Source organism: Scaptodrosophila lebanonensis, unplaced genomic scaffold, assembly GCF_003285725.1.
Source record: "Scaptodrosophila lebanonensis strain 11010-0011.00,11010-0021.00 unplaced genomic scaffold, SlebRS2 tig00001415-arrow-pilon, whole genome shotgun sequence".
NCBI classification, from domain to species: domain Eukaryota; kingdom Metazoa; phylum Arthropoda; class Insecta; order Diptera; family Drosophilidae; genus Scaptodrosophila; species Scaptodrosophila lebanonensis.
Genome location: NW_022060742.1, coordinates 3,681,961 through 3,786,202, shown reverse-complemented (window position 1 = coordinate 3,786,202; position 104,242 = coordinate 3,681,961). Strand labels below are relative to the sequence as shown.

Below are 104,242 nucleotides of genomic sequence, written 5' to 3'. Positions count from 1 at the left end.
CCGCCTGCATGCTTCGTATGGCAATTAGAGGGCAATTTTGGAAAGATTGTTGAATAACAGTAATTAATTTTGTAGGCGTCTGTATTTAAATAATCCAATATGTATGATTTATTAAGAGCGCTGTAGCTCGAAATGAGGTGAGCAGATTGCAGTCCGTGCACCATTATTGCGCATCCTTTAAAAAAGCCCTTCTATCCGTATCTCTTTTTCAGAGTCAAGTGGAGTCCGCTGCTAAATAATCAACAACAGGCAAGTAACGGCCCCGAAGAGCCCAACGGCCGCGTCATGTACGAGAACTCGTGTTCGTATCAAACCGCGCTGGACTTGAAGCGTGTGTCGCCGCCCACACTGGCCCAGGTGAAGACGGAGGACTGCCTGACGTTGGGACAGTGCTCGCCCGATTGGACGTCGTATCGCTTCCATCAGTCCACGTTCGAGCAGTTGAAGCAGAGCGTAGAAAAGGCCAAGGCTGCGCTACAGGATCGCAGCACGTTCTTTGGCGCTACCAGTGCGTTCAGGTGAGTAAATCAAATAAATACCATTTAGTTGACGAACTACAACCACCACTCAACTCTTGAAACAAACAACCAAATTATAGTATTCCACTACTTGACTTGCATATATTTAAAATCAAAATTTAGGAAAAACAACATCAAGTGTTGTTTAAGTTGTTGTTTAAGAAAACAGACAACAGCTCAAGAAGAAAATGAGGTATTAGAGTAAATTATTGGCTAGAATTAGAATGTTTTTTAAGCTTCGCCAAGAACATTTATGATTTAATTCGCGCATTTCTGAAATACTAGTTATTTTATACCACACAAAATCATTTATATTATGCTAAAAATTCCGTACGCTAATATGTTATTTAAAAAAAAAACGAGCACAGAATTTTATTGTCCGACTTTTGACTACCATATGCTTACTTTTAATCCCGCAACATCCATCAACTAAAATAAACATTGTTTTGCCAATCGATGCTATGGTAATTATATAATGGGGTGTACCAGTTATGATAAAACTTTCGATTGTTGGAGGCATTTATGAATTTCGCTTAATTTTGTTCGTACTTTTAGCAGCTATATGATCAAATGATTTTCATGAATCTGCAGAATATCACGGGGCACATTATAAAACTAATTAAATGGAAGTACAAGGGATATATATGGTGTGTAATAAAATTGCTCTGCATATGAATATGACACCTGTAGATACCAAGTTTGGTGTCCGTAGCTATTATGATTCAACAATTCTCGGTGCTCATACGGACAGATATATCGATCGCTATTGGGTCTACTACGCCTACTTCTGCCTGTTACCCTTACTTGGCTTTTAGTTTTACAGGAATACCATTGACCCTAATTGCACAGGTTACAAACAAGTTCAAGCCCATGTTTGGTAGTACATAGCTAATGAAATTATTTAGCTAAATATAGCTAATACATATGAATGTCTTACATTTGCAGCCACATTTTCAACAGGAACTATATTTCTATAGTTTGTTGTCACATTAAAATTAAATGGGTCACTTTTTAGTATAATCAGTTGACTATTATGGAATTGATATTAATTTAAATTTCAATTGGTAAATCTAATTAAGGAGGGATTCAGGTACTGTTAGTTTCTCAATGTCATGTTTACAAAATATATAAGTTCAGAGCAAAGTTGTTAATATCCTAGGTGATTTTTAGGCAACTACATTATTTTAACAAATTGCTGTTTTCAAAAAGCATCTTCAATAAACTTTGAATTTAATTAATTAATTCTTGGACTTAGTCGGGTCTTATCGTCAGTTGTCTGAGATAGAAAATGCAGTAAGCCTTTTAAATAAAGAGAATGCTGTAAAACGTACATAACAATAACATAACAAGTATATAACAAATGTTTACTATTTACTTTTCAACATCAGTGTTAAAGCTATTCTTTCTCTTCATTAGTGACATCTACTCCAGCCAGCGTTTGAGCGACACACTCGACACCTTGCCCAGTGCGGTGCAGAGTGGCAATGGCGCCGGAAACTGCATCGGCTTGACACACAATGCCCTGCAGAGCTCCGGAGTTGGTGTGGGAGTGGGTGTGGGCGTGGGCGTGGGCGTGGGAGGAGGAGCGCCTAGTCTTGTGATTAACTACAATACCAGCAGCTTGGCGGCCGTGAGTAGCAGCGGCGCTCCCACAGGAAGCGGGGTGCAGCGACATCGGCTGGACACATTGCAGCCACCACCTGCAGGCTGCTCACCCGCCGGCACACAGCACGGAGTCATCACGTCCAGTGCCGCCCAACCGACTAGTGTATCTTTGGATGCGGGCACATCAGCGCCGCCCTCGGTGGCATCCTCCTCATCGCATATTGAGCACAAAGTAAGAGGTAAGTAGCTAACAGGCCAACAACAACAACAACAATAAATAAAAAAAAAATAATAAATCGCTGACCTTCTAAATTGCCCGCGAAATTGTTGGCACGCCAAATAGCTGGGAATTTTGTACATCCACAGTAACAAATACTTTACATCCGGCGAACGAGACAAAAGTGGAAAAATATTTATTTAAACATCCTCAACATATGTTGGCGAATAGGCGGTCTCGTGCAAATAACGCCACAAATTTCAATTTTCCACCTCAACAAAATGAACACAAAGCACACAACCCGTTAAATTTAATGCCGGGCAGTGAAAATAAAAGCCTCGTGCAAATAAAATGAAAAATAATAATATAATAAAAAAGTTTGGCAAGCCGCGGTAAGGCATGTACATAATTTTGCTTGTTAGACAAGAGCCGAAAAGAAATTAAAAGGCAAAAATAAACTGAATGAAGTCTGCCCGAGCCAGGTCGGCCCATTCGTACTTGTATTTATCAATTTGAGCCACAAAAACGGATGTGGATTATAACGTATGCTACACGAAAAGAAAATGAGCATCCCGAATCTATTTTCCGTAACTTTCCATTTTAGATAACAGAAGCAATGGGAATGTACTTATTCAAATACATATACTACCATTATGAGAACTCTTTATCTTCAGCAATTTAATGACTCAACTTTTTATAAAAGTTGGTTCGGTCGGAGAAGTACGTTCTGTGAAATTTCACTCCGAAGGGATCAGGTTAAAAAAATATTAATAGTCTTTTGAAGTAAATCCGTTTAAGGTTATCTTTCGCAGACACCCTGAAGGACATATCGTGTGACTAGCGATGCGATATAGGGAAGGTTAGTGTTTTATAGCTTACTCCTCTAAATTGAGGAGTCGTGTTCGTTGAATTAAATAAATGTATTATATATCTATAACATATTGAAGATACTCGTAAAAATAATTTTAATACCAGAAACTAGATCTTGTCACTTATTATTTAGTTATTCCTTTAACTTGTATAAGGTAAACATTTTTTAATCAAATTAAAAATTAGAAGAAAATGTGGAAGAAAAATACTCCTTCACTCTTCGATGCGATATAGTTATGGTTATGTATGACGCGGATTTAAATGAAATATTGGAAATCTTTGTGTGTTTACGTTTTCCGTCCTTACAGATGAACTGTTGGGAGAGAAATAAAATAAACAACACTTATCGAGAATTCCAATACTAACCTGCTTTATCTAGAAAATGAATATCTCAGGAGGATATAAAATAACGAACATGGCTTAGCCAGAATTGATTCAATTAGCTTGCAGTTTTGTCTGAAGTATTTCTTGTACTTGTAATATTGCACCTATCTCTAGATTTCTCCAGGTGTAGCATTGAGGGTGCACAAAAAATAAGGGCAAGTAAAAAGTGGCGCAATTCAACAGCGTCCTTTGCAGACCCTTTGATAGAAACATCACGGTTAAGTACACGCTGTCCAGTTTTGTGTTCAACTTCATTTCCACTGCCATCGCGTGATAATCCTGTGTTTGTTACAGCCGTCCATTTTGAAATAAAACATTTGACTGGCAAATTTCTGCGACTGACCAGACAAAATGTCTAAAAGCAATTGTCGAGCTTTAAATTGGAACTTGGCAAAAAAGAGAATATCAATATGACAGGTCATATTCAAGTTGTCAAGTAAAGCGCAGCCAAATACCAAATGCATGGGTGGGGCTGAGGCTTGACACAAAATGGCTGCGAGCTTCCCTAGACTGGGCTCGCCCAAGCAAAGATGAAATGAGTCCTTTATGTTCTGAGTCCATGGGTGTGTGTCTTGCGTCTTGAGCTGCTGTCAACGGCTCTTTATTGCTGTTGACTGCCTTGGCTGAAAAGATTTTGTCATGCGTAACTCATTATTTTTGCTGAAAGACGTTTGGCGCACAAAGCTCGGCAAAATACACAAATGTGAACATTTAAAGTAATTACATACAGTTATTTGAATATCTTTCATATGTAGCGAGCGTCTACTATGATCCTACCCCCCGCACACCGCACCATCCCTCCACACACAATTCCCACACAGACACTTCTCTATGCATATCAGTGGCCTCGTCCCTCTACGCTGACATTTCAATTGGAAGCATGACAAATCTTTGGCTTGGTTTTGTTTACATCTAGCAAAGATTTACGCCAATTAAACTTTTTTTTGTTGTTGTTATTATTGTTGTTGTTGCTGCTGCCAGGCAAAGTGACAACCCTCGCGATTATGTCGTGTTCATTGCGGGTCACTTGCCTGGTCCCGGAGGGGTGGCGCAAAAGCGACGTTGCGTATCGGCTGCGTTATGGTCCACTGGCGGTGGCAGTGGGAGCGACGGCGGCAGAGCAGCGAGAAAGGGAGCGTCGGCGGCTCTATACCAGTAAACCACCAGCCATAATTTTGGCCATAAATAAACTCCTCAGTTAGTTTTGATGTCGAAGTGTAGACAAAGCGTTGACAATTTGTATACTCTATGCTTAAAAAAGGGGAACTTAATTTTATAATATGGCATTAAATCTCCAGAGTGAAGCCAGAACTATTTACATCCTTAGAGAGTTCCCATGGATTTGAAAAGAAAATTTAGCAATTAGAACGTTCAAATATGATTATATACTAAACAAATAAACCAGTGGTTACATCATTCCGTCATTTACCAGATATAGGACACTTTGAGAGCTTCTTGACTTAAGCACTGACATCATTTTTCGGAAACATCTAAATACGCAGAAAATTAGATAGAAAGGAAGAATGTACGTCAATATCTAAATAGATGAACAGAAAGAAAGATATGAAGATTAGGCATAATTAAAATGGTTTCTAAGCTAAGTCCTCAGTCTAAGAATAAATATTCCTAAGTAAATACTTAAATGATAGTATGATTTTGGTTTTATATAGAAAAAAATTATAATTCATTCATTAATTATTATAAACAATCTCTGGTGCTTAATGACATTAAGTTTGAAATTGCACTTGAAATTTTGATTGGTTGGGAAAAGAAGTATAAAACTTTAGTCAACAAATAGGCTTGTCAATGGGATCAGCAATCATAGAACAAACGTTGTTTTTCTTATCCGATTTTTAATATTGCATTTTAGTATAGGATTTTGTTTATGATCCGATCCTATAGGTCTTCGAGCTAGTGTTTCATAAATTTTTATTAACCTTGAATTGCGACCAGAAAAGAATTTGTTCATAATAAGCACAACTTATAATACGTAATCCATATCTAAACTAAAGGGTATACTGTAGTCGAACACACTGGGCTCTATAATTACGTGTACATTGTGTCCATGTATGCTGAGATTTATGAGTTAGTTTTTTCGTCGGGACACGTTTTGGCATATCGAAAGGCAAAGTGTGCAGTGCCGAGTGTGCAAATTTGCCTTGCCTGACAATTAATGTATTTGCTTTGGTTTTTTCGCAGACAAATCCACACTGGATTGCACGTCATCCACGCATGCCGCCGCTATAGCCGCCTCCGCCTCCTCCACCACTGAGCATAGCCGTCAGAGTCTCAGCAAAGGCAGCAGCAGCAATGCACTGTGTAAGTACGCTGTGAAAATGTCCTTTAAGCTTTGAGTCCATTGACAGCTTTCATTGTCAGTCAGGACATCAACCAGACATTCAGCTCTTGAGCCAAGCGCACAGTAGAGGGCGCTTGAAATGAATGTCCTTTGGGGGGTGATTACCTTGAATTTCGTTAGCAACTTTATGATTCTCGAAAACAAGAACATAACTTGCTCGGTCTTTCATCTTACTGGCCGCCCGTACTCTTTCTTCACCCTACCTCCTCGGCTGATGACTCAATTGAGACGGCCACTTAAGCTAATGCCTTAAGCCTGACTAATACGCGTAATCCGTGCACAGTGCCGGGGACTACTCTTCAGGGCCTGGACAGACATAGCAGTGGGAAAGTTTGTAAACAATTGTCGGATCTTATTTGTGCGCTACCGTAAACATACAAAACGCAACAGTCACAACACGTTGGTCCTCGCCATTGATAATTTGACTCTTAAGTGCTCTTCAGCGGTAATCCTATTAAAGCGTGTCGCTCACACGCTCACACGCACACACACACACACACACACATATATATCATCGTCATGAGCAACCCCTCTAGAGTCCAACTGGTGGCTGCAGACAGAGTTTAAAGGCACGAGGGCGCATCAGCAATCGACCACCAAGGGCCACACATTCTGACAACAATGAGGCTAATCGACAGATCATAAAATGATCAAAATGTTATGTGTATCGCATTAGAGCGCACGCGTCCTTCATGAAGTGGTGGGGGAGGGCGCCTGACTGTGTGAGATATTTTTATTGAAAGCTGTTCGGTAGGTGGTCCGCCGATGCAAATACAACGCAGTTGTTCCACAGGACAACCAGACAGTAGTTGAACATACTACAAGTATATATGTCTATGTGAAAATATCATATTCAAATTTATAAAGGGTGGTTAAGACAAAGTATTACTTTTTCGTTTGCTTGACTGCAACAAGAAGGATTTTAGACTCCAGCGAAAACGAAGAGATTTCTATGCACAAAAAATCTTTGGAAATTACCTATGACAAGTACTTATTTATTGTATTGTCTAATAAATTCTGTCGGAAATATCTTCAATTTTTTTAATTTGGGCATGGATAGTGCTATGTTCGCAGTTCCTTATTTGTCATTTCAAATATATATATACTCGTACTTAAATAAAACAGTTTGTCCAGACTAATTGGTTATCAACGTACAGATCAAACTATAAGAGCAAGAAATTATTACTTCACAGTGCGGCTTTGGAAAAATCAATCTTCAAGGGGGGAATAGGGGATCTGAAAGGGTTTTGAAAAATCGTGGTCTTTGTGGTCTAAGTTATTGGGGTTAAACAATTTGTTATGATTTTTATACCCTGAACGCAAAGGATAAATGGTAAAATGGTGAGTGTATGAGCCTTCTGTTGATTAAGCAATATTTAATTTGCATTTAAATTATAGTTTTCATGACAGAACGCATGATTGAACAAGGTTACCATATAATTTAATAATTGTCCTTCATAGGACAGATCTTAAATAAACAATAAAGAATTAAAGGACAACAGTTATTGTTGTTAATGACGCGCCGGCATCTCTTTTCTAAATAATTTATCTTCTAATTTGCGAAGTTAGGGGCTAGTCCATATTTAAATTGATTGTCAAACACACTATAGCAGACAATCGCAGTTTTTCCACACTGGAACAGTTTCGTAACTCGGAGAAGGAATGTTAAAATTGGTATTAAGTAAAAATTATTATAAAATAATGCAGTCATTTATATTTGAAAAGGGGCATAAATGAAAGGCTACCACCATCTGTTGCCTGTCGGGAGTCGCGCGTTTATCATTCAATCTAAAAAATAATAATCTCATAATCTGACAGTATGCGCTTGGTTCGTGGCTGGAATGAAACACCCAGCGGGAGTTTTTACTGGCCCAACCGCCCAACCGCCCAACCACCCACTCATCCACTTTATGTGCCTCATTGTCACCCAGGCACCGTATGTTTAGCACACTTCAAATTTAATTTCTGATTTCATTTGCACACAGTTTTTCCCCTCTTTCCCCGCTCGCTCTGCAGGTCGTAATTGTTTCAGACTGCGAAATAAATTGAAATTGTTGCTGGGCTGCTGGCTGCTGTTTGATGCTTGTAGCAGCAACTGGCGCCCAGACCCAGTCGCCGAGTTGAATCGCAAACAGTATTTCTACCTATGCGGGGCCGGAATAAACATTCCCTTGAAATCTCGCATAAAATGATACGAATCAGCTAATTGTCTGTGGATTGAAAAATACATAATTGGAAAACGATTTGTAAAGAATATACTTGTATGTATCTGCAATGCGTCTTAAGATACGAACTTTTATCCTTTTTAATATAAAATTAAATCAAGGAAAACATGTAAATTTATATTCTTAAAAAAGTACGCCGAAAAAGGAATGTAAATGTTCACCATCGATTTTGCATCAAGGGGTGTTTTTTGATTATTTTGAAAATATTAATTATGGATATCGATTTTTAAAATTAGATTACATTTTGAATAAAGAAAGAAATTGGAGAGTTTTCATCTTACTTAAATGTACTTATTTGATATTTTGCATGCTTTCGGAAACATTCTTTTTTTATGATGTTAATACAACTATATTGACCCAAAAATGGAAATTGAAAATATTCATATCTTTTATATTATTTTTTAGTCTATATGTACGTAGCTTTTATTCATTTCTCTCTAATTTCATATTGACATACCGTTTATAAACAAACAAATTGTGTAAGGAAATAATTTTGAAGTCCTGTTCGATATGATAGACCGATTTTGTTCATCCCCAATTATATCTATATTGCAACATTATAAAACCGACTCATATACTTGTAGGAATATATTTGTGTGCACTCATAACTTGCAACTTACAACAAAAGAAAAACATAAACTAAACTGTTGCAAATTCTCAAATGATAGTTGGGTTTGAAAAAAACAAAAACAACAACAAAACTCGCGTCATTTTAGTTTTGCTAGTCTAGTCCTTTTTTTTGTAAGTCATCGGCCACTAATAAATCTATAGTCATGAACCATATGTGTGATTCTACGTAAGGCGTTTCTGTTACTGTTCTTTAAAACAACTTTAATACAGGAAATTTATACGCTATGTGAAATGTTTTATTATTCTGCCTTCAGATATCTGAAGCTGACCAGGACGATGGCCCACAAAACTGGTGTATTTCGCAGTTCGCGGCCCTTTTTGACAGCTTCGCGGGCTAACGCTTGGACCTCAATTTATGCGCGTATATTAATATTTTTATGCATTTTTTTCGCTCTCTTGCAAAAGTTTTTCTTTTTCTGCCATGCCATTATGGCGGAGTGGCTCAGTGAAAAATATTTTCCCATGCTCTCTGCCCATGTGCGTGACTGTGGATGTCTGTGTGTGTGTGTGTGTGTGTGTGTGTGTGTAAGTGTGTTAATGCGTGTGTACTTTTTCGCCCTCTTCGCAATTGATGTCCAAATATTTTTATTCATGGCCCTTTTCGCGGTTCACTTAACTGTTTTTCAAAGTCATTATTATACGTACTATGTATATGCTCGTACACCCCTTGAGATTATTTTGTGCGCTTTTATAGTTGTGCGTTGAGGCTTCGCTGAGCTGTGCGCGATGCCTTTATCATAAATCATGTCATTGTTACTTTCTTGGCCCTCCTCCCTGGCTATTTGGTGATGCTAACAAGCTGGAAAATGTTGCTAATTTAGTTGTGCATTGATTGTGTGTTGATAGGAGGAGAGTCGTGTAATTTGTATGTAAAAATATATAAAAATAAGAATGAATCCAAAAATAGCGTACAACTTTGTAAATAATTAAAAATCTGTCAGCGACGCAACAAGTTGCTTCCGTTGGCGTTTTGCAATGTCGTCGTTTTTCCTGGCCCGGCAATGGTTAGTGATTTATGCTACAATGGGGCAAAAATGTGGAAATGACCCGCTTCCGACATGAAATATCAAAAATCACGCGCGCGCTCCAAAACTTAAAAGCTGATAGAAATGGCGAGGCACTGCTAGACGACACGACGAGCTCGACCATACACAACTTGCCGGTAAGGCGGGCCCCACAGACCCCACAGGCCCCACAGGCCGCCCCGACACCATCACGGTGCACCTCGCCGGAAACGCAACGCAGCCAGAGCCGGAGGTAACGGTGTCGAAGCGTCTCCGGTGGCCATCCAGCAATTGCAGACTGCCTGCCAGTTCGCACAGTTTCTTTTTTAGCGTCGCCCTCTCTAAGCGAATGCAATTTAGTTGTCAATTGAATTTATGACGTCAGGCCGCACCCGAGTCGACAGAGGCACAAATTCATATTGCGACCGTTGCAGGTACACGTACAAGTATAGGCATGGATGGGGTTTATCGCAAGTGACACAATTCACGTGCCCGCCAGGGTCGGGTTGGATTCGGCTCGGTCGCGAACATATTGCCGGTGTCGCAGGACCGTGAGAAGTGACCGCGCCCGCTATCGCCGAAAGTCAATCTGCGCTGTCAATTGACAGCGAGGGTCGTGCTGTCGACGCAAGTCAAACCACAGTAATTTATAGCTACAGGCACGTGAACCTCAAACGTGAACCTCAACCTCCAACTCAACCCCTTGCACTGCTTCATCTCCTGCTCGCTCGCTAGTTTGTATGTTAATTGTTTGTTTGCTGTTTGTTGTCATTGTCGATTAAGTGGCGGGTGCAGGGGGTGGGTCTGCCACTGTCTCCGGTTAGTGTGACTTTTTGTGTGAATATGCTAGCTGCCCATTAAAAAGTTTAACAAAAATTGATTGTCAGCACACGCAAGAGTCAAATACGAACCCTTGGCCCGTCGCGACGCGACGCGTCGCTGCCCTCCCGTGTCAGTTCAATTGTGCAATTATATCGCGCATTGTTTAGATAGACAGTTAGCACGACAGGGGCAGGGGCAGGGGCAGGGGAAGGGAGAAAAAAAACTAACATAATGATTTGTGTGTGGGTTTCCTAATTTTTGCTTCGTACAAGTAATTTGACTCCAACTCGATTTTTTTCACGCATTTCATATTACTATTTTGGTGAGAAAATTCTGAATTGTGCGTAAGCTATAATCATACTCCTACATACATAAGTATATGTATGCGTGGTATAGACGAATGAATAAAGGATATACTTGTATAATGCTCAGCTTTACACTCATTTCAGTTTAGACGAATACTTGTATTGTTTATTTATTTTGGACATTTTTGTATGAACTAAATGTAAGCTAAACAAAAAACGCCAAATTCTTGTACACATACAGAAATCGATCGAGAAATATATAGTATATTAACTAAATACGTACTTATTACAGATAAGAAATTGAATGTTGGAGAGGCTCAGAATAACTTTTTTTTAATTAAAAGTAAAATTAATCTTGTCAAAGTCAAACAAAAAAGCAGAAAATTGTATTGTTTGTTTCATTTTGAAATGCCGACTCGTACAATGCACTTTGAAAAGCCGAATTGAATTCTATTCGACTATGATGCTAATTTTTCGAAAATACACTTGTGGTCCACCACTAGATCTAGAAGATCTAGACTAGTGAGAACGGACATTATAAGTACCAAAGTTTATTACTAACGAAGCCACTTATGTTGCCAGATAAATTCTTATTAATGCAAGCATATTCTGATATAAACAGTAAATAGTTACTTTTGCTAAAATTGAATTTATATATGAAATTATTTAATTCAATTCGTATTCAATTCAATTGATTCAATTATAAGTATAACATTAGTTGTGAGTCTTTAGGTTTCCTATACCTGTATTCCTTTGTATTGCCCAGCTTCTTGGCTTGGGCATCTACTAGGAAGTCGTCAGTAACTAGACCTGTTATAAGTTTACACTCCTTTCTATGGAGTTGCAGAAGAAATTGGGTGAGCTCATTATCTCTATCCTTGCACATTTTTTGGGCGATCCTGCAATTGGCAATGTTATTCGACTGCTCAACAGATTTCGCCCAAGTTCGTGAATAATGATTTATACATTTATTTGATCAGTAGTTTTGTAATTGCAGATATCGTATCCCACTAACAGTCTGAATAATTATTTTTCCATATATTTTCCATAATGTTGATGACCTTTTACTTTGTCGCCCCCCATTTGATAATCAAACAAAATCTTTAATTTACATACATACACACAAATATACATACATATATTCCAGTTTTCTTCTTTCTACTTATAATAACAATAAGTCTTTTGGTCGTAACAAAAAATGGGTAAAATAATAATGCGACGCAATCGCCGTAGGCGAAATGAGCAATCCGGCAGGGAGCACATTAAAGACCCGCAACGAGCCGGTTCTTCAGTTATGGACAAGGACGTGAAAGGAGCAATCGACGGGTGCTATATAAAGCGCTGTCATGCCTCGAACTGGCAGTTCGCTCGCCTGGCCACGTGCCGAGTCGCGTGTTACATCATTCATACGTCATTAATGGCCACGTGTGTCGGGCGGCAGCGGAGTTGAGTTGTTGTTATTGTAGGCTGTTTTTGTTGCTTGCACACAAGCTCGCGTTATTAGCAATAGACAGGCAGGACAGTCCTTCTTGGGCGGCTATCTGACTATCTGACTGTCGACATCGAATGTCGAGTCGAATGTCGCATGACGCTTTATTGAACTTGAGAAAACAAATCGCAGTGTTGATTGCGTTTCTTATTAACAACAAACGCTGAAGTTGTTGTTGTTCTTGTTGTTGTTCTTGTTGTTGGTCACGGGGGTGTGCCGTACAATATGCTTCGTGTTGTGTTTGTCTTGACGCTCCGTTGACTTTTGCACACAAATAAATGGACAGGATAGTGTGATGCATTGAAGCAGACCAGCAGCCGGAGGGTCGGGGGGTCGGGGGGTGCACAATGTGCTGCGTGCTATGACGCACTGAAATACAAACATGATGGTTAAATGTAATTTTTTTTGGCCACAAATACGCTTGACCCGATTTACTCCCGCACAGGCGTGGCGGTTCAAGCGGTTGCATTTTTCACGGGCTTACACTGGGACAACACTGCGTATGAGAAATGCGGTAGAATGGCAAACTTAAATACTTGCCTACTTAACTACCACAAATTCCGTCAATGGGGGGAATGCGCAAAAGTGCTCGCAAAAATGGCGGAAACATGCCAACAAAAGAAATTAATTTAAAGTTTCGGAAAGCGTGAAAATTAAATTACATAATGAATGCAATTAAAATACGCTCACACTCTCTGAAGGAACAAAGTAACGCACACAGACACAAACACACACACACATACAGACGCAGGCGCACAAGTTCAAACACACTCTTACATACTTTCCATTAGAAAAGTTTCCATGGGCTTTGCTTGCTCTGCTTCGAACGATGACTTGAAGATGTAGAACCTTTTGAAAATCTCATGAACATGGAGCGGAAAGTGGGGATATGCGTTTAGCAATAGTTGTTCGCATTTATAAGTACAACATCCACTTTTCGAATCAACTGAATTGCTGTAGATCTGATTCGATTTTCTGTATTCTAGTTTAAAGACTAATTTTCAAGTTTGAACCTTTTTGCGGCTTATTATGGATACAAATATATAATATTTGAGCTATGTTTGAACTACTGTACCGGAATGAAAATGGATGGCTGCGCACAATACGTTCTGTATATGCTTTTTTATCATCATATATAGTACTTGGAGGTTTTCTAATCTGTATATTCTATTAAGTCTGAGAAACGAAAAAAATTCTGTTTTTTCCGATGCCAATCCGCTACAATTCACACAATGGATACATTTTATTTATTTTAAAGACAAAGTTCAAAGAATAGTTCAGTTCCCCATTCACTTAAATGTACTTTCTTTATAAGCTTAACTGAGAAAATAATGCTGACAAACCATTGACGGAATAAACATAATTTTTTATTAATATATTTTCTAGCATTTACGGAATTAAAGTACATGTTAAAAATTCAGAAAAAAGACTTTTAAAAATATGTTTTAAGCTTTATTTCAAGTAATATACATACATATCTTTTCTTGTGATAAACATAAAATATTGAAAAATTTCATAAATATAAATTATACGCCTATCCGAGCTGCTGTTGACTTTCGATAAAAAGATTGAAAGATCAACAAAAGGTTGTTTTCGTCACGTTCTTTTTAAAAACTTTGTTTGGTTTAAATTTTAAAACATTTGAAACTATTTAAGTTCAGTTTATTAAAAATTATTATTATTAGCGCTTAGAAAATATTACAAAAAAATAATTGCACTCCAAATAATTTCCACTCTGACCCCTTTTTGATGCGAAATTTTAAACATTAAAAATGATAAAAGTATTATTTTCAATTACTCTATTTCTGCTGCCGTAGTTTTGTCTACATTATGTTGATAGCAAAGTTTATTTTATAGCGTTTTAAATCACGACTGGATCAGTCCTAGCATAGACAAACACGTAGACACAAACACACGAGGGCAACTACATAGTGCAGCCGAAATATGGAAAGTGTTAATGTTTGAGTGTTTGTAACAAGTTACGATTAGTTTGTTGTCGCCTGTGGGCTAGAACTCAGAGAACTCATCGCGGCCCACACCAACAGTCAGACCCAAACGAACGAAAAAAAAACACTTTGCCTTGATTCTAAAAATTAATTAAGTCAGAGAAAATCTAGCTGTGTATACTCAAAGCTTTGGCCTCGCGTACACAATGGCGGGGTCTGGCCGGGGGGGGAAATGCTTAAATTATTTGGTGTGGGAGAGAGCCGTCGTAAGAGTATACACACATACTATATATATATATATGTATACGTATATATGGGCGAGAGCAGAAGTGCCCATTATTGCACTTGAGTCTTGCAGTCGTAACCCCACACCTACTACCTGCCTCTCCTTCTCCCTTTTCCACCCGCACAGCGACCTGCTGTACAAAGCCTTCATAATCAATGGCATGTTGGTAACAACTTTTGTCGATTTCTCCTTCAAGTAACTTACACTCCATGCTGTTCGGAGGTGCACCTCCATATACTATATAGTATATACGTACAGAGCGCGTCTTGCATTGTTTTCGTGCCCACCCTCTCGGCGCAAGGCTTGTCTAAGCTAGTTGGAGGGAGCGTTGGGGGCGGTGGAGCCATGGGAGTGTGTGGGTGTATGTGAAAGGCGAACAACGAAACGGTAATATCCTTGTGTTTGGTGGAAGGAAAAAGGAAGTGGATAATACATCCGTCCTTGTTGCTTCGTGTCACCCACTAAAAAGGCAACGCCATTTCTGGGCGCTTGCTGCCGTTGTTGCCAGTGTCAGTGCCGTGGCCGCCGACGCCACATCGATTACATTTGGGGAGAGCGAAACAGCCAAAACGAAAGCAAGATAGAGAGAGAGAGAGAGAGAAATAGAGAGAGAAAGTGCGCCGCTTTCAAACCATTCTTTTGTAGAGGCAGGGAGTCCTCCATAGTTGTGGCATGATTTTAGTCAAGTGGAAACGGTAACGTCCTACTGCGCCACAAAAAGAGCGAAGGAAGAGATGGGGACAGAGAAAGAGAGAGAGGGAGAGAGTGAGAGAAAGAGTGGAGCGTGCATGGGAGAGCGTGCATTACTGTTGACAGAACTTTTTGTTGCAGCTGGCAATGACTTGTGTAGGGGTCCGTCCGATTCCTATCCGTGCATTTATCGCAAAACTTCCTCTTCGACGTTTCAAAACCATCAAGCCACAATTTCATCAGCGCCGTGCTCTCTCGCACTGCATGCGCTGCTCCATCCTGGCGTCCTGGCGGTTCCAAAGCCATTTGCAAAATCTTTATTGACGCGCCGGCAGCATTTTGAGCATTTGAATGAGAGTCGGCGTGTTTGCATGTTTGTGTGTGCGTGTCTCTGTGTGTCTGTGTGTTTGTGTGTGTATGGCGAGGCCACACCTTGTCTCAACGCTGATTGGTCTGTCAGCGGAAAAGGGGTGGTTGTATTTCGGTGTGGATTAAAACCTAAGTATATCCTGGCGCATAAAGGACGATGGCAGCGACACCGTTGCCAAACAGAGCCAGCAACATTGGGCCAGACAGACAGATAGATACAAAAAAGCAGCCAGCCACAAGGCAGGCGGCTCACAGGCAACCACCCAACACCCAACACCCACCACCAACCTGCCACAGCCACAGCCACTACCACTTCCACCCGCCCATACAGACAGTGCGTGGCACTGTACGGGGGTTGCAAACGCACTGCCTGGACTGCGACTTTGGTTAGGGCTATGGCTTGTGGCTGAGGCTGAGACTGAGGCTACGGCCCGGTAGCTGGGCAGGATATGCGCGATTTGACGATGGAATGAAATCAATTGTTACGTTGCCGTGCCACAGATCGGACGCAATCCGGTGTCAGTTCAGAAAGCTCGCTAGTAAAAGTGATTTACGTTTCGTATGTGCGATTTTGTTCTCTACTAAGCCAACAGATTGACATATACTTGTACTTGTATAAATCAGACCGACGGTCAGACGACCAGATGGTTAGACGGTGCGCACACACATATAAGCACACATAAGCGCACACGCACACACACGCACACACACTCATCAAAGCCCAAAGTACATTGAAAAGTTCGCCCGGAAGTCGAGGTGTCCGGTAACGGTAACCGGTTCCGATCGTCACTTTTCCCGTTCCTTTTCCTGTTCCGCCGTCGCCAGCGTGAGTGCGGCTGATATTGTCGTGGTTGTCGCATTTTTTAATAAATTAAACTGAATGCCGTCGCGCCATTGGAGCCTACGAGGAGCCACAGTCCGTGCCGCCTTCCTTTGTGTGTCCGCTGGTGTTATTAGCTTCCGGTCAGCGACCAAATTAGCGCGTGCCTAAACATTTTTCTGCCTGCGACCGCGAACTATAATTTGAATTTTATCAAGCGAAGGAGGTTCACTTTTCTTTATACTGAACGTTGCGCGCCTCCGTTGCAGCTTGAATTGATTTGTGCACCGCCGGCGGTTGTCTAGGTCCTCTGGGCCATCGTATCAATACAGACGCTTGCTGCCCTCTCTCACAATGCTTGACATTAAGTCATCTGCCGATTATTTGTCACGCTCGACGGGAAGCTTCAGCAATTTCTCAATGCTTTTCGCAGGTGAGTGACCAGGATATTTGAAAGGCCAATACACGCTCATTCAATTTCAAAAACTTGAAATGAGTATTTTATAAAAGTTCTGTTAAAATCGTGATATCATGAAATTAAAGCCAAGCTAAAAGGAAATCTATTAAATGCGCACCATCCGATGACAACCAAACCAGATATTATTAAAAATAGGAACTTTTTATAATGTTGTTGGTTGGTACTGATATACAAGTTGATGCCAATATTTTACAAAAGTGCATTTTGATATTGCATATTAAATTATTTTCATAGCTGGGGAACTTAATTTATTTATATAGTGTGTATATCTATAAATAATACATATGTGTACGTGTTGTGAAAAATCTGATAATTTGCTATCTTACCTTCTCCTTTACAGATTCTTCGTACAAATCGTCGTGGGGCTCCCACAGTGCGACGCAATCACAAGGTGAGTTTAAAACAAACCTAATATACTCTTGTACATTTCATGTACAGAGTATAAACAATAGTACGACATATTCTTTATAATATACTATTTAAATCAAATTATGATCAAGACTGATACGAACGAAGACATTTATGGATTTCGCATCAGAACAATATTTAGATAAATATTGACTGCTTTACCAAAAATAATTTCATCATATTCAACCAAATTAATTATAATTTCCTAAAACGTAAAAGAGATTTATAGCTTAACGCACAGAATAGGGTATGGTAGACGCAAGGATCTCGAAAAGGATTAGAGCTGGACTAACCAAACTTGGTACACACGTTCTCTTAGATCGTAGAATGGACAAGGTTGTGTTCTTTATCCTATTGGATATTAAGTGAAAGACCTGCTAAGAACTTGCGATGAAAGCTTTATATATTTTTGGCTTACTACTCTTGCATATGTATTGCATTTTAAAGTATTTGTACCTTTTTCACATTTTTCACTGAAAAGCTTAAGGTGTATTGTAGATACATACAAGTATGTATATGATCACTATGAGAAAATGAGTTATGAGCTATGAGTTTTAGAGGTCGTGACGGACACAAATAATGTGACGAGACCATGCCAGATCCCTTATCAAATAATAAGCTATCATATAAAGGATAGAATTTAGAAACACTTTTTAAAGCTTTGTATACCTTTTAAGGGTAAAAGGGTTATAATACTAGAGACATTGTAAATATTTTTGACCAACAGGACGAGTCGCGAAAGCGTTGTCCGTCTGGAATTAAAGGTGGTATCATAACAAAACTTTCTATTCAGGATCTCTTAGGTTCAAGAAAGGAGAAGCTAATGTTTTCTTCGGCTCACTCCTCTGCTATTAGTGGTCTTATATAATTATTGTAATTTTTGAATAGTTATCCTAAAATTATAGCTCTTGGTGCCTTTATCTTATGATTCTTCTTGTCAAGTTTCATTGTGAGTGATCAATGGATGTTGAAGCCATACAAATTATATTTGTACGTGATCTGCCAGCAGCTTTTATTGCAATTGAAAAAAAGATGTCAATAAATGCTTGTAGGTACGTCTCGTCATACTGATCTAGAATATATATACTTTAGCAAGTTACCCTTTTGCTACAGGGTATAAAAATGTAATTAAAATGACAAATTAGAAACAAAACAATTTCTTTTCAAGACTCTAGCATTTCACCCAGCTTCAATGATGCTTAGATGCCCATTTTTTTTGTTTTGCATAATCTCTTCATGACTTTCATCAATTTAATAAATAAACCAATATGGATTTGAAACGTAAAGTTAAAGGAATTCCTCAATTAGACGTTATCTTCGCCTTTTTTTTTCATTTTCATTTAATTCTTCTATATATGTATTGAATATATTCTCTATATACAATACAATACACAATAATGTGTTGGTCCAAAATTAGTAGGAATGTTAGCAAGTTACGAGATACAAATCGGTGTAGACTGTAGCCAAGAGATGGAAATAAGCATTTTCTGGGATATTTTATAGCGTAGCGCTAGCTTATGCATAAAACACTTTTGAAAAGAGGTATAGCTTCCACTTAAATAAGAAATAAAAGTTGAGAACTATGCTATTTTAATTTTCGACAACTTTTAACTGCCATATTAGACAACGGTCCTCAGCAACAGGCAAGAGCTATACTCGTATCCAATCAATGTTAAGACGAAAGCTTACAGGATAATAACATGAAACAAGCTCCAATAAGTTGATCATGTACAAGTTTTTCAAGTCAATTGAAAAGCACTCAGAGGCGAACAAAAATTGGTTAACATGCAAAACATACACGCCACGGTGACGGGAGAAAGGGCTAGAAATTCAATGAAGCGCGTAAAATCGGGCATGGCGAATGGAAAGTTTTGTAGGCATCAATAGATATTTGAAGGAGTCGACGCATCAATGTGTGCGGACAGACAGGTAGAGATAAAGCCGAAAGGTGTTGCCCACACGTGTTCCTCGTCCTTTTAGTATTGCAGCAGAGTCGCCAGTGAGGCATGAAGTGGTATTTTAACTTGTGGTGTTGTCAGGCTTATTTGGAACCCACGGACAAAGTCTTTAATTGAAATTACCCGCCCGCGTCTGTCGCCTTTGACACTCACTCTAAAATGGCTTGCGGCATTCGAGTTCAAAAAAATCTCAACACAATACTCAAAGCGCTTTTAACTTTAAATAAAAAACTTTCAGCTCGGTTGCGCACGTTTTGCTGATGGCCATTGATGTCATCAAAATCGTGCAGCTCGAAATGCCAACTGACACGCCAGCCCACAGAGCCACCCAACCCCCTCCCCCACCCCCACCCTCACCAACGAAGCCAAACGAAATGCAATCGGGCGCCTTTTGTACTCTTCGCAGTTGAGTGGCCACGTAAAGCCGAAAACCAAAAATGTCATAAAAGTTGTGTTGCTGTTGTTGTTTCTGTTGCTGTTGTTGTTGCTGTTGTTGTTGCTGTTGTTGGCCGCGGTGTTGTCCTGATTGTTCTGCGCGTTGCTGTTGTTGCCTTTCTCGCACAATGCACAAATGACAACGAAAACAACAGCGGGCGGTACACTCGCACACACACACACTCACGCACACACACACACACTCGCACACACACACACATACGAGCACACAACCCTGTTGTTCTGTGACGCTTTTGCGCCTGCGGCTTTAATTTGTATTGAGCGTGAAGTTTGCCACAACGGCTTTTAGATGTGCGATGAATGTCCTGCCTCCGAGCCACTCCGACCGCCACTCCATTAAGATTTCATCATGTAAAGCATTTTAAATTGAATTGCCAGGGGCATTGTTTTGGTTCTCCCATCAGATTCCATTAGAAATACTTGCGCCAGCGTTGCTCATCTCGCAGTCTTCGCCTCCGGGACTGGGTCCTTGATGACATATCTGTGATAATGTTAGTTTTGTGGTTGAGTTAACAATTGCCACAGATTTCTTGCGCTCAGTGTAAGGCTTGTGCTGGCAGACTTTTTGAAACAGAAAAGTTGGGCATTGTTAAGCTCTACTTGTACTTGTATAAGGATGAAAGTAATTTATTGGATTTGTCACGATTTTGGGCATCATAGAAGGATAGGATATTTGTAGAATAAAAATGGAAATAATTTGTTGGATTTGTCACGATTGGGAGTCATAGAAGGCTCCTTTAAATACAAATAGGTGCGAAAATGAAATTATCTCAGCTCTGTTTCCAACCTCACGAGCAATATGTTGCATAGTGCTGGGGTGGATCAATAATTTTACATGATTTAAACATGCTGGGGAGGGGGGGGGGGAAGAGGGGAAATAAATAGGTTAAAAGCTTTGTTTGGACTTACACATGTTCCGCATTTATAAAAAAGCAATTTCCAACTAGCATAGAATTAAAAGTGAAGTTGCACGCTGTCCCATTCCTACTGGGATCCTTCACCATCTATGACAAAAACACAAACATAGTTACCGAGTAAATCGCCGAATATGTCCATGACATTGTTTTTGCTTATCGCCGAATGGAAGTACGTTAAGTAGTCAGCTGTAGGTGACGCTAATGGAACTGTAATCAAGATTTTAGATGGTATGAAAGGTGCGAGAAAAGTGTCGGTCCGATGTTTGCCGCGAGTGCTCACGGTGGAAAGCAAATACAGTGAAAACTGCCTTAACGGACACCTCTTTTATCCGGATACTCTCTTCGGCGGACAGTTTTTCTAAAACATTCGATCGGTGTATAAAGTATTCAAGTATCCCCTTAAGCGGACATTTATAATTTATATAATTTTGATTATTATTTATATAAGTACAGATTCCATACTGTCTTTAATTTTTAAAAATAAAAATAATCTTCTTTTTCAACTATTGGCCATCAATGTTCGATAGGCTCTTTTTCCTTTCATGACTTCCAAAAGCCTCTCACAAAAAAATTCCTCAATTAAACAATAGATTAGATGTGGTCATCAAGACACTTTTTATGTCAGCAATCAATGGTTATTATACATATCAGCAAAAAATTAATTCATATTTGCAGCACTAGCCTCAACCTGAAAAACTACATCTACATATCTTGTATTATTATTATTTCTTTTTTTTAGCGACATTTGTATCATTAACATACATAAGTTGTTTGCAAAGCAAATGTTAACTCGTAGTTTATATTATTAAGAGTGCAATTAGAAATTACATATATGCCTCAACTCTGTTAAATGATATACATAGATAGTTCAGGTAACCCCATGTGATCCCATCTGAATGATTTTTGCATATTTGCCAAATGTTATTGAATATCTTTTTCTTTTTTACAGGCTACAGTTCGAATGCTTTGGGTATTAAACATGATCCGCACACACAACTACGGCAACCTGGTAAGTGGAAACACAACTACACACATACAAATATTATAGACACACAGATATATAGGGGTATGTTGTTGTTATAACTTGGCACGTTGCTTGGGATAAAGCCCGAATTCAAACACAGCAGGCACTAATCCGCCTTTAAATGCTGTTTGCCAACACTGGCAGAGTTCCTCATCGAAACACAAGCACCGCACAAGTGACACTTGAGTTTCATTTCGAAACAAATATATCCTCTTGGTCCACTCGTCGTCCCCTTCAGGCGGCAAACGTGGCATTGTGCATTCCGCTTTAAAATTTATTTCAAATTCTGTGCCCAACAACAACAACAACAGAACAACAAGAACAACAGAGCTACTGAAAATACTGTCGCAAATCAAAACCTTAAATATACCACTTGAGGGCAAAACTTGCGCATTGAGATGAAATGGTAACACAAAGGAGCGGGGCAGTGGAGTTGTAGCGTAATGGAAACAATTGAAATGCTATAAAGGATTCTCAATTAGAGTGGCTGATGCCTGCCTCCCCTCCTTTCCTCTCCCTTTTTTTATATTTCTCTGGGCTGTCAAAATTGACGGCTGGGCACGAATATGACGCGTGCCATAAACTCAGTGCTTCAGTCAATTTTTTGCTTCTTTTTCGGCATTAAACTGTTAAGAACAATGCAGTCAACGGCATGTAGGCAACGAAATGTTGGGTAAACAATAGGCGACGTAATGTAGACGACGCTCCTGTCCTGATGACGAGGACGACATGATGCGAATTATGGACAATTGTGTGTGTGGCCGCGCAATCAGCAGTCGCTCTGAATTCAGATGCACACGTACACAAAGAGAATTCCTTATTTACTATAGATACTGTTCAGGTATAATGAGTTATATAGTATGCAAGAAGAACATTTCACTGAAATGATTTCAGTGTTTCTACAATTGACGTAAACCTTTAATATTTTTGGTTTAAACAAATATAACAACTATTGTAACAAGTTCAATATATCATTAATTCTCATTTAATCTCAATTTTAATTAAAATAAATTTTTTCTTAACGTAAAAATGTACTCTAAAATACTTGTAATGCACGAACTTATATAGGACAGCTTGATCTCAAACGATTGCCGGCATGAAGGAAGCAAAAGTGGTTCAGAATTATATTTCAAATTGAACGATTAGTTACCTTAAGAAGTCGAACGATTTTACCAGGATTCTTATATTTATTATTTTACGATGTTAAAATACAAATGTAGTTTGTTTACAATGTGAATAATAAGATATAGGTAAAATTTATATTTTTAATAAAATATATAACAATCTTACAAAACAATAGTAATATAATCATATAGACTCGGAACCTGTAGCGCATTTACTTTCAGATGAAGGCAATAAGACTGAGTGATAGGCAGAAAGAGAAGGAAAAATACAATGAGATATAGAGTGGGAAAGAGTTTGATCATTGGGTATAAGAGGGTGAAGGTTATTATTCTTATCGACTAAAATACTAAGATGAAAATTGTCAAACAGACTTTTCTCTCAGTGTAGGTGAGTGCATGTATGGGCCCATAATATACTCATAATGTAACCTTTTGCCAACGCCTCAGAGTAGGCTACAAAGCTCTTTTAGCTTTTTTTTGTTTGCTTCAAGCGCACACCGGATAATACGAGTAATGGATATTCGAGTGTGCGTGTTCGTGTGTCTGTGTGTGTGTGTCCAAGTACACTCGACAAATGTGCGCAAATGAAGTGTGTATGTACTACTATACTTGTATGTATATGTTTGTCGATCTGCTGCTACTAGTGTTCTTGTTGTTGTTCTAGCTGCTGTTCCTGCTGCTGGATAAGTGCAGTTTTGGTAATGCACTCCATTTGGAGCGGAAACTAACGCGCCGCTGCAAAGCCTGCTCACGATTTTTTGTACATATATACTTAGTATGTATATATAAAGCATTTCCCGTTTTGTGCAACCCTCTATAATTTGCGCTCCACTTTTTACAGCATATATTTGCATATATACTATACATACGTACCCATATATGTATATAGTTGAATAATAGTATTTATGGGACTAGAATAATGTGATATAAATTCCCTGCACCCTTGCACTCTCTTACAGATCCATATCAAATGTTCGGACCCACCAGCAGCAGACTGGCCAGTTCAGGTGAGTACCCGAAATCACAAAAGCATAAAGATACAGGTGCTTAGATTAGTTATAGTAGTAGAAGTCGCGTGGGCCACGTGTCGAATGGCTTGTCAAGTCAGTGCGCCCGACCGTCCTGCATTTCATTATCATATCAATTTCTCTGGGAGCAAGGGGCGTAGGCGAATGCGAGGGCGCGGGTGCTGGCCAGGCCAGCCGAGATTCACGTTAGTCATTGCTGACCGTGCCGTAAGCTAACAAATTAACCCCAAGCATGCAAGGGGTTAAATTTGCGCACTGGGGTGCAGTTTATTTCTTCTAATTTATGCGAAAGGTGTTTTCAAAATTTATGTCTGACGTGTGTGCGCTAAAATGGGCGTTCCCTGAAATTGTTTTCGGGCTGACTTTTTGAGTTTCCTCTCATGATGTCATTTCATTTCTGAACTGTCCGCCACGTGATTAAAACCCTAGAATCCATTAAAAAATGCTCCATCCAAAAAAAAAGGGTTAAAAGTGGGCGTGAGCCTATGAATTTGATAAATCATTCGAGTCTTTGTGCACAAATTTTTCACACAGTCTTAAAAAAATCAATAAAACCTACTAAGTATTGTCGAGCTTGCGTAACACTTGAATTGGCGGCCACCAAATACTACGGCGCTGAGCTTACCGGCGAGCGGAATTAGCATAAAAACCGAATCGCCCAGCATTTTCCGGCGCGACATTCAAATTGCAGACACAAACAAATACACATACACATGCACATGCACACAAGAAGAGAGCTACTTCGCCTCTTCGAACCATAAGCTTAACTATAAGAACGTGAAAGCTTAGCCAGGACTCGCTCTCACACATGTGGAGAGCGACGGGTCTGCTGTCGTGCGCCTTTGCTTTTTGGGTGGCAAAAATGCTGTTTCTGATTAATTATGGTTTCCTTTCGACACGGAACCGCTTTGTTACTCAAGTCCGGTCTGCAAGCTGCAAGCGACGCTGACCGGCTGCATGTTGCATGCAACCCAGCTCTGTAGACAAAAAACAATTGGTAGTAAAATAAATGAAAAAATGTTTAGGGGTAGGGCCCCGAATCCCTATGTGAGCAATGAACTGCCTTTTTCAGAGCTAATATAAAAAACTGGATAGACAACCTGCTTCAGCAACAGAATTATGAAAACTTAAATAGATTATTTAAGAAATATATATGACAAAAAAAAAATTAAATTGGGCTATGTATTAGAAGTATGTATAAGTGGTTTGGTGAAAAAGAATGTTTGAAAGATATGTTTTTAGGCTTTTTTACAAAGCTCACGCTGTTAAGGAGCGGGATCGAAATACAAGAGCAGGTTGATCCACAATTAGTTCGCTTTGTTGAAACGACTTATCTGACTAGTATCCGGCCGATTTTAAGTTCTTAAAGTTTCAGATCATAAAGTTTCGGCCATGTTCCCGTTTTCGAAAAGCACAAGAACTTGATCTTGAAACAGACATGTATGGCATATACTTGTATATTGTAATGGATGCACGTATAGATCGCAATATCATTTGATTCACCATTGGCTTCAGTTAATATTTTAATTTTATTTTACATTTCTCGGATACTACTTACAAGTACTTATATATGTCATCAGTATGTTTTAAATGTTTGCGTAAATATTCAAGTAGTCACAAGTTTGAATCCAAGTTGGTCCTAAATGTTCCCGAGTATTGAAGATAGGTTGAGAGAACGATTTATTGGCCTTTTAGAATCTTTCTAAAAACGACAGAAGTTTATTGTGAGATATAAGTACATATTAGTATTAAAAATGAAAAAAATTTATCATTGGTAAGACTATGTCTACGTCAATTCATTTTATATCCCAGTGTATGTTTTAACTATCTTTTGCTGCAGTTGTATTTCTGTTTTGTAACCAGATCTTAGGTGATGTTTTGATAAATAAAAAATTATTGATTTTATGTAAAATAATTAAAGTAATTAATAGACAGGGCTTATACTGAATGTTGCACATTGTATTTTTTTTTTTATTGTTTGATACAGATTTCAGAAATAAATTGATTTCTTTTTCTTCGGTACATGAATAACATTAATATTTGAAAGTACAAAGTGTAGATATTTGATTTGTTCATTTCAAAACCGTTCATAGCATGGTTAATTGAGTAGCTGGGAATTGGGAGTAATTTAATTTGAAAAGCATTGGGACCTGTGCCAAAAACCTAATGCCTATAATGTGCTCATGAAGCCGTTAAATGAGAGCTGTAGAGGGGAGAGTGGCAGTTTTTGTTTGTTTGTCCAACGACTTTGCCACTGTTTGGGCGCATATACAAAAACTTGGCATAAGTAAAAGAGTCTTATTTGAAATTGCATTAGAAAGAAAGCAACGTTGCAACATCAAAGTGAGGCGCTGCTAATTACTTCCGCATTCGCTTTTGCTATTAAATTAACATTTTTTGCGGGCTTGAATTAAAACAAGTTGGCTAACTTTTCGCCAAAGCCGCCGCCGCCGCCGCCGCCGGACAACTACAATTCAAACGCGAATTACGTCAAACACTTGCCAGCTACCGCCGCAGTCGCCTCCTCCACCTCCTCCACCTGCTGCGACTCCTGCACCCTCACGCCTCGCGAAAATGGCGCTGACGGCGGAAACGCCACAAGAACGTGGGGCGCAAACAAAATGGCCGACGGCTTGAAATTAGTTTGCTGGTGGGGAGTGCGCGGGGGAGGTGGTGGTGGTGTCGTAGGGTGGGGCAGTAGGGGCGGCCTTAGCATGTGCCGAGTAGCAATTAAAATATTACGACATGCGTTTGCAATGCTAAATCATTTTCCGCCGCTTTATTTTTTGCGCTCCTTAGGCCAACTGGCAAAACAGTTAGTTGGGCAGGATTACCCATCATTAGTAGCTTTTTGTTGCCTGCGACACTTCGGATGCGGACAATGGTGTCTTTGTTTTGACTTAATAGCGTGTCGATGTGTGCGAGCCACGCCCTGGGATGCGCTCACAAAATGGGCAGCAACAATTATCATTCATCAGCGTCATCGCTGGCGGTGGAGGTGGCGGTGGCGGTAGCGGTGGGAAGGACAACGGTAACAGTTTCGTGTTGGCACTTAACACATTCACTTGAACATGATTTGCAATTAACGCAATATTCATGACGTTCTCACACATGACTGCTCCACTCTGCTCAGCTCTAAGCCGCCACCACTACCGCCGCCACTGACATTTGAGCAGCTGTCAGACAGCCACCACCACCACCATCACCACCACCTTGCCGCTGCCGCCGCTGCCGCCGCTGCTGCCACCACCGACTGCGTTTTCGTGGCGTGTGCCTTTTGGCTCTGCTCGGGCTCGGGCTCGGGCCCGGGCTGACAGCAAACAGAGCATTTGCCGTCCGCTTGGCCAACCTAATTGCCAAATGATTAAGCGATTTATGATGTCGTCGCAACGCGTGTCGAATGCCAAGCACAATGAATGGGAATCATTTCTTTCGCATACATACAATGGGAAGAGTGAATCGTTTTCTTATTTGACTAAAAATATATATTTTATATTTGTGTTATTAATGGCAGCAATACTATCGAATAAGTGCAAATTACTGCAACAATATTAAAGCTATCTAAATATTAAAAGCAATAGGTATTCTATATTTGGTATTCTAAATTTGCTTTTACACGAACTACTACCATCTATTCTTGTTTAAAGTACTACATGGTTTATAGAAATAGAAATACCATACAATTATTTCAAATACTCAGCAAAGCATAGCGATAATAATAATAAATAATTTTACTCAAAAGTGTAGAGCACGAAAAAATTGACACTGAAACAAAAAATGCTGCTACTTTGAAAGAACATAAAGGAACGTAAGGAAATTAATATTTTATTTTACACAACTGCGATATTGAACGAATTTATCAATTTGATCACCTGTTCAAGAGCTGCATTCTTTAATGAACTGGCTATTGAAGCCCATGTACGTTTATTCGTTTATTTCTTTCTTTTTTGTATCACAGTTTCATTTCTTCTATTCATTACTAAATAGAGAAATATTTACTGGACAAGTATTTTAAAATGAAGCCATTAATAAGGAAGAGGATTAGTAATTTTACTTATAAATCGAAATGAGAATATTTTTGTACATTTGATGACATTTTGTGAAGAATTATAATTTCTATCTAAAACCCTCTACAGTTATAGAGTTTTTGAGATAATTGGGGGCCACATTTGAACTTTTTTCCTGTGTACATTTCTTTTATAAAGCATGATATCCGCAACACGAATGGGTAGCGAGTCGCCACACTGCCTCATATAAGTATTTATTTATCATATATGGCCCATAATATAAATGAGCACAACAACTCCGTGCTGGCCTCTCAGCCTTGTCGGCCTGTTCGCTGGGCGGAAATGCTTTATGGCGTGTTTGCATGCCACAAAATGCTGCGCTTTCGGTTGGAGCTTAAGCTAATTTGATGTTTGGAACAGCAAGCGCTGGAGGATATGCTCTTGTGATGGACACTTAACGTTTTATTTTCAGCAGACACAATACTATACTAATAGAAATATCATGTTCTCTCTCTCTGTCCGCACAGGCTCTGGCCAAATACAATTATGGCAATTTCTGCTCGAGTTATTGTCGGACTCGAACAATGCTAGCTGCATCACCTGGGAGGGTACAAACGGCGAGTTCAAGCTGACCGATCCCGACGAGGTCGCTCGACGCTGGGGCGAACGCAAATCCAAGCCGAACATGAATTACGATAAGCTGAGTCGTGCCTTGAGGTGAGTACTACAAGTAAATCGGTTCGTATTCGGTGCGGGGTAGTTTTTCCTCACCAGATCTCTTGTGCTGTGGGTCTCTTGGTGATTTGACGATTTGCTGATGTTTATTAGCCCAAAAGAAATGCGAGCATGTGGCCAATTTGTTGTCGCTCGCATCAGCTCATCAGCTCATCAGCTCATCAGCGCGCTTCATTGATTAACCATTAGTGATTAGTTGCTTTGATTTCAATTGCCTGTGAAATGGGCACAAAAATGCCCAAAAAACTAAGCCATAAGTTGTTCCTAATATGCGAAACATTTGAGTTCTTTTCAACAATGCACTGTGGGCTCAGTGATATATACTTGTAAATTATTAGCAGACCAGTCTAACATTTGAATCTGTAGTGTTTCTAATGGAAAGTGTGTTTTGTTCTTTGTAGCAAATAAGAAGAACAGATATGACATATTCAGAAACATTTTTCCTATCTAAAATGTAATTCAAAAATTATTTCTATTTTTTAACCGATTTTCTAAAATCATCATTAAATATTTCTCATTGACTTTTGGCATTGGTCCAAAAAATTACTAACTATATAGCATTTATTTTTCAATTATCATCGTTCGTAATTACTTAATGCACTCAATCCATTCTAATCAAATCCCTGGTGGAAAATTAGAATCCACAGATGTTATTTGCTTTATACCGCTTGGTAGTTGTCAATAAATATTAGACCCATATAGCTACATAAATGAACAAGGCCAGGGCCTGTTTTCGGTCATTTATGCAGAAATAGTTTCATTGACTTGCACACCACTGTTGGGAGGCCTTTCTGCTCATTGCAGGGGCGTGGCTCGGCGACAAGGGCGTGGGCGTGGACTCAGTCGTTGGCTTCGACCGAAATTCAACATTAAATTGTTTGCGTCTGTAACTTGTTCGTACGACCCGCCAATGTGCTAGTAAATGTAATCAAAAATCCAATAAAACTGTCGTGGTTGTGTTTTTGTTGTTTGTTTGCCTTTGTGCGGCAATTTGTTGCCTGCCTGGCCAACAAACGAAATGAAAATAAAAATTGTGCCATCAAATCTAATTGGAATTGCGAGCTAGAATTTGGGTTCGAGGTAAATGCGATTTGCTGGCATTCGACGACGGGTGGTCAAACCTTAACCCTCCCCTAACCCCTAACCCCTAACTGTCGACCCGCTGTTCCAGATCCAAAGCAGTTGCCAAAGTTTGCACAGATTTGACAAAAACATATGCAACTATACTATACAAGTACATATATGTATGTATATACTCGAACTCGTGGCAGTACAAATGCCAGCTGCAACGGTCAATTTGCTAAGCACACAGCAGAGTCCTGCAATCCTTTCAGTGGCGTTCAGGCCCCATTGAGACTGTCACTTGCAATCAGAGGCAATGGCAAAAAGGCAGGACAACTGTACAAATAAGCCAATGATGCGTGTGTTGCTGACGACTCGAGTGGAAAAATCTTGCCAGCCAATTTGCGCCTTCCCAGAATCAACATGTAAATAAATGTAAAAAGTGTTGAAAAAAGAAAAGCAGCTCCCAAAAAGAAGGCGAAGAAGAAAAGGCAAATTGTCAAAGGCTTTTGATGTATGAGTGTGGAAGCAAACGGAAGCCTTGACATGTCACAGTGGCTGTCTCACTGCCTATATCTCGTGTGTAGGTCTGTCAGTCTGTCAGTCTGTCTGCTAGTCTGTCCCCGTTGATGGTGTCACTAATGCGCCTGACGTTCTTGCACATTTCAACTCAATTTAACACAGATACTCCTTTCTCTCCTGCCTGTCTCCCCGAGTGTGTGTGTGTGTGTGTGTGTGTGTGTGTGTTTGGCTTTCATGTTTGCAAAGAAATGTGAGCATCATACAAGTAGAGTATGAGAATGGGCAGGACTATGAGAGTGTACGAGGATGGGGTGGGGGCGTGTAAATTAACACACAGGCCCCACAAAAGTGCAAAGACAAGTGCTTTTATGCTTCATTTGGCTTGTTTATTCATGAGACGGCTGCCCTTTTGTTGGCCACTACAACTGCCTCAGCTTAAATGGTTTACTTTAATCCTTTTTTCATCCTTTTGCCGCCCTGATTGTGTGCTTTGTTGTCACACCAATTGTTATTGATTGGCTTTGATTGTTCATTGGACAGGGCGAGGAGTGCTGCAAACTGCAGTTGTTGTTGTCCTTTATTGACTTCTTTTTTTCATCTGCCTCTTAATTTATCGCATTAATTGCCATAATTTATTGCAAAATTAAACAAATGCGCTGCTGCATGGAATGAGTTTAATGTGTGCTTATTTGTATGCTCTGCTCTGTTCGCTTTGTTCGCTTCGTGAGCGGAAGTTGCCGTCGACAAAAGTGCCGGACCAACCAACATGATTGCAGCTCGACAAAATTTAAAGCAGACAGCGTACAAAATTGCAATTCGATTTAAGCAAAATTCTTACCAAAATATACTACTATCCTAGTCTGTCCCTGTTTGTCCTGTCCAAACAGACCAGGCCACCACCTTCCTTCTAACTTCCCTTGTCCGCCCCAGTGATTTGCGGCGCCACGCTCTGATTTCTATTTGAGTTTTGTGCTCAAGGCGTTGCCATTTAATTGCTCAGGGGCTGAAAGATAGCACTAAAATCGCCTAATGTCAGTAAATTAACTTAAAACGCATAAAGCGCACATTATTTTGTAATTATTTATTGGCTTCCCCTGTGGGTGAAGACGAATCTGTCAGCTAGAGATGTGCGTCCGACTTTGTATCCATTTATAAGTCAACACAAACTATTTGATGTATTAAGTTTTGGGCGAACATTTTCTTCTTCAGAATATTTTGATACTAGAAAGCAATGTACTATGAGGATACTTCTCAACGAGCCGCATCCCACAGAAGCTGTTTCAGCAAAAAGTAATTTGCAGCCGGTAGATTGGTTCATTCTGTAATTCATTTTTTTTATACAAATTATAAAAGCTGGCAATAAAGAGAGCATACAAGTATAATTAAAAAAGAGGAGAATGCGAGCTCAAGCAACCGTCTAATTTGTTTCATAACCTCTTTGGAATATGCCATAAGTGTGTTCAATATTTGTATTTTTCAATTAAAAACTATATGGCGGCTTTTGTAAATATAAAAAACCATTATCAAAGCAATATTTTAGACTCCACACTTAATATATACTCGTTGTATGGATCTAAATGCTACGACCCATAGAGTACCCTTCCAATCTTATTGCTGATCAAACAGTATACTTTTTATTGGGTCGAAGACAAATATTTTAAAAAATTAGTAAGATCTTAACCCTTTTCCTGTGCTCACATTTTGATCTTTGCAAGATAAGAGTTTCATTTTTGTACTTCAAATTAAACCCAACATTTCGAAATAATTTTTGGGAATTTTCTTTCCGCCCAGAAAGAAGTATTTGAATTCTTCTTAAAAATCAAATGTGAAATGTCTTACGATAGGTTTTTGAGAAATGCCTTCATGATTAGTCGGCTGTGCTCATTTTGTTGTTAATATGTATCCTCAGTAAGGGTTTCTATCGAAATGTATGTCTGCAATAGGAAGTGTCGATGATAACTGAGAAATACTTAGATAAGTGATGCCAAGGATTCCTTCAAAATTTGAAAACTGTCTAAAACAGGTGAAAATAGACAGATCGAGTCAACCTTTTAAATAAATGTGTATTTCCACTAATAAAAATATGAGAATTTCATTCTGTTGTTATGCTGTTTAACAAATTTATAATGTCACGATAGCATCTCTAACGAAGTCAGCTTTTGTTTGACTTTCCCAGATGCGGCGCGCAAATAAAATAGTAATAGCAATGATCGAGGGTGGTTTTATGTGAGAACAAAGCCTTACAATACGACTCTTTTGTTTATTTATAGATACTACTACGACAAGAACATAATGACCAAAGTACATGGAAAGCGGTACGCCTACAAGTTTGACTTCCAAGGCTTAGCAGCGGCCACACAGCCAGCCGCCAGCGATCCCACCTATAAGTATCAGAGCGACTTATTTATGACACCATATCATCACAGCGCCAAACTAAGCTCCTTCATGAGTCCACACCATGGCATGACTTCATCGTCTGGTGAGTGCAAGATTAAAAAGAACCTTATACCTTACCTCTTTTAAATGCTACGAATATGGAAATATGAAAGGATATTATACTTGCATGCGTTGTTTATTCAAGACTTGAAAAATCCTCATTACTTGATTGAGGAAATGTAATTAAACAACAAATTATAATGCATGAAATACCATTTCATGTTTTCATTTCAAAATCAGTTAATGCTGACAAGTATTTGTAGCTCCAATTCAATAAAGGATAAGAATCCAAATGGTAGAAAAAAAACAAAAACAATCTAATGATAAGTAATTGTAACCACTTCGACTAACACTCTTCCATTTGTCTGTTCTCTGCAGCTTCCATCTTTCCCTCGGCGGCTTCTTGGGGCAACTGGGGCAGCCCGGCTACAAATCTTTACCAGCCGCACTCGATGAGCCACGTGACGCCATCGCATGTAGCGCCGCACCTGAGCTCCTATCCCCACTACGCATGACCATCATCGTCCGGTGGCGCCTTCTAATATGAGAGCAACGCCATCGCCGGAGCCACAAGCCTCGGCGGTGGCGGTGTGAGCGTCAGTGCCCCGGGGGCCGTTGCTGTCGGCGGCGGTGGCAGCAGCAACACCAGCAGCAGCAGCATTGTCAGCGCAGGCGGGGGCGGAGGTGGCGGTGCAAGCGTAATGAGTGGCTTTGGCAACGGCGGCGGCGGCGGAGGCGGAGGCGGTGGTGGCAACAACAACTTGAATGGCAGCCATGTGGGAGCGGGCGGCTCGAGCATCAGCGTGAGCAACAACTTAAACATTGCCACGGCCACCTTGACAGCTGCGCCGGCGCATGCGAGCGCCGGCTTTGGAGCAATCGGAGGCCTGAGCGTGGGCGTGGGCGTCGGCGTCGGCATGGGCATGGGTGGCAGCAACTCGCTGAACTCGCTGGTGGTCGGCAATCGCCTGATGAACAGCTCTCTGCCCACGCTGCTCAAATGATGCCACTTTGAGAAGTTCGGCTTGACCATGTGTGCAGGTCCGCCGCCCCCTGCAGCCACACCTGCTGCCACGCTGGACAGCTCGAATGCCAACTATGCGAATGCCACCGCCACAGGCTACGCTCCTGGCAACTACAGAGCCCCCTTTGCGGGCGCCAACGAGCGCCCCACGGCGGGCACCGCACTCTACGAATATCTGGACATGAAAGGCGAACAACCAACATTTTTATTGTAACCAAACCACCAGAACGTAACTGTAATCGAAAATTGTAGACAACATCGTATTTTACCTATACATAGAGAATAGCAGAGGGTTTCTCCAGAGAGAAGAGCCCCCAATAATTTTATGCAAACCTCAGCAGGTGAGCAACTTAAACCGTGTGCTAGTGTGGTTGAGTGTATCGCATGTGTTTAGATAAGATATTGTTGCAGACCAAGGTCGCACTTTAGCTTCCACTAAGGTCTAGCAAAACAAATACTTTCCATCTTCATTCAATTGAATTTGTATGCGCGTTGTTCTCTGTGTGTCTAATGGAAATGTTGAAATTGAAAAAAGCCGCTTCTGAAGTATGACTCACAAAAATTTCAATTTGAAACTGGAAATGTTCCACTTCTGAGTGCTTGCTTGGGTAAGGAACAAACAAAATATATTGACAAACCCGATTAAACTCATAATGGGATGCAATATTGTAATTAATTATTAACGAGCAGCAATTAACAAACTGAACATTGATAAATTACAAAGGCAAGTAAGTATATAGAAAACGTGTTTGATAATTACGGTGTCCATGTTCTATTTACAAATGTCGAGTTTGTGAGCAAATTATTTGCCTGTCTGACCGTAGCATGATTTCAACATCAGCACCATCCTGAATCCTATACTTGTTCCCACTAAACTCTTGCACAAAACAACTACAGAAATCGATTCTCTTTGAGTTTGTTATTCAAATTCCGAAAGTTTCCTCTCAAGATTGTGGGGTTTTCAGATAAAGTCTTCTCCGCTCTACCTCATGCCTTTGCCAACCAAACCGCATCCCGTAGTGAAAAAGAGGCGGCATATAATCATATTAACATTGCCATTGAAGCACCACACGGAAGAACAACAATTTGCAATTAATTCAAGTATATAATATCTAGTATAAATATTTGATCGTCACGCTGGCGTATGTCAAGCGATGGCAGGATCCGTTTTACAGCAAATCTGCAATATTGTATTGTACTTTTTGCCTATACAAGTACATACTTGTATTTCTAGCTAAGTAAGTGTGTAAATGTTCTAGCAGTGACGTAGATTTAAAGAAGGCGAACAAATAGTACAGCGACCCCAAGTTGTTGAGGCAGCATGTGTTTGAGCGAATGATGTAAATATTTAATGGATACCTACCTAATATAATAACTTAATATATCGAATATGTATGTATAGTATATGATGGCTTAAATTCCTTTCCCAAACTATGTTTGTTATTTATTTTGTTTCTCCCCACAAGAATATCTGGTTGTTACTTTATATGAATGTGTTATATCATGATCTGTACTTAATCGAAATGTCCCTTACACAACCACCTACAACGAAATTAAGTTCCACTCCTTGGTGTCCAATTTTGAAAGAACAACAGAAGTCGTGCTTCTGTTCTACCTTTATTATTTCGAGATGATTGACTGTGATAGTTGATTGTACAGTTAAAACTCTTAACAATGTTTAATAACCGAAAAACCAAAACCGAAAAAAAAAGAGAAGAACAAAACAAAAAGATTTAATACACACAGCAAAGCAACTAGTGTACGTGCACATGTACTTGTAGTTGTGTGCGTGTGTGTAAATCACTTTGTTTAAAAATTGAAATGAATAGTAAGTCGATAAGTATTTATTATTGTGTGCATTACCCATAAATGTATGTACGTGAGTATTTAATAATTCAATTGAAATCTAAATGTATACAATTTTAAAATTCTGAATGTAACTCTACAAATACAGAAAAGAAATAAACAAAACCAACAACAACAACAAGAAAAAACACCCACTAACTGATTCCCCCCCTTAAGAATTTAGTTGATCTACGCGCGAGTAGAAACTAACAATTTTCAACTAATTAAATAAAATTCAATAAGAAGAAAGCGTGGCAGTTTTTACTATTATTTTAATTTTTCATTTGGGATAGGGTAATAATTATATATTTACACTAATTGGGCAGTGGATGTGGCGGATGGGCTCACGGGATGCACTCACTCGGCACTCTTGAACCACTTGAACTCATAATCCTTGAGCGTGTTCTCCGCCGGCAGCGCCGCGGCGTCCACCTTGCGCCAACTCACATGGGGCTGGAATCCAAACTCGTTCGCTATGTACTCGATGGTGCGCGCCACCGAATCCTCCCCAATGGCAAAGTAGGTGCCCTGCTTGTAGCCATTCCGTCCGCCCGTCTCCTCGTGCCCGTTATAGTCTAGCAGATACTTGAACCTGTACAAGTCACCCACGTCACTCGCCCCGGCGGCCACTGAGCTGCCGCCACCAACACTGCCATATGTGGCTGGCAAAGTGGCTGGTGGTGAGTTTTGCGCTGTTTGCAGGAGTAGTATAAGAGGCAATTTGGTTGTTGCACAAACTTAAGTTCGCCCTATCTGTCTTACCTTTTCCACCCTGCAGCGTTGGTGAAAACGCTGTGTTGGTTGTTGTCTTGACTTCGCCTACCCCCACACCAACGGCGTTCACTGTGGGCGAGGCAGCATCAGCTCCTGCGCTTCCTGGGCTTCCTGGGCTTCCAATACTTCCAATACTTCCACCTGGTTTCGAGCTCGACTGAGGCGTGCCTGTGAACATAGAGAGGTGAGAAGAGAACGAAGCTTAGGGTTGGTGCATGAAAGGTGAAAGTTTGACGGCGCTTACTGAGCCGCTGACCCTGACCCTGACCCTGGCTGAGTGAGTTCAGTGTGTTCGGTATAGAGTTTTGTGTGCTTGGTTTGAGTGTGTTCTGTGCGGCCGGACTGGAGAGGCGAGTGTTCACAATGTTGCTGGCTGCGCCCGCAAGGAGCGGACGTTGCTGATTTATTTGCGAGCCGACAACTTTTCGCAGATCATGGGTCATGGGCAGGACCAGTGTGCCAAGCGTGCCTTCGACCACCTGCGACGTTATGGGCGAAGCAATGCCGCTAGAAATGCGCGATGCTGGCCCCTGCGACGGCAAATCGAGCAATGCATAAGTAGACTGGCCAGCTGGAGTTCCGAGGATCGTGGGGTTCACCAAATTGGCTCCGAAAATCTTCGGCGAGCCATTGATTTTGTTAGTTTGTTGACCGGCAAAGGCCGTGCCGGTATTTGACTGCTTTCCGTAATTATTGGCATTGGGCTGACCGGCCAGTTGTTGCTGCTGTGGTGCCGTTGGTGACACTCCCACATTAGCGTTAGAGTTGGACAACGATGAGAGCGTAGGAATGCCGCTTGAAATACGCGATGCTGGACCATGTATCGGCAAACCGACCAATGCATAAGTAGGCTGGCCAGCTGAACTTCCGAGGATCGTGGGGCTCACCACATTGGCTCCGGAAATCTTCGGTGAGCCGTTGAGTGTGCTAGTGGGTTGACCCACAAAGCCCGTGCCGGTATTTGACTGCTTTCCGGCCAGTTTTTGCTGCTGAGTTGTCGCTGCTGGTACTCCCACTTTGATGTTAAAGTTCGAGTTGGGCGACGAGCCGAGCTGTATTTGTGACTTTACTGTGCCTGTTATACCCGTCAAGACGGGACCTTGACCATGTGTGTTTGGTGTTGTTTTGTGTTGTTGTGACTGTGTTGGTGTCTGTTGGGAGAGTGTTGGGATGCCATATGTGCCCACCACCGCTCCATTTTGCTGCCCAAGGGCGTCGAGGAACGGCAGCGGCGCATAGGGACCTTGTCCGATACCTGCAGAAGTGGATATGGTGTCCTGTGGTGGCAGCGACTGAGAGAGCGGGCGTATTTCGGTTTTCGTATTGCCCGGGCTGGACTTCTTAAGGAAGCACCCCGAGCAGGCCTCCGTGTTGAAGTTGTGCTTCGGCAGTTGGGCAGTGGGGACCGTCCTGACTGTGGTCGTCGTCGCCGCCGTCGTCGCCAGAGTCTCTGTGGGCAACAGTTGTTCTTGTTATTATAGTGTCGTCTTGTCATTACAGTACTTTCCCTTTCGATGCATACTTGGCGCTACTGGTCCGGCATAGGGATAATTTCGCATTGACAATATGCGGAACTTGCCATCCTCGTCCGTGGCATAGACCGTTACATGATAAATTCCATCGGCTGTAATGAAGCCAAACTCGCCCATCACAATTCCACGTTCATCTGCGGATTAAGATAAGCAAATTCGGTTTAGAATCACTTCCACTTACTTATTATGGACAGATTATCAATGTTTTGTGTGCCAAACCTGCCAAACAGGCGCTGGCAGTCTATAAAGATAGCGATCTAATAAGCTGTATCCATAATGCCGCCAATGACGTGTTCACTGATTTCATGCTGCGCTTAACCCACACGGCAAGCAGCCTACGGCTAGTTATGTTGTTCATAATAGACACGGATATCACTTTTTATTACCCCCAATACTTAAAAATGTTTCCATCTTCCACAGCCCGTTCGGGCGCTCATTTTCGTACACCCACCCGCCTGTTTGACATTTTCGAACTATAGAAATCGGTGATTTATAGCAACGAATAAGCTTATGTTCCTGTTTCTTCTTCTGAGACTTGGGGAAACATGAAATGCGAATGCGGCCAGAAAATGTATTTCTAAACAGCGAATACTCCGAGCATCTCAATTGAATCAGATAAGCCAATTTTAGGAATAAGATGCTGTACGTGCTTTTGAAAATGTACACAATATTTGTTTGCAGGTGTTTCAACTCTGGCATTTTATATGAACAAACAGAAAATAGATCTATAAATATTAAAATTCTTATTTCATACCGAATTGGACATTAAATTCATAAATAAGCCATACTGTCTACTACGGCTACATGTTATGCAAATTGATCGCTTTTCGTTTCGTTTCGTTTCGTTGTTTCTGCTCTCTATTTTATAGCCCAGCCAACATGCATAAATATGTATAACTATAATTTTATATCTACATATATATGTATATCTGTGTTGAAAATTTATATTATTTTATATAAATTATTAAAAACAAAGAAAGAATGGGACGCTTGCTTTTAACTTTTTAATGCGGAAATGCGAACGATTTGGCGACAATTGTGTTTGTATATGGTTCTATTTTGCAACTGACTTCAACTTAGGCTTACATGCTAAACTAAGCCTAAGGCGGCGAAAAAAGGGCGCGAGGCGACGTCCGCAAACGGCCGCTCTCGCGCTCTCTTTTCGCCCTAAACTAAAATTCAAATAATTCTCTTAAACTATCTTAATCTAAAGCAGCATCTGCGCCAACACCGGCCCCCTTGGAGGTACATCGTCCTTCAACGGGCAATGGCGCCAGCCGATGAATAGCCCTCCGTAGATTGCCACTACTCGTGGCGACGTCGGCCACCCGCACCTTCCCGTCTGTCCCGGCGTGAGTTGTGGTGACCCTGCCAAGTACCCACTTTTGTGGCGGCACGTTGTCTTCGGCCACCACGACGAGTTGTCCCACGACGACGTTGGGTTCCTCCTGGAACCACTTCGCTCGCACCTGGAGGCTCGAAATGTACTCCCGGGACCATCGCTGCCAAAACCTGTGCTTGAGACACGAGGCATTGCGCCATCGCCTTAAGCAGGTTTGGCTGTCGATGTCCGGGAGCGGTGGAGCTGGAGTCGCCAGAAGAGGCCGTCCGATTAGAAAGTGGGCCGGGGTTAGCGCCTCGCCGTCGCTGGGGTCCGCGCTGAGTGGTCCCAGTGGCCGAGAGTTCAGCACGGCCTCGACGCTCGCCAGGAGTGTTCCGAGCTCTTCTGCGGTCAGGAGCGCATTGCCCACCGTCCGTAGGAACAGGTGCTTTGCAGACTTGACACCTGCCTCCCATAGACCGCCGAAGTGAGGCGCTCTGGGTGGTATGTACGCAAACTCGCATCCTTTTCTTGATGCGAATTCGCGTACGCCTTCCGCCTCCTTCTCCCATCTCGCTCGGAACTCCTGCAGCTTCCTGTCGGCTCCCACGAAGTTCGTCGCGTTGTCGCAGTAAACTTTGCGAGGGACGCCTCTCCTGCCGACGAACCTTTCAAAAGCCAAGAGAAAAGCATCAGTGGTTAGATCTGACACAAGCTCTAAGTGAACCGCTTTCGAGGCAAAACAAACGAAAAGAGCCACGTACGACTTATACGGTGGCTTGCCACGGATGCGGAGCGTTGTGCTTATAGGGCCACAAAAATCAACACCACATACTTCGAACGGGTGAAACGGCTGGAGCCTGTCTGCCGGAAGATTCCCCATTACTTGGGAGGCCAACCGGGGCTTCCATTTGAAGCAGAGGATGCACGAACGTACTGTTCGGCGACACACTTCCTGAGCGTTAACCAGCCAAACTCGCTCACGAAGCAGGCTCACCAGCGATCTAGGGCCAGCATGGCAATTTGACACATGCAGATAAGATACGTAGGATCTTATGAATTGCGACTTTTTAGAAAGCAACAACGGAAACTTGGCTTCATACGGGATAGGAGCATTTAATAATCTTCCCCCCACTCTCAGCAAGGAAAACAAGAAACCGTCTTCTCTAAACTCATGTAGAAATGGACTCAGACGCTGTAAGTTGGCGTTAAGTGTTCTCTTTTTTCGAACCTTGTCGATTTCGTCACCGAACTCATTGTTCTGGATGACTTGAACAATTTTGTTGAATACCAAATTGAGTTCGCTTGGCTTGGCTATAGGATCAAAGGGCTTCGAGACCTTTCTGCACCTTTGTATAAATCGAAAAACCCAAACGAACACCCTCAGCAATTTTGAATGTGACGAGTAGCTTTCGATAACTTCGAGAATATAATTGGCTTGCCGATCTGCGAGTAAAACTACAGCAGACTTACGAATCTCTAGGGCAGCTGAATTTTTAGGCGGCTCAAAGTGAGCATTCACAGGCCAATTTTCTTCCGATTCCATGAGGAAGGCTGGCCCTGTAAACCAAATGGAGCTACGCAACTCGTCTACATTACATCCTCTGGACACGATGTCTGCTGGGTTGGACTTCGTTGGGACATGTCGCCACGTTGCATTCTCGGACCACTCTTGGATTTGAGAAACCCTGTTTGAAACGAAAACTGACCATGCCGACGGATGCGACTTGATCCAGTGGAGCGTTATTTCCGAGTCAGTCCACATAACTATCTTGTCTATTGGAGAATTAAGCAACGGGCGGACTTGACGAAAAAGATCTGCGAGAAGGTGAGCTGCACACAGCTCAAGACGAGGCAAAGTTTTCGTCTTGAGTGGAGCTACTATGGATTTTGAGGTCAAAAGTGACACTTTCCAACCATTCGCAGTCGAAACACGAACATAAATACAGGCGCCATAAGCTCGCATTGAGGCATCGGCGAACGCATGTATTTGAATGGGTGACTGCGTATCTGTATGGACGAATCTAGGGACTTGAATACCGCTGAGGTTCAACAAATTCTGCTTAAATGAGTCCCAAACTGTATGAAGATTCTCAGGGATGGATTCGTCCCAATCTAGTTTTTGTAGCCACAAATCTTGCAGCAACATTTTTGCTTTGGTGATCAGCGGGCAAAGAAGGCCCAGAGGATCGAAAAGCCTGGCAGTCACCGATAATATGTTCCGTTTTGTCGAGCGGAGATCTAGGAAGGAATTTTCCAACTGGAACTGAAATACATCTTCCTTCGGCAACCACATAACGCCGAGCGTTTTGGTTGGGTCTGAGTCGACTGTGGCTACTGGAATAACTGTGCTATCAAATGCGGACAGTTCCGAGCAGTTCGAAAACCACTTTGCCAATTCGAAGCCTGCACTTTGAAGAACGTGCGACACTTCTGCTCGAAGCTTTTTTAGCTGTTCAACGCTTTCAGCACCAGTTAACATATCGTCGACATAAAAGTCGCTCCGAATAACTTCAGCAGCTGTTGGATGTGAGGAACGGACCATTTCACTCAGCCTTGTTAAACACCGCACCGCCAAGAACGGAGCTGGCGACGTGCCATACGTTACAGTGTTTAACCTGAAGATTTTCAAAGACTCAGACGGATCTCTTCGCCACACTATGAGCTGATAGTTTCTATCTGCTTCGTGCACCATCACCTGACGGTACATTTTTTTAATGTCTGCCGCTAAGGCGAACTTTCGCAAACGAAAACGAAGCAGCGTAGAATAAAGCTCCTCCTGAATTGTTGGACCGACCATTAAGGTATCATTCAACGCAATCTGAGTGGACGTGCGGCAAGAGGCATCGAAAACGACACGCAACTTGGTCGACGTGCTTTGAGGCCGCAGGACACACTGATGCGGAATAAAATAGTGTGGAGTATCTGGAATTTTGTTGTCCGTTGAGGACATGTGACCGAGCGAAACATACTCGTCCATAAATTCCAGATACATGCTTTTCATTTGAGGGTCTTTTGACAACCTCCTTTCAAGCGACAAAAAACGACGTTTCGCAATTTCATACGATGAGCCAAGATTTTTTGGGTCAGATTTAAAAGGTAACCGTACCTGATCTCGACCAGACGACAAGATTTTTGTATTATCAACAAAGTGTTGTTCACAAAGCTGTTGCTCAGGTGAGAGAACTTTCGAATTATTAGGCAAGTCCTCAATGGACCAAAACTTTTGTATCGTTGAGTCTATCGAAAGTAATTGTTCTTCTTGGCAACTTAAATTCGCTGCTCCTTCTATACTCGTTGTAGGTTGAGTAGAGCATCTGCCTGACACTATCCAGCCGAGAAGCGTTTTTTGTAATGTGGGAGACTCAGGGCCTTGCTTTATTTGGCCTACCGACAATAAGTCGAAGAATGACTCTGCTCCAATTAGCATATCAATTTTTTGCGGCTTATGGAATTGAGGATCGGCCAATTGAATATTTTTGGGGACCCTCCACCCGCTGGTGTTCACCGCTTGATCGGGATGATAACCAGAAATCGATCCCAAGATCAAAAAATCTGCGGAAAACTCGCTACAATTGACACGCGACTTCACCACTGTATGAATTCTTTTCTTGGCACGCGCATTGGTGTCTCCAATGCCGCGCAAGACCATACACGTATCCTCTCGTCTGAGCTGTAGCTTTTGAGCTAGATCCTCAGTCACAAAGTTGACTTGTGACCCAGAATCTAACAATGCTCTTGCTAAAACGAAATCGCCACTTTTCGTTTTAACGCTCACGACTGCTGTTGCAAGAACCACTCTATCCGAAGCAGTCGCATGCATGGCATGCGAAGTGGAAGAGCTATCTTGAAGATGTAGTGGCTGAGAGGGTGGTGGTAACGCAAGATTTGTGCTAGCAGTATAAATATGTAGCAGTGTGTGATGAGAACGTTGGCACACGCTACATTTCTTTGCCTTACACTTCGCTACTGTGTGGCCTCGTCGAAGACAGTTTATGCACAAAGGCGCACCTTTAGCGAAGTCAAACCTTTGCTGCACTGACAAGGCAATATATGCCTGGCAATTGCCAATCGAATGGTCAGCTGAATTGCAAAATTGACAAAGGTTATTCTGTTCGTTTTTGGCAGCAACGAACGAATGATTTATCCTGCTAGCATTTTTTACTTTTTGAGTCTGAGTGTTATTGTTCGACTGGCTGCCCTTCGCTTGAGCTTTACTAGCTTCTTCAGCAACAATATGCTGGTAGCGTCTGTTAAGAGCAGTCTCACAATCTCGCCATAGTGGGAGCGTTGTGTAGTCGAGCTGCTCTTCCCACTTCTTTTTTGTGGTAGGATCGACTTTGCCCATAACTAAATAAATTAAAATGGCATTAGCGATTTTCTTGTCGTCACCAATTGACAGAAGTGAGTCATAGGTGGCCGACACTGTGTCGATCAGGCTTCTCAAAGCTGACGCAGATGGCTGGGAAATCTTTTGCAGATTGAAAAGTGACGATATGTTATCGAAAAATATTAGGCAGTCATTATCGTACACCCGCTTTAGACTTTCAAGGGCTTTGCTATAATTGTCTTCCGTCACTTGGAAGGCGCGAACTGTGCCTAAAGCGTCACCAGCCAAACATGATATTAAGTGATTGAATTTTTCAATATCATGCAGTGTGTCATCATTGTGAACAAAAGTTTCAAAAAGACTCATGAAATTTTTAAATTCAGAATGCTTGCCGCTAAAAGTTGGAAGAGCGACCGCTGGCAATCGACACCTTGGCTTTTTTGAAGTGGGCGGTGCAATACCGTTTGCCGAACTTGAATTGTCGATGCTTTTTCTTCTTAGTTTTTCCAGCTGGCCTTTTAATAAGGATTTGGTCATAATGCAAGTTTCTTCCAACTCTTCACGGTAGTCATCTTCTGTATCTTTTGCTTCAATTTTGCTTTGCAATATATTTGCAGTTTCTATATGAGTTGTTAGAAGCTCTAACCTGCATTCTAACTCGATTGGCTCTGCTGTTCTCAGCAAGTGTAGGGGAGCGCAACAGATGGTCGTCTAGCAGTGCGAACGAAAACGAGAAGAACTGCAGTTGACTGACCGTCGAAGGCAATACTTTTGGAAGCAGCAGCGAAAGTGGCGACAAACGAAAAGAATAATTCTAATACAAATGCCTTGTGTGCGTTAGCAGAACAGCTAATTCTTATGCATGTATTATGCGAAGCGCAGGCAAACAAAAAATGCAGCAGCTTAAGCGCGAACACGACAGCAATGTATTAGCTATGTTATGTATGCGAGTATGTCGGTATATATTTACATATGTAATAACGACAACGGCGAATTTGATGAGAACAACGAGAGCAAGCAACAAACGAAAACTGCCGACGGTTGGCTGAGATTGACGTGGGGGGGATGCCGTATGTAAAAGTGGCTATGTATATTTATGTATGTATGTATGTATAACAAAATCAAACGACAATAAATTGGCACTTTAAATAATTGCCTATAGCGGTTCACTTTTATTTAATATTAGTACGACATGCGATTTATATTTGTGTTAATTATGCTCAACTATCTACCGTATTATATTATGGTCACGTATGTGCCAAAGGTTGAAAGTTGAAGGCCGAAATAAGCAATTCGCTGGTTAAATTCCACTTTCAAACTTTAGCACAGTACCTGTGAAGTCGACTTTGGCTCAGGAACTTCCCTTTGGTCGACTTGACTCATCCTCCAATAATCCAGTTGACGTGACAGCAACACACACAATCCCCAGTGCAGCAACAACAACACGACCGACGCGGTTCCGCACAAATTAAAGTTTTTAATTAAAAAAAACAAGCAAGTCCCTGCTCGGGCGCCAATGAAAATTTATATTATTTTATATAAATTATTAAAAACAAAGAAAGAATGGGACGCTTGCTTTTAACTTTTTAATGCGGAAATGCGAACGATTTGGCGACAATTGTGTTTGTATATGGTTCTATTTTGCAACTGACTTCAACTTAGGCTTACATGCTAAACTAAGCCTAAGGCGGCGAAAAAAGGGCGCGAGGCGACGTCCGCAAACGGCCGCTCTCGCGCTCTCTTTTCGCCCTAAACTAAAATTCAAATAATTCTCTTAAACTATCTTAATCTAAAGCAGCATCTGCGCCAACATGTGTGTTTCTATTGTCACACGCGCCAGGGGACTAGCCGTTCTCAGATATTATTTGGAAACAATTGCCGCGCATGCTGTGGACCCGGACCCCATACAGAGATTTGCCAGCAAATTGCAGCATTAGTGCAAACGCAAAATATTTCTATTTATTTCAGTAATTTGCCGAGGCTGTGACCCGGCCGACGTTTTGTGTCAGCTGCAGCGCCAGCGCCAGCACCACCAGCAGCAGCAGCAGCAGCAGCAGCTGCCGTCGATGCCATCAAACTTGAATTGTGCCTCAACATACTGCACTAAGCATCATCCACATCATCATCATCATCATCATTAACATCAACATCACCACGATAATCACCGATGGCTCAAAAGTCAAAGGCAATTGCCTTTTTAGTTGGTGCTGCTGCATGCTGCTTTTAACTATTGAGGAATATTTGTTTTTGACGCCCGACCCGATGACGCATCGCAGCGCTCTGTCACGCGTAGAGTCTATTTAAATAACTTATTTCGGTGCTCACGAAACTAATGTGCAGTAGCGAAGATTTGTTAATGGCGTGATTAGCAAACGTCAATAAGAATTTCAGTGAATTTTGACACCTGGTGGCACACGTACGAGTGTATGCGCGACTTAAGTGAACCATTAATGCCAACTAATTTTAGAATTATCGGCTTTTCATTAGTGTAGCTTAATAGCGTAGTAGTAGTTTAGAGAAAATAATGCTGAAAACTTTCTCAAAAATAAGCAGTTTTAATAGGATTTCACTTTTTGATTTCATAAACCCTAATTAAATCAGCAGATTTGAACAATTTTCTCTTTAAATGTTTTTAATTACAATAACTATTAAATATATTGTAAATTGTTTGCTATATAGCACACATACTATCTGATATTTGAATGATATCTTTATTATATTGAAATAATTGTCCTTTGAAGCACACCAAAATATACAAGTATATACCAATATATTATAATGGCAATAAATAGCTAAACAACATTTTTTAAAACTACAACATTTTCTTGTTATAGCTTTTCCTTAGCGTCAATATTAGAGCAAATTGATCTTTCATATTTAGTCCTTTTTTTGTTTTTAATTCCACTTCTACGTTACTTTAAACATCATCAATAAAGGGAGTATTGTTACAGCACTCTACAGATTATTACGCCAAAGAAGTGCGAAACAAGCATTTCACATTCTCCAGCACATTTCGTAAACAATTTCTCTATATATTTATAAGCTTTTACCGCCATTTTGTTCTTTCAGCACTGGAGTGTCATTTTAAAAATATAATTTGAATTTTGCGATCGTTTTATAAATACCAATAAATATTGGCAACACCTTAATCGGCTACTGAACGGATGCACGAATTACGTCAGCATTGAGAAATCTAAATTTGAAAATACTTGCAGGCAGATCTAATAATTAAATGCTTACTCCAACGCACTACATGGTATACATATTACAAAGATCTTAGTTTTCTAAAAGTACAACGGATTCTTGCCTTCTCACCCACCTTTTTGCTCAGCGCGATGTTGCTGCTCGTCGATGGTGAAGCCGAATTTGTAGGGTCGTACTGTGGTCGCACAGAGCACATAGTTCAACCACAGGGGTAACAGCTTTAATTTAAATCGAATTTTGGTTTAATAAGTTTTGTGTTACTTTCAATATTTGCATTTATTTGGTAGTATTAATCACACTTACAACACAAATGGTGAGCACAAATTTGGAGCACATTGTGCTGTGGTTTTCTAATATTCGCAATAATTTCAATTTAATTATCAATTTATTGATTTCAGGTTCTTATATTTATTTTAGCTGCTGCCAAAAGCACGCACAAGCACACTCACAAGCACAAATTCATTGAATTATATTTGTATTAATATTTATTTTGTACTACAGAAATTCGGCAAACAAAAATGTCAAGCGTGTCTTCACGACGCTGGTGTTAATTTATTTTTTGCCAAAACAAAAACACACACTGCTCCGACAATTCAAACTGCAACGAGCGCTGAAACAACACACCCCACGAGACTCGGCGACGAATTGACAAAGTTCGTTCTAGTAGGTAAACGTTTTAAAACATTGGAAGCTACCAACGAGCTGGTGGGCGAGAAAGCGCTCGTTGCCTGCCTGACAGCCTGCTAACAACCTGGCCAGCCATTATCGCCAGCTTTTAAGCTACCATTTTGTTATTGTGATGCTGTCTCGTACACACCCGATGTTGGACACGGTCTCTAACGTGAAGTTTATGTTTTTTATGTAAAGACAGAACATTCTAATTAGAAATTTTACTTCCTTGGCATTGTAATTTATTTAATTTCATTTAAATTAGAAAAACTGATTGAGCATTTCAAATTGATTTTGCTGCGGGCGTTTCGCATTATTAATCACTGATAGATGAGTAAATCGAAGTGCCAACATGACTTATGCTCAATGAAATGAGGAAGATATGGCAATAGAAATGTATTCCAAAACATTACCGATTGTTGCGTTCAGTGGGTGACGGGTAATGCACACATTAACAACAATATTTGCATATTTAATAGAAATATTGTTGTCAATTGAAGCGCAACAATGAGTGATGCTTTTCTTACAAATTTGCATGTTGCCTGCAAGTTTCCGGGGGGTAAGCAAACGCATGTCAGACATAAATATGCAGTTAATTAAAATATCACACAGAGCCACACACACACACTGATGCAAGACTTACTTGAAGGTGTTGAAGTGTGATGTTACGGCCACACATATCAACACATCCGTATACGCATATTCACCTACACATACAAAAACTGTTCGAGAATGCTGAATTATTAAGCAGCTAAAAGTATGCTACGAAGATTTATACACTGACAAGTTTCTTGCCTAAGTCATTTGATTCCAATTTTAAATACGTGATGCCGCAAAGTATGCTTCAATTTATTGTAAATCAAATAAAACTTAACAGTTTAGCTAAGGATACCAAAATTGTTTATCAGGAAAAATACAAATACACCTAATTCTGATTTTACACGGTCTTTTATATATATATATGATTTAATAAAATAAACATAAATCCTTATAGTTTTTACTGATTAGGTTTTAGAGATAAGAAACCAATTACATATTTGTGCATATGATCAATATTAGGTGTAATTATAAAATTCATCAACTTCGATCCGCTATATCCTTATTGTTGAGCATTATTGAAAATTATTTAAATTGTTCCTCTTGTAAATGATTCGCTTTATTACCACGCAATGAGACTGCGTTTGTGTCGATCAGATCCGATTTTTAAAGACATTAGACATGCTAGACAGGTAACAAAAACTGAAAAAGTGTGACCTTATGATCTGAGAATACAATTATTATTAATAGTATGAACAAAAAATTTATAAAACAATGCCATACAACTATAATTGTATCTTTGCTTTTTGTCTGCCATAAGTTTTGCAACTAAATTGCTACGTTTTTTATCAAAAAAACCCAAATGGATACAGTTAATGAGGTTGTGCAAAAACTTAAGTGAACTTACTATTAATAAGCTACACCCATGGGCGTAGCCAGAATTTAGTCCAGGGGGAAGCAAGATTTTTTTGGCTGATTTTTTACTATCAAATTATTTGCACTATACAAAAAACACATGAAAAATATGGAAAAATAGGGAAAATGAAATTCAAGGTAATGCAAATTTGAAAGAGGCGTGCAAACGGAGAGAAAAATATGTCATTTTTCTAAAGGGTGCTGCTCTCAGTTTGAAAATCAATTTATAGTATCAAGTCTAGTTAATTTTCTAAAAAGAATTCGTATGCTTCTCAGTTGAATAGAATTTTTTACAAGCTAGCATGGGGTCGGGGCAGTTATCAAAAGAAAGGCAGCTGCCCGCTTTGCACCCCCCTTTGCTACGGCCATGGCTGCACCATCAATTAAAGATTGCCAAGTGAACAAATTTTTTGTAAATGCCACTTACACATATTTTTGGGTAATTAATTTAACATTTGTAAATCACACGTCAATTTTCAGATGCCATTAAGGCACATTGGACGAAACCTATAAATACCAAGTTAAAAAGAAGTAGAACCGTTTAATGCTCATTGCGTTTATTACACAAACAGATTTATAAGCTCTGAACTGTAATTGTAAGTATGCGGCTAGGCGACTAGCTTGAATGTCGGATGATAGCCCGTCTCATCGGCGGTGAAGCTTAGTTCGTACTTCTTGCCGTCGGGTGCTGTCCAGCTGGTCGTACCTTGTACAGAAATATTTCCCTCACCCTCGGCGCCGCCACCCTTCAGTTCGCCCTCTTCACTGCGAGAGATGCCATTGCTGGTCTCATAGCTATAAGGTAAACGATGATAAGGGCTTGGGAATGCCAGATCTGAGACGCCGGACTTACGCGAAGGAGTACTTGTCCACGCCATTGTTCTCACTCTCCAAACGAGTAGTCTCTGCTTTGGAATCGTCTGACTGAGGTGCCGGCACGGCGAAGCTTGCGGTGATGAATAACGCGAGAAATAAAATTAAACGTTGCATGGTCGACGATTTGGAGGTTTTACTTGCACTTTACTGATTCCAATGACGCCGTGTACTTTGCTTTTATAGCATTTTATTGCTTTGCAAAAAATGCTACGAACATCTTTCCGATGTCCTCATCGGCAAAAAATGCAGTGCGATACAATCACACTTAAGTATAAACGAAATATTCAATAAAACACATTTTAATTGCACGTTAACACATTTTAGAAACGTAAAAACTTTATTGATAGACATACCCCCCATGTATATATATATATATATATATATATTTGTAATATTTAGCGGCTTCTGTGCTACTGTTTATATAATTGTATTTCCCCATGTAGGTGCCAAAATAGCAGCGAATAATTAAAAATGATTACGAACTCGGTAATGACTATTGATAAATGAGTGCATAATAACTTATGAGGACCCCAAAAATATGTATTAATATTCGTAACAATAGGTATGTGATTAGACTTAGCACTAATTAACGTATTCTTAGGCGCCCACTTCTGACGATATTTGTGAAAAAAACAATGACATTATGTTATATGAATACTGTTTAGTTTTATTGAAATATGTAAGTGGTTTAACACTAATGAGCTGTGCGCTGCCTTCTCAGTTGTGTGGCAAATGATCACCCTGTGGCTGGAAGCCATTCTCATCGGCAATATAGTTCAGTGTATAGGTCTGACCATCAGGGGCCACCCAGCTGACTGAGCCGCGCACACTCAACGCTTCCTGGTCAGTACCAGCGTTCTTCAGCTCAGCTTGTTCCTGGCGTGTGACGCCATCGCTGGTCTCATACCTGAAATAAACAAAAGGCGATGTTATTTCAAAGGCTCTTCTTATTCAAGCACAGCCGATTAAAAACTAATTAGTGTTCAAAAAAAAGTTCAAACGGTATGACTTACTATTAATGTTACAGTTCAAATATATATTTAAACTAAACAGAACAGACTAAGACTCTTCAATGCTATTATAATTGAAACTGAATTGATGTTAAGTTAAAAACAGTTATAGTAGTAATAAAAGTCCTTATCGTGCTACTAGAACTATGAAAATACTTGGAAGTGTGGTAAAGTAAACAAAAAGTAGAAAAGTATTTCTAGTGGCTGTTAAAAAGTAGTTGTAGAGTAAAAGAGGAATTGGAGGAATTCACAACTTTTGTTTCCACTGCAGTAGTTGCAAATTCATGAAGTTGTGAAAGGTCTTGTAACGTTTTAGTAAAAGTGAGTAGTAGGATTAGTAGCAGTCATAGTAGTAGCTCTTAGAGTTGAAGTTTCAGACTAGTAGTACTTAAGGAGTTGCATTATTATGGTCAGAATGTCAAATAATTGGCACGTGAATTGTCGGATTTCGCGAATACGTTATAAATGTAGTGTTAATTCAATCGAAATCAATAACAATGCTAACGAATAAAGAGTTATCACCTCTTTAAGGTGCGGTTCTCACTACTTGTGCAGTAATAGTAAAAGTAAAAAAGTTCTCTGGAAGCTATTCAATCCTTTTTCTTACGCAAAGTTGTATCCGTCAAGACCGCCATTGTCGTTGTCGTAACGCAAAATTGTCGCCTTATCCGAGTCATCCAAAGGAGCGCCACACACCGAAGCGGCGAACACTACGAAGCATACTCCAATAACGTAGAACTTAGCGGACTGCATTTTTAATTTGTGTGTTTGATTTGTTTATAAAGTCAAAACTAGAAGTCGAATTTTAGTTTAGGGTTCGGTTTCACGGGACCGTGTACGCAGATGTAGTTATCACAATTACGCGCTAACGAGTTATGTGGGACCCTCTAATAAGTGTACTGCTATTTATACTTGGTCTTGCCTTAAATGTAGCCAGACTCGGGCACATCCACACGCCAATATTAGCACACCACTACCTGTACGCACACGCATACAAACAAAAACAAACCTACAAAATTACTAAAGGCTAAGTAGCAATAACAAACACCTTAAGTGCACAAAAAATTATATAATTGAAGTTGGGCAAGCATTGTGTAGCGGGTGTGTGTGTGTGTGTGAGCGAGAGGGTCTTAAGCTTTTAATTGAACAAGCCAAGACCATTAGGCGTCGGATTTGCGTGTGCCGTCCGATCATTTACGAGTACGTGTGTATCTCATTTCAATAGCCCACATGCTGGTCAAGCAGAAGTAGTCTTGAAGATGATGCGAGTGTTAATGAAATCTGTTTACAATAGCATATTTATACAAACATGTGGATATATGGCAATAGGTCAATGCCTGACTAAACAAATTAGACACAACTGATTAAAAGCCAAAATAAAATAACTTCATTAACCTGCACACACGACAAATATAGAGTGTAACTAAGAGGCTGAATAATACTCCACTACCCGTAGTTACCTTTTAACTAAAAGTTGAGAAAGTTATTTGTTTTTACAAGTAGTTCCGATTTAAGGCTCATTATTGTTTTGTTATTATATTTTAATTCTTAGAAGAATGCTATCGAAGTTTTGAACAAACTGTAATTAGTGCAGCAATTTACACTTAAAAATATAATTATTGTGTAGCTTGTTTTTCGAAAATAGTAAAAACTGTGCTACGAGAATTGGGATGATCAAGTTCTAAACACTAACAAGCAGCATTTGCCTATCCTTTTTCACTTTTAGTATTCACTTATTTGCAATACACTTATTTATTAATAACTATAAATGCTTTTCAATTATATGGAGGGATAACAAATTTGTTGAGTATATTTTACCTTAAATGGTATACTTAAATTTTTAGGATTATGTGGTCCATTATTATATTAATGTAAATTTCATTAATAATAATTTTATAGAAAATAAATTATTGTATAAAGAAAGTGTGGGAGGTTTGAATAAATTTAATATATTGTTGTAAAATAATTCTTATCACTAATGTTGGTATCAGTTCTGTGTTATATTTAATATGAAAACATACAGGCATAAGGCCTTTTAAAATATTAAGTATTCAGTTAAATTAAGTAACATTTGAAAATAGTTTTTCATTACTTCCTGATAATAAGTTGCTTATTGCTGAAATTTTAATACTTTAGGCATCTGTGAACTGGAAATACATACAAGTATATGCAGAAACTGCTTTTATATCTACGGTTTTTATGACATGGTTTTCATCGAAAAAGCTACAAGCTAGTTGAAGCAACAATGGTCGACGAGTTACAATTAAATGTTTTTCTGGCTTTCAATTCCAGCCCTGTGCGAACTCTACTAAAAGTAAATAGTGAATATTTTCAAGAACCACAAACTAATTATGAATGGTATGGGTGGTATGGAATGTTATGGGAACAGAGACATGTCAAGCATATTCGGGGTCACCCAAGTACTTCCTAGAGTAGACTTGAAATGAATCAGTGGGCTCTGCCCGATAAGATGGCAGAGTATTTATTTATAATTGCTGTACGCGTTGACCACCACAACCCAGACGATGTTTCGCAGACAACTAGATAAGTACGTACAAGTATATACGATTATGTATGTATGTATATATACTTGTATATACATTACCTATTAGAGCTACAAAGATGTGCGGGCGCGGCAATTTCAACACGGTAAGCAAAGATGCGGCACAAGATTTGAGTATCACATCAACCTTAATGGTTGCTGCTGAGATTGTGTGTGTTGATGACCTTAGTCAATAAATAAAGTCTTGTTTTCGTATTCGTATTCGTATTCGGAGAACTGCATAAGTCGAAAAGCCGAAGCAAAACAATAACAACTGAGGATCAGTCCGACTGTGTTTTTCTTTCTATTTTTAGTGGATCATCACGTGGCATTTAGTTGTAGCAATGCGTCCCGTGTCCGTGCTCTACAAGTGTCCAAGAGCACAGCGCATGCGCAGCCAATGCTGTCCCACGGATTGTGTTGTGAGGTCAATTTTTTGGATTTAGGGCTACGTTGTCTGGGTGCCGCATCGATTGTTTTGCATTGAAGCAGCTGAGAGGCAGCGGCAACCAAATGATTAATGATGCCCCAAACAAATCATTACTTACTACTGAAGATGCCACCGCTAATTGGCGAACAATGACGCATGAATATGTGGCATTTGTATTGTGCTCGTAGGTGGCAGCTATTGTGCAACAGTCTCTGCGCACTGACATTTACGCTTGAGATCTCATTTATCACAGTTCATAGAGCTGTAGAGCTGTTGTCCCCAGGGGAAGGTGTGAGGACGCAAACTCTTCAAAATCTGCCTCCGGTTTGCTTTCACGCAGTTCTTACTTTCGTTCGACAAATTCCTCGAATGAGTTTTTGCTCACTTTTTGTGATAACTATTACGGAACCGGTTTATTATAGCATACCAAATTAAAAATTTAAATATACTCGCTTTAAACAATAAAGTAAACAAGCAACGGTGATTTGGCTCGAAGCACCGAAGATGCTGTACTCTCCCCCAAACAATGCTGCATAACTGAATATTATTCAGAATAACTGAAGTTTTTCATTTCTGATCCAAAAGTGCTGTTAAAACTATTCTTCCTATTGCATTTCCAACAACAAATGATTCTAATTATAATTTCAGTTACTTGAGTTAAGGGCATTAAGATGCATTGTAGATAAGCATCTGTAGATGCAAAAGTTTACATTTTTAATTATTTATAGGTTTCAGTGTACTTGTAGTCACGAATCAGTCAACTAACACGCTAACACTTACTTAAATCTCCGGCTGTTAAAAACAATATACTGGCTCACATTAAAGCAGACTTGGATGATATTTACATATAATGACTTATCTGCATTGCAATTGATTTAAGGAAGTTAAATAGTAGGACTTAAACGTAGACTTCATTACTAGAAGAGTTTAGTCTCAATTAACAATTACGAGAAGAATTATCGGAAATTTGTCTTTTTTATATATTAAATAAAGAAATTGGAATAGTTGTGGCTTAACTAAAAATAACGAAACATGCAGCTTCTTATTTTTAGGAAGAAAAAGTATTTACTCGCTTCTCTAATCGCTCCGATTAAGAGTGTCCCAGAGCAGTGTAAAATAACTCAATTGCTTGTGAAATCTGAATTATATCGGAAATATCGCACAAACAACCACCAACACGCCTCAACAAAGCAAATCTGGTGCACGGAAAATGGGGGTAAAATCTGGTAGGTAGTGCTTCCATTGCTCCAGATTTGTGTTCCAAGTTTGAAGCAAAATGATTGAGCTAGTGTTTCGGGAGCGTTGTTGTCAAAGGTGTTAAAAGAACCAAATTCAGAGAATAAAATATCAGATTGAAATTTGTATATTTAATTAGCATATGGTCGTACTAAGCAGGAAAGATACTCAGAGTTTTTACGCGAACGCTGCATAATAAAAAATAAATATTTTTTCTTAAACATTAAATTTTGCAATTCAAGTTTTTTACGCACAATAGCCGGACTAATCATCGGCAACTATGGCGCACAGTCGGGTTGCACCCAATTGAGTATGTCCTTCACGCATACGACCTTTACGACTGTACGAGTGTATATACTATATAGTAGTATAGTGCCGGCATCTTTCAACTCGACCATCCTCTGGCACGACTTCTGGTCGGTCTCACAAAGCTGTGCAATTAAATTGAACCTACACAGTTGGCATTGTTGCATCACAGAAGATTTATTTCGCCCAACTCAAAGTAATGGTTTCCTTATTATATACGGCTTGGCTAGCTGCTAATCCAGTTCAAATCAGAAGAATAGAAAAATTGAAAAGGGTTGTCCCCTTTACTTCGATTTGTGTCGTGCTATTTGCACTTGAACTAAATTAAACTATGCTGTCGCTGACACCATTTCCAATCACCATGTCAATGGCCAACTTTACTTTATTTATATTGGACTTGTATATTTATTGTTTTCATCCGAGCATTTCTTGCAACTCATGCGCCGGGTCGGGAGTATTACGAGTGTGTACGTGTGTGTACGTGTGTGTACATGAGTTTGGCGTGGTCTATTGTTTTTAGCACGCATGGGCGAGGGGCTCACTCCCTAATCAATCAATCTCATCAATGGCCAAACACAACTATTGGCAATGGCTTGCTGGTAGACTGTTTAAGTGACTGACTGACTGACTGACTGACTGAGTGACTGACGCACCAACTGAGTGTGTATCGTGTACCACTAGTTAGCACGCTGACAGGTTAAGTAATAATCGAACTGTGGCACTGGCGCTCAACTATTGAGGCCAAAGGAAAGAAACAAGTTTCGATGTGTGGTTGCTGTTGTAAAAAGCTGTACGAGTAATTATTGCGCTCCGGTGCAGGAATTGCCGGCATCGTCGGCATCGTCGGCATCATCGGCGTCGTCGTCGACTTCGTGAAGACCTATAAATTGGCTGTGCAGTTTCCGAATTGTATGCATTAATTGAAAGTTCCTCGAACATTTAACTTTGTACATTGATCCGCCAACAACTCCAACAATCTCCAGTCATCATGAAATTCGCTTCTGTCTGCCTCTTTGCCTTGCTTGCCGCTTGCGTCTCTGCCGCACCGCCCGCTGCTCAGCAGGAGGCGCAAGTCTTGCGCTACGACTCCGATGTGCAGCCCGAGGGCTACAACTTCGCGTAAGTAACGTGTTCAAGTAACGCCACAATAAGTGGGTCACGCTTTCAGGGCCATGGCCTTTGCTCTACTATGAAACTTCACAATCGTTACAGTGTGGAGACCAGCGATGGCAAGTCGCACCAGGAACAGGGCGAGCTGAAGAACGTGGGCACCGAGAACGAGGCCATCGTTGTACGCGGCTCCTTCTCCTATGTGGGTGATGATGGCCAGACCTATACCATCACCTATCTGGCCGATGAGAACGGCTTCCAGCCAGAAGGCGCACATCTGCCCCGTGCCGTGCAATAAACTGGAATGCATTCACTAAGTCAGCCAACAGTCATTCAGTCTGTCTTGGCCCAATTGTGTTAACTATATTTTAAGTCTTGTCTGAAATATATGAGAATTATTTCATTTGTTGCAAATTTAAATTGTTTCACTTCTTCCCATTTATCATACCCCGTTTTTAAGAGAGCATATTATTGTTATTTATATTTGAAGGTGATAATTGGCTCCGAAGAAATTGGGATAAGAATTGATTGATGCGAATTTATTGAAGACTAGTCTTGAATTATTCGCCCCTTCTTCACATGCTACCATGTATTTGTGGATATCGTAGGAAATACGTACTCTTGTGGTCCGGTTGTCCCATTATTCATATTTATAACATAGAATATCTCAAATTAATAAAAGCCATATTTGCAAACAATAATGTAGTTTTGTGAATCGAAGTACTTCCGCACAAACATTCGGTCGATGCTGGATTTTACCAAACGGTTCTAAAAAACAGTGTGCTAGGTTTTGTCGCTGGTATGGTAATTACAAATTCTATACAAAAATAAATTTGTCTCTTTTTAAAGCAGTTGTGGCATATACTCATGCAAGTATATATAGTATATTAACAAAATTTCTGTTATCTGTTAACGGTTCTATTTAAAATTCATTATTATTTAACCTTTTAAGCAAGCCCATTTTGATTTGCAAAATTTAACCACGGGTCGACAGCCCTAGCGATCTTTCTGTTTGAATATTGCTAGTGGAGGAAGGGAGGCTTTATTTTCTACATTTGATTGTGTTCCTTTTAAGTTAATACAAATTCTTATAAATATTTTGGCTTAGTATCAGATTGTCACAAATTATCTTAAAATTTCAGTTAGTTAGTTAGCTTGATTGAAGGTCCGGCAAGATATGCCCCGACTTACAGCCACAAGTGGTCATAGATTTGACCGGAAAATGTATAGAGAACAGTTTCTTTTTAGAATAGAGGGATACTTCTCTTGAAGTTAAGTGAGGAAGGTCGTCATAAATATTCACGTAATCAGGTAATTAGCCCGTAAACGAGTCGGTTGTGCATCTCGACAAGACGAATGGAAAATAATTCCTAGTTGGTCTACAAGAAACTGAGAAGTTAAGTAGACCGAAGAGAGCACAGGAGTCTACATCACCAATAACCAGCTTGTGGAGAAAAACAAGACCAAGAACAGTGGTGGACCAAAGTGCTAATGATGGAAGGCTTATGAATCTGAACAGACTCAATACGTTAATGATGCTTTCAATACTGCGAACACCAAGCGCAGGGCGTAATTTTATTTACCTACAATAGTAGCATCACTAATTTAAAGAATTGTACATAAAATCTAAGAACAGTTATGAGATAGGTCATGGTCCATAAATGAATTAATCTAATCTATATACAAGGTTATGGAAACGCCCCAGATTTATTTATTTGAATTCATCCTCAAATACCTCGTTTCGCTTTCGATTTTCGGAGATATTTGTATGCTGGTAATGCGCCTTGTGGTCGACCCTTTTGGACAACTAGTTTCGTGTTTGCCTCCAAATGGTATTGTTTGATTGATTTACGATTAATGCAAATGCGACGCACAAAGATGATGATGAGCCATGTATTTCCTATAAGCCGCGAGCTAGCCGAATAAGCGTGGATTTTTGTTTATTTTTTAGAATTTTTTTGTATTGTGTTTGTTAGTGGCAGCAATTTGTAGATTCGACTGAAATCCAACTTGTCAGGTTAGGCGCTTGCTGGGTAATTAGTCATTTTTATTTTCGACCAAAGTCGTCTTGGGCTGCGGTTCGCTATAAAATAGCATCGACGGCACCACAGACAACACAAATCAAACAGAGTGCACTGTCAGCTCAGTCGTAAGATCAAAGATCGCCAAAAACAAAATACTCCTATAAGCAATATGAAGTACCTCATCGCTATCACTTTTGCCGCCTTGTTTGCCGTGGCCCTGGCCGCTCCTGCCCCCGACGCTGAAGCCACAATCCTGCGCCTGGAGTCGGATGTTCAGCCCGAGGGCTACAAATTTGCGTAAGCGAACATTCATTCAGACATTGATGATCAGTCATTAATTTTGGTTTCATTTATGATCTTGGGCCCATTCCAGACTGCAGACCAGCGATGGCAAGACCCACGAAGAGCAGGGTGAGTTGAAGAATGCTGGCTCAGAGAACGAGGCCATCGTCGTCCGTGGATCTTTCTCTTTCGTCGCCGATGACGGACAGACCTACACTGTCAACTATATCGCCGATGAGAATGGATTCCAGCCAGAGGGCGCGCATTTGCCAAATGTGCCAATTGGTAACTAAATCTGTGGACAATACGAAACCGAGAGCTGTTCTTTATTTAAGAGTTTTTGCTTGATATATGAAATATATATGTAGCAAGAAGCTAGAGCAAAAAAATCGTCTTTCTCACTAGCACATTAGGGGCTTTAAATATGCTTTTTAATATGCTAAGCTGATATTGATTTTTTTTTAAACAGACGGGGTTAGGAACTGATTAAAGTTTGCAAGTTCTATATCTTTATTAAATCAACACGATTTTTTCTGAATTTGGTCAATCATAAGAAGGTCAAGCCTTAGACGCGTGGAAGATGCTCGCCTTCAGGCTGGAAGCCGTTCTCATCAGCCACATAGGTGACCTTAAAGTGCTGTCCGGTCTTCTCATCCACCCACTCATAAGAGCCGTGCACAACAATGGAATCTTCATCCTTGCCCAGGGACTTCGCCTCGCCCACACCTTGGACAGCAGTGCCATCGCTGGTTGCCACACTGAATGAGAACAGGAATAGGAATAAGAACACAGGCCACCATAAGCTGCAGATTCACTTACTCCCAGCTCCACTTGTCGGGCAGTACATCCGAAACGCTCTTCAGAATTTCTACATCAGGCGCAGGTGCTGCCAATGCGCAGGCGAAGAGAGCGGCAAGAACGATAACGGCTGCGAATTTCATGTTGATTGCTTTAGGATGGGATGGTCTTAGTAGACTGCACTGCCAGACTCCCAGATCGGTCTGCTTTATATATCGCAGATTAGCGCATTTGCATACAGTATTTTGCTACTTAATATTGCATTATTCTGTTATCATTATTATGTGTTTCGCAACGAGTTATAGAAATGTTGCAATCAGAATAACTAGTTCTGCTCTTCAAATTAAAAACAGAACAAAACGCGTATATCTTAAAAATGCTCCCAAAAGTTCATATGTTTAACTTGATTGGCAAGTCACATTGTGCTTGTTGCTGCTCTAGCGACGAATCATTGGATTGCTTTGGAAGAAAGTTATATTAAATGAGGTTCCGGTTCTGGCTATTGACTGAACGAAAGCGGCTTATAGGGGCATGAGCCAATAATTTCTGCCTGTTTTTCAATGGAATGAGATACTCTTATGTAAGGAGTCGTTCCAAGTTCTTTACAACATTACAAAACAGACGAACTGACACTTTTCGATTTGCATAACTAACTAAACATTTTAATAGATTGACTTGAAGACCAAAGCAGGTTAAACTTAAATATTTAAATACGTATGTTTTGTTATGTCATTATAGTGAAAAGAAAATTTGAAAAACAATTTAAATTTTTCTTGAAAAATCATTTAAGAGAGTGAGGATGGAATACTCAAAGAGCTCGAACAGATTGTTTCGCTTAAAGGTCAAAAGAAAATTTGAAAAACATTTTAAATTTTTCTTGAAAAATCATTTAAGAGAGTGAGGATGGAATACTCAAAGAGCTCGATCAGATTGTTTCGCTTAAAGGTCAAAAGAAAATTTGAAAAACATTTTAAATTTTTCTTGAAAAATCATTTAAGAGAGTGAGGATGGAATACTCAAAGAGCTCGATCAGATTGTTTCGCTTAAAGGTCAAAAGAAAATTTGAAAAACATTTTAAATTTTTCTTGAAAAATCATTTAAGAGAGTGAGGATGGAATACTCAAAGAGCTCGATCAGATTGTTTCGCCTAAAGGTCAACTATAAAGAAAGTTTCTTTTTTGATGACATTATTTTATTGGTTGATTGAGGGTAGCTGCTGTCTTTTCGGATGTTTCATCTGTTTGGCATTGACCCCTTTGACTTATCAGATAAACTTTATGAATAACAAGGCGTGCCTGATTTTGCAAAAAACATATAGAGGGTATATATTTTGAGCTTCATTTCATAACAGTTACAATTGCTTAACAATACACGACACTTATAGACTGACTTTAAAACGGAGAGCACTTCACACGTCACAACATCGTCAGGATTTCGCGACCCCACGACTATGTACTTCATTCTCTACAGGCTAGTTGCAGTTTAAACAGATCAGATTTGGCACAGAAGGATTTCTCACTCTCTCCATCGCCATCATTCGCCTCACTTAGGAATGTGCGCGCCCTCTGGCTGGAAGCCATTCTCATCGGCTACAAAGTTGATGGTATAGGTCTGGCCATCAGGCGCAACCCAGGAGATGGAACCCCGTACGGAAAGCGACTCGTTCTCGGTGCCAGCGTTGTTGACGACAGCCTCCTCCGTTCTCGTAGTGCCATCGCTCAGCTTGTAGCTAAACTTGTAGCCACCAATACCAATGTTATCCACTTCGGACTCGAGGATCTCCACATCTCCTTGAGGGCGTGCGCTGCATGTGGCGGCCAGCGCCAGCAAGCCAACGACTAGCATCTGAGGATGTGAGGGAGGGTGTGAACGAGTGTCTCAAATGAGAGAATACTCAAATAATTTACCAATTTCATATTGTCGGGCGGTTATCGAACAATTCCACGAGAGGTGCGCGCTGGAGCTGCGTTACGTTTGGGCAAAGTACCGAGCACCTAATGGTGCAATTGCAGCAACGAAGATGCGTTTTATACTCTTCAACTATAGAATTTTCAAACATCATAAATTTGCGCAATTGTAGAAGACAAACGTTGTGGTCCGACGCTAAACTATTCAATTTACCACGACCAGTGCAGCGATGCGCCGAAGTCGCCGGGACAAGTAACATTTAACGTCGATTTGTGCATTGCATTTGTGCATTTTTTGGAATTTGTTCTTTTTCGTCTTAAATCAACTTGGCGCATGCGTAAACCATTTGCCTTTTCATATGCATGGGCAAACAATTCATATCTGTGTGTGTGTGTGTGTGTGTGTGTGTGTGTGTGTGTGTGTGTGTGTGTATGCTTGTAAACTGACGACCTTGTCGCGTGCGTCACAACGCCGAAAGATCAATAAACGTTACATGAATCAAGCTACAAACAGCTATAAAGTGAAGCACAACGGTTAAGCTCGCATTAAGGCCAATTTAAGCTGCATTCGTGCTTGACTCTTGGCATATAGATAGGATGACCTCTCCGCCGAATTAATATGTTCTCTTAACAAGCGACTGCAAAAGCCTCCAAGCAATTCAAGCACTACCCGCAAAAAAACCAATGCATCTGCCGTTTTTACTTGTATTAACCTATGCATCTTCTTCATCTACCAATTTTATTCCACCTCTGCTGACCGTTACAAGTCAAAGAAAAAGCAGACGTCGCAAATCTGGCAGCGAGCCGGTCAGTCGAGTTTTTGGCTTTGGTTCCATTGCTTGCCAAAGTTGGCAAGTTGTCCACATACTTATGCATATATACTCGTATGTGCTCGTACATATCGGCATGCAAAATAATGCAAAAAAAAAAAACGAAGCTGTTGAGAATTTTGCTGATATTTTTATTTTGCTTCTAAACCTATACAGCTTTTGAGCTAGAAGCCCGATAAATTTTATTTCATTTCTAATTCGTGTCTCTAAAAGCTAAAAAATTTCACTTAATTACAAAACAATTAAGAAGCCATTTGTTGCCAATTTTCGGAGGCAAATCGACAAATAACTATGGAATTTCCGCCCTTTAGATTTTTTTTCTGGAATGGGAAAAATGAGGGAACACAAAAAAATGACAGAAAAGTATTCATGAATATATATTCTATATAGTGATTTGTTCTATACCCAAAAAAAACATTTTATTTCATTCCTAATTCGTGTCTCTAAAAGCTAAAAAATTTCACTTAATTACAAAACAATTAAGAAGCCATTTGTTGCCAATTTTCGGAGGTAAATCGACAAATAACTATGGAATTTCCACCCTTTAGATTTTTTTTTTCTGAAATGGGAAAAATGAGTGGGGAACACAAAAACAAATGACAGAAAAGTATGCATGAATATATATTCTATATAGTGATTTGTTCTATACCCAAAGAAAACAACCCTTGTGAATATTTTGTATACTACTCTTCAATAAATAGTCTGACTTTATGTAACAAGCAGAAGGTGGCGTGGATGTTTTAATGCCTTAACCTAATCTAGGTGTATTTAATCATATATGTATATATCATATGATCGAGCGAAGCAAAAATATGTTAGTTATAACATTTGTATAGTACTTCATGAAAATCTGAAGCTTCATAAAATATATTATTCGGTTCTAAGCACAAATCAAAAGACAGGCATTTTGGGGGCATTTCAAGTTGTTCCAGCACAGACTGGTCGCCATCTTCTGAATTATAAACCATAGACAAATTTTGGAATGTTCAACAAACTAATTATCTCACAACTATCTGTTTGCGTCAACCAACATTAAAAGACAGAACAACTGAGTCCATAAAATATCCGTACGTTGCTTTTTCCCTCATTCTTTTGAAAAAGTGGTCGACATGTGAGCGGACCAGAACATTTAATGTTGCTGCTTGTATACTAATCTATTAAGTTAGCTAAAGGTTTGTACTGATCTATTAAGTTAGCTAAAGGTTTTTACTCTGTCGCTAACGATGATTGAGTCCAATTTTGATCTTTCTCTCTAACTTGCAACAACAAACTCACGTAGATATAATGTGAAGGTATTTACAAATTGGGTTGCTTTTGGTTTGATTTGCGAAAATTTGTGAAATTTCAACAAAAAACACAAGTTTTGTTTATATTAAGATTTTTAATGTGGAAACCACGATCATTATTATTGGCTTCCTCGTGCACAACCGCAACAAATATTCATTCATAGTTGACCTACGACCTTTCGAAAGCCACTGACTATATTTTTGTTGTTATGTGTGTGTGTGTGTGTTTTTTTTGTTTGTTTGTTTTGGAGGACGTCTGCAGCACGTTGCAATTAACAAATTGTGTTGGCATTTAGTTACGATATGTTATGGGATTTGCATACTTTACACTCTTTGATGCTGTGCCTGAGATATCTGTAATAAAATGTTTATGTGTTTTAAAGAGAATGTGGGTGGCATACACAGACTAGTTTGCTAGTAAATCAATAGCCATCAGAGCTCGCAAATGCATCGATTGATATTCAAATTGCACAATCCCAGTAGTTACTGACTGACACCTGCCCTTTACGAGTAGCCAGCGCCCCTTACTCAAATGACATAAATCAGAGTCATTACATCAATTTTTTTCTGTGCTGTCGCTTTCAATACACGCACACACTTCGGTCCGTAAAAAACCACGTCAAACATACAAACCACTTGGTACTACATACTATACGTAGCATTTAAGTGCGACTGTCGGCTTCGCGCTTCTCCTCATACTCGTATACCACCACGTCTTCAAGGTCAGCTCCAGCAGCTGTTCGACCGCTACCGATTGTGGTTGGGAGTTTAGTGAGCAGCTTTGCTGGGTCTTTCATCTTTGTCCATTTGTCCGACACTCTCAGTCTCATGTTGGCGTTCAGCTCTTCGGCTCGATAATTTCTTGTTTTAACAAAATCTTCAGCCACACCATCAGTTTCGTGTTCGACTTCGACTTCTGCGACGTTGACGGTGATGGCACTATGTGGGACCCGAAAATTAGCACCTCGATGTTAAAGGTAATGTTTTCAAAATTGTTGATGGACTTGTTTTTCGGGCCGAAAATACTTCTGCTGGCATTTAACATTCAGAATAGTGCGTGTAATATAATCTTATTGTTGCTTATGCAAATTTTTTTGCACGTATGCATCGTTTAGTCGACTGGGCTTTGTTTACGGCCTGGGATAGTTGCGTAATAAACCGGCTTAAAGCAATTTTAAATTCATACATATATATTTTTATATATGTTTGATTATTTGTGTTTGCTTATGCATGTTTATACACTTAAACATATTCACACATTTCTATTCATCTTTGTATCTTCGACATAAAACATAGAAAAGGCATTCAAATAATTGTGCTACCCCACCTACTATGTATAAGAACCTGTTTATAAATCTAATGTAGTTCATTGATCTATAAAAAGTAGTCCAGATAAGTTGAACTATTATTCTTAATTTAAATCGGTGCACTTCGCAATAGACTTTTATGTGGCGTATTTCCTTTTTAATTTGCTGGTGCTGGGAGAGTCTGCCACAGAGACGATGAAACGGGTTTAACAACTGAAATTAAATTAACATTAAATTTCGATGCCAACAAGTGCACAAATAAGCTATTTTACTTTTGAAATTTTTAAATTATAAATATAATAAATATGAATTGAGTAGAGTCCAATATCCCGCTCAAAACTAACAAAAAATAAGACTTTTTAACCAGAAAATTCACGAATTTAATATTATCTTTAAAAATATCCAAGTTGACCAATAATTAGTAAATAATGATGCAACAATCTTCAAAGCCATACGAATTATCTCGCTTAAACAAATGCCCCAAAATACAATAAAAACATGACCAGCCTCAAAACTCTTTTGACAGTTTCACCAGAGAAACCACAAACCCACAATTACCGACAATAAGAATGGTTAGATATACGCGAATCGAAATCTACTTACTCAACAGCACTCTCTTTTAAAAGAGAACAATCTGTACTAAATATTTGATACCTACCTTCAGCAAGAGTAAGAGCAGCAGCAAAAAGCAGAAAATTGATCGCATTGATCACTAAAAATGTAACATACAAAGAACTATCAAGACTGGAAAACTTACACTGAGACACACAAAATTCACAAACCCATATTATTCGAACAAAAACATTTTTAAATTCTGTGCATTCTATCAAATAAATACTAATCGAATGTCCCATACTAGCAGCCACTTGTAGCCAGTACATCCCAATAGACAACAATAACAAAAGACATGGATAAATAAAACTAATCATAAGCCACATAAAAACCAATATGAATCGCAAAATATATTTTATATAAATAAGTTAGATTTATATTGTAAATGTATATAGTAAATATGTAATCGCTTTAGCCATGCATAAACTACAAATGATCTCAACAAAAGTATATAGTATGACTAAAGGCCCTAATTGCTTTAAAACTAACAATTATATACTACTTTAAATGCTAATATATATATATATATACAAGTATTTTCTCTATGTATAGACAATAAATAAAAAACTTCTGCTCGATATACTCGTACTTTTATAGGTAAATAAAAAAGATAAACAAACTCAATTTTGAATTTGAAGGTTGTTGCGAATTTAACATTTTATTATACTTGTAGTCACATGCAAATTTTGAAATTTGTTTCATAATGGATGCAAAAAATAAATTAGTTTACTTTTTGCTTTGGTTAAAGACTGCTGATGAATGTGTTACTTTTTAGCGCAATTTAAGCTGACATCGAATTTATTCGACAGTCACATTTATCAAATTGTTGCTATGCATTTTATAATTATACAAGTATAGATATATTAATTATTTGTGTGTTTGTCTGTCGGGGGGAGGGGGCTGAAAGCATAGTTTCAAGCACGAAAGGTGATCAGTTTTTAAAAATGTGCAGCATACTTTTGTGCTGTAAATTAAAAACCATCAAGCTGATGTTGCACAACGATGTTTAGTGATAAACAATTGATATATTATATAGAGAGAAAAAGGTATGATTTATACTCTTGCATTTTATTATCACTTATTAGCTTTTGGTCTTGCGAAGGCGTTTATTTTGGTTTTATAAAAATAAACTTGTTTGCTTCCATTAATATTTTATATGTATTAACTGATTTACATGTTTTTATTATTTCGAAAGCAAAAAAAAGTTTTAATTAAATACAAAACTGCAATGTTTTATTAACTATATGTAATAACAATAACAACTCCTACGAAACTTAATTAATCAATGCGTAAACTAATAAATGCCAGTAGAAGGGATCGAAAAATTCGTATGATCACTGAAATGGGTTGGACCTCCATATTGGGGCTTAGCCTGCGAGCGATTGCAGCGACTTTGGCGCCAGCTTGCGATTTTTCACGCCCGGACGCTTCGGAGGACGTTCATTACGCTTATAGTTATTGGCATTGACCTGATCCTGTTGTGGAGTGTCCCCAGTGAGTATAATACCCACCTCGTCGCGCCTCGATCCATCTGCCAGTCCATAGCTGAACGGTTGAAATATATCAGAAAGTAAGTATACACGAGGAATCCAAAAATATTAGCCCAATCGACTATACTCACCCATATTTGTAACCGTTGCCAGTGGGTAGATAGATAAATTGCTCAACTATCACATTGCCCAATTGTATGTCCAAAACTGTGCCGGGTGGAAATGAAGCGTTGCCTACGGCTAAAGAACAGGCCAACAGTAAAAGACACTAGCCACAAGAATAATTGGTAACATCTATGAATTTCTCTCTCCAACTGCTTCAAATTCAACGCTTACCTTCAGCAGCATGTTGATGGCAAATGATTTAAATGTGCAACAGGTGTCAGACGATGCTACATTCGAAATGAAGCGCAGCTCTTCGACGGCGCTTTGCAAACCCTCCACAAGCCTGAGACATGGAAAACATAATGAGATTGGATCCAAAACAAAAAGTTGCTGCGTAAGCTTGCTGCGCAACAACAATTGGTCAATCGATGGATGTATTTAGTGTTGATTTGTGGTAGTCAGAGATTTGCATAACGAAACCGAAAAGAGCGAAGACGAACCAAACATACACAAGCTCTGGGCCCTGCTGTAAAAATGTTGATTCCACTTTATATGTCGAACACGCAACAAAAAGAAAACTAAAGAGTGGACTTATAAAATGCATATAAGTCGAAATGCCGAATCGTATACAAAAACTTTACTTGAGCTTAGCCTAGCTTGGGTTAGCGTAGCAAGCAACCATTTTGAGCTTAATCTAAGCTTAATACACTGAGAAAAAGTGTGCTTTGAATTTAATTGCAAGAAAGTAACGCTTCTATGTTGTTGGTGTTAGCTGTTCCTCTTCTTTGATAATTTTTTCCTGCTTTTCTGGCACCTTCTCCGACTGTTTTTCAGATTGCTTTTCCAGCTGCTTCGACGACTGTTTTTCCGGCTGCTTTTCCAGCTCATTGGCTGGTTTTATCTTATGAGCTGTCACATAGGGTTGAAAGCCTTTGCTATTCGCCTTGTAAAGCACTTGATACCTATAACCATCGGCTGATATAAAGCTATAGCCACCACGATATTCTACTGGTTTTTCCGAAACTTTTTCATCCTCCGCCACTTTTGATTTCGTCGATTTGATCATGTAGGTAATGTTCTCGGAGCGCTGATGACCGTTTTCAGTTTCAAAACTGCAAAGTTAATAATATTAATGACAAATCTATAGATGCTAAGCAATCGCTCTTACCCGAAATGCATTGTTTCGTGCTTCTCACCATTGTCTAATTGTCCTTCATTCGTCTTTTCTATGGCCGCTGATGATGCCGCCCATGCCAAAGATAGTGACCATAAGCATAGAGATAGCTGTCATGAAATAAAATTAATGTGAGTAACACCGCAAAAAGCTTGAATTCATTTAACAAACCAATTTCATTGCGATTTTGCGTCTTTTATTTGATTTCAAATGCGAAATAATAAACTGCGCTGCTTTAAATAATAACGATGTTCTCACAATCGTCTTTAAATTCCAACTAAAATGCGGACCGAAATGTTTGCGCCAAGAACTCTTAAAACTGAAAACAAAATCTTGTCTACCGGCGCGCTGCCATCATCAAGCTACTTGTTGTTGTCCACATAGGGTTGCGTCATAATTTATGGCACAACTTTATTCTAAACCGAATGCGAGCGCTACTTGACAAACCTTGGCTCAGCAATGCGGAGTGCAAAAAATTTACTATTTGTTTCAAATAGATGAGAATTAATGGTTCTTGCAAAGACTCTTTAGTGAATGAATTTTTATGATTTCTAGCTCTAATAATAAATCGCCATAGTAAATATTAATTACACTAGACCAAAATAAATTAATTTCTTTATTAGTTTCACAAATTTCAAATTCAAACAATTTATGTTGTTTTAATGAATGAAAAAATCAGAAACCGGTAGAACTTTTTACATAGGAGCCAAGCCAAATAAGTAAATGTTTGCTTATCGAAAAAACATGCGTTGTAAAAGTATTCTACGACCGTTAAGGATTAAAAGGATTATTGAAATTTATGGATCAGTAATTGTTGCTTAAAGTGCTCTATAGAGACAAAAAATCTTATTATTAACAATGACGGGCTTGCTAGCATGCCCAACTCAAAAATATTGATTCTGAAAGTTAAAAAACATTTTAAAAAGCTCCCCAAAATTTGGTATGTTTTCCACTATCAAAATATGACAATTATGTATGTATATGTTTTTTTATAAAATATTGTCCTTAAAGGAATTAAATTAATTGTATGCATATGTTATAAATATCAATTATACTTATAATCTTTACTAAAATTCTTGCGTTCGGTAGAAGAACGGACAGATATAAACAGCCACGCCATGAATGGCCTTTAGCTACATTTGCTCCAATCTAGAATTGCATTTGCACTTGGATAATGGATATAAATACAAGTAGGTACGTTTTCACTTAATTCTTTACATTTTAAAACCAATCAAATATGCATAGGAAAAAATAATATTTCTTTTATTAAAGCAATAGACATCAAATAAAACTACAACCTATGAAAGCCACCCTTATATTGTGATTAAAAACGTACTAGTTAGTTAGCAGAGCCAACAAGCCGAGCATTTCATGCAAAAACAATTACAATCCGTAATGCGCAGGGAAACACCTGCGCGACCGGCTCCGTGGCAGTCCATTTCAAAGCGCTTAATGCACTTTACCTGTCGTCTGCACAAGGGTGCTAAGCCACACGAGGGGGCGCCGGCTTAGTCAATCGTCTATTAACTTTTTGCCAGTATTTGGCCTTGTCCTTGTCTGCGGCCTTCAGGCTGGCTGGGAGACTGGTGGAAATGTGTGTGTGTGTGTGTGTGTTTATTATCGGGTTGCTCGGGCTCGTCCCTGACGATGCTGCTGCTGCTGCTGCTGATGTCGATGCCAATGCCACTAATATCATTGCTGGGGGATTGAGCGGGCCCAGGGAATCGCAATGTCGTTTGCAGCTTGTACAACTTGTAATGTGCCGACACGCAGCTGACGTCTTCCCAGGCTTGCGCGGATTTTTGTGGATTTTTGAACTTGAACCTGTTCTGCTCCGTACTATGCTGCGTCAGCTGCGACAAAATGCAAACACCGCGGGCTGAGGTGAAGGCAAATGATAGCCAGAACCACCACCACCACCACCATCACTACCGCCACACACCACCACCACCACGACCACTATCGACAATACTAAGCCAAACTAGCGCGCCACCAAACGAAACCACCACTGGCACTTGCTGTACACACCAAGCGCTGCACCGGCTGCGTAAACCAACAACTGTTGGTAGCTCTTCGGGCCGATCGGTTGGTCCATCGGTTCGCTACGCACTCATTGCAAATACTCTACCCTTTCCAAACCGCCCGCATTCGGCTTGGGACTCATAAAGTGAATTTTGACAGGGCGCCGAGACCTGATTGCAATTTTTTTCAGGGGATGTACGCAGATTAAGTTTTTGTGCGTGGCTAGGTAAACAAAAGCCAAATGCATTTGTGGGCGCATGGAAGCATTTAGATGGACATCGATGATAAATTAGCCACATGCATGGCTGGCAGCCTTAATATGGGAAAATGTGCAATTGTTGCGGGCGCCTGATCGGCCGATTATTAGTTTTTGCTATTGATTCTAAGGCACTCAAGCACTTAAGCCATAACTTGATGATTTGTTGAATTATTTTGCTTAACGAGTAAAAAGGAAATGGAAAATTAAAACTTGTTTATGAACTCAATTTAAAAACGCCCAATAATGTTGATTATTAAGCGTTGATAATCTTATGATAATATATAGTTGGGTATATAAAGTCTAAATCTCGCCAACTCTCAAACGAAATCTTCCTTTCTCTCCGTTGTTTAATTCCCAATTCCCGAAGTATCACATTTGTTATTAGTTTAAAATTTGTTTCTCTATAAATAAATAAATAGCCGCACCCCAGTAGCGCTCTAAATATAGTACTTTTAATGTATGATAGAATTCAAAAATCACTTCTTAAGGTCACAACATATACTTAATAGAAGTTGGGAACTTTGCAGAAAAAGTATTTATATTTCTTGTAAGGCAGGAGTTTTTCGCCACCCACCCGATAACAGCAGAAAATGCTTTTAAACCAAAAGCATTGCTTTTCAGTATAAACAAATTGGTATTTTGAATTTTGTAATTCAATGTATAATTTAATTAAAATAAATACACTATTAAGCCCCAAAAATGTTTCTACCTGAACTGCTATTCAAATTTCAATTATTCTTATTCAATTTTAATTTCTGCCAGTGCATTCGTACTGGCCTAGTTTTGCTAATTGCGCTTTCCGAGAGTACGTGCTTATTTGGTTCGGTTCAACAGGTCGTGGTCAAAATAAAATGCAAGCATGGACCGGACTGCGTATTTTATAAAACGTGGCAAAGAAGCAGCGCCTCAGACCATTGCAGTGAAAATGCAACGGCACACAGGTGTACTTCTTCTGCTCTGTCTCAGCTATGTTGCGGCAAAGCCGGCGGGATATCCACGCACGCAGCCGCCAGCACCAAATACTCCATCTGCGAACTACCTACCCCAAAGTCCACCAAAGCCACCAAGCAATAGCTATGGACCACCAAAAGCTGGCAATGGAAGTCCTCCGAAACCACCCAGCAATAGCTATGGACCTCCCAAAGCTGGCAATGGAAGTCCTCCCAAGCCACCAAGCAACAGCTATGGACCTCCCAAAGCTGGCAATGGAAGTCCTCCAAAACCGCCCATCAATAGCTATGGACCTCCCAAAGCTGGCAATGGAAGTCCTCCAAAACCGCCCAGCAATACCTATGGACCGCCAAATGGAAACAATGGAAATAGCAATGCTTACCTCCCACCAGCCAATGGTAATGGTGGCGGTGGGGCTGGTGGCACCGGGGCTATCGAGATCATACCCATCATAAAACTCGAGTCGAAAGTAAATACCGACGGCTCCTACAAAGTAAGCAACTACGCTATATTCCTTCCACAGACTATCTAAGCAACTACAACAACTTTTCAGTACGAATATGAAACTGGGAATGGAATAATGGTCGAAGAGATGGGCTACCTCAAAAATGCTGGAGTAGAGGGCTCGGAAGCTCAAACCGCTGAAGGCTTCTTCTCCTACACCAGTCCGGAGGGTCAACCGATAATGGTAACCTATATAGCCGATGAATTTGGATTTCAGCCGCAAGGCGATCACCTCCCTACACCGCCACCGATTCCAATAGAAATAGAGGAAGCACTTGCCAAATTGGCAGCCAGTGGCGGCTGTCACGACTGTGATGACAACCAGGCTTCCGATGGCGGTGGCTCTGCAAATGGGGGCTACGTGTATTAAGTGCCTTTGCCTTATATTGAACTATTTCTTTGCTATCGCTTGCTACTTTAAATAAATTTTGAACGCTCTTGAAATCATGCTGCCCACTTATTACGACTAGGAAACACCAAACCGAAATTGGCTTGTGCTTCTAATGCAATTTGATTGCCAATTGTCCGACCGGTGAAGACTGCGCATCGGTCCAACCCCTAAGCGGATGACGACGACGCGTGCTGTGTGACTGGCAACACATGTTTTTGCCGCTTCAATCCCGTTGATCGGAGCGCAATGATGAAAACATTAACGCTGTGGCATATTTCGAGCTTGTGTCAGTTCAGGGCCGCATTCAAAGCAATTATTGTTGGGCGCCCAGATGATTGAGATTTTAAATTGTGGATTTCTTAAGCTTAAGCCTAACTTACTTATATAATACAAACGAATATAATATACATTTATTCAATTTTAAAAGGGCCAAGAAATTTGATACTCTAATAATACTTCGTGTCTGAAGGCTCCTTTTACAATCCCTACACCTTTTACCGGACGCCGAAGCCAAATGGAAAATTTACTGACCAAAGCTGAAAAAGGCAGGGCTTAGATTCAGAGCTTTGTTATTTTTATTAAAACTATATGGGTTTTAGCGAGCTGTAGTATAGTATGATGTATTGTCATGTCACCCAATAACAACAAAATACAAGCCATCAAAATAGTATTGATACTTCAGATGAGAAATTCATTCTATTTTTCAGACATCCTCACTGTTTTCGTATGTTCTTTTTTTTAATTAATGGGCTATGAAATAATGAAATAACCGTAAATTTTTGTCGATATTTGTTCATACGAATATTATTCAAATTTAGTCAAAATGTGATTTATTATTTTTGCCTATCGTCACGTAGTTGAAGATCACAAATCCATTTTAATAAACGTAGTAGGTAATGCCGAAAGTTTTGAAAATTTGGGCGCCTGGCTACCTTGATACTGCACCGTGAAATCACGACCAACCCCAAACCACACATTCGTAGAGGGTTGGGGTGGAGTTACATAGACGATAACGAATGCGATTTGTATATGGTGGCATTACAATAATAATAACAACAACAACAGCAACAGTACCGCCAACAAACGATCGTTTAATTTCAATTAAAACATTTTGCTTGCGCCCTGCAAAAAGCCAAAAAGGCTCACAAATAATTGCGCGCTTGGCAAAGGATGATGACGGGGACGACGGGACGAACAGGAAAACGCACACTTGCTGCAGCTTAGCTTAGCTTAGTGATTGGGACATGATGTTGCACTTGCCACACACAGCAACCAACCAACCACCATGTGGACCAAAATCAAAAGGGATGTCAAGCCGACTGACTGACTGACTGGCTGGCTCGATAGCAGGCTGGTTGGTTGGTTGGTTGGTTGGTTGGTTGGCTGGTTAGCGGGTAAGCAGTGCGTGCGGGCGCAAAGTGCGTAGCTATGTTTGTTAGAACGCTGGGAATTCTTGCACTTGACGTCCAGCCCAGTATTGTGACACTCTGCAAGCCGTAACAAATCCAAACAACAGGCGAGCGGTATTGAGATAAACCCGAAAGGGGCGAACACGTGCTGCAGGACGCGCCGCCAGGCAGTGGTATAAAAGGCAATAGCGCCTTCCAATTGGACCGCAGAATCAAATTCGAATGCGACCGAGCAACAACGAGTCCAGTTCAGGAAAGTCTTTACCGAGCTATGCTGCCCGCCTTGCACACGCACACGGCTGCTCATTTGGATACTTTGGACAATCGAGATAGTGGGGAGGCACACCAGCCGCAACAGCAACAGAAACGAAGCGCCAGCATGATCTTTCGCATTGAGCAGTTCCTGCCCAGTGTGACGTCAACAATGACCAGCAACACGACGACAACGACAGCGGCAAGTGTAGTTGTCACCCAGGCGAGCAAACGCCAGATGGGCGGTAGTCAACGTCCAGGCGTCTACACCGCCCAGTACATGCCCAAGGATGCGTGTTCTTCTTGCGTGCCGCCGGCATCCCTACTCGCAGTATCGAGCCCACCAGCAAGTGGTAGCAATTCACGTGCCTATTGTGCGCTTACCGATGGTCAGCTCCTCATGTCCGCCACATTGATGCGGCAGTTGAAGCTATCAGAGGATATTTATAGCTTCAATGCACTCTTCGAGCTCCATGCGGGGCAGGTGCGCGTGCGCATTGTTCGCGATGTGGCGCGAGATGAGGAGATCGTCGCCTGGTTTGGAGAAGAATTGGTTCTGCTCATGGGCATACCATTTCTGACGCCATTAAATATACAAGGTGAGCCTCGTCGAGAAAAAAAGAGGTTTTTCTAATTATTCGTTGCATTTTATTTTCATGTCTAGTCGTGTCTTATGTTTCAATATTAGTTGTTCCTTTAGTTTCTTCACCTTTTCTTTTAGTCGTTAATTACTTTTCTTATTATTCCATACTGTTTCTAACATTTCTTATCTTTCTTATATCCCCAGACAGTAACCGTTACACCTGCAACCTCTGCCATCTCACCTTCTCACATCCACATCCGCTTAAAATACATCTAGCACTGGGCTGTGGTCACAGCGCCATTGATATACTGTGGTTTCGCCTCCACTGCGCCCTAAAGGCACCGCAGCCTTCTTCTGTTTCTCATGCGCTGACAGCCATCCAGCATTCCCCACCACATCCGGCATCATCAGCTTCCTCAATATCGCCCACACATACGCCTCCACCACCGCCTCCCGCCTCTGTAGCAACAACATCATTGTCAGCTCAACGTTTCTCCGCCTTCCGACCCATAGCAACCACACTGGCATCGCTGCCCGGTGCGCAGTCCCTCATAGGTCTACCAACGATCACCACCAGCGCGTCACTTCCGTACCTTACTCCGATTTCTATGTCAGCACCATTGATGAGCCTCCCCTCGAGTAATCCGATCAATGCAGCCGCACAAATCGAGGCCATTGTTAGCAATATGGGGGCCTCCAAGCAGGGACACCTCTGCATATACTGCGGCAAGGTATATTCCCGAAAGTACGGCCTGAAGATCCACATACGTACCCACACCGGCTTCAAGCCGCTTAAATGCAAATTCTGTCTACGTCCGTTTGGCGATCCCAGCAATCTCAACAAGCATGTACGCCTACATCTTCAGACAAACTCACCAAGTAGTGGAGCAATTGACTGTGGAACGGGCGAGCCCGATACAGCCGGCTATCAATGCCAGCTTTGCCCAAGGACCCTGGCTAGAAGACGCGACCTACAACGGCATATGGAGACGAGGCATAGTGGTGTTCAACCAGAACGGAATACAAATACAACTCGAAAAGACGATTAGGATATTAACTAGAATTGAGCTTCTCTATTGGAAAGCTGGCTGTGATAATTAAAGTTGTACGATACGAATTCAATTTCTGTTGCTTTATTCATAGTTTAATGATATATTTTTATAATCCACAAGTCTTACACAATTAACACTAGTACACTATTTTAAGCACAATTACATTCTATCTCTCTTTTTTGTTCCGACTATGAAATATTTCATTAAAATGATCTTCGATATTTGGCAATTAACGGAAATTCAAAATGCTTCCAATATTTACTTTAACATTCGATATTCTCAAATAACCTGATAGGTTCAGAGCTGAACGACATTTTCAGAAATTGTTTCATAGTCCAAACAAGTCTTCTCGGTTAGGGTACATGCAAAAACGCGTAAACAAATCGGAAAATTATTTAAATTGCTGCAAAAGCACTTCAATTTTTGTATTGTTTAAGGTTTGAGCAAAAACATATGTTTATAAAATGAACATTTTAAGGTTGCTGTACAAAACTCGTCCAAAATGTTTATGTTCATTAAAAAAAAGCAAATTATAGTCGCAATCAGAATGTAAAAAGTACCCAAGTAGGCTTCGAAGATAAAAAGTACACAAGAACGCAGGTAAAAGCACTGGGCTTTCCCAATAGCAACACAGGGGAAGAGAAGCATTATAGGAATACAATGGCTTTACATTTACTCGTAGATGATAGAAGTAGTATTACATTTTTCAAGAATTCCTGTTGATATCATTATATTCATTTGTGCACTTTTTTGTATTATAGAGCATAAGGTGAAAGTTACAGAGTATTAGTTAGAAACGGTTTCAGTGAAACAATCTTCCCTAAACTGAAGATTCTTGTTGGCAATTTTTACTTAAGCGTCGGCATTTTCTATACTACCGAGTACCATCCAATTAAAAGTAAAATTGACTTCTTGTACTATATATACCTTCTGCTAATCTTCGAAATACGTTTAGTAATTGTTGTAATATTTCAAAGGCATTCTCGAATCAGTTGGCATATTTTTTGCATTTGAAAGTCTTTATAAAAGCATTAGAAACTGGGAAACTCATAACATAACTCAATTTAATTTAATTGTTAGCAGAATCTACACATTGGTATTGGTTTCATTTCATTGCCCTCTAATGTGCATCGATATTGGAACTATAGTACAAGAAAATGAAAGTAGGAAATGTATAGTATATGTATTAGGGGGAGCTAAACAAATAAATTAAACAACGTATTTCACTCACTAGAGAAAGTCATTTAAGTTGACTTTCAAATAGAGTTTAAGGCACTTCCTCAAGAATTTAACTTTCCGGAGTGTGAGTGTCTCTTGATTTACAAACATCCAAGCGTATTACCTGTGGTAATGGTAGGATTTTACAGTAATATGTGTGTGTGCATGTAGCTATCACGTTAAGCACTTAATATGTATGTATATAGGTATATAAAGATGAAAGGTATGACATTTTTCTCAAAAATCTCGATAGCGGAATCCACATATTATAAAACATACCATTTTATTTCACATGTTGGATTTACACACACTATAGAATCTTTTCAATATAATATAGACACCAATAGTTAAGATTACTTTGCAAATTCTGTATGACGTTTAACTAGGAATACTTCAATCAAGAATGCATGGTAATGTTACATTTGTCCTTGTATATACATATACGTATATACACGTATCTAAACATAAATTCATACATGAAGCACACTTGGGTTCAGTTGACTATTTGCTAATTGTTCCAATATCTCTTATACGTGTCTCGCTCTCGTTCCCCATTAATCGAATACATATGTATGTATGTTGCATGTTAACAAGTTTCATTCTATATTTATGTAGTTATACAAGGATGTATGTATGCATGTATGTAATATAGTTGTATTACAGTTACGTCATCGTCGTTGTTGTTCCCGCTTGTTGTATGTAATATAGTTTAATTTGAATATTAATTACATTATCTTGTGGCTTGCAATCAGAAACCTTTTTAGTATGATTGGTTTGTCTACTTGTATACAAACGAACATATGCAAGTTGAACCTGTCAATTGGGCTTCTTAATCGAAATACTGAATTTCTGAACACAGATAGATAAAGAAGTATAAGCCATGGCCTACAAATACAATCATTGTTTTTCTAATTTTATTTTTTTCTAAATATGTTTTTAATTGCGCCATGAAAATTACAACCTCTCTTGTCCAGCAGAGCTTTCAAACATTATCAAAATACTTATTACATGTTCTTTTAATAGCAAACAATTGGTATATATGTATGAATGCATTTATGTATCTATGTATATGTACGCATATTTGTTTTGTTTCAGTGCTCAAAACAGTTTTGAAGACTTTTTGTTCACAATTTTTGTAAGTTTGTTTGCATGCACAACTTTGGACGTTTGGATTTTTATAAGTTTTACTTCTTATTGTTTATATGTAAGTATAAGTATGTATTTATGTATTCTTTTATGCAGGAAAAATGCCTAAAGTTTCGAGACTTATAATTATCTTAAGAAAATTATTAAGCATTTACAAGCACTTTAGTTGTGTCCAACCCATTTCACATATGCGTCGAATTGGAAAGCTTACGATAATTGCTAAATATTTTTTTGTTTTTCTTAATTATATTTATATATGTTTTTGCACGTGCAAGATAAATCTTGTGTTAAAGCAAACCCTTTAAACCTTTTTAGATATCAGCCATGCCATTGTTTTTCTCCATTTAGTTTGTAATGCTCACTGGTTAACAAACAAAACGGGATTCGATTATTGAAAATAATTTCGAGATATGTACATTGCACATTCGTATATGTTTATACTTGGGTTTAATGCGAGCAAACAATATAAATCAACGATTTATTAGTTTCACCCATGCCTCTGAGCCTTCCTTGTCCTATCACTTACTCGTATAATTCCATTGCATTCATTAGAGCTATACAATCTTTTAAGACTCGATGGCACAAAAGGATTCCGTTATATATTTGAATGAAGAATCAATGTACATACAACTATATAGACTAAGTATTAAATGAAATGCAATTTCAAGTCGTTGAATAAAAATATCTCAAAAGTGCTGCCAAGACAAAGAAAAAAATTTCTAGAAACTTGAATTTGATCAATTTTCTGTCTCAAGAGCACTTTTGTTTTAAGACTAAGAAGGGATTTAGACATAAATCTTTAAGTTCAAATACAAAATTTCATTATTCATAATGTTCATTGGTACAGATTAAAACTGCTTAAATGAACCATTATTGCACTCCTTTTTAATTTTATAAGTTTTATGTATGTCTGTTGGTAGTTGCATAGTGGTTTAATACATATTTAGTAGTAAATACATATTAAGTAGTTTTATCTCCGCCTTTATGAAATATGTGCCACTGCTGGCTATACTATATAGTTTTGTATCAACCAAATGGTTTTTTATTTAGTTGTTTGTATTTAAATTAAACTCGCCTTTTATCAAATACCCTGCAACTTCATTTAAGTATCACAGTTTTTTATTAAAAATTGTTTTGAAAATAATTCTAATTTTGTGTACGTGTATGTTTGGCTCTACAATTGTGAAGAGATGAGACAACTTCTCTACGGAAATTTATAAAAAGCGGAGAGTCATTATTTATTTGCAGGTGTCTTTTTCGTATTTTATTTTATATCATAATACAAGCTACATTTATTACAGGTGATACAAAATATATTTAAAAGAAAATAACTACAACACATACATAGGTGGCAAGGAAGGATGTGAGGAGTGCTCTTAAAACATTGAATTATCAGAAATATTTGAACTTTAGTTTACTTCTCATGAGCAAAGATTCTTTTAAAACCAACATAATTTTCACTTTAAATATATTTTATTTTTAAACATAATTAAAACATAATTATAATTACATATTTTGGAAGCAAAAAGATGGCAAACATTTTCATTCTTGTTTTTGGGTTATAGATTATTTTTAGTGACAAATTTGAAAGTGCTCTTTCAAAACACAAACAAACAATTAAATAACGCATAAAATGTCTTATTGGAAAGTCTTCATATGATTTTCGTTGTGTTAATTACAAAAATAGAAAAAGATAATGGGCGTTCTTTAAGTGAGTGTAAGTAGTCGTTTCGTTACAAATGCTTGTTGTTGTTCTTGTTATTATCATTTAAGAGTTTGTACTTTGGACAAAATATTTGGTTAAACCAATCTTAGTGCAATTTCTTGATCAATGCGTAAATTGTTAGTAAAAAATAATGGCAAAAGGCATTTACATATACACTTTGCTTACTTTGTGCTTGTAGCATGTATGTGTGTATCTATATGTGTGTGTGATTATTGGTGGCGTGCTGAAAACTTTCAATATTTTGGTTTCCGCTTTGTGTTATATAATACAATAAATACAAGACTCCACATTGATATTATTAAGTATGCTCTATGCTAACTAATATATCAATATCCTGGTCGCGGTGGAGCTCGATAATCAAAGAATATATAAAATAATGTAAATATAAACATAAGATAAATACGTTTGTATAATTTGGTACTTTAAATAATGTTCATTTGTTGTTTTACACATTGAGAGTATTGAAAACAAGTCTGTACTATAGGAAAACTAAAATACAAACAAATAAAGGGTTTTGTTGTTACACTTAACTAAGAAGTTGGCAATGCGAGCGAGGAGCAGAAGGAATCATGTTTTATGCTACACAAAACGATTTGCTTTGGACATTCGTTCATACAGGCTTTCTCTTTATACACAAATAGTTTGTTGTACTTTGCAGCCTTTGTGTATATATGTATATGTATATCAACATTATATTTAGTAAGTATATGGTATATTTATATAAATATGTACGCAAAAACACAATTATAAGAAATTACCAAGTTTTCGACACAGTTTTCATTTTATACAATTGCAGTTGCTGTTGCTGATCTCTTTTGTTCTTCAAGTGAAAGACATTTTCCAAGAAAGTTACATTTATGTGCTATTAGTTGAAATTTCAACATTCTTTGCAGCCGATGTTGTTGTTGGTGTTGAAGGAGCTGTGACATTGACCGACAATTTGTGCTGGTTCGTCAAGTCGTCGCCGGCGATGTTATTGCTGCTATTGTTGTCATTATTTTGACTGGCATTAGTACTGTGAAAAAAGCGGTTTCAAAACTTGTATATTTAAATAAATTAAAGTATGCATTGCTTACAATTCGGTCACTTGCTTGTGGCTCGGTCCATTTACAATGGGCCCTAGCGGTTCGTCCTCTGCTTCAAGCTCTCTACCTAATGGCTTAGTCCACATTCCCTCATCGTCCTCGTAGTCATCTTCGCCATCCAGCAGCACTGACTGCAAGCGACTTACAATGGAAGTGGCTTCAATGTTTGTCGCTGTGGTGGTTGACGCTAAACTCAAATCATTTGAATCATTTGCTTTATCACTTGACACACTCAATGTTTTCTCCACATTTGCATTATTGTCATATTCCGCCTGCTCGGAATCATTGGCTGCGTTGTCTGGTGAAAGTTTTGATGCCTTTTTTACCTCATCCTCTTGTTTCTCATCATCAATTGAGGACGAAGTGATAGCCGTTTCTGTCGTCTCTGTGGCATTGACAGACGCCTGTGTACTTGGCATGCCTAGATCGCTGCTAAGTGTGCTAAAATGAGCATCGAAATCGGCAAAGTTGACACTGTTGAAGTCAGCGCCCCAGCTTTCAGTGCCAGTGTTACCATCTGTGCTTACAAAATGTACATCCATGTCCCATGGATCGGCAGATAGATTGTTTAGTGTCACCGAACTCTTACTCAATAAACCGTGCCCGTCGCCACCGCCAGCACCAGAGTGCTCATCGTCGTCTTCATCATCATCATTAAGGTTGCGTGTAAACTCAAACAGATTTTGATCGTGATCCATATTGAATACAATATCCTGGAGCGTACCGTCAAGGTCATTGTATCCCATATTGCTGTAAGAAAGAGCTCCAACATTCCAGGCACTTGTCTCGCACAGAAAATCTTTTGTGATTTGCGCGTTGTATTCGTTCTCTTCGTGTGGATTGCAATTGGCCAACAATTTGGACTGCAATTTCACAGCTTGCGTGAATTCTCCATCCTCCGCATCAATCAGCGATTGCCATAACTTTGTTTCTGCTTCATCGATGAGACTCGTCGTGATTAGGGCCCCGATATGTTCAGATTCTGATATACAATTTGTAATATGCCGCAATATTTTGATGAGGTGGCCCATGTAGCCCAGGCGGCGCCCCTTCTCAGCAGCTCTATAACGTACAAGACATTTTTTAACAAATTATTGAAACTAGTAGCTAACAACTTACTGCTCCTGTGCATTGTGCTGCCAATATGCAACTAGCTTTGACACCAAATGACAATTGACGATTAACTGCAAATGTGTTCACATAAACGAAACGTTCAATAAATAAAATAGTGCTTAAGAACTTACATGCGTTTGCATTTCAGTAGGCGGTGCGTTATTTACGACTTTAGTTTTGTCAACATCATTAATTGCGGCTTCTGTCGTTTCAATTGCGGCACTATCAGCGACGATATCTGCTTCAATAGTTTCCTTTTCAACTAGATGTTCCGTGATCTCCTCTTCTTTTTGCAACTCCATTTCTTCGGTTTCTTCTCTAGCTAGCTGATCATTTAGCTCTTCGTTTTGTACTGACGACGCAGCATCAACCGCAGCAGTCTCGATTTCGATGCCTTCATCATTTATAGGTTGATTTTCTCTGCCACCTTCAGCACGTTTTGCGTTGTTCAGTGCGTTCTTTACTTCAACTTCTGTAGTATCCGATGCATCGTCGTCGGTTTTCATAAAGCAGTTGAAAATGTAATCGTCACTGGTCATCTGCTTGCAATAAGACATATCGTTGCACTCCGTTGAAATCGTCTTGTTGTTGGAAAGTTCGTTGTAGAAGACAATATGCATTGCCTTTTCAAGTTCCGTATGCAGAAAATTATTCCAGCAATATTGCTTAAAGTACTCCAACAACAGACTAAAGTAGTCTGTGGCACAGATACTTTAACAACAAAAATTATTAAAATTTAAAGAATGTTGTATGCATGTAATGATACTTACGCCTGTTGTACGATCTCATGTCTGGTTTCTAAAAGTGCTGTAAAAACGCGACACACTTGCAGGCGTGTCTTGCCAAAGGGTGGAGTAAGGACAGTAGCTGTTGTCTCCAGCATTGGTTTCTATATTGTTTCGTATGAATATAATGAAAGGAGTGCTGAATATTCAAGTTTACTTACCACAGGCGGGTTTTTGAGTATGTGCACAAATTCCGATAAGCGGGGTGCCATCACAGTGATAACAGTCTCCTGAACTTCCTGATGGAACTCACGTTCGCGTTTCTGCAGTAGCCTTTGACGATCCGAATTGGGCTCATCACTGCACATTAAAAATAAACATAAGTAATAGCTTGGTGACATAATTTCTATAACTTACGTGAAAGTAATGGGCCTAATAAGCGTAAGTACAACTGATATTCCTGATAAGATGGCGCTTTCGACAGCGTTTGGTTCCAAAATCACATTTAACAAGGCTTCAACTGTCTCTGCGGATTCAATGGTTTTCAATATGGGATTGGAACCATCAAATGCCGGTTCAAATGAATCGTTCTCCTGTTCGGTCTGACGCATGGAACGACCTTGATTGATAAGATCACAGAAAAATTCCGCAACATTTCCATGTTTGTCGGTTTCTTGAGGATTACGCAATATTGCAATCAGTCTCTCAACAAGTTTATCCTCAGTAAGCCACTATAACAAAATTATAAATTAAAGCGAGTACAAAATGAGTTATGTATTGAGCACTTGCTTCATAAAGATTGCGCTTCAGCTGACCGCCTTCGATGTCCTTCATCATTTGCATTATTAAATCGGGTATAACCGGAGTGTCGAAGTGTTTACAAATTAAATCCAAAAAATTCTTTTGTGATTTAATGTACTCCAAGAGTTGTAGGCACATATGTTGATACAAAAACCAATCTTGTTCAGGCTTTTTGGTAAAGAGCATGCTAAACGTTTTACTAAAAAACGATGATAGCAATGGATTTAACGGTGGTTCTTTTTCCAGATATGAATACAGCAACTGTAGTGTGTCGGCATCGGACAGAAGTTTCTCATCTAGGGACGGTAGGCCGCTGCAAAAAAAACATAAAACGTAAAATACAATTCCGCTGGCTGTTCCAAGCTTGGTAGCAGATCACTTACAGCGTGAGTATCTCACATGACATATTCGCATAGCGAAAACGCTGCACCATGGGTACATCCTCAGAGGGTTCGGTTGTGATTAGTTGAACGAGTCGCTTAATAACTTCAGGACGTGTGAAATAGTTTACAAGATTTTTCTTTTGCGTTTTGCACTCCTGCAGTATGTCCTCCTCATCTAGGAATTCCTCGAGCGTGGTATTCTACAGACAAATATGTTAGACATGATTCTGAAATCGTGGCAATGTCACGTGATTTTGTTACTTACCTCCTTCTCTAAAAGCGCCTCTATATTCGCTGAGGGCGCATAACCCTTGTCCCAAAACATTTTTCGTGCGTACGTCTTGGCGGTGACACTTTAAAGCTTAAAATCAAGTTTACTTCGTTTTTGTTTATGTTGCTCCTTTAAACTTTCTACTTCTCTGTGTGTTCGTGTTAAAGCACTTTGTTTTTGTTGCTGTTTATGTGTACTGCAACGCAAAAGAAAATTACACAATTGAAAATTAAATGAATATTCCTATACTGATGCCTAGCAGACAGGAGGATGTTTATAAATACATATGTATGTATACACAATTCCTTGAAGTTTGTGTTTTTAAGGCTCGTTTGTCGCAATCGTAATAATTTATTTGTCTTTTCTCCTGGTATGTATTTTGTGCAGAGCAGGGTAAGTATTAATATGGTCCCCGTAGCCCCCCCACTAACCTCACGCACACACACAAAACATCCAAACACATTCACTAAACTTCTCACACACACATCGAGCCTGATCAAAATTTTCATTGTTACTAGAAAACACTGCACGTGCGTTTTCCCATTAAGGAAACTCATGTTGCAACATAGGCAGCACAATATGTTGGTTTTTATGTTAAAATAATTGTTAGTTTTCGATGAATGTTATTATAATCGCCCTTTTTTAGCAGCCACGCGAACTTTACCTTGGCTAGTTTTAACTAAAAAATACCAAAAGCATTTAATACTAGCCATACTAAAAATGTCATGCCCCTGGGTGGAGTGTGTACTTATTGAAACTGACTTTATTATAGGTACACACTTAGGGCGCATCAGCTGTCATGCTATTATTTTGAACTAAAAATAACGCAGCGCTCTGCCGTTACATATAGCTGGCAGTCCTCTGTGTATTTCAAAGATATAATGTATACCGTCAGCTCGGAAATCTATAAAGAAGTGGACTATGAACAGGTGCGGACGAAGGGCAATAATGTCATCTCCAAGTTCAAATTTCATTATCCTGGCGTCGTTGTGGACAACGATGGAGACCTTGATGTGCGACAGCATCGCGTGGGCGTTATTGAACTTGAACATTCCACGGCCACTGAGTTAAAATTGGTAGGCCTTCAAGTTTGGCGGGGTGCGCTGTTGCTAGCCGATTATATGTTTGCCAATCGCGATGAACTGAAGACGAAGACCATTATGGAGCTCGGAGCGGGAATGGGACTGACCAGCATAGCCGCCGCGATACACAACAGTGGAAAGACTTACTGCACCGACGTAGATCTTGGCTGCATATTGCAGTTGATTCGCAGCAATGTGAAACGCAATGCTGCTCTTCTAAGCGGGGAAATTAAAGTATTGGAGTACGATTTCTTAAGAAATCCTTCAGAGTATAGTTCTGAGCTAATATCAGCAATTGATGATAGTGACGTTGTGCTCGCTGCGGATGTGATATATGATGACACCCTAACCGATGCGTTCATTGCTGTTATTGATCAGATATTCGCTCGCGGGGTGCAGACGAGCAGAGCCAAGTCTATCTATGTGGCACTAGAGAAGCGTTATGTCTTTACTCTCGAGGATTGCAATTCGGTCGCGCCCATGTACGAGTATTTTCTGAAGCAAACGTCTAAGAAGCCCTGGTTTTTCGAGAATGTGCCGCTTGACTTTCCGCAGTTTTTCGCCTATGATCGATGCAAGCAATTGGTACTCATACGTATCACTAACCGGGCCTAAATTAATCTCGATTTTCTTTAAATAGTCACTCCATTGTCTTTAATTTGCATAGAAAATTGTCGTTAGTATAAAACTAGGTACATGTGTAATAAATTAAAACCTAAACCAGTGTAAAACTTTCATATGAGCTGCCGTTTCTCACAAATCCTGCATGGCCAGTATAATGTTTTCCAGCGCCTGTCGAGCATCCGTTGCCGGGAAATGCTGCAACACGCTGAGAGCGGCTTCCGTATGCTTTCGCTGCAGCGCTTTTGTCTTTGCTAGTGCCGGACCGGCAAGGATTGCCTTGTGCACTTTATCGTAATCAATGTTTTCCACAGATTGCTTTCCCTTCTCCAACTGAGCATAGAGGCTGGGATCGTGTTCCAAATGAAACAGAACTGGCGCACTCACCAAGCTGAATGTGACGTCCAGCGGAAGAGTGGGGCATTGAAACGGTTCAGCATCAAGGCAAGCCTGCCAGGCAAGCGCTAAGTGCTTACCAAAGCGATAGGCCTGACGCTGCATCGTTTCGCTCTGGCCGGCCAGCTTTAACGAGGCTTGACAAGACTTGCCTAGCAAACTGCCCGCATTAAGTATATTACGGCATTCCCATTCTTGCTCAGGATTGCCCAGAACTTGAGCAATTGGCATGGGTGCCATTACATCGTGCTCATTGAAATCCACACCCACATTAAGTGATGGCATTTGAAAGGTACCGGGTTTGTATGGTAAAGGGTTGTTTTGCTCGTCACGTTCGCCAATGAATTCGGACTCCGAAAAATCACGCACAGCAGACGAGATCAGCTCCACAACCTCCTGATTGCGCAAATTTGCTAGCTCAGCGCTAGAGTGTCCCAAAAGATAGTCACCAGTTAGCAATCCAATTTTATTGCCAAATGACATATCGTCGTAGGTACCAGCATCTTGGCCTGCCTGCGTACTCGACTGCAAGTTGACGACGCTCTGTGGACAATGCATTATATATCAGGTTATAAGGTATAGCCTAGAATTGGACGTCCAAATACTCACATTATGCACCAAATGGGATATCCGTATCATTTCGGTTACCTCGGCAAGCGCACGTTGCGAGTGCAAAACTCCGGCGCTCTTATCTTGCTCGACGTCCGGAATGTTGGCAGCATGGCCAGCAGCCTTGGACACCAACAGCACAATCAGGCCCCAGGCCTGCATGGTGTTTTTGCCATTATAAAGTAAATGTCTGGAGTGGATTAGCGGTATATAAGTTATCATCGAATTCATATAGAGAGGAAGAGTTAATTATTTACTTGGCCGTCTTCATCAGTGGATGAGCGCTGCCTACTAGTTTGCGTAAGTGAAGGGCGACATTGGCAATTTCATCACTGAGCAGCCAGCGCAGGCTGAGAAAGGATGTGGGATAGCCCACAATGCGTTCGGCCTCGCTCACAGCCCTATTCCAATCATGACGAGGTGGTGGCGTCGCCGTCTGTTTGGTACTCGTGCTCATTGATGACGTCGCCGTGCCTCGTTGTTGTTGTTGCAGTCGCCAGGTGAAAGTTATCAAAGCTGGCGCCGCTTTGTTAGCCATTGCCTGTATTGGCGTCCTTTGGCGCACCTGTTGCATAATAAGGCCGCTGGCACGATACATTTTAAAACTTGTTCACTTGCTTGTTGGTTTCTACAAAATAATATTGAGTTTGCTGGCCAAGTTACACTATTCAAAGGTCGAAAGCCTTGGTAATTCGCTAAACTGCACGCACGCTCACTGCGCGTAGAAAAGTGAAACTTTTGCTTAGCTATTGGCGTTGGCCCACTAGTCTTTTGTTTTGACTTGGAATTTCGTTCCTCGCACTCGTTTTCGTACAGAACCGGTTTTGGGGCACCGTTTCATAGAAGTCAGCTCGGTGGTGCCGTGGTTTTAAAGTGCGATTTTTTCTTTTCCAGCATGCATGGTATTTCAACATCGCTCAAATTTTCAATGCCTTTGAATGCAAATAAAACCACAATGACGATATTTTTAAATGCAGTCAAATTTGCAGCTGTAAATATAAAAAATACCAACAAAACTGTTGGTATATTTCGGCGTTGCCACTTAAGCAAATAGTCGTACCTTATGAAATGGCGGATATTTTAAAAATATTTTTCAGAAATTAACTTAAGTTGAAATTGGGACAAGTGTGATATGCTTACGTCTATGGTAGATCAATTATTTAGATTTTTTAAAACGTAGAATGTGTTTGAATTCGTTTTTAAATTGCGGTCCTAAAAAGTGTTACTTAGTTTCCGTTTAACTTTTTTTTTATTATTTCGCCAAAGATTTCTGCGATTTCGTGTAGTTCTTAACATAATTTAATGGCGAGGCACTTTATTTCCTACATACGTATGTATGTATGTACATACTTTCGGGCTGCGATAAAAATACTCTCTTCTTATCAACAAACATACCTCCATTCATATCAATATTATCAGGTAAACCTGTTGAGACACAAGCATGTGGAAATAATTTTGGCCCATGCATGAGTTTCGATTTAATGAACCCTTAGTGTAAGTTACGGCATAGACTACGCTGACTAGACTGCGCTGAGTCAAAGTGCCGGTTGAATTATTAAAATAACTTGCTTATGATTTTGGCAATGATTAACGAGCACTGTTATCAACATGACAACTACCAGTTAAGGAACTGCTGAATGCCGTGGTAGAAGCGGTGGTATGTAAAACAAAAGCCAATGCGCATGTGTCAGCCCAAATGTCAACGGAGCTGTGAATGAACATTTGGCTATTCAATAACCACCCCCGATGCGCAGTCACTAACGGTACATGTGAAAAATTTCTACAACAACGTTTAAATCTAAATCGAAATCGATAAGTACGCGTAGCCACAATCCGTGAAAAGCATTGAAATTTGTATTGACAAAAAAGCCAATTAAGTAGATGTTAATTCGCCAAATCGCCAGAGTTACTGTAACCATAATTACAACTACAAGACGGGCATGTCCAAGAAAAGTGTTAGCTATGAAAACTTGTTACAGATTTTTTGTGCCTTTCAAAATGATTGCTAGCTACTGGCCTGGCCAAGAAATCGATATCAGGGGCTGCTGTAGTCTACTGTAAAAATGCTTCAGTATCTTTATGAGAAAAACTGCAGTGCAGAGATTTTCATGCGTTGACATGAGCTTGAGTTTTTATTTTTTTTTTTTAGATCCCAAGGACCTCTTTGCAGACATTTAAGTTCTTGGCCTTACCCCCCTCATTATATTACATAAGTTATATGTGTTGTCTCGCTACGCCCTCGCATAAATCTCATTCATTATGAGTATATTTTTATGTATGCATCCTTATAGTATTTACATATCTATGTATGTATTTGTTTGTACTCATTGCAGCTGGTTCTGTTGAAAGGACTTGCATAAGTTATTGTATAGCTAATATCGTAGTGGAATCTGTGTAGTAGTTACAAAGCTACCAAAATGCAGCCACCACCGCGCAAGGTAAGTTAATGGCTAGAGTAAACACCCTCTTATAGGTTTGAAATGCATTTCAATGATATGTAATGCGTAAATCTCTTGCTCAGGGCAATTATGTCAAGTTCTTAAAAAATCTTCACACGGAGCAAGTGGCCAAGCTGCAGTTGAAAAATCAACATGAGTGCGACCTTCTCGAGGATATACGTCAGTTTACCATCAAGCGTTCGGCCATCGAAAAGTCATACAGCGAAGCTCTGTTAAAGATATCATCACAGTATCTCAACAAGAAAATACCAAACATACCTGACATTAAGATGGAGGGGATGGAGGAGCGTTGGTGAGTATACAGCGCACTTTGACATTGCCATTTTCACCTCTGACCTTTAAATTGTTTTTATCTCCAGGAACATGTGGAGTGTTTGGCGAACCGTGCTTGAGGAAAACGAAAAGTTGGCACGAGCACGGCTGGCCGCCATCGAGGTGTTTCAGCAGCAGATTGCTGATGAAGCGAAGGTGCTTCGAGATTACAAATTGGCCATAGCCAAGCGCTCCCTGGCTGGCATAGTCAACGTGCAGAAGGAGCTGCACTTGAGTGTTGGCGATGTCGACAAAACCAAGAAGCAATACTTTGATGAAGAGCATTGTGCCCACGATGTGCGCGATAAGGCGCGAGATATTGAGGAAAAGCTTAAGAAAAAAAAGGGCTCCTTCTTCCAGTCCATAACGTCTTTGCAGAAAAATAGCGCGCGCGTGACGTCACGCAAAGAGCTTCTGGAGGAAAAGTCGACCGGAGCGCGTAACGACTATATTCTCAGTCTGGCAGCAGCAAATGCTCATCAGAATCGGTACTTCACCGTCGATCTCCAGACGACAATGACCACAATGGAGAATTACGTTTTCGAGCGTGTCGCCGAATATTTAACTTTGATGGGGTAAGCCAAATAAATTGTTAAAGCATTAAATATTAAATTTTGGATACCCTTTAGACGTACCGAGCTGCTCACTTGCTCGGCCACTCAGAACAGCTTTGGGAAGATTCGGGATCAGGCACAACAGCTAACACGCGAATATAATCTACAGTGCTGCTATTTGTTCTATCCGGTACTCAAACAGCATATTCAGTACGACTTTGAGGCATGCGACAACGATCCCGTACGCAAAGTAACGTGTGAGCATGAATCTGCCTCTGAGACGCTCACTAAAGAGGCGAAGAATTTGGCGGGGCGTGTAGTCAAAGAGAATGCTTCGGTCAGGGAGAATGCAAAGAAGTTGGCGCTGTGTGTGTCCCTGCGCGACTCTGGTCAGCGTACGGATCCAAATGATCCCAATGGTCCGGACTTGGACACGAAAATTGAAGAATTTCGGGACCATATTCGCCGCTCTGAGACCGAGAAAGCCAAGGCTGAGGCCTGTCTTCAATGTCTGCGCGATGGCGGTATTAATGTTGATGAATGGGTGCAGGAGGCCGAGATCATGGGTGTGCAAGAGCTGACGCGCTCAACCAGTTCCATATCCATGCGTACTGATGCATCGGGTCAAGGCGAAAATCCAAGTTCGGATTCGTTCTATGATAGCGATAAGGAGGAGGCGGCCGTTCAGCCCACTGCAACCAAACCCAAAGAAGAGCAGCCATTGTCGCGGGATCGCACTTTCAGCGACAGTGATGAGGGTAAGTGGTACTTTCGTTAGAAAATCACATTTATGATAACTATTCTATCTTTTGTATATCTAAATAGAACCCGAAGAACGTGTTGCGCCTCCCACTACCCAGGTGCCCATGATGGCTGCTACCAGTAGTGGTTGGGACGATCCGACCGAAGTCAATTGGGGTGCCGAAGAGGAAGAGGATAAAAACGAACCCATTGTCCCTGAGCCCAAGGAGGCAATTTTTAAGTGCACTGCGCTCTATAGCTACACTGTATGTAATAATGGGAAATATTTTTCTTAATGCGTAATTTTTCTTCGGCCTTAACTATGATTGTAGGCTCAAAACCCTGACGAGCTGACTATTGTTGAAAATGAGCAACTTGAGGTCATTGGCGAGGGAGACGGCGACGGTTGGTTGCGCGCACGCAACTTCCGCGGTGAGGAGGGCTATGTGCCCCACAACTATTTGGACATCGATCAAGATGCTGCCGGCACCGCCTTAAATGGTAGTTCAGGAAATCAATTGCGCTCACAAATTTCATTCTCATCTGTCGATTATACTGTTGACAATGAAGATCAAACGGTGGACTCAATGCAATCTCCTGATCAGGTGTCGGTTATAATGGCGCCGCAAAAGCGCGTCAAGTCGGAGGTGGAGTGGTGTATTGCGTTGTATGATTACGATGCCAGTGCCGAGGACGAGCTAACCTTCGAGGAAGGCCAGATCATCAAGATTGTGACAAAAACAGCCCATGGAGTGGACGATGGATGGTGGGAGGGTGAGCTGGATGGAAAATTTGGAAACTTCCCCTCTTTGGTGGTCGAGGAATGCGATGAAATGGGCGAGCCATTAACCGAAGGCGGTGATGAGTCCCCGCCGCCAACAGCTCCGCCCACTTTTGCATTGCCGCCAGCACCAGCATTGCCGCCAGAGTATGCACATGAATTGGAGTTAACAGAGGATATGTTTGGTTCACAGGATACGGCAGGTAAGTTTTAAATTCAACAGATCCGTATTTGCATTATTAAGGTCCCGTAATTTATATTTCCTCACAGATGATGATAGTGGCTATATACCAAACGGCGCTGCTGCACCTTCAATGCCTCCACCAGGTAAGTTTCTGAATGGTGTTGAAATGAACATTTTTCTTTTCCCCTCACGATCTCTCTAAAGATCTATATACCTATCAATATAACTCACTCAATATACATTTCTTCAGTACGACCACTATAACTTTTACTATGTCCAATTCAAAGCTATTATTATACCAGATTCTATATTCTCTAGAGGTAAACATCTCCTATAAGTGAAGCTTTCCTTTAAAAAAACCACACGTATCAACTTCTACGCAAAGTCTCTACGCACTCTGACAAATTTAAAATGTGTATAACTTGTGAAACTAATACCAAATACTATACTAAAAAGGATATATTCCCATCCTTTGCAGAGTTCTCTATGCTGTGCAATAATGTGTCGCTTCGGTGTTTGTTATGATCTTGTTCTGATTTCTTTTGGCAGCTTATCTTAGTGGATGTTTGTTTGCAAGATGACACTGACTTTAGTTTTTTTATTAAAACGTTCTATTTTGCAAAATATAAATTTTCAATCACACTTCATATTACTAGATTTTTTTATGCTTCTGTAATTGTTGTATGTCCTGTTTCTTTCAGTACCTATAAATACATAACACTTTAAGGCCTTGTCTTTTTTACAAGGCTAAAAATAAAGACACTTTTAATCACATATATATGTACTATACTTTGTAATAAATTGTATAAAAGCATCTTATATTAACCCTTTTTTCCTTTTTTTCTAAATGATATTACAAAAATAGCTAAAAAGAATCGGAAATAGATATTGAACAACCCTTTCCTTTATGAATTTTGCATTTGTTGGAGCCCAGGAACGTTATATTGTCAGCTTCTGCAACTGCGTGTCCAAGGACCTTGGTTCTATTTCTCTGTTTCAAATGACAAAGTTTTCTGTTGATCACACCAACTTTATATAAGAGGTCTTCCACTTTATTTCATTTAAGGGTACTTTGTGTCGTCTGGTTGTATGTAATATTAAAAATAAATTCTCTACCCGTTGTATTGTAGCTATCGTGTACATGAATACACTTAATCCGAGTTGTAAACAACGTTTTTCTTGTTACTTTGTTCGTAATTGTTTAAAAACTAGCTACACTCAAAGACAAATATATTCTTGTTTTTTCCTTCTAATTAGAAACTGAAACCCAGTGTTGAGACTCGATAACTTAATCATTTTAATTTTAATTATGGTTGTTTGGGGTTTCTTTAAACTTATTATTCAAGACTTCATGTCAGATTATTTCGCTGAGTGTAAATAATTTGCGTGTTCCGATTGGGCATGTGAAAAGCTCAATATTTCCATGCACTATTTTGTTTTAACATATTATTTCTCTGGTCTTTAGTAACGAAAGATCACAACGATGTCTTTCAACAAAGTAACTTTCAATGAAACTTGTCTTAAGTAAATTAAAAACAAAACTTTCTTGTTTATTCTTAATGCATACTCAGTGCTCATTCAAGAACCTGGCATGGAGGTATTTAATTCAGACCCGTTCACCCATTTATGTATGATTGATCTAATTTAAATTGTTGATAATTTTGCAGGACGACATGAGCGACGATGGTAAGCCACCACCACCATTGCCACCACCACAGCTGGTCAAGGAGGGGGCTGCGCCAGCTAGCGCAAATGCGAACACATTAAACTTAGGTATGGCACAAATAATTGTAACCGCTGCAACCCCCATGGTTGAAGACGGTGCCGATAAATCTTTCCCACCAGTAGGAGAGAGCGAACAGTCGTCAACTGTTGACGAAACGAAGGCCCAGCCGGCGGACAAAAAGCCTGAGATAGCGCCGAAACCGACGGCCAAAGTCTCGCCTCAAAAGCAGTCGCACGTGGCTGCTTCGAAAGAAGGTAAAAGTAGTGGCCCAGTAAGACCCACTGTAAGCATAACTCTGACAGAATATCAATCCTGTCATGCAGAGGACCAGCAGTCCTATTCGGAGGGCACCGACTCAGCATCAGTTGAAGTCCCAGCTCTTCCGGAGGTTGACGATCCGTTCAATGAGAAGTCAAATGCGAGCGTCGCTGCCGCCGATACTTTGGCTAATGCTCCCGATGGGGGCGGTGGCTTTGAAGCCAATTTTGAGGCTAATTTCGATGTTAATTTTGACGATGCTTTTGCCAGCGGTGGCAATAGTAGCGCAGTGTCTGGGGGGAATAGCGCGCGGGGTCGTGGTGAGCAGTCTCATGATTTGGACGTGAATGGTGAGATGAATGTCGAGACCGAGGCTGAAATGAATGATATTGAGGCGCCGAAGCAAGTTGTTGGTGGGCGTGCTAGCATACCAGAAGAATTGGACTCCAATCAACTGGCACGTTTACAAAATCTCAAGGAGTCGAATGCTTAGATTTCGCCTCTTAATGACAAATAAAACGGCTTCTTCAATGTTTTCTATCTGTAAGGCACGCGATATATAGAATATAGACTTACTAATGGACAGTTATAGAGCACCCGCTACTGTTTGTACTGCAACAATACTCGTACCACAACATAATGCAAACAACAATTATAAGTTGATAACTTATTATACAGACACATGCATATACTATATAGTAAATACACACCAAAAATAGTCACAGTTGTGGCTGAGGCATCGTCGTAAGTCTGCAGATGTACAAGGACCGCCATTTATGAATTGGAAATAGGCAAATAGGCTTTTGATTTTTGACTACAATGATTGGCGTTTTGGTGTCTAGAAACTTGATTTCAACTTCGTAGAATTAAGTTGAACTAGATGGCAGACCATTAAAGAACAATGCAAACGCTGGTATACGTATGGATAACGGAAAGTATAGTAAAGTATAGAAATTCGAAAACTGGAGTTCTTCACATTGGCATAGGCATTGTTTATTTCCGAATTTTAAAAGGCAGCCCATGCACGTAACTATTGTTCAACGATAAGATAAACTGTCGCCATAATGTAAGCAGTTAGATAAATTACTTGCAATCAATTGGGAAGTTCCCGAGCAATTTTGTTAACGTTTCAAAGTTTTAGAATGACATTTCCTATTATTTGATTTTCAAATTATGCAAGCACATTGATTCAGTACGTTAACTTACAAGATCGGAATGCCCCAAAAGTAATAAATATTTAGAATGTAAAAAGTATTTCTCAATTAGTGTACATTTGTCCATTGGGAAAGTCAAACTGTCACTAATAGTTACCAAAATATCAACTGGGCCTTTATACAAAACCACCACGCGTTAATGAACTTTAGATAATGAATTATTACACCCTTACATATAAGGATAAGTAACGATATAAATATGTAACTACAAGTATATCTTTTAATTTAGCATTTCTTAAGTGTCAAGTATTTGTTCTGTTCTGTTAGCTAAAACGGGTCATGAATGTCTGTATATGTAGTTACTATTGAATAGATTATATATTCGCTGAAAAGGGAAGGGCTCAGTAGGAGTAAAGTAAAAGACAATAGTCGCGGACCGCCGTGCGTCTGTTCGCTTTAGAGTTTTATTGGAGACTGACACTTTTGCTATACATATTCTTTATGCTTACATTCGTATGCAACAGTGACAGATAACTTGTAGATAACATAAGATTATTATCTGCTTATATTAACATGCGTGCATTGGTACTTATGTTTGTATTGATTTTCAACACCCTTCCTCAATGCAAACATGTTTTACAAAAATTTTCAAATCAAATTTAACAGCTTTGTAAAATGAACATGCTTCGCTTTAGGGAGATTTTTCGTTAAAATATCAGCTATCATTTCATTGGTTGATGTATACTGTAAAACAATTTGTTCTTCGTTTACAACCTGTCTTGCAAAATGATATCTAATATCAATATGCTTTGTTCTTTCATGGTGTACAGGATTCTTAGCTAATTGTTGAGCACTTAAATTATCGCCATGAAGAATAGTTGGAGTACTCGAGTCACCGCAGCCAATCTCCACTATAAGACGCCGTAGGTATATGGCCTCCTTACACGCAGTTGAAAGAGCCATATACTCCGCCTCCGTGCTGCTAAGTGCCACGCTGCGTTGCTTTTCAGATCGCCAGGATATGGGTCCTCCAGCCAAGTAGTATACATAGCCAGTATACGACTTGCGATCGATGCGGTCGCCACCCCAGTCTGCATCCACATAGCCGGTAAGGGGTTGTCCACACTCTTTGTAGTGCAACTTCAGGTCCACAGTTGACGCCAGGTATCGAAGCACATGTTTTACACCCACTAGGTGCTCTGCATGCGGATCTTGATTCCGTTGAGCTAACTTGGCAACGGAATGCAATATGTCTGGCCTTGTTGTAAGCGCCAGCCACATTAACTCGCCAATTGAAGACTGGTAGGATGCAATGTCAACCTTTTGACAATGCTCGCTGGTACATATCACTTGGAAACCAGCATCCAGTGGGGTCGCTGTAGGTCTACAGGTCTCGCATCCATGTTCACGCAATATGTCTTTGATGTATTGCGAATTGCTTAGCGAAATTTCGCCAAGCTCACCGTCGCGCTGCACTTCCATGCCAAGGAACAAATGCAGCTCTCCCTTGTCAACACATTCAAACGATGTTGTAATGGCTGACTTGATGTTGGCCAAGTCCTCTTTTGATCGGCATGCTATAATTATATCATCAACATAAACAAGGATTAATGATAAGTCACCTCTTCCGTTCCTTTTGTAAAGACACGGTTCATTTTCACATGCTACAAAATCTATGCCTTGTAGTACACAATCGAGCTTGGAGTTCCACTCGCGCCCCGACTGCTTCAATCCATATATTGCCTTTTTAAGCAATAAAGCCTTACTTGGATTATTGGGATCTGTGTATCCCTGTGGCTGCTTCATATAAACAGTTTCATGCAGGTCGCTATTCAAATAGGCGGTACACACATCTATCTGGTGAAGGTACAGCTTCAATTCCGCTGCTAACGCCAAAATAAACCGCACGGTTTCCAATCTGCAAACGGGTGAGAACGTCTCTACATAGTTCACGCCATACTTCTGGGAGCACCCTTTAGCAACGAGTCGTGCCTTGAAACGTTCGACTTTTCCATCAGAGTCACGTTTCAGGCTGTATACCCACTTGCAACCAACTGCTCGCTGATCTTTTGGTAAATCAGCCATCTGCCAGGTTTCGTTTGATTGTAGTGCCTGATATTCCTTTTGCATCGCCTCTTGCCAGAATACTGCATGTGTGCTACCAACGGCCTGATCATAGGATGTCGGAACCATTACGTCACTAGCAACCAATGCTCCAAGCACATTGTATTGCTTTCTTGGACGACCAGGTTTACCATTTCGAACAATTTTAGGCCGGCCTGGCCCAATCTTCACAGTATCCTCGTCAGAGTCTTCTTTTTCGACTGCACTCTCATATGCGTTGGAGCTGCTGTCGTCAGAACTGTGCTCACTGTCATCGTCGTCGATGCTTCTGTCACCATCCGTGTGAGTGACATGCTCTTGAACCTCGCATGCAGGAAAATCTACCGTAACGGTATCTTCATTGGTATGACCACCACAACGCTCATCAAATAGAATGTCTCGTTTTTCGACAATCGTCCTCGTCTCTGGGTCGTATAACCGATAGCCTTTGGCTGCTACCGAATACCCAACCATACGGTACTCATGCCCTTTGGGTTTGAATTTGCCTTTACGGGGACCCTTTGCAAGTGCAACTGCAATGGAACCAAAAACTTTTAGATGGCTAACACAGGGTTTCTTACCTGTCCACGCTTCCATTGGAGTCAGGTTGTTCAGTGCACTGGTAGGTGATCTGTTTCTTATGTATACTGCTGTGTTGACTGCTTCGGCCCACAAAGACTCGCCTAGGCCCGACTGCACCAATAAGCATCTGGACATCTCCGTTAATGTCCGGTTTGCTCTTTCCGCCACGCCGTTCTGCTGCGGAGTATAAGCCACGGTCAATTGCCTTGCAATACCATGGTGTTTCAGGAAACCGTTGAATGTTGTGTTGACAAACTCGCCTCCATTGTCGGTTCGAATACATTTGAGCTTTTTATCTGTTTGCCGTTCAACCAAGTTTTTAAATTCGACGAACTTACTGAACACTTCATCTTTCTTCCGCAAAAAATAAACAAATATACGCCTGGACTTGTCATCGATGAAGGTCAGAAAGTATTTGGATCCAGCAAGTGACTTCGTGTCGAATGGGCCGCATACATCAGCATGAACCAGTTCCAACAGCTCTTCGGCACGGTTAGTGCTTACCTTTGGGAATGGCTGTACATGTATTTTGCTTAGCATACACGTTTTGCAATTCAAGTTGTCTGGGAAAAAAACCTTTCCAATACCACGCACTAGCTCTTTGCTGATCACTTCCTTCAGACTGGTAAAATTTAAATGGCCATAACGCTTATGCCACAATGTACCATCTGATTCAGTTGCGGAATAACACCTATTTTGTTTGCCTTGAAACATATAAAGGTTCCCAACTTTATTCGCTTTCAGTATACACTCGCCGTTTTGTATAACTTTAGCAAAATGTGGCCCAAAATGTATAACATTGTTCTTTTGCACTGACCGGCTGACGGACATAAAGTTGCCATTCATTTTCGGTACATACAGTACATCTGACAACACCAAGGTACAAAGTTCTGTCTGTAACTTCACCTCTCCTCTGCCTTCGGCCTTCAGGAAACCAGCGTCAGCTAAACCGATCATTTCAGTGTGCGCAATAAATTTTGAAAATAACGTCTTATCGCAACACATATGGCTTGTTGCTCCGCTGTCCAGACACCACATGTTGTTCTCTATCTTTCCAACGTCCAACGCATTTAACAAGCTGCTCTGCTTTTCCATCTCTTTCTTTGTCGATTGCTTTTTCCCTTCACCGCGAATTTTCTCACGCTTGCACTGTGCCTTGTAGTGCCCTTTTTCGCCGCAGTTGTAGCAAACGACGATTTTTGAATTCCTTTTTGAATTCGCTTTGGAATGCGCGACGATCTGCTGCGTAGCTATAAATGCTCTTGCATTCTCGCTCTCTCCATCTGCATTGCCTCTGCGCTCTCCCTCTTCCATCAGCTTGATACATAACACATCAAATGACGGTAAATTGTCACGCGTCTCAATGGCGACGACAAAATTTTCGTATGGTTCGGGCAAGCTTGACAACAACACGATTGTTTTTAACTCATCATTTAATTCGATGCCAACTGTACACAAACCATCCAGAATTTCGTTAAATTCGTGTATGTAACTTGAAATGCTTTGGCCTTGAAACATGCGTTTGCCTAGCAATTTCTTGTACAGCGACACTTTCCGTACAGGTCCACTCGGCTGATGAACGTCCTTTAACTTTTTCCATGCCTCGTACGAAGTGTTGCAATTTTTAATGAAGCCCAATTGTGAAGCTTTTACACTTAGCGTTATAATTGCTAATGCCTTTTCATCTTTTGGCCTTGAACTCTCAGTATTACTAGGTTCAGCACCTGATGCCACACTCCACAATTCCGCGTGCACTAAGACAGATCGCATCTGTATGCTCCATGAGTCATAGTTATGCTCTTCCAATTTGTCTATTTGATATAGCGCACTCATTTTTTAAATGTTATATTTCTTGAGTCACCAAACGATTACTATTTCACAATACTTTGAACTTCTCCTATGAGCCTATATGCCCTGGGCCCATAACCTATTGAATAGATTATATATTCGCTGAAAAGGGAAGGGCTCAGTAGGAGTAAAGTAAAAGACAATAGTCGCGGACCGCCGTGCGTCTGTTCGCTTTAGAGTTTTATTGGAGACTGACACTTTTGCTATACATATTCTTTATGCTTACATTCGTATGCAACAGTGACAGATAACTTGTAGATAACATAAGATTATTATCTGCTTATATTAACATGCGTGCATTGGTACTTATGTTTGTATTGATTTTCAACAGTTACAACCCAGCAACATGATGTGTGCAAATATATGATCATATATAATTCTAATTGTATAGTAACAATAAACCTGCATATTGAAAAGTGCTTACACATATACATATACATAATATTACCCTCAACGCAATATTCGCTTAAAACAATCGCAGAAAAATTATATTAAAAGTGTTCCTTTCACCAGAATTCAATGCGTCGCCATATGGATGTCTACCACACTACTAGGAATTGTGCAAACTGAAGCCATAGACAAAAAGTATATGTAATCGTATTACGTACATTTAGCAAAATAAAGTAATTATTAAAGCTCCAAACTTGCAGGCAAATAACATTAAAAATATCCCATTTGACGCAACTGAATGTGGCCAAAAGGTGTTCTAATGCATTGTAGGAAAAATTGATTTGCTTAAATATTGTTGTTTTTGAATTTTAGTGGAATATGTTATTGCTTTTGTTAAGTGGATAGTAATGATTGGAGTCATATAGAGAAGGTGGTTTTGTCCAAAAGAAAGGTTTACACAGATCTCATGCTTTTGTATAAAATATATACAACATATTTGATTATATGACTCTAGGCATTTTTTTCAAGCCACTTGGTACTTTGTGTCTAGAATATATATTTATAAATGTAATTGTAATACCGATTTAAGTATTGTTGGAATCAAGTTATTTAATTGTCATACCTATAACAATAAATTATTACCAAACATAAAATTAGCAATGTAGTTTTGTGACGGCGACGGGATAATACTTGTATACATATGTAGTTCATTTCATATGTATGTATAAGCTAACTTCTGGTAAAAAATATATTGAATAAATTTATCCTGAAAGCATCCACATTTGTTTTATTCTGCCTTTGCTTTGCAATAAGCGCTAATGCCGATTCTCGAAGTGTATGTTCTCCAGTTATCAGAGTGCGTTGATTGCTCTCTTCGCCTAATGTTTTCGGTTGATTTAAGTTGGCCCCTATTGCTCCAATGTACTTACCATATTACCATTACAATTGAAAATCATTTTCTTGTGATTTTTTACATATTTTTTATTTATTTTTATTTCATTTTTCACGTTATTATATTTGTTGTTTGGATTTTGCCATTTCTTTACGCTTTGTTTTTGCTTGGCGCTTTTTGTCTAATAATATGGGGTTTTCATTTTTCTTGTAACTTTCATCGCTTTTTGTTATATATATGTTTATATTTACGCTATAGATATTTTTTACTTTTTGTTTATTTATATTTATTTATTTTTATTTTTTTTCAATTTTGTTGGTATTCAATTTTTTATGTAACGAAGTTAACACAGTCAAAATTCGTGATCAGTGATCAATCATTACATACGCAATACGGGTTAAACTATATTTTGGGCCTCGATGGGCTCTTCAAAGTAAGCAACATGTCTGCTTACAAATTTACCTAACTGTATATGTATATATACATGTATACATATATATATGCAGTATTTTGAACAACTAAAAAAATCAAATTGATTGATAAGCAAACAGAACGTGATATGAATAGTACGCAAACATAAAAAATATCAATTATTTCATTACCTTTTGAAGTGAATGCAAGAACCCGAATTGATACAAAATGATCTTTCAAAATGAAATATTGCTTGATTTTAGGAACTTTTTAATGGACGGATAAAATAAAATTATAGATTAAATTTGTGTTACTTTTTATAGAAATTGAAGGTTAGTTGGAAAACAAAGAACGACTTTGAAGAATGTAAGAATATCCTATTACAAGTAGATTTGGATTTGCAGTTTATGCTAAACAGATTTAATCAACAAACAATTTCAACAAAACATGGTACTTCCCTTTAAAATACAACAAAACTGAACTTCAAAAACATGAAAACGATGTGTTGCTTACAAAATAAAATGTATGCGTATTATAAGTACAACCATACGTATGCGTATCTAGTTGCATCATATTATATTATTCAATTTCTTTGCATTCATGTTGGTAACTGTATAGCCTATTCTAAGTTTTTTTTCATAATCAGTGCGCAACAAATTTAACTGTACTGTTGCGTCCCCACACTAGTTCGAACGTTTTCGATCAAATTATTAGGGCTTGTTATTTATATGTATTGTTTAATTTTCTTCTTCTCTTTTAAATTTTAGTTTTGCTTTTGAAAGTTTTCTTCCAAGCTTTAATGTGTGTTTCAGTGTTTTTTTTTGTGATTTTCCTTTGGTTTTTATAATATAACATCTAAAGTTTTTAACTTTGTGCTTATCTAAATATTTTAGAATTTCTGTTTGAGACCACCATACACATATAATAAATATTTTATTATACATAATACACATTCAGACGCACTTATTACATTGTTCATATGCAATTCAATGCAATTATTGCATTATACAAATATACTGTATGTAATGATCTGCACTACTGCTTAATTATTGAAACATTCGAAAAATAGAAAGCAAAATTTAAAACATTTGAATTGTGTTTAAATTGTTTGCAGATTTGGTTACATTTTCGATAAGATCCCATCCAAATTTGTTAACAAATGTTATACACCCTGTACCCAAAAGGTGAAAAATTACTAAAAAGCTTAAGCACAACAGCCTGTCTTTCTGTCTGTCCGTTCATAACAGCTAAGAGAATCGAGCTTGGCGTAAAAACTTGACTTATCCATACGCAGACCAAATTTCTTCTGAGCTCTTTATATCGGCGAATGAAGAAGTTCGAATATATTTTCTTGATCAAGATATTACAACCAAATTTGCATTTTATAATGCCTCAATGAAAGGTGTGTTGAAAATCAATACAAACATAAGTACCAATGCACGCATGTTAATATAAGCAGATAATAATCTTATGTTATCTACAAGTTATCTGTCACTGTTGCATACGAATGTAAGCATAAAGAATATGTATAGCAAAAGTGTCAGTCTCCAATAAAACTCTAAAGCGAACAGACGCACGGCGGTCCGCGACTATTGTCTTTTACTTTACTCCTACTGAGCCCTTCCCTTTTCAGCGAATATATAATCTATTCAATAGGTTATGGGCCCAGGGCATATAGGCTCATAGGAGAAGTTCAAAGTATTGTGAAATAGTAATCGTTTGGTGACTCAAGAAATATAACATTTAAAAAATGAGTGCGCTATATCAAATAGACAAATTGGAAGAGCATAACTATGACTCATGGAGCATACAGATGCGATCTGTCTTAGTGCACGCGGAATTGTGGAGTGTGGCATCAGGTGCTGAACCTAGTAATACTGAGAGTTCAAGGCCAAAAGATGAAAAGGCATTAGCAATTATAACGCTAAGTGTAAAAGCTTCACAATTGGGCTTCATTAAAAATTGCAACACTTCGTACGAGGCATGGAAAAAGTTAAAGGACGTTCATCAGCCGAGTGGACCTGTACGGAAAGTGTCGCTGTACAAGAAATTGCTAGGCAAACGCATGTTTCAAGGCCAAAGCATTTCAAGTTACATACACGAATTTAACGAAATTCTGGATGGTTTGTGTACAGTTGGCATCGAATTAAATGATGAGTTAAAAACAATCGTGTTGTTGTCAAGCTTGCCCGAACCATACGAAAATTTTGTCGTCGCCATTGAGACGCGTGACAATTTACCGTCATTTGATGTGTTATGTATCAAGCTGATGGAAGAGGGAGAGCGCAGAGGCAATGCAGATGGAGAGAGCGAGAATGCAAGAGCATTTATAGCTACGCAGCAGATCGTCGCGCATTCCAAAGCGAATTCAAAAAGGAATTCAAAAATCGTCGTTTGCTACAACTGCGGCGAAAAAGGGCACTACAAGGCACAGTGCAAGCGTGAGAAAATTCGCGGTGAAGGGAAAAAGCAATCGACAAAGAAAGAGATGGAAAAGCAGAGCAGCTTGTTAAATGCGTTGGACGTTGGAAAGATAGAGAACAACATGTGGTGTCTGGACAGCGGAGCAACAAGCCATATGTGTTGCGATAAGACGTTATTTTCAAAATTTATTGCGCACACTGAAATGATCGGTTTAGCTGACGCTGGTTTCCTGAAGGCCGAAGGCAGAGGAGAGGTGAAGTTACAGACAGAACTTTGTACCTTGGTGTTGTCAGATGTACTGTATGTACCGAAAATGAATGGCAACTTTATGTCCGTCAGCCGGTCAGTGCAAAAGAACAATGTTATACATTTTGGGCCACATTTTGCTAAAGTTATACAAAACGGCGAGTGTATACTGAAAGCGAATAAAGTTGGGAACCTTTATATGTTTCAAGGCAAACAAAATAGGTGTTATTCCGCAACTGAATCAGATGGTACATTGTGGCATAAGCGTTATGGCCATTTAAATTTTACCAGTCTGAAGGAAGTGATCAGCAAAGAGCTAGTGCGTGGTATTGGAAAGGTTGTTTTCCCAGACAACTTGAATTGCAAAACGTGTATGCTAAGCAAAATACATGTACAGCCATTCCCAAA

At 39.8% G+C, this 104,242-nt stretch overlaps 16 protein-coding genes across 21 annotated transcripts; 7 read left to right on the top strand and 9 right to left on the bottom strand.

The window, feature by feature from the left end:
- Positions 1 to 213: 213 nt before the first annotated feature.
- LOC115632686 (DNA-binding protein D-ETS-3) lies at positions 214 to 33,286 on the top strand. Its single transcript, XM_030529922.1, has 11 exons — positions 214 to 518; positions 1,935 to 2,362; positions 5,794 to 5,913; positions 9,909 to 10,065; positions 16,872 to 16,972; positions 17,358 to 17,408; positions 21,706 to 21,765; positions 23,864 to 23,911; positions 28,467 to 28,656; positions 32,529 to 32,737; positions 33,073 to 33,286. Exons 1-11 carry the CDS (start codon positions 286 to 288, stop codon positions 33,207 to 33,209), a joined length of 1,734 nt encoding a protein of 577 aa, XP_030385782.1. The 5' UTR covers positions 214 to 285; the 3' UTR covers positions 33,210 to 33,286.
- Positions 33,287 to 35,920: 2,634 nt separating this feature from the next.
- Positions 35,921 to 47,060, bottom strand: LOC115632685 (protein lethal(3)malignant blood neoplasm 1). Its single transcript, XM_030529920.1, has 6 exons — positions 47,028 to 47,060; positions 46,840 to 46,942; positions 37,860 to 38,003; positions 36,582 to 37,787; positions 36,326 to 36,505; positions 35,921 to 36,255 (listed from the first exon to the last, which is right to left on the bottom strand). The coding sequence occupies exons 1-6, from the start codon at positions 47,058 to 47,060 to the stop codon at positions 35,921 to 35,923; spliced, it is 2,001 nt and encodes a 666-aa protein (XP_030385780.1).
- Positions 47,061 to 49,385: 2,325 nt separating this feature from the next.
- On the bottom strand, positions 49,386 to 49,868 carry LOC115632924 (endocuticle structural glycoprotein SgAbd-5). The gene is made up of 2 exons (XM_030530217.1): positions 49,699 to 49,868; positions 49,386 to 49,640 (listed from the first exon to the last, which is right to left on the bottom strand). The coding sequence occupies exons 1-2, from the start codon at positions 49,833 to 49,835 to the stop codon at positions 49,454 to 49,456; spliced, it is 324 nt and encodes a 107-aa protein (XP_030386077.1). The 5' UTR covers positions 49,836 to 49,868; the 3' UTR covers positions 49,386 to 49,453.
- A 494-nt stretch (positions 49,869 to 50,362) lies between these two features.
- Positions 50,363 to 51,578, bottom strand: LOC115633159 (endocuticle structural protein SgAbd-6-like). Its single transcript, XM_030530570.1, has 2 exons — positions 51,339 to 51,578; positions 50,363 to 50,628 (listed from the first exon to the last, which is right to left on the bottom strand). Exons 1-2 carry the CDS (start codon positions 51,482 to 51,484, stop codon positions 50,439 to 50,441), a joined length of 336 nt encoding a protein of 111 aa, XP_030386430.1. The 5' UTR covers positions 51,485 to 51,578; the 3' UTR covers positions 50,363 to 50,438.
- A 4,655-nt stretch (positions 51,579 to 56,233) lies between these two features.
- LOC115633162 (cuticle protein CP14.6-like) lies at positions 56,234 to 56,769 on the top strand. The gene is made up of 2 exons (XM_030530573.1): positions 56,234 to 56,364; positions 56,458 to 56,769. The coding sequence occupies exons 1-2, from the start codon at positions 56,234 to 56,236 to the stop codon at positions 56,651 to 56,653; spliced, it is 327 nt and encodes a 108-aa protein (XP_030386433.1). The 3' UTR covers positions 56,654 to 56,769.
- A 1,771-nt stretch (positions 56,770 to 58,540) lies between these two features.
- LOC115633160 (larval cuticle protein 65Ag1-like) lies at positions 58,541 to 58,955 on the top strand. Its single transcript, XM_030530571.1, has 2 exons — positions 58,541 to 58,676; positions 58,753 to 58,955. The coding sequence occupies exons 1-2, from the start codon at positions 58,549 to 58,551 to the stop codon at positions 58,952 to 58,954; spliced, it is 330 nt and encodes a 109-aa protein (XP_030386431.1). The 5' UTR covers positions 58,541 to 58,548; the 3' UTR covers position 58,955.
- Positions 58,956 to 59,147: 192 nt separating this feature from the next.
- On the bottom strand, positions 59,148 to 59,796 carry LOC115633161 (larval cuticle protein 65Ab1-like). Its single transcript, XM_030530572.1, has 2 exons — positions 59,481 to 59,796; positions 59,148 to 59,419 (listed from the first exon to the last, which is right to left on the bottom strand). The coding sequence occupies exons 1-2, from the start codon at positions 59,600 to 59,602 to the stop codon at positions 59,227 to 59,229; spliced, it is 315 nt and encodes a 104-aa protein (XP_030386432.1). The 5' UTR covers positions 59,603 to 59,796; the 3' UTR covers positions 59,148 to 59,226.
- A 1,199-nt stretch (positions 59,797 to 60,995) lies between these two features.
- LOC115632960 (endocuticle structural protein SgAbd-6-like) lies at positions 60,996 to 61,304 on the bottom strand. The gene has a single exon (XM_030530260.1). The coding sequence runs from the start codon at positions 61,302 to 61,304 to the stop codon at positions 61,002 to 61,004; it is 303 nt and encodes a 100-aa protein (XP_030386120.1). The 3' UTR covers positions 60,996 to 61,001.
- A 5,464-nt stretch (positions 61,305 to 66,768) lies between these two features.
- On the bottom strand, positions 66,769 to 67,256 carry LOC115633022. The gene is made up of 3 exons (XM_030530346.1): positions 67,228 to 67,256; positions 67,023 to 67,159; positions 66,769 to 66,946 (listed from the first exon to the last, which is right to left on the bottom strand). Exons 1-3 carry the CDS (start codon positions 67,237 to 67,239, stop codon positions 66,769 to 66,771), a joined length of 327 nt encoding a protein of 108 aa, XP_030386206.1. The 5' UTR covers positions 67,240 to 67,256.
- Positions 67,257 to 67,750: 494 nt separating this feature from the next.
- LOC115632681 lies at positions 67,751 to 68,350 on the bottom strand. Its single transcript, XM_030529915.1, has 3 exons — positions 68,342 to 68,350; positions 68,165 to 68,280; positions 67,751 to 68,108 (listed from the first exon to the last, which is right to left on the bottom strand). Exons 1-3 carry the CDS (start codon positions 68,348 to 68,350, stop codon positions 67,751 to 67,753), a joined length of 483 nt encoding a protein of 160 aa, XP_030385775.1.
- A 2,960-nt stretch (positions 68,351 to 71,310) lies between these two features.
- On the top strand, positions 71,311 to 72,276 carry LOC115632680 (pupal cuticle protein 20). The gene is made up of 3 exons (XM_030529913.1): positions 71,311 to 71,675; positions 71,775 to 71,895; positions 71,956 to 72,276. The coding sequence occupies exons 1-3, from the start codon at positions 71,311 to 71,313 to the stop codon at positions 72,274 to 72,276; spliced, it is 807 nt and encodes a 268-aa protein (XP_030385773.1).
- A 1,701-nt stretch (positions 72,277 to 73,977) lies between these two features.
- Positions 73,978 to 75,590, top strand: LOC115632679 (sal-like protein 1). The gene is made up of 2 exons (XM_030529912.1): positions 73,978 to 74,561; positions 74,750 to 75,590. The coding sequence occupies exons 1-2, from the start codon at positions 73,978 to 73,980 to the stop codon at positions 75,588 to 75,590; spliced, it is 1,425 nt and encodes a 474-aa protein (XP_030385772.1).
- Positions 75,591 to 80,445: 4,855 nt separating this feature from the next.
- On the bottom strand, positions 80,446 to 84,257 carry LOC115632697 (serine/threonine-protein phosphatase 6 regulatory subunit 3-A). Its single transcript, XM_030529934.1, has 10 exons — positions 84,056 to 84,257; positions 83,791 to 83,990; positions 83,396 to 83,720; positions 83,024 to 83,337; positions 82,828 to 82,966; positions 82,652 to 82,770; positions 82,013 to 82,592; positions 81,888 to 81,952; positions 80,760 to 81,830; positions 80,446 to 80,698 (listed from the first exon to the last, which is right to left on the bottom strand). Exons 1-10 carry the CDS (start codon positions 84,113 to 84,115, stop codon positions 80,539 to 80,541), a joined length of 3,033 nt encoding a protein of 1,010 aa, XP_030385794.1. The 5' UTR covers positions 84,116 to 84,257; the 3' UTR covers positions 80,446 to 80,538.
- Positions 84,258 to 84,907: 650 nt separating this feature from the next.
- On the top strand, positions 84,908 to 85,880 carry LOC115632314 (methyltransferase-like protein 22). The gene has a single exon (XM_030529415.1). The coding sequence runs from the start codon at positions 84,943 to 84,945 to the stop codon at positions 85,756 to 85,758; it is 816 nt and encodes a 271-aa protein (XP_030385275.1). The 5' UTR covers positions 84,908 to 84,942; the 3' UTR covers positions 85,759 to 85,880.
- On the bottom strand, positions 85,781 to 87,686 carry LOC115632313 (decaprenyl-diphosphate synthase subunit 2). Its single transcript, XM_030529414.1, has 3 exons — positions 87,027 to 87,686; positions 86,770 to 86,959; positions 85,781 to 86,703 (listed from the first exon to the last, which is right to left on the bottom strand). The coding sequence occupies exons 1-3, from the start codon at positions 87,365 to 87,367 to the stop codon at positions 85,897 to 85,899; spliced, it is 1,338 nt and encodes a 445-aa protein (XP_030385274.1). The 5' UTR covers positions 87,368 to 87,686; the 3' UTR covers positions 85,781 to 85,896.
- Positions 87,687 to 88,624: 938 nt separating this feature from the next.
- On the top strand, positions 88,625 to 95,409 carry LOC115632115 (protein nervous wreck). 6 transcript variants are annotated; one of them, XM_030529113.1, is made up of 13 exons: positions 88,625 to 88,724; positions 89,103 to 89,207; positions 89,291 to 89,520; positions 89,588 to 90,115; positions 90,170 to 90,852; positions 90,920 to 91,101; positions 91,168 to 91,336; positions 91,406 to 91,819; positions 91,887 to 91,943; positions 93,372 to 93,397; positions 93,468 to 93,573; positions 93,649 to 93,780; positions 93,850 to 95,409. In XM_030529113.1, exons 2-13 carry the CDS (start codon positions 89,187 to 89,189, stop codon positions 94,275 to 94,277), a joined length of 2,976 nt encoding a protein of 991 aa, XP_030384973.1. In that variant the 5' UTR covers positions 88,625 to 88,724; positions 89,103 to 89,186; the 3' UTR covers positions 94,278 to 95,409. The 6 variants fall into 6 exon arrangements, with proteins under 6 accessions (XP_030384973.1, XP_030384972.1, XP_030384970.1 ...); XM_030529112.1 differs by having other exon boundaries at positions 93,468 to 93,780; XM_030529110.1 differs by having other exon boundaries at positions 93,468 to 95,409.
- Positions 95,410 to 104,242: the final 8,833 nt, after the last annotated feature.

Excerpts from the sequence above, each read along its gene's own strand:
- LOC115632924 (XM_030530217.1), bottom strand. The coding sequence starts at position 49,835 with ATGCAACGTTTAATTTTATTTCTCGCGTTATTCATCACCGCAAGCTTC. Across the intron at positions 49,641-49,698 it reads GTGGACAAGTACTCCTTCGC|CTATGAGACCAGCAATGGCA; the intron begins GTAAGTCCGGCG and ends TTTACCTTATAG.
- LOC115632314 (XM_030529415.1), top strand. The coding sequence starts at position 84,943 with ATGTATACCGTCAGCTCGGAAATCTATAAAGAAGTGGACTATGAACAG.
- LOC115632960 (XM_030530260.1), bottom strand. The coding sequence starts at position 61,304 with ATGCTAGTCGTTGGCTTGCTGGCGCTGGCCGCCACATGCAGCGCACGC.
- LOC115632313 (XM_030529414.1), bottom strand. The coding sequence starts at position 87,367 with ATGTATCGTGCCAGCGGCCTTATTATGCAACAGGTGCGCCAAAGGACG. Across the intron at positions 86,960-87,026 it reads CCACTGATGAAGACGGCCAA|ACATTTACTTTATAATGGCA; the intron begins GTAAATAATTAA and ends AATCCACTCCAG. Across the intron at positions 86,704-86,769 it reads TATCCCATTTGGTGCATAAT|AGCGTCGTCAACTTGCAGTC; the intron begins GTGAGTATTTGG and ends CATTGTCCACAG.
- LOC115632686 (XM_030529922.1), top strand. The coding sequence starts at position 286 with ATGTACGAGAACTCGTGTTCGTATCAAACCGCGCTGGACTTGAAGCGT. Across the intron at positions 2,363-5,793 it reads TATTGAGCACAAAGTAAGAG|ACAAATCCACACTGGATTGC; the intron begins GTAAGTAGCTAA and ends GTTTTTTCGCAG. Across the intron at positions 21,766-23,863 it reads CACACAACTACGGCAACCTG|ATCCATATCAAATGTTCGGA; the intron begins GTAAGTGGAAAC and ends ACTCTCTTACAG.
- LOC115633160 (XM_030530571.1), top strand. The coding sequence starts at position 58,549 with ATGAAGTACCTCATCGCTATCACTTTTGCCGCCTTGTTTGCCGTGGCC. Across the intron at positions 58,677-58,752 it reads CCCGAGGGCTACAAATTTGC|ACTGCAGACCAGCGATGGCA; the intron begins GTAAGCGAACAT and ends GGCCCATTCCAG.
- LOC115632115 (XM_030529107.1), top strand. The coding sequence starts at position 89,187 with ATGCAGCCACCACCGCGCAAG. Across the intron at positions 89,521-89,587 it reads GAGGGGATGGAGGAGCGTTG|GAACATGTGGAGTGTTTGGC; the intron begins GTGAGTATACAG and ends TTTTATCTCCAG. Across the intron at positions 90,116-90,169 it reads GAATATTTAACTTTGATGGG|ACGTACCGAGCTGCTCACTT; the intron begins GTAAGCCAAATA and ends GATACCCTTTAG.
- LOC115633162 (XM_030530573.1), top strand. The coding sequence starts at position 56,234 with ATGAAATTCGCTTCTGTCTGCCTCTTTGCCTTGCTTGCCGCTTGCGTC. Across the intron at positions 56,365-56,457 it reads CCCGAGGGCTACAACTTCGC|TGTGGAGACCAGCGATGGCA; the intron begins GTAAGTAACGTG and ends CAATCGTTACAG.
- LOC115632685 (XM_030529920.1), bottom strand. The coding sequence starts at position 47,060 with ATGTGCTCCAAATTTGTGCTCACCATTTGTGTT. Across the intron at positions 36,506-36,581 it reads GGGTCAGGGTCAGCGGCTCA|GCACGCCTCAGTCGAGCTCG; the intron begins GTAAGCGCCGTC and ends CTATGTTCACAG. Across the intron at positions 36,256-36,325 it reads AACGCTGCAGGGTGGAAAAG|CGCAAAACTCACCACCAGCC; the intron begins GTAAGACAGATA and ends TCCTGCAAACAG.
- LOC115633161 (XM_030530572.1), bottom strand. The coding sequence starts at position 59,602 with ATGAAATTCGCAGCCGTTATCGTTCTTGCCGCTCTCTTCGCCTGCGCA. Across the intron at positions 59,420-59,480 it reads CCCGACAAGTGGAGCTGGGA|TGTGGCAACCAGCGATGGCA; the intron begins GTAAGTGAATCT and ends GTTCTCATTCAG.
- LOC115632681 (XM_030529915.1), bottom strand. Across the intron at positions 68,109-68,164 it reads CACGAAACAATGCATTTCGG|TTTTGAAACTGAAAACGGTC; the intron begins GTAAGAGCGATT and ends TTAACTTTGCAG.
- LOC115633159 (XM_030530570.1), bottom strand. The coding sequence starts at position 51,484 with ATGCAGTCCGCTAAGTTCTACGTTATTGGAGTATGCTTCGTAGTGTTC. Across the intron at positions 50,629-51,338 it reads CTTGACGGATACAACTTTGC|GTATGAGACCAGCGATGGCG; the intron begins GTAAGAAAAAGG and ends TGTTTATTTCAG.
- LOC115632697 (XM_030529934.1), bottom strand. The coding sequence starts at position 84,115 with ATGTTTTGGGACAAGGGTTATGCGCCCTCAGCGAATATAGAGGCGCTT. Across the intron at positions 83,338-83,395 it reads TGAAGCGCAATCTTTATGAA|TGGCTTACTGAGGATAAACT; the intron begins GCAAGTGCTCAA and ends ATTTTGTTATAG. Across the intron at positions 82,593-82,651 it reads CATGAGATCGTACAACAGGC|TATCTGTGCCACAGACTACT; the intron begins GTAAGTATCATT and ends TTGTTGTTAAAG.
- LOC115633022 (XM_030530346.1), bottom strand. Across the intron at positions 66,947-67,022 it reads GGCAACGGTTACAAATATGG|CTATGGACTGGCAGATGGAT; the intron begins GTGAGTATAGTC and ends TCAACCGTTCAG.
- LOC115632680 (XM_030529913.1), top strand. The coding sequence starts at position 71,311 with ATGGACCGGACTGCGTATTTTATAAAACGTGGCAAAGAAGCAGCGCCT. Across the intron at positions 71,676-71,774 it reads AATGGAAGTCCTCCAAAACC|CAATGCTTACCTCCCACCAG; the intron begins GCCCATCAATAG and ends CAATGGAAATAG. Across the intron at positions 71,896-71,955 it reads ATACCGACGGCTCCTACAAA|TACGAATATGAAACTGGGAA; the intron begins GTAAGCAACTAC and ends ACAACTTTTCAG.
- LOC115632679 (XM_030529912.1), top strand. The coding sequence starts at position 73,978 with ATGCTGCCCGCCTTGCACACGCACACGGCTGCTCATTTGGATACTTTG. Across the intron at positions 74,562-74,749 it reads CCATTAAATATACAAGGTGA|TAACCGTTACACCTGCAACC; the intron begins GCCTCGTCGAGA and ends ATCCCCAGACAG.